The 144,179-nt window shown below is 32.6% G+C and overlaps 1 protein-coding gene across 2 annotated transcripts; it reads right to left on the reverse strand.

Annotated features, from left to right (window-relative positions):
• Positions 1-40,027: 40,027 nt before the first annotated feature.
• Positions 40,028-112,354, reverse strand: LOC114324749 (proton-coupled folate transporter). Of its 2 annotated transcripts, none has more exons than XM_028272580.2 (7): positions 112,188-112,354; positions 90,364-90,621; positions 86,303-86,477; positions 86,056-86,242; positions 79,230-79,608; positions 59,278-59,518; positions 40,028-48,537 (listed from the first exon to the last, which is right to left on the reverse strand). In XM_028272580.2, exons 1-7 carry the CDS (start codon positions 112,255-112,257, stop codon positions 48,351-48,353), a joined length of 1,497 nt encoding a protein of 498 aa, XP_028128381.1. In that variant the 5' UTR covers positions 112,258-112,354; the 3' UTR covers positions 40,028-48,350. The 2 variants fall into 2 exon arrangements, with proteins under 2 accessions (XP_028128381.1, XP_050511967.1); XM_050656010.1 differs by lacking the exon at positions 40,028-48,537 and adding an exon at positions 48,925-49,507.
• Between the last annotated feature and the right edge of the window lie 31,825 nt (positions 112,355-144,179).

Here is a 144,179-nt window from a genome sequence, read left to right on the forward strand (position 1 = left end):
TTTTATCGGTATTTCCTTGCCATAGCCGCCTAACCATCTTAACAATTAATAAGACTCTAATTTTCATTTTTCTTTCACAATGGTTTATATAAATTTCTACTTTTAGTAGAGCGGAATTATTTCCTTGTGAAGTAGAAATGTTTATATATACATGTATATATTCCTGCATTTGACCATTAGGAAATTATAGACCCAACTGTGAACTAGGTATACCTAACTCTGCATCAGGGGTTGTTTGATAAAATCGCTAAGTCAGAATGCAGGGATCATAAATACCGTCAGTGTGGCACTCGGTAAATTGAATACAAATAAAGTATTGTAACGTTACAAACGTCACATCTTTGATATTTTATTTTTAAATAATTATTTTGCCTTATTTTCTTTAATATTTCATTAATAATTATCTTCTTCTATTTGGTTTACCCATTTCCCCCTTTAAAAATTGGTTGGCGCTCTTTTATTATTCTCTTTTATTATCATTTTATTATCTTCTATTTACTATATCTCTTTTCATTTAAATCAACATACTGAACGTACCCTGTATACATTCTTACTCTGTAAGTATCTGTCTCAATTCGGAACATGCCCGCCACCTATGTCGCACTGTCATGAAAGTGTCACTTCATACTTCATCCGTACCAGAAGACACAAACTGGAAGGGAAAAATTAATCCTTAAAAAGGCATGTAATTCCAAAATTAAATCATTTTCGTTCCGTCAAATCATCTCTTGGGGTAAGAATAACATTATATTATAATTATATTTCTCCATCTAACAGTTTTTATATTGTTTTTTTATCTAACCTTCAAATGTTCAACAATGTGTTTGATTTCTATATTTCTTTTCATCTATTAATATGCACGTTTAGTTATCAAAATTTTAACTATTCTCCTTATCTTAATTATATGTAATTTACCCTTGCCAATTACTATTTCTGAATACTATTTGGCAAAGGTACATTTTGGTTTTTCTTCTTGATCGTTGATATGTGTTTACTCTTCTAGTTTTTGGAATAAAATCACCGTTCTCCCTCCGGGAGTTTCAACAACCCTCAAATCGCCGGCGATACAACAACGGGGACCATGTCATCAGGGCTGCAACCACATAACCAAGACTGCAACGACCAACATCCGTAGGCCTGGTGGAATACAACACCTACAACCCCAGAGCCCGTTGCAGAACCAGCAGCAGTACCATACGACATCAAGAAGATACCATCAGCTACCAAAAGCCATAAGTATATTCCAGAATTGTTAGTTTTTGGCAAGAATTTGAATACATTTGTTAATGCAATTTACTAAGTCATTTTATTTATTATATCTTTATGAACAATAAACATGATTAGTTAAAATTATTGTTTTGTTTGCTTCCATTCTAAATTTTCAGAGTTCATATCTGAGGTTAGGACAAGACGAACACACACTCGTTACAGTATAAAAGTGTTTAAAAGAAAAAGAATTCAAAAAACTAATACTTCTGTCTATTGAAAAAAATGTATGACTTGTACATACTTTTAAAATATGGTTCAAATTGGCAATAGGTGTATTTTCTCAAATAACTTTGATAGTGTCTAAAATTATTTATTAGAATCTTGCTAAGTATTTTCGGCATGGCACATGCCATCTTCAGAGCTTCCTATAAAGAACATTAATTTAAGAGAATTTTTATAAACACAATGGTTAAAAACTTACGTCTTCTAGGTTATAAATGCCTTATAAAAGAGTAATTGTCGCCATACAGCTTACTAAAAACTTAAATACAGGGCCAAGGCCTCTGTTATTAGGGCTAAAACCTTTTCAAATAATTAAAATTCAAATTTAATATGATTACGAAGCAATATGACTATAGTATTTTTACTACAAAAACGTTATTACGTAGGTCAAAATTTTTGACGTAAGAGAACTGTCAAAACGTTAGAATGTGACTTTTCATTATGGCTATGTTTATTATAAACACGGCAATAATGAAAAGTCACATTCTAATGTTTTGACAGTTCTCTTACGTCAAAAATTTTGACCTACGTAATAACGTTTTTGTAGTAAAAATACTATACCACATGGTACAGATAATAGCTGTTACAATGAAACTTGTGTGATAAAAAAGGAAGCACAGTTACGGAAGCAAGTGCAATGCGACCGCTTTGTTAATAAATTCAAAATTAAAATTAAAACGGCTAAGTTTTGATATGTAGGTTAAATTTTATTTTCTTAGTGACTTACTACTGTCTAGTGACTTACTTGGGGAGAACGATGAGACCATTGGAAATACGGATAAAATAACATCTGTCAAAGAATGAAAAATCCAGCTTCGGTAATCATTTACACGCAGCGAAACACAACTTTTGGTCCCAAAGAGATAGTAGGATCCTACTTAACCTACCTAACAATAACTATACAAAAATAAATTTACTAGAACACCTAGAAATCAGCAAAGAATTGAATGCGCTAATGCTCAGATTCATATATTGTAAATTTGATACATACTATCTTTAAGAACTTTCTCTAAGAATAAGAATTACTTTATTAGCTTTATAATTTCACATCCCCACTTTATTCATCCCATCCTTATTCTACAATTCATTTATGCTTTTGACTACTCATTACGGACTTTTACACTTTCTGTCTTTGATCATTTCCAAAAATTTCTCTTATAGTTCCTCCTATCATTTTATCATTCAATTTCAGTTCCCACATTTAAAATCAGACAATTTAATCCAATAAAATAATATCAATATTTCTTTCCTAATTTTCATTTTACAATTTCTTCACTAGACTTATTACACTATTAATTCAAATTTTATTTGTTTATCAGTTGGACTCGTTGCCACTTTAGGAATGTTTGAGTTTATTTATACACCACTACCAATTTTCACAACAGACTTTCCTTAATTTTATACATAGGTATCTATCTTTCTCATTCATTTTAATGATTTCAATCATGTATTTTTCCTCCTATATTACTATAATATATTGTATCATTACTCCAACTTACTTTATCTTAATATTTTTCTTCAATTTCCATCTAAAATTTCCTCCTGGGTACATATTATAATCAACAACATACTTCAACAATCAGGTTTGCTTTTATCATATTGGTTTTATACCAGTACTTATACTAATTTAAAATCTAACTTCAATTAAGGTACATGCAGCCAATATGGCCAAGCAGGCAATATTATGACCACTTCCTTATAACTCGGTAACTACCTTGAATTTGAAGTAGATGGCGCAATAGATATAAACAGTATGTTCGCCAAATAGGACAGCCGCTAGAGTAATCAGTCTTAAGCCGACATTGTGAGTGTGTGCTGCATTACAGAAGAAAATAGTGCCTCGTAAGTGCGTCATTATAAACGTGAAACTTATTATATCTCTTTTTACAGTAACAATCACGTAAGTATTTTTTAAGTAGATATTACGTTTAGATTGTGCAAAGGTACGATGATAAATGAGTGCAGTTATTTTTTGGATAAGTTTATGATAGTGCCTTGTATTTGAAAAAACAGTTGATTTGGTTCATGTGAGCAATATGGCCATTATCGATAGACAGCAATATGGCCATGGCCATATTGCTATGCATACATTTTCCTAAGAGCGTATGTATCATACCAGTTTTTTTGTAATGTTTTCTCTATTGTTTAAGGAATAACGATGGGTCGTATTCGCTCTAGAGGCATAAGAGGGCAATAGAGTGAAGAAGACTTAACCCAAGCGCTTCAAGCTGTGAACGCGGGTATGTCAGTAAATAGGGCCAGTACAACTTATAATCTACCAAGGAGCACCCTTAGGCGCTATGTCGAGCAAGGTAAGACAGGAAAAGCCGCCATGGGTCGTAAACCCATCTTAACTCAAGAACAAGAAGCTGAATTAAGTCGAAGAATCATTCGGTTATCCGAAGTAGGTTACCCGCTAACTGCAAGTGTACTTCGTCGATGTGTTTACCGGTATACCAAGTTGAATAATATTCAAAATCCTTTTAGAGAAGAAAAAGAAAAGGCTGGGCGATATTGGCTAAAGGGATTTATGGAAAGAAACCCTCAAATTCGAGTTAGAAAAGCACAAAATCTAAATCCGGCAAGAGCCCAAAAACTGAACAAATTCATTGTAAATGACCATTTCACCAAGCTAGAAGAAGTATTGCGATCTTTACATATAATGGAACATCCTGAAAGAATCTAAAATATCGACGAGAAAGGATGCAGGCTCTGTTTGCACCATCAACAAAAGGTGTTAGCTGCAAAAGGGTCACGGCGGGTACATCTCGTTACGAACGAACACGCACAAAATGTTTCATTTGTAGCCTGTGGTAATGCTATCGGAACAGCAATACCTCCCGTAATTTTATTTAAAGGAAAGCGCATGAAACAAGAATGGAGTGATTCAATGCCTGCAGGGACTTCAGTACTTATGACCGAAAAAGGTAGCATGACACAAGCAGCATTTTCCCGTTGGATAGAGCATTTTGCACAGTTTAAGGTTCAAGGTAATAAATGTCTGCTTATTTTTGATGGAGCCAAGTGTCACTTGGACTACAGTATTTTGGAAACCGCTGACAGATTTGATATAACGTTGTATTGTTTGCCCAGTAATACGACTCACGAACTCCAGCCAATGGATTAGGCTGTATTTAGGGCGTTTGAGTATTACTGGGACGATGAGGTAGTAAAATATTTTTCCACGCATCCAGACGAACGTTCAATTAGTAAGATGCGTTTTGGAGGCATATTTTCAGCTGTTTGGGATAAAACAATGACAATTTCAAATATTAAAGCAGGCTTCAGAACAACAGGGATATATCCTCTAAATCGTGAAGCAATTCAAGAGATTGCATTTGCTCCAAGCACTGCAAGTCAAAATCAGGACCAAGAACCTCAACAGCAACAGCAAATGTCTCAAGAAACAGTTCCATCTAATACATCTGGTTTATTAGAGAATAAGGAAAATAATGTCGATCGCTCAATTTCTTTAGAAGCTGGTCCATCCACATCTGGTGTAAGATCACAAAAGAAAAACGGTACTAGAGCCAGAACTTGTACCCATGATGACAGCAGCAGTGATTCAGACAGTCATTTCGTGTACACGATGAATCTAGTAACTCTTATTCTGACGAAGAAATTGTACAAGATCCTGCCTTGAACGAGAACAATTCGTTTACTGAGATGTTACCAACTCTAGATATGGTACTAACCAAAGCTAAGAAACCCAGAAAACCTGCTCTAAACAGTAGAGCCCAAGTTGTCACAAGAAACTTGTTCACTAAAGAAAACAAAATTCTTAAGGATATTTCAGTATCAAGTACGAATATCAAAAAAAAAATCAAAAATATCTAGAGCACCAAAACCACAATGTAAAATTTTAAATGAGTCTTGGTATTGCAAACTCTGCAGGGAAGATAGACAAGCAGATATGCGCTTATGTGTTAAATGCAAGGCTTACGTCCATGAGGAGTGCATGGAACTCACTAAAGACGATGTCATAGAAATTTTCATGTGTCCAGATTGTGTGGATAAAAATTTCATTTTTATGAATAAAAAATTTGTTTTTGCAGTTACCCTATATTGAACTGTCATAATAAATTGATTTTTGAGCTTATGTTATTATTTTGACCTTTTATTTCAATTATTCCCGAATAACATTTTCTTGTAATTCTGTACATAATGAATATTTTGTATGGCCTTATTGCCATACACCCGGTTGGCAATATGGCCAACTCATATTATATCTTATATTACTCATATTTTTGTAACGGTTCTTACGGTTGACTTTTAATTACTTAGAATATCTGTCTAATAATGTAGTTTATACTATAGCATATCAAAAGTTTTGAAAAACTGAAAACATTATTATGTAAAAAAATAAAACCTATTAGCATGGCCATATTGGCTGCATGTACCTTACTTTTCTTCTCCCTTTAACCAAAAATATGCACTTTGAACCGACGAAACTTACAAATCATATATAGTCCAGAAAGCCACTGCGCATCCGCTAGGAAAAATATTCTAATTCGGATTTTTTGCACAATCTTACTCAAAAAGGACTCCTTATAACAAATTTGCATGTTGCCAGGAACAAAAGGTGGTCAAAAATTTTTTAAACGTTTTTTTTGTTTTTTTCCTAAAATTTTTTTTTGCATGAAAAAAAGTTTTTTTTAGGTTTTTTGGATCATTCCAAACAGAAAAGGTTTTTAGTGACTTTTCTCTAAAATGATAGTTTTTGACATATAAGCGATTAAAAATTAAAAAATTGCAAAATCGGCCATTTTAACCCTCAAAAACTATGTGAAAAACTGAAAATTTGAATGTTGCCAAGGTAGGCAGATATTCTTTAAACATCGATTGATGAAATCCCGAAGAGTTTTTTGCAATACAATGTTCAAAACTCCTTTGTTTTTTAATTGCCAATCAAGCGTGCGCGACACTATTTTTCACCGACGACAGTATGGTGCAAATGAACGGAATAAGTTCGTTATTTCGTAAACCGGCGACTTTCAGGAAAAATCCCGAAACAGGTCGATTGTTATTTTTAAGTTATGATATTGTGACATATATGGTATACTAGTGACGTCATCCATCTGGACGTGATGACGTAATCGATGATTTTTTTAAATGAAAATAGGGATCGTGTGCTACCTCATTTGAAAGGTTCTTCAATTCTCTATTCAGTAATAAAAACATTTACATAATTATTTATACAGGGTGTCCAAAAAATTTTTATTAAATTAAATTATTTGACAAAAAAAGAAGTAGAACGACATCCTGTATAAATAATTATGTAAATGTTTACATTACTGAATAGAGAATTGATGAACTTCTCAAATGAGCTACCACACGACCCCTATTCTCATTTAAAAAAATCATCGATTACGTCATCACGCCCAGACGGATGGCGTCACTAGTATACCATATATGACACAATATCATAACTTAAAAATAAAAATCGACCTGTTTCGGGATTTTTCCTTAAAGTCGCCGGTTTACGAAATAACGAATTTATTCCTTTCATTTGCACCATACTGTCGGTGGAAAATAGTGTCGCGCACGCTTGATTAGCAATTAAAAAACAAAGGAGTTTTGAATATTGCATTGCAAAAAGCTCTTCGGGATTTCATTAATCGATGTTTAACCTACCTTGGCAACATTCAAATTTTCAGTTTTTCACATAGTTTTTGAGTGTTAAAAATAGCCGATTTCCCAATTTTTCATTTTTTAATCGCTTATATGTCAGAAACTATCATTTTTAGATAAAAGTCACTAAAGACGTTTTCTGTTTGGAATGATCCAAAAAACCTAAAAAAAACTCTTTTCCGTGCAAAAAAAAATAATTTTAGGAAAAAAACAAAAAAAAAAACGTTTAAAAAATTTTTGACCGCTTTTTGGTCCTGGCAACATGCAAATTTGTTAAAAGGAGTCCTTTTTGAGTAAGATTATGCAAAAAATCCGAATCAGAATATTTTTCCTAGCGGATGCGCAGTGGCTTTTTGGACTAATAAAAATTTATAACAACTAATAGTTATTTATGAAACAGTCCGTGAAGTATGCTTTTTGCGAACGCATGCGATGTTTAGAGCACGATCGACAGCGGTGCAAGTGCTATACATCGCGTAAGTTAGCAAAAAGTACTTCACTCACAGTTTCATACAATATTTTACCTACGATAAACAAATAAAAAAACTGTAACTCTTCGTCAGTGGAATTCATTTCTATTCTACAATTTTTAGAACTTTGACATTTAAAAATTTTAACTTCTTTCAAACCACAAAACTATCAAAACTTATGTTGTAATTTATTGCTCACAGGACATCACCATGACAACGCGAAAGTTGTGTGTTGAATATGTGTCATAAAGTTATATGAAAGTGTGTCAAAAAACAGTGCGAAAAAGTAAATCCCATTTAAAATACATTGTTACTTCACGCACACTTTAAATCCTTCACGCACTGCTATCTATAATGACAGTTTTCACAAACTAAAAACTTATACATAATATGAGATAGAGTAGATAAAATAACTTGTGAAGCGGTAACGATGAATTTCGTTTGGACTGCTAATTAGGGGGAGATTTTCACGATTTTTTTACCATAAAAAAGCTTTAAAAGACCAACTTTATTTTGAGAGTAACTTGCTTACTTTTGATGTTAAAAAAATTAAAGAAAAAAATAAACATAAATCTAAATAATAATGTTCTAAAATAAATCTAAAAAATAAAAATAAATATAAAATTGGTTTACATATTTCATACATATACCAATTTTTTTCATATTTTTATGAACTATATTTTTGCTATGATTATTTTTTTCGATAAAATATTACTTTTTAAGTTATTTATGAAAGACAGTATAAAAAACTGTGCCGTCTTCTTCTTCTTCTTCTTTGTGTGCCGTCTTCTAACGAAGGTTGGCCATCACTTCTTTAAACGCTCTTCTATCTTTTGCAATGTGAAATATCTGTTCAACACTGAGGTTAGTCCAATCTCTGATATTCCTCAGCCAAGATTTGTTTCTTTCTTTCCAAGCCTTTTTCCCCTCTACTCTTCCTTGCATGATGACGTGCAGCAGAGAGTATTTATCGTTTTGAAGTATGTGGCCCAAATTCCCAGATACGATGTTTACGATAAACATATTCACTCGCAAATAATTCGAAAAGTATTAACTTAGTGAAAAAACTCTTAGTTCGATATGAAAGTACATCGACACAATTAGACCAGCGCATTTAGCACTAAAAACACCCGAATAAATAAATTTTTGCCTAGAGACTTGCAGTTTTTTGCATTATGTTCAGGATGACGTCAGGAGTAAAGTCTACTATTCAAAAATGGATGGAAATGCATAATTGCACTGTAAAGTGCATAAAATGCATCCAAAATGGCATAAATATAAAAATAAAGTCAAAATCATTATACTAAGGAACAAAATTTATTATTTGGGGGTTTTTGGGGTCACTGAATACGATTACGCCATCAGAACTGATTCCCAGATCACGTGGTGCCGAAGGTCACGGCAAGAGACGTCATATTCTGGAATTTCGATGGTTTTCGGCATTAAATCGATTCAAACGGATTACTCATGGGTTTTAGGGGTGGCTAAATACGAATATGATATTAGAATTGACCTCCGGAGTACCTGATGCTCAGGGTCGCTACTAAGGCACGTCATCTTCTGGAGTTTCAAGGGATTCCGGCACTAAATTGATGTAACTGACTACTCGGGGGGTTTTTGAGGTGGTTAAACACGAAGATGCCATCAGGATAGACCTTAGGATCACCTGGTGCCCAAGGCTACTATAAGAGACGTCATCTTCTGGAGTTTCGAGGGCTTTCGGTATCAAATTGATGCAAGCGAATTACTTACGGGTTTTTGAGGTCGCTTAACATGAATATCCCATTAACACCGACTCCCTGTGCACCTGGAGCCCATGGTCATTGCAAGTGGCATCCTCTTCTGGAGTTTGAGAGATTTCGGCATTAAATTGATAAAAATGGATTACTCAAGGGTTTTTGAGTCGTTGAACACGAATATGCCATCAGAATAGACCTCTCGATCACCTGGTGCCCAAGGTCACTGCAAGGCACGTCATCTTCTGGAGTTTCGGGAGCTTTCGGTAATAACTTGATGCAAACGGATTACTTACGTGTTGTTGGGGTTGCTAAACACGAATATGATATCAGAATTGAACTCCGGAGTATCTAGTGACCAGGATCGCTACTAAGGCACGTCATCTTCTGGAGTTTCGAGGGTTTTCGGCATAAAATGAATGCAAACGATTTACTCGGGGAGTTTTTAAGGTCGGTAAACACAAATATGCCATTAGAACAGACCCACTGAGCACCTGATGCCCAGGGTCACTGCAAGGGACGTCATCTTCTGGAGTTTCGAGAAATTTCGGCATTAAATTGATGCAAATGCAATCATAACCGAATCCCGGAGAACCTGGTACCCAAGGTTATTGCTAGGGGCGTCATCTTCTGGAGCTTCGAGTGTCTTCGGTACTAAATTGATGCAAACGGATTACTTATAAGTTTTTGAGTTTGCTGAAGACGATTACGCCATCAGATCGCACCCTCGGAGCACCTGGTGCCTAATGCAGGTCATCTTCTGTAGTTACGAGGATTTCTGGCATTCAATTGGTGCAAACGGATTACTTACTAATTGTATTTAAGCGTTGTTGAACAGGATTGCGTCATCAGAATAGACACCAGAGCACCTGGTACCTAGGGTATCTCAAAAACTCCCCGAATAATCCAGTTGCATTAATTTAGTGCCGAAATCCCTCGAAACTCCATAAGATGACGTCCGTTACAGTAGCCTTGGGCATCAGGTGATCCTAAGGTCAATTCTGATGACATATTAGTACTTAGTGACCCTTAAAACCCGTGAGTAATCCGTTTGCATCGATTTAATGCCGAAAACCATCGAAACTCCAGAAGATGACGTATCTTGCACTGACCTTGGGCACCAGGTGAATCGGGGGATCAGTTCTGATTGCGTAATCGTATTCGTTGACCCCAAAAACCCCCCAAATAATAAATTTTGTTCCTTAGTATACTGATTTTGACTTTATTTTTATACTTATGCAATTTTGGATGTATTTTATGCACTTTACAGTGCAATTATGTATTTCCACCCATTTTTGAATAGTAGACTTTTTTCCTGACGTCATCCTGAACATAATGCAAAAAACTGCAAGTCTCTATGTGCTGTATTTAAAAATTTATTTATTTTGTGCTGAATGTCTTCGTCTAAATATCACTATTTTTTGACCCGTTACCTACGTGTATGCCAAATTCCACCTCAATCCAATCGGTTCTTTAAAACTGGCAAGAACCGTGAGCAAACGGAGTAAAGTTTGTAAATATAAATACAGTTCCGAAGTACCTACCTACCTGCTATCAAACTAATCAATTATTAGAAAAAATAAACTATTAGATTTAAATATAAACACTCAGACATGTGTCAATATTTATGTTTACAATTGCATTAAATTTGAAATAAACTTAGTTTATCTACTATCTTCTATGACGTTGCTCATATCCCACGTGTGAATCCCGTGAGTGATCGTATTTACGTGCGAAATATGGGCATAAGTGAAATCAAGTAGTCAGAAGAGGGGGAGGGGGTTAAAGGGTACCGGCAAACCATTAACACGTTCATACCTAGACCTAGTTATCAGTCATTCGTGTCTTTTGCTGAAAATATTTTCTGACATAATTCAGTTATAGAATTCTCTAATAGAAGCCGGCACTTATTTCTGATATAGCCGAGCAACACACCCATAATTTGAGGCTTTGAAATCGAAAAAGCGACCGTGTCAAACTTTAGCCATTCTTTATGTTTTCAAGGTCGCTGAATCCAAATATGAAGTTTACTTTTATCTAGAATTGGTGGAATATGTTCAAAAATCAAATTTTATGCAAAAATGCGAAAAATAAATTTTGATGATTTTTCAATTTTAACTCATGTATCTTTTGTTGCTGTAAATATTTTCTATTGAAAATTTTACTGTGTCATCTTTGAATTATTTAGATAACAATAAGATTTGTCCGAAATGTTTAAATGAATCAGAAGAGAAGTTGTTAATTTAAAAAAAAAATTTCGTCAGATTTCATTAGTTTCATGTTTACTTAAAAATGTTTGTAAGTCACAAACTTTTTAATCAACTATTTTGAATGGGGAATAAACTTAAACACATTATACAGTGCATTCATAAAGTGTAGAAACGGTCTATTATCTCATGATTTAATTATTTGCATTCTAATAGCTGTGATAGGTCGATATTTAATTTTAAATTATGTATTTTTGACTTATATCCTATAATAGTTACGTCATCGATTTGGGCGTGATGACGTCATCGATGATTTTTTTAATCGGAATAGGGGTTATGTGACAGCTCATTTGAAAGGTGATTCAATTCTCTATTCAGTAGTATAAACATCATCATCAAAGTTTGTACAGGGTGGTCAAAAATAATTTTTGAATCAAATTGTTAAACGTTAAATTGTTTGAATTAAATAATTGACGCAAAAAGAAGAATGAATATAATTTATTTAACTGAAAATACATTTTACTGGTGCCATAAGATATAAAAAAATGTTTATTTCATAAATAAACATTGCTTTTCGCTTAAATTAAATTTCAAACAGCCACCCATCTGCTTCTTAGTTTGAACATTTAATTTAAGCGAAAAGCAATGTTTATCTGTCAAATAAACATTTTTTCTCTTTTCTGACAGCCATAAAATGTATTTTGAGTTGAATAAATTACATATTCTTCTTTTTGCGTCAATTAATTTTATTTAAACATTATTTTTTGGCCACCCTGTATAAATAATTATACTAATGTTTATATTAATGAATATAGAATTGAATAGACTTTCAAATGAGCTGCCACAGGACACCTATACCCATTTAAGAAAATCATCGATGATGTCATTACGCCAAATCGATGACGTCACTATTATGGGATATGCGACAAAAAATCATAATTTCCAAATAAAAATCGACCTGTCAGAGGTTTAACTCTGAAAATAATTAAGTCATGAGATAATGGACCGTTTCCACACTTTATGAACGCACTGTATATTTACTTATTGTTTATTTTATAAATTGTTTAGTTTATATTTAACCAACACAGCACTGAAACATAAGTCATGAGAAAGTTTTCTGGAAAATTTGGAAGTCAAAATATGCAATAGAAAAAAAGTTATGAGACTTTAGAGATTGACATCGGCCGCGCGCTCGTTGGACGCATAGTGTGCAACGCACTAGGTAACGCGCCAAATCGAAACTCAACGCTTTAGTACTTTAATCTATATAAACGAATATTATGCTATTTTTAAAACTTGCAGCATATATTATTGAGTCACTATCACCGATTTTAAAATAATCCACAAATTTGGTATTTCACTGGAAAAATTTCACTTCGTACCGATTTGCGCAGATAATATATAGGTACCTATTTACGTAACGTATTATCAGAAACTTTAGGAAAAACTTTTAACTTCATCATTTTTATCAACTCACGCTCTCACTGGTTATTATACAGTTTCATCGTCATTTTATATAGGACAAAAGACTGTTTTTACGGCAATAAAAAAATACCAAATGATGATTTATGAAAAATTTAGCTGATCTTTGCAACGTACCAATTGAAAGAGCCATAGAAATAGTAACCCCTTTATGTGTCTCTTTTATGGTCAAGAAAAAAATTTCCAAGTTGCACAAACAGATATCATTTCTTTAATATATCAAATAGTTATTTTTTCTAAAAATGTATATGTAGATAAACTGCCTTCTTTAAACGCTGCTTTATAAAAATACCTTTAAAGAGCTCTTTGGCAAATTAATGAATGGAATAAGCTACTCTTTCCAAGATAGTTAGTAAAGATTAAAATGAATGTGGATGGTTTATCAATGATGAAATTGTCTCTTCTGACTACTCCGATGGATATTGCATATGGATGGAACTGCTGCAGAAATATTGTTATTCGTGCAAGCGAAAAATGTGTGTGAACATGATGTCTGTCAATGCGTAGAATTTTTGGTGACAACTTCAATAATAATAATTGACTTATGCTTCTTCTCAAATATGCCCGGAACATTAATAAAAAAATTAAAATATTTAAAAATTTCGAAAAACATCGATTTTTTCTACTTTCTTTCCTTATAACTTTAAAACAATTCGTTATGGAACAAAGTCGTACAGAAATAAAATAAAGATAATTGAATTTTGTATGATACACGACTACTTAAAAATGTCTTAAAGTATTACCTTTTCTGCAATATAGCAATAAATATAAAGTAAGGGGGCAAAATAAGCCTGTTGTTATTCAAAGTTTTTTAGCCACTTCATTGGCACTTAGAACTTATTAGTAAGTGGCTCCAGTAAGAATTCAGTTTCTTCATTATTAATTAGCTTAGAAAATTCTTATAGCATACTTAAGCCGTCTACCAAATTTCATTAAAATCAACCTATATAATAAATTTGCAATCTAAATATTTTTAAAAAAGTTTTTATCAATGCAAATAATCAAAACCGGTTTAATTTGACTTAAGCTTTCAAATGCTGTAAGCAGAATTTTTATTTTATTTTTTAGTCAAAAGTTATTCGGGTTCAAAAATTGCAATTTTTCGATTTGTTGAAAGTTCAACCGCGTTTATCTCGAAAACTATGCATCCTACGAAAAAACTTGTAAAAATATTTTTGCTTAGAATTACTCAAGAAATGCAAAAAAATGTTTTGTTTTACGAAAAATCGCTGTTATGTACATCCTCAAGTTCTTTGTTTATAACAACCTTATTGACATCCGGATCAACTTTTACCCAAAAATTCGTGTTCTACGGGTCAAAATACATAAAAGAGCTTGGGTAAGTCCATCTAACTAAAGCAGGTCGCTGCACCCCTCCCCCCTCCCCGGCGACAAAGCTAATTTGTTTATAAGCCAAAAAATTGTTTATAACTTTGAAACATTGGTGAGGCTGCCTAAATAATCCGATTTTATTTCTGTAAGGTGTATGAGATAGATAGAGCCCCTTTATATGTTAAAAAATTAGCAACCTTTTAAATGGTCTACTTTTGTTCAGAAAGTTTTAAAAAAATTTGAATTTTTGAAGTTATACTGCTTTACGATCGAGGGTGAAATTTTATAATTTCCTGGCATTCTTTTTTTAAAATAATTTTGATTACAAAATTATTATGCAAAATTTATTAGCTCGATTTTACTGAAATTTGGTGGACGGTTTAAGTATGTTATATGAATTTTTTAAGCGAATTACGAGGGTTCTAAATGCAAAAAAGTGGTTGAAAAACGTTGAAAAAAAAACAGGCTTATTTTGCCCTCTTATTTTATATTTATTGCTATTTTGCAGAAATGGTAATAATTTAAGACATTTTTAACCAGTCATATATCGTACAAAATTTAATTATCGACTTTGTTAAAAAATAAATCGTTTTAAAGTTATAAGTAGACTTAAGCAAATATGCAAATTGCATATTTTGCATATAATGCATAAAAAATGCAAAAATGTCAAAGTTTGCATATTTTTATAAAAGTGAGCAGAAAGTGCATATAATTTGAAAGTTTGGTGTTAACTATATATTTTTATATTCAAACTTACAGATAGCATAAAAATTCCAATATTTAATTTTGTTTTATAATCACTTGGTATTCAAATTCTTGGTATAGTAACTAATAAAAGACAGCGGCTTATAATAGTTGTGTCAGGTTTTGTCCTGGAATTAAGGGTTTGTGTTTGCCAGTTTATGTCTCTAGGTAAAAATTTTTATTTTGACGGTCAGTTTCAGTTGGTTTTACTTTTGTTTTAAAATTGGAGGCGTAAACAACGTGTATTTCTAATTGTGAATAATTATTGTGCTTTGAGAATGCCAAAAATAAGCAATGTTTCAACTTGGATAAAACCTTACAAAGAGCTATCTCTGGATATGGATAAAGTTTATTGCTCATGTTGTGGCAAAACCGTAAGTACATACGTATTATTTTTTTATTTTATTTTAAAAATTTACACGGTGGTACAAAGATTTTAAAATTGGAGATTATGTTTAAGAAAAGTACCGACACAAGGCTAGTTCGCAATAAATCGATGTATTTTTTCTTTTTTCAAGCATGTTTTAATCTCCTTGCGATAAAAAATAGGATACCTATTTAAAATTCAAATCATTCAATAGTCTACTGAATGGTCGCTGACATTTTTTTTCTAACAATAGCATAGTTTGCTTTAATTTTGCTAAAAACAAAAACATATCATATATTGGACTTAATTAATTAAGTGCTTTTAATTTATGCTCACAGTATTTTTTCTTTAAATGTAAACAGAAAAGACCAAGAGCCTCTTGTAAATAATTGGGGTTCTTTCTTCTTGCACAGTCATTTTTTGACATTTCCAAGATTACTACACCGATTTTTATTTGATTTAATTTAAATATTTTAATTGTTATGCAAAAACGGCTCATTTTTAGTTTATTTCTACAATCTTAGATTTTAAAAATGGGTACAACTATAGAATATTTATATATTCTTTTTTAGATTCCATCTGATAATAAATTTCAAATATATCAACCTGTCAGAACAGCGAAACATTTAGCTAAAAAAGTAAAAACCACATCCGGTGAAAAATATCAACCTTCATTGTAAAAGTGCTTTCAGTCAAGTTCCAAAAAACAAACCGAACAAGAAACTTTTAACGAAGACTTGTGTCGTGCATTAGTATCTTCTAATATACCTCTTTCAAAATTATCTAATGGAAACTTTAGTTCTTTTTTAAAAAAATATTGCAAACCAACATTCCCAGTGAACCAACTCTAAAGAGAAATAATGTCAATTTGTTGTACTCCTCAGTTATCCACAACATAAAAGCCGAAATAGGTAATAATTATTTTTACATATATGTGTGGACGAGACCACTGACTCGTCCGGAACATACATTGTACACTTATTGATTGGTGTACTTAGCAATGAAACCTTAATAAAATCGTATTTGATTTCCTGTAAGCAAGTGGAAAAAATCAACGCCCTAACAATATCAAGGTTTCTACAAGAAGCATTAGCAAACTTTTTTCTTCCTGCTGCTGTGCCTAATGATAAATTATTGCTTATTTTATCTGATGCCGCACCATATATGGTGAAAGCAGGACAAAATTTAAAAATGTTCTATCCAAACTTAATACATGTCACTTGTTTAGCGCATGGAATAAACAGAGTTGCGGAGGAAGTAAGAAAAAAATTTCCACTAAGTAAACAGTTTAATAGCGAGAGTCAAAAAGGTATTCCTGAAATCACCTGTAAGAATACAATGTTACAGAGATATGCTTCCTGCTGTTCCACTGCCACCGCAACCCATTTTAACACGTTGGGGAACATGGTTGGAAGCAGCTAATTTCTATGCTGATCATTTTGTTGATTTAAAAAAAATAATTAACCTTTGAACCCATGATAGTTGCCAATCTTTACTGAAAGCTAAGCAAGCCTTCCAAAATAACATCCTCCAACAGCAACTGCTATTCATAAAATCAAATTATAGTTTTGTCCAGAAAACTATAACTCAATTAGGATCCTCAAAATTATCATTGTTAGAGAGTACAGTTTTAATAAAAGAATTTGAGTCATTGTGTCAAATCGTTAAAGGTAGTATTGGAAAGAAATTTTTCAAAAATTTAAAGTAATCATGGAAAAAAATAGTGGTTACCAGGTTCTTTCTAAAGTGGTTCAAGTACTAGCTGGGACATCTTCCGAACCACTTAATTTAGAACCATCTAGTATAGTAAATTTGAAAAATGCCCCAGTTACATCAGTTGATGTCGAAAGAAGTTTTTCTGTTTAGAAATATATGTATTCAGATAGAAGCCATAAGTTTTTATTAGAAAATTTTGAACATCATTTTGATAATCTATTGTTACCATAATTCAAAATAATATTTATATGTTAAAATAATTGTATATTATGTTATGTATTTATAATATTGTAAGTATTTTGGTAAATAGAAAAATATTGTAAATATTTTTATTACATGCATATTTTCTAGATAAACATGCATATTTTGCATAAAATACTGCCTATTTTTGCATAAAATACTGCATATTTATGCGCATATTTCATACTTTTTTATTTGCATATTTGCCTAAGTCTAGTTATAAGCAAAGAAAGCAGAAAAAATTCGATGTTTTTCGAAATTTTTAAATATTTTAATTTTTTTATTAATGTTCCGGTCATATTTGAGAAGGAACATAAGTCAATTTTAATTTTTGAAGTTGTCACCAAAAATCTGTGCAAGTTATTTGCAAAAATTCGAACGCCACCTTTTACATCTCAAAACAGACCCGCCCTGGTCAAAGCACTGAGTTTCGATTTCCGCGTTTCCGAATGTGTTTCCCGCCATGCGCGCAACGAGCGTCCGGCCCATGCCGATTTCTAAAAGTCACATGACTTTTTTATTTTGACTTGAATTTTCCAGAAAACTTCATGAATTATGTTTTAATGTTGTGTTGGTTAAAATTATAAACTAAACAGTTTGTCACACAACTATTTTAAGTAAACATGACTTACTTATACTCTGGGCTAATTAGCAAAATTCATGGAAAAGTTATTTACCAGCAATTTTATTGCTGGAATCGAATTATAAGATCCTATATATTAATAATATAGGTATGCAAAGTCCGCAGATAGTGTGCTACTTTTTTTATAAACAAAATGGCGCCGACAAATCGTATTTTTTTCAATTATGGCTCTATAACTCCGAAGATTTTAACTCTACAACAAAAACACCCAAATAAAAATTCACCGCAATTAAATTCTGCATAGAGATATGTTTTTCACGATTTGCTCCGACGAAAATTTTCCTCGGAAAATGCGGGTTTTCCTAACAAAAACTATAATTTTCAAATAAAGTTTTAGGTAAGTAATTATTAATCAATAATTAAATAACTTAGTGACATCAAAGATTTCTCGGTATAGATTGTAATTCCAGAAGCCGGTGAAAATTAAACGAATATTTTAGCAACAATTCAATTGTTAATTAACAATTTACGATCGCAATAATAACCAAAATAATCATGATACATTGATCAAACTTATAAAGATTATAAAGATGAGATGCTTGTTTAATATTTTATCGACAAAATATAAATTTTTCTTTTTTTTGCATATCTTTAAATTTTGAATAAAAAAATAGTTATAATACGTAGTCTAATTAGTAAAGTACAAAGAAAGGTTATTTACCAGCAATTTTATTGCTTTAATCGAACTATAAGATCCTATATATTATTAATATAGGTATGCAAAGTCCACAGATAGTGTGCTACTTTTTTTATAAATAAAATGGCGCCGACAAATCGTATTTTTTTCAATTATTGCTCTATAACGCCGAAGATTTTAACTTTACACCAAAAATACTCAAATAAAAATTCACCCCAATTTAATTCTACATAGAGGCATGTTTTTCCCGATTTGCTCTGACGAAAATTTTCCTCGGAAAATGTGGGTTTTCCCAACAAAATCTCGAATTTTTAAATACATTTTTTGGGCCAGTAATTATTTATCTATAATTATATAGCTTGGTGAAATAAAAGCTTTCTTGGTATAGATTATAAATTCAGAAGCCGGTTAAAATGAAACGAATATTTTACCAACAATTCAATTGTTAATTAACAATTTACAGTCGCAATAACAACCAAAATAATCATGAGACATTGATCAAACTTAGAAAGATTATAAAGGTGTGATGCATATTTAATATTTTATCGACAAAATATAAATTTTTCATTTTTTTGCATAATCTTTAAATGTTTAAAAAAAATTGTTATAAACAAATTAACATTTCTTAGAAATTGTTTATTATATTCTAATTTTAAAAAATACTTGAAATGCGTATTTCATAGGTCTTGAAAATGAATGCTTTAAAAAAATTTTCCAACCATTTGCAAAAAATTTAGGAAACAGCAAAATAAATATACGATATCTCCATTGTTTATAATTTGTTTTAATTGTTTCAAAGCTTAAAAGTGAGTCTATGGTACAATCTAATTACTCACAAAGAATGTCAAAAATTAGTGCAATGGTTATATTTTAATCAAAGATTAAAAAAAAAATTTCTTGTAATTTTTAGCGCGAAAGTACGCTTGATACAGATCCGGAGATAAAATGTTCACTCGAAGCGACTGACACGCTTAAACTCGCGCGAGTTGTGTATGTGGGCGGGTAGCTACGGTACTGTATTATTCTACTCTCGCACGTGTAAATTACAAAAAAATATATTTATAATCTTTAATTAAAATATAACCATTAAGCTGATATTCGATATTGTTTATAAATAATTAGCTTGTACTTTAAACTCACTTGTACGCTTTGAAAGAATTTAAAAAAATATATTAACACCGTAGTAATCGTATGTTTATTTTGCTGTTTCATATCTTTTTTGCAAATGGTTGCAAAAAAGTTTTAAAACATTCATTTTCAACATATTTGAAATGCCCATTTTAGCTATTTTTTAAAATTATAATATAACAAAAACTTTCGGAGAAACGTTAATTTGTTTATAACTATTTTTTTTTAACATTTAAAGATTATGCAAAAAAATAAAAAAATTATATTTTGTCGACAAAATCTTAAATAGGCATCTCATCTTTATAAGATTTTAAAGTTTGATCAGTGTATCATAATTATTTTGGTTATTATTGCGACCGTAAATTATTAATTAACAATTGAATTGTTGCTAAAATATTCGTTTAATTTTCACCAGCTTCTGGAACTATAATCTAAACCAAGAAGGCTTTTAAGTCACCAAATTATTTAATTATTGGTAAATAATTACTTACCTAAAACTTTATTTGAAAATTAAAGATTTTGTTGGGAAAACTCGCATTTTTCGAGGAAAATTTTCGTCGGAACAGATCGGGAAAAACACGTCTCTATGCAGAATTTAATCACGGTGAATTTTTATTTGAGTGTTTTTGTTGTAAAGTTAAAATCTTCGGAGTTCTAGAGCAATAATTGAAAAAAACACGATTTTCGGGCGCCATTTTGTTTATAAAAAAAGTAGCACACTATCTGAGGACTTTGCATACCTATATTATTAATATATAGGATCTTATAATTCGATTCCAGCAATAAAATTGCTGGTAAATAACTTTTCCCAAAAATGGCGTATTCTCCGATAATCAGCCCAGACTATTACTACTTAATTATTAACAACTACTCTTTTAATTTGTTTAAACATTTTGGAAAAATCTCATTGTTATCTAAATACTTCAGAGATGATACAGTAAAAATTAAAAAAAAAAAGATTTACAGAAACCAAAGATACAGCGAGTTATAGCGAGCTATACAGCTAAATTGAGAGAGAGAATTATATTTTATTGATATAATGTACCACAAGGCCATCTACCGAAGTCTGTCAGTCAACCTATCTAAATTGATTTTTCGCATTTTTGCATAAAATTAGATTTTTGAACATGTTCCAGCAATTCTAGATAAAAATAAACTTCATATTCGGATTCAGCGACCTCGAAACATAAAGAATGACAAAAATTGGTCATTTACCTGAAAGTTGATTTTTGTGGTCGGTAGGTATAAAGTCATTTTAGGAGTTGCTGCCGGTCGCCTAATATAACTACACTTGGGATTCAGAAACGTGCTCTAAATGTATTTACACAGAGATGATTGGATGTAAATCAAGAGATACAAACAACGATTAATACATACACATTTCTACAGAATATAATTAAAGGAATGAAAGAAAGAGTGAAGAGGAAAATTTGGCTGTAGAAAAATGTAATAAATCCTAAATGAGACACATAGTTGAACTACAAACGAACTGTTCAGAACAATTTATACTAATGTTAGAATAACCTTAGTATTATCAAATCTGATGTAACTATAAAGAAAAAGGAAAGACGAAAAAAATGTTATTAGGTCCAAGAACAATATTTTAAAAAATATCTTTATTACGTAACAAGGGACTTCTTACTACATTGAATGAAGTATAAAAAGTAAAGCTATACAATAAAAGCAAAATTTATAAGGTCTTATTCATATAGTTGAATTAGCAGTTCTTGTTTCTTAACTTATATACAGGGTGTCCGGGAAAATAGTGTGTTCGTTAAAGGTATGAACTAAGTGTACCATTTAAAATAAAAAAGTCTTATAAAAATTTTTTGTAAAATCAACCGTTTTCAAAAAAATATATTAATTTTTGCCAGCCGGCAACGTTGCGCCTTATACTACCTTAAAATAATTACTGTAAATCAACTGTCATGAATCATCGATCGTTAGGCATAATATTATGTTTTGACAATTGATACTGATAAAAACTGATAGAGAAAAAGCATATTTTTGTTTATTAAGTAAATAAAAAAAGTTTTTATAATGAACGGGTGGTAAACTTACATGAAAAATTATTATATTAAAATAGAGGTACGTGTTCAAGATGTATCGGTAGAACATATTGCAAAAATTTAAGTACATTTCTCCATTCAATCTTCTGGGAAGTTCTAATGGCCCAATCAGATGATTACCAATAAACCCAGCTCATAAATTTATCCTTTTTTTTTTTGAAAATTGGTCATATGTACGGATAGCATAAGAGTTTTCGTCATTCCACTCGTGGCAATTGTGAAAGTTAAACACACAATTTCTTGTAAAACAAGCTTCATTTGCACACAAATATTTGTACGGAAATTCGAGTTCTTTGAAGATTTTGTTTTGAAACCATCTAATTAATCTTCTTATTATTAATCGTCGAGGTAAATCGCCTTGGTGTAAATCTTGGACTCGTTGTACATCGTACGTAATTAACATTATCGTGATACTCGCGAAACTAAAACATGACAATACGATCTATTCTCGGGTTACAGGCAATTACGACTGTTTGTGTTTACAATTGTATCTCCTCTCTGTCAAAATAAATAAAACTGCCTGGTTGCCAAATGTAGGTTTTATTAAAAGACACTATTTTCATTTTTTGATATGGATGATGGATGATGTGTTCCACCCATACCTTTAACCCTCGCAGGACCAACCTTTTAGTAGAAACACCGAGGACCAATTAGGGTCAATATATCTCCACACATAAATTAATAAAAAACGAGTTTCTTTATTTAAACTAATTTAAAAATAACACTTTTATATTATTCCTAGACATTAATGGAACAGTTAAAAGATACGAATTTATAATTTACCCGGAGTTTTCGGCTTCAGTGGAATTGGCATCATCGTAGGGTACAGAAACCTTTTTGACTTCTTGCTATGCTTACCGCATTATATACATTTCATTTTGAACAAACTTTGGTTGTTTTTGCCTACTTATTTTGGCCTTTTTTCTTTTAGATTTTGGTAATTTGACACATGAATGATATCGTCCCTTTCCATTTTGGGATGGTGCTGTAGGTATTCAAGGGGATTATTTATAGTCCACTGTCAAGTTTATATAAAAGTATGAGGAAATGAATTAAATTATAGAAATGCTAATTATGCTATCTAATAGGGCAGTAGTACGCTGACAACTACTAATTATTTGAGATTTTTAGGAACAAAGGCATAGGCGTAAGCAGGGGGGTTTTGGGGGTTATAACCCCCCCCCCCATTGGGATGTACTTTAAGCTTTATACGCTTAACACCATACACCTCAGAAACCTTCCTGTAGTTGTAACCCACCTTTCCAGTAGTTGTAACCCCCCTTAGGATCATCCTGGTTACGCCTATGAACAAAGGTATTTAGGAAATCGGATGTAATGCAATGTTGTGGATACTTTTTAACCCTCATTGGTCCTTCTAGGGTTAAGGAACGCACTATTTTCCGTGACACCCTGTATATACAGGGTATTATCCGTTATATATGTTATTAAAGGAGATATTATTTAGGAATTTATCAATGATTTTACATAAAATATGCGACACAAGGATGATACTACACTGAATTAATTTTGATTAGAATGATAAAATCTAGAAATAAATTTAAATTAATATCATCGTCATAATAGATATAAAATAGATACTTAGAAGTGCAATTCTTATAATCGCTTTAACCTTGTACGTTTATAAAGGGTGATTCATTTAGAGGTAGTTTTTCAAAAAGAAAAAACAATGAAAAAAATGAATTTTATTTGAAAATGTCTATTGTCATACAAAAGAACCATTCTTTACAATTACTTCTTAAAGATAATTTCTTTCAAATGTTGACCGTGGCTGCGCTTCAGATGGTCCATTCTGAAGTTCGAATGCTCGATGATGTGTTCGAGCATTTCGATTGGTATTTGACTAATGACTCGAGTAATGCTGACCCCCATTGACTCAATCGTAGCAGGTTTATTCATGTAGACTTTGGACTTTAGGTAGCCCAAACGAAAACGTCTGGAGGTGTGAAGTCACGGGATATAGGCGGCCAATTCACTGGTCCAAAGCGTGAAATGAATTGCTCACCGAATCATTTTTGCAGTAAAGCCATGCTTTCACGGGCTGTATGGCAATTGGCTCCATATTTTTGGAACCAAATGTGATTGATAATACGAGCTTGAATTTCTAGCACCCAATAGCCCTTTATCGTGGCGCAATAACGGTCTCTATTCACAGTAACATTCTGGCCGGCCTCTTTTTAAAGACATATTGACCGACGATTCCACGGCCCATAAACCACAGGAAACAGTTGTTTTTTTCTGAATGTAATGGCAACTCTTGAACCTCTTCAGGTTGCTCATCATCACAAATACAGTAATTTTGTTTATTCACGTTCCCATTAACCCAAAAATAGGCCTCATCGGAAAACAATTATTTTTTGAAAACAGTGAATCTTCTGCAAGCTTATCAAGAGCAATTCGACTAAAACGTTTACGACTTGGAAGGTCTATGGGCCTCAGATCTTGCACTGGTTGAATTTTGTAGGCTTTTAAGCCAAGATCCTTACGTAATATATGCCAAGTTGTTGCATACAACAAGCCAAGTTGTTGAGAACGGCGACGAATCTATTCTTCGTTATTTTCGCGTACACCATCCGCTACCGCCGCTGTTTTCTTCAGTACGTGCTGAATGTGGACTATTAAATATGTGTGATCCAAAATGTGTGGTCCACTATTGAAAATTGGGTTTCAAACTTACTGATGGTATAGAGCAGGGGTCACCAATTAGCGGACAGCGGTCCGCATCCGGACCGTGAGCTAGTTTTGTGCGGACCGTCAATAACCTTTATTAAAAATCTTTATAGATCTCACTTAACAGATGAATATCTCAACTCCGTAGTGAGACTCAGTTGCACTAAACGCACTCCAAACTTCAGACAGGTTGTACATAAAAAATGTCGTTTTTCTCTCTGATAATTTAATTTTGTAAAGAGTTTTCCCCCTTATTGTTATACTTACGAATCATTAATTTTGAAATTAAGTAAGCTGTAATATAAAATTGTCAGTAGTAACTGCACAAGAGCTCTAAAATTCTATATTAATTTTAGAGTTCGAGTGCAATTTGTTGCGATTATTTCATGAATAAAACTGTTCAAAACCAAAATTTTATTGTAATTTAAATATATGTAAGTACCAATTAGTGAAATTAAACACACAGTTGTTATAAATATGTATTTGACGTTTGAAAGTCATCACTTTTATAATTTTTAAAACATTTGTCATTAATGTCACCGAATGTATTTTTTCGTAGCAACGAAGGGCATCTGACGTAATATGCTTAACGACGGGAGATTATCAAAAATTATCACCTTAATTTGCATGTCTGTAGCTTTCTATTGGTCAGAATCTCCTATGAATGAAATAATCATGTGAATTTTTTATATTCATTTCCTCTCTACCATATGTTAAGTATAAGTACTTTTCAGATGTGCATTTAATTAAAATAATTTTTTCAGATTTAATAAGTTTGCAACAAACACCTTGCATTGAAACTAATGTAGAAAAGATAACATGTTAATTAGCATTTTGTACTATGGTTATTTATTTTAAATTATTCAGTTCCCTTTATACAAAATTGAAGATGTCTAAAAACTTCATTAGCATTCAAAATATAAATTCCTAATTTTTAAAATATTTTCAGTAACAATTTACAATACTGCTGTTTTCAAAAGATACTGATAACATCAGAACAATACACAATGAATTTATATTTTATTTATTGTACCAGGAAAACTTACAGAAAAGTATACAGTAACCAAAAAACAATCAGATATTATCACAATTTAGTTTTCCTTTCCATATTAGTCCATGTGTAAGGCCACTTTCGTATGAAAAATGTTTCTGATTCGATTTCTTTGTGGATTCCTGTTCAAAAATGACACCTTTAAACAAATCAGAAGGGTACCGGGTGAAACGATTTTTTAAACATATTTAAATTACTTTTTTGCCTCGGAAAATGTATTTTTAGGTTTCTTGGGTAATTATAAACAATAAAGGTCTCTTGTCATATTTCTGAAAGGTTGATAATTTTCGACTTTTAAGCGATTTAAAATCTGAAAAATGCGAAAATATGCATTTGCGATGCTTGAAAACTCTTAAGGTTTAATAAAATGACAGATCTTTTTTATTTAAGATGACCCAAAATTGCTAAAAACATATTTTTGCGGGAAAAAAAGGTGACGTTTTGAATTTCTTAAAAAAAATTAAACAATTTCTGCCCAAAAATTTCGCCCGGCACCCTTCTGATTTTTTTGTAGAGGATATTTTTTAACAAGAATCCACAAAAAAAACGAATCAGAACAGTCAGACACAGGCAGCATAAATCCGGACCCCGGAAGTGTCATAGGTTTTCGAAACGGACCCCAGGGAAACTAATTGGTGACCCATGGTATAGAGAATTGCGCGTTCGGTAGGCCAATTATGTGAACTATAAGTTGCTCTAAGCGCACGAAACACATTCGACAGTGAACGCCTATTTTCGGTCTCCCATCAAATCCCCACCAAAAAAAGTACCTCTAAATGAACCACCCTTTACTTTGATAACTAATAATAGTATGTGAAATAGTGCACCCTCCGAGTAACGGTATATCTGTAAAGCTTGAAATTATTATACTGATAAGGGATACCATGCTATGGACGTGTACGATAACTATCAGCTGGCATACGTCAACCCTGCATATCAACAACCCCTGTACATATTTTTGAAAGCGTAGTGGAAGAGTCAATGGCGCTTTTGCTTTCGGAAAAGATCAAACAAGATTGAACTTTTTGTAATATTATTAAAAAATGTTTAATAAACAACATATCAAAAAGTTCTACTTTAAACTTTATTTTTTATTAACCATATGAACTGCACTGCGAAATCACCCCTGCGATATGCCCCTCTCACAAACATTGGCGCACTGTATAGCAGTCTTCGGCGCAGCGCACGGTTGAGTTAATTTAATATAATTCTTGAACTAATTGATCAAAATCTATTGTACAAATTGGAAATGAAAAAAAATAAAGCTATCTTAGAGAAATAATAAAAAAAAAATATGAGCATAAATACGGTGTGGCGGACTTGCGTGAATTTTGTTTAAAAATTATTTAAAGATGTGTAACTACAATTTTACCTATAGAACTCTTAAATTTGCACAACTTACTTTCCAAGCATCTTACTAGGCGACGTTTTATTCACAAAAATCTTAAAAATTTAACTCACGCGACGTCTCAACAAATAAATGTAATTTTTAAAAAATTCGTAGTTTTACCGAGTTGCTACCATTTTAAGAGGGCATTACTCAAGTTTAAGTGGATATATTACAATTTTATAATAGTTATTTATGATATAAGTGTTAAAAGTACACGTTTAAGGCACGCATGTAAAAGTTTGCAGAATGAGCGAAGCGAGTTCTGCAATTCACATGATGCCTTAAAAACGTACTTTTAAAAAACGCATATCATACAATATTTTTTCTACAAACGTAATTACAGGACAATATCTACAAAAAATTTTACTTGATCTTGACTGACATTCCATTTTTATATTTTTTTGACATTACATCAAAATTGCCTATACGGTCAATACGAACTGCAGTGCCTTAAAAATTTTAAACTACTAGTGCCTTAAAGTAGCATTTTTAACGCTCGTATGGAGTGCTAAAAATTGCATTTTTAACACGGTTGTAGAAAAATGTTTTTAAAGCTTAAGATGTATTCTTTAAAATGCACTAAATCATTTTACTTTAAAAATGAAATAAATAACTTTCTTTTGAAAAAATTAATAAAAACAAAAAATTGTAATACAAAAACCGAAAAATATCAGATAAAAAATTTTTCTAGGAAGCCATCAAAACTTTTTTTCTGTACAACTTGAAAATTTGAATTTCGCTCAAGAGTAAACTACCTTTATATTTCACAATATAGAAAATTGTTCTAAAAAAAAGTTGTTTGGAATTATAAACTATGTTTTAATATGCAATTATATCCTTCTAGTTGAAATATTGTGTAGTATAAAGGTACTTTAGTCTTGAGAGAAATTCATATTTTTGAACAAACCTAGAATAAAATTGATAAAATGTGATATATTATAATTGCATCTTAGGTTTTAGACAATGCAGAGCTTTTTATATAGAAAAACGTTTTTTCGTAAAATTAATAATAAAATAAAATAGTTATCATAATTGATATAGGTATCCGTAATTTGAGAAAAATATGCAAAAATCAATTTTCTAATTAGAAGGATATAATTGAATATTAAAATATAGTTTTAATTTCAAACAACTTTTCATAATAACAATTGTAGATATTGTTAAATATAAATGTACAGGGTTATTCACCATATTTTGACCCCCCTGTAAACTGCTTTATTTAAAGAAGTAGAAAAAAATGTTAAATACAAAAGTTATTTGATTTTTAATTATGATTTTTTGACATATATATATCGTACTAGTGACGTCATCCATTTGGGCGTGATGACGTAATCGACTATTTTTTTAAATGGGAATAGGGGTCGAGTGCCAGCTCATTTGAAAGGTTATTCAATTCCCTATTCAGTAATATAAACATTAACATGATTAATGATACAGGGTGTCCAAAAAAATTTTTTTCAATTAAATTAATTGACACAAAAAGAAGAATATATGTAATTTATTTAATTCAAAATACATTTTACTGCTGTTAGAAAACAGAAATAAATGTTTATTGAACAAATAAACATTACTTTTCAATTAAATTCAATGTTCAAGCTGTCAATAAACTTTTATTTCTGTTTTCTAACAGCAGTAAAATGTATTGTAAATTAAATAAATTACATACATTCTTCTTTCTGTGTCAATTAATTTAATTAAAAAAAAAATTTTGGACACCCTGTATAATTATACATGTTAGTGATTATACTACTGAATAGGGAATTGAATAACCTTTCAAATGAGCTAGCACTCGACCCCTATTCCTATTTAAAAAAATAGTCGATTACATCATCACGGCCAAATGGATGACGTCACTAGTACGATATATATGTCAAAAAATCAGAATTTAAAAATGGAATAACTTTTGTACTCAACATTTTTTTCTAATTCTGTAAATAAAGCAGTTTACAGGGGGTCAAAATATAGTGAATAACCCTGTACTAGTACTTTACTCTTGAGTACTTTTACTTACTGTAAATAGTACTCTAGTCTTGAGCGAAATTTTTATTTTTTTAGATGCCTCGTATAAAATTGATATAATTTGATATCTGATGATTGCTTCTCAGATTTTAGACCATGCGTAGCATTTTACGAAGAATAACTTTTTTTCGTAAATTGGTAATAAAAACGTTTCCCATATTGATCCAAGTTACGCAGACACTATAATATATATAAGTGTGCAAATTATAATGTCATACTCGGGTTCAGCATAATTAGAAATAAAATACAAACATTTTTCATCAAAGTAAATATACCGATATTTTTAAAATTCTTTATACAAAACAATTGTTATTGTTTAAACAATTAATAAAGAATTAGCGGTGAAATCTGAACTTTTTACTCGAACATATTTATAAACTAACAAAAAAAGTTTTAGAACAATATAAGCTTGTTTGGTTTTTTCCGAAACAATACAAATTTTCGATCTACATTGACTCCCTATAGATAAAATTTGAAAAAAATCTTGTTGCTCTAAGCTTGAAATTTTTTTACTATTTTTGCATTGATTGTTCAGTTTAAAAAATATGACAGGCGTTTTCGATAAACACAAGTACCTACCTGACAGCTAAAGAAAATATGTGCCTCTTTGTACATAATGGGAAAACATTCAAAACCACATAGATTGTTTCCATAGCGTTGTGCAGAAGTGAATTAATATTAAGGGAAGAGTTCTTGCTTGTGTAATAAAAGAGAATGTTTCTCTTTCAGATTATCGTTAATTTATTACAAAAGATTGGTCTTTTACTCAATTTCGACTTTTCTGATATAATTAATTTCGGGAATGGAGTCAAACTCACCAGTTTTTTTTACTTTAGATTCTTCCTTTTTTCTGCACGTAAGATATTCATTGCTATTTTATTTATTTTTATTAGACTTTTATTCCGTATTTCGTATAATGTGATAAATGAAAGAATAAATATACTGTTAAAGTTCTTCTAAGAGGAAAACTTTTTCATCGCCAACAAAACCTGCATACAGCACTACTGAGACCGTATTAAAATTTCTTTTCATTCGATGCTTGTCTGTACGGCATGCAATAAAATAAATAACCAATTTAACAAAGTATACCTAAACAGAAGCCAAACCTCACAGGCTTTCCTTTTATGAAAATCTTGAAGGAATATCTTTTTTTTATTAAGTTAACCGCGTCAACCATGAAAGGTTATTGCCGGGAAAGAGTTGTACATAATATCAGATGTTTGCTTATAACAACTAATTACAATTGAGAACTTAAGCTTATTTTTATATTAGATTGTACAATTTAGTTAGTTTTACAAACTTAGTCACTTTATCACATTTACTATAGTTCAGAGCACTTTCAGATCACTTGGTAAATCACTTTGAAGTCGTTCCAGGTGATAGAGTGAGCAACTAACAATAATGTGTTCGATTGTCAGAGGAATATCACAAACATAGCACAGTTTTTGTTGTTCTTTCTTAATTAGGTACTGGTGGGTTAACCTGGTATGTCCTATTCTCAAGCGGTGTTGTATGACTTGATCTCGTCGTTTTTATGGCATTATCCCTTTTGGTGACAAATTTGGGTTGATGCGTTGTAGTTTGTTGTCGTCAAGTTTTTTTCATCTTTTCTTTTATTTATCGTTGGAAGGAGTATTTTCCTGTGATGCGTCAGTATCTTCAGAGGTGTCATCCTGAATACTATAATCTTGGTTTATTTTACTAAGTAGTTTTTTTTTATTCTTGTAATTCTAGATTTAATTGCTCTTTCGTTCAACATGGGATATATTTCAGTTAGCATATGTCCTAACCCGTGTATATTTTGTGTGTATTCTAGGGCCAGTTCTACTGGGGTGGAAGAACCGTGAACGTCTTCTAAGAATGCTAGTAATTGGGTGTAATTTAGTACATATGGTGGTGATGCATCCTGGATAAATTGTTTGACTGGTTGTAATAATGACTCAATATTAGTAGTTTCTGAAGTGGATTTGTCTAATTTGATAATTTTTTTCTTCTTTTTAATTAGCACTGGTTTTGGTTTCGTGAATTCTGTTGGTATAGTTTCTGTAGGAGTGGAGCAAGTAGGCCGGATGAAACTTCCGAGTGAGATCGTTTATTTTTATTATCGGTATCAGTGCTGACTTGAACATCCATTTCTTCTCGAGATTCGTCATTTACATGTGTAATTTGATTTTGTTCGGGGCTAGTAGATGGTATTTGTGGAAGAAAATTTTCCTCCGTTTGGGGCTTTTGAGTATTTTGGGGATAAGGGGCATTTGAGGTACAGTACGAGGAAACGTGACCAGTTTGGTGGCATTTGTAACAAGTTAGTTTATCGGAAAGAAAAATTCGGTACGAAATATTTTCAAAATCAATTAGGACGGAGTCGGGTACAGTAAAATTGCCTGTAGGTGCAAAGTAAACTTGTCTTCGAAAACTAAGTACATGGCTGTATTGCGGGTCTTGTATTCCAGCTCTAAGGAACGAAATCGGAGACATTAATTTTAAACCAAGATTGATTAAAGACTGTTCGATTATGTTATGCGGTATAGATGGACATACTTGGGATAGAACTAATCTATTAGCGGGTGTAATTAGTTTACGTGCTTTGATTATATGTTCTCTAATTTTAATTTCACCATGTTGACTTAGAAAATCATCTACAACTTATATGCTTTAAAGGTAGATGCATATTCTTCCGTTTGACATTTTGGATGAGAACAGTACATTTTTTGGATGGACTATAGTTCCTACTGCAATGGTGTACTCTTCTGTTCTTATTCAGTCTACTGCCGGTAAAATTATGGCTTGGTTTTTTGTTGGGAATTGTGTTAATGGTTGTTGCTTAGTGATGGTAGAATAAGTATTGTTTTGCTGATCGGGATTAATTGATGGACCCCTGCAGTCAGAAGTACAACCTGCCATTTTGTCAAATTTAATCTTCTATCTTTTTTTAAATTTAAATTGAACTGTCATTTCAGTAATTTTAATTTGGGTAGGTCCAACTCTGTTTATTTAAAAGTAAATAGTCGATCTAGCCATTAGCAAGATAATGACAATAGTTGAAACTAGTTTTTAAATAATTAATAAATACGAAATATAAATAGTGTTCTTCTTATGTATATAAAAAACAATGCTTCTAATCAAACTACTGCAAATTTGGAAACTGTACTTACAGCTATTAACAGATGACTGTACACTGCTTCTACATATTTCGGTTTATTATTTAAATTTACAATGTTTCTTCTGAAAACTATAAAAGTTGTGGAGCTAAAACTATAAAATTTTCGACTTTTCTACCTGAAATTTCAGGACCGGATCTTGAAGGAATATCTTTGAAAATAATAGATCATCTGTTCATTAATTGATACATTGTGTGCAAAAATTCTTTACTGAATATTTCGTTCGTTTATTATATTTTAAAATGGTCTAATCTTTTTGGCATGTTTATCATCGTTTTTTTACTATTTTTAAACCGGGTGAAGTCGAGTTCGCTCCGCTTCGTTCAGGTATATTTTAGAAGGGTACGAATTGGCTCCCGCATGAATAAGGGTAAGCTCTCATATAATCGCGGAAACATTAGACATTGTTGCCAAATCGTGTAATATTTATACTGCTTAGGAAATTTACATAGTGATATAGACTTTTTATAGGAAAATTATACTTTTAGACAAATACTTTTAGAGTTTGTTTTAGTTCAACATTGGCATATGTGGCAATTTTAACACAAATTATCGGTGTCGGCCGGTATGCGCTCGACCGTTTTGCGCTCTTACCTGAAATCGGCCGGTTTGCGCTCTACACTCTAATACCCGAAAGTTAAGTTAGGACCGAAGGGTTAGGTCTTCCTCCTTTGCCATAGATATTTCTAGAAAGGTACCTGTTTCTAACAAAAAGAGGAAATTTGAAAGAAGTGACAACGCTGGGTGATATTTTCGACATGTTTAGGTAAAATAAATTTTGTCTATGGGAGCCAATTCGGACTCTACCTTTTTTAGTTCAGGTAAAATTCTTACCATTGGGAGCGAACTCGACCCCGTCCTTTAAAGGACGCCAATATATTCTTGGCTACTCCGGTAAAGTTTTGTTATGGTAAGCTATGGTATTCGGAAAATAAAATAATTCCAAGAAAGTTCAAAATTTATTGTTTGGTAATTGGAAAATAGTGATGATTATTGTCATGAGCGCATTTTGTCGTAAAATTGATCACTTCAATGTCCTGCTTTCAAGTCCATATTGCAGTATCGCTAACACGTAGCATCTTAGAACTATTATTCTTAGTTCTAATCTAAGGTCTTTGTTGCAGAGAATGGTTTTTATTTTTACAAACGTATTTCTTGCTATTTCTATACTCTCCCTTCTTAGTCCAGGAACCAAAGCTCTTCACCTTGCAATTTTTACAGAATGGATCGATTTGCTGGAAAATTTGAGAATAAGTAGTGGATAGTCAAAGTATCAAAATCTATATGATGCCGAAAGGCGCTTTTATCATGGGGGTGGTTGCCACCCCATCTCGGAGGTGGAAATTTTTTATTATATTTTAACTACAAATATTGATAAAAACATTCATTCTAAGAAAAAAATATCCTATACATTTTTTTTGATAAAATTAATAGTTTTCGATTTATTCGCTATCGAAAGTGTTAGCTTTAGATCGAAAAAATCAATATTTTTCGATAATACTCATTTACGATTCACTAAATTTTTGCCGTAGAAAAAATTTTTTCAAACCATGTTCTTGGGAATTAAATAACCTACAGTTTTATATTTAAACATTTTTTCGTATCTCTGATTCTAATCTTTCTATTTTGAAGGAAATTGCATTCTTTACCAAAGTACAAAAATTCGTTATTCGCTTTTAACTCCAGTTTTTTTAACTAATTATTTTAAGCCAGTCAAATTTCTAGAATATATTAATAATACATAAATAGAGAAGAATGAATAAGGTCAATGACTAAAAACACCGCTAACCTACATTATTATGCTTCCAATTGGATTTCTCCTATTTATTTTTAATATATTGATTTTTTAGCCGTAACTTTTTTATTTTTTATCTTACAAAGTTAGCTAAAGAAATTTGTAGGCTTTTACAAGATCTTTAAGCCCATTAATATCAAATCTTTTTAAAATCCTTAGTCGCAAAAAGAGGTGACTTTTGAAAGGGTTTGTAAAGGTGGTTTTTGCATGTTATTACAATCAACTATTTTCAATGGGAAATAAGCCACAATTTTACCAAAAAAAAAAAATGATTTTAATAACGTTTCGACGCCCAAGTCGGCTGTCGTTGTCAAAATACAAAATAGTACTAGATTAAACAAAAATGTTGTTGCTTAGCAAAAAATTCTTCTAATAATTTATTTAATCTGACTCATTTATATCGGCAATTCAGACATGTATTATACCAATATTGATGAGTTGCGTTCCTGGGACGACTTGACTAAAAGATAGCTCATTCGATTACATGAAAACAATCTCAACTCAAGAATATCCGCCACAAAAAATCATAGCATGTGATATGTGTCTTTAAAAAGACAGATTATTTATATTTTAGTATTATTTATATAATATCTATGTAATATTAATATTATTTATAATTTAAAATAGCATAATAGTATATTAAAGTCAGAAATTGGTATTAGTTTTGAGAGTAAACTAAATGTAAGTCCAAATACTTACGATGTCGGGATAGTATCACGAGGTTTTTTCCTGGTTTTCCCTCGTGATTTACTATGGAATCTCTAGCGCCAGAATTTTTACTGCCACCGTTGTATTTGGTTGTTTTTTAAAGCCAGATCACATGCTATGATTTTTTGTGGCGGATATTCTTGGGTTGAGGTTGATTTCATGTAATCTAATGAACTCTCTTTTAGTAAAGTCGTCCCAGAAACGCAACTCATCAATATTGGCAATATCATTTTAAAGTCTTCTACTTTAAAGTGTATAATAAATGTCTGAATTGCCGATATAAATGAGCCAGATTAAATAAATTAGTAGAAGAATTTTTTGCTAAGCAACAACATTTTTGTTTAATCTAGTACTATTTTGTATTTTGACGACACACGACTTGGGCGTCGAAACGTTAATAAAATCATTTTTTTGGTAAAATTGTGGCTTATTTCCCATTGAAAATAGTTGATTATAAAAATGCCACAAGAAAATAGTTCAGAACAACAATGTTATTACAAGGTTTAATTGTCAATAGCTCACTCAATTTTTGCCGTAGAAAAAATTCTTCTAAACCACTTTCTTGGGAATTAAATGAGCTACAATTTCATATTGAAACATTTTTTTGTATCTCTGATGCTAATCTTTCTATTCTGAAAATAAAGCCATTTTTTTTAAACTACAAAAATTCGTCATTCGCTTTTAACTCCATTTTTTTAAACTAATTATTCTAAGCCGGTCAAACTTCTAGAACCAATTAATAATTCATAAATAAAGAAGAACAAATAAGGGTAATGACTAATTTTGATTAGAGTGGTGATTAGGAGGTTGCTTCTGATCACTTTTTAGCTGACAAAAATAGGGACTGACATTATTTTCATTATAAGTCACTTAATTTTTGAGGTAGAGACTTTTTTATTTCTGGAGATAGATATTTTTAAATACTTTAAAGTAGTTTCAACAAATTATCCTCTAAAAATGAATAGTTCTCCCGTCTTTTGACTTTGAAACTACAATACTTAGTATTTGACGAAGAAGAGCTAAATAATAAAATAAAGGTCGATTACTATTGGTCTTAAAGAAATTAAAAAAAAAGGTTTTGTTTAATTTCTTAAAAGATACATTTTTGTTAAGTAAAGTTGTTTTGATAAAACGAAAACTTTTTGAGTTATTAGCAGAAAACTTATTCAAAACATTGATTTTTTCGATATAAAATTAACACTAAGCGATAGCGAGTAAATCGAAACCTATTAATTTTATCAAAAAAATGTATAGAACGTTTCTTGCTTAGAATTAATGTTTTTACCACAAAGTGTCTTTAATATGGGTGCCGGGTCATGAAGGGGTGCATGGGAACGAACGAGCAGATATGTTAGCGAAACAAGGCTCGAGAAAAACTTTTGAAGGCCCAGAACCTTTCTGTGGCATCACTAAAGATGCTATGAAAAACGAGGTTCAGAAATGGCTGATAAAGAATCATCAAAATAAATGGAGAACCACTCAAGGGCAAATCCAGACTAAAAAAATAATCAAGAATATTGATAAAAAACTCTCGAACAGTTTGATGAACCTCAATAAAAGAGAGATCAAAACGGTCACTGAAATGGTGACTGGACATTGTCGTTTAAGAAATCACCTATACAAACTAGGTAAGGTGAATGAACCATGGTGCAGAAAGTGCGAAATGGAAGAAGAAACTGCCATACACATACTATGCTATTGCAGTGTGCTAGGTGATGTAAGGCAGAACTTCACTGGTCAAATGAGGTTTGAACCAGAAGAGATCTTAAAACTACCAATAAGAAAACTGTTGGCCTTCGTTGAGGCCACAGGCCTTATTAAAGTTTAAGGAGAAGAACAGGGTTTGGTACAAAGGTCTTATGACCAAGTGCCAGAGACTAACGAGTCTCGCCTGAGTTAAGAAGAAGAAGAAGAAGAGAATGTTTTTACCAACTTTTGCGGTCAAAATATAATAAAAAATTTCCACCCCCCAGATGGGGTGGAAACCACCCCCATAGTAAAAGCGCATTTCGGCATCATATAGATTTTGATCCTTGGATTATCCACTACTTATTCTCAAATTTTCAAGCAAATCGATCCATTGTGTAAAAATTGCGAGGTTTTGTCCTATTTTAAGCTTCATTACTTCGACTATATTTCTGTTGTTTGATAATTATTGTCCGAAATCCAGATTCCTTGGTATTTGTATTTATCAACCGTTTCTATAGGTACATTTCCCAAAGGTATTTTAGTTTATATAGTTTCTTTTTTTTTGTTATGATCATGTATTTGTTCTTTTTTATATTCATTTTTAGTCCGTATTTTTCACAGAATCTATTTGATTTGTTTAGCAGTAATTGTAGTTGTCCAACAGAGCTTGCCATAATCACGGTATCATCTGCATATTTTTTGTTGTTAATAGATATTCCGTTAATTATTATTCTTTCATTTTGAGATAGTAATGCTTCTTAAAAAGTGGCTTTACTATAAACATTAAACAGTAATGGATTTATAACACATCCCTGCCTAACTTCTCTAATGATTTGAATTTCTGGAATGGGTTCGTTATTTAATACAATTTATGCTCTTTGATTCCAGTAAAAGTTTTGTCATAATTGTAAGTCCCTTTTGTCTATGTTTTTTGTCTTTAGAATTTGGATTAATTTTGCATGTCTTACTTTGTCAAATGCTTTTTCAAAATCAACGTAACAAACATGTACATCCTCAATCATATCCATGCATATTTGAGCTAACCCGTTAAAAACAAATAACACCTCTCTGGTTCCTAGTCTGTTTCTGAACCCAAACTGGCTATTATCTATTTCTTCTTCCAGTTTTTTTTTGTTTATACGACCACATAATATTTTCAAGAATAAATTTGAAAATGTGACTTAATAACAATATTGTTCTGTATTCACTGCAATATTTAGCGTTTGTATTTCTAGGGTTAGCAGAAAAGTTGGAGAGTAACCATTGTTTCGGTATGTGTCCTGTTTTGTACACTATGTTAAATAAGTCTACTATAATGTCTAAGGTTTCATCATTTAGGCATTTTAAGATTTCTACTGGGATTTGATCTGGACCTACTGCTTTACCATTTTTACTAAATCCACAAGGAGATTGAATTCCTGTAGTTGGCTGTATACCATGAATCACAAAGAATATACCTTTTACGAACAAATTTTACATGTTTACTGTCTTTAATGCAATTTTAATTTCCTCTCTTAATATATTTAAATCCATAGCCTCTTCTACTTCTATGTCCATCTGTTCTGTTCTATTATCTATGAACAATGCATTGATAACTGTATCACTTAGGGGTGGTCAAAAAGTCACAAACTAGACCGGTTCTAAATCGGCTCCAATCCCATCTTGAAACATAGAAAAAAATCTGATCGGTGTAACTTTTTCACACACCTATTATAGTCGAGGCATTGAAGGATTGAAGTGTCGATTTTTTGCAGTAAGACGGATTTTATTGCGGATTGGTGCGTTTGATTCGTGAGAATGTCAGGAAATTTTGTGAACTAATGTAATGAATAAGAAATTTTAAATTGAATTTGTGCATAAGAAAATGCATTTAAAAAATGCATTTCGGTAAATAATGGGAAAAATTGAGTCAATTTTCTTACTCGGGGGGTTTTTGGGGTCGCTGAAAACGAATATGAGGTCGGCGAGAGTGTGAAAACTACTTGGTGCCTGCAGCGGGTCTAATAAACGTCTTCCTCTGGAGTATTATGGTAATTTGTTAAATAGTTGGCCCAAACTTGTAACTCGGGGGTTTTTGGGGTCGCCGAAAATGAATATGAGGTCGGCGAGAGTGTGCAAAGTATCTGGTGCGTAAAGCGTGTGTAATAAACGTCTTCCTCTGGAGTATTACGGTAATTTATCATATAATTAGTTTAAACTCGTTACTCGGGGGGTTTTTGGGGTAATCTATTTCCTTCGATGTAACTATAGAGATCGAAAAGGTTGGTATTTTTATTATAAATAAACATAAAATTTTATTATTATAATATATTTATGGATAAAAAAGTTCATTATATAAAATTTATCGTAATTTAGCTTTAAAATTCATTTTCTTCATCATTATCATCTTCTTCTTCATTATTGAATTCCTCTCTCGAGTCCAATGCAATATTGGTGCAATCAGACCCTGCACAATTTTTGCAGGTTAAATTAAAAACTAACCCATGCTTCCTGCACCCGCATGAGTTGCCGCAGTCTGACTTACCACTACAGAATATTAAATTTAAAATGTTTGGAGAACCAGGTGGCTGAGTCATTCTAAATGGAATTAATACATTATTTTGTAATTCCCATCCCCAATCGGTTGGGTTCATGTTACTGTCCTCTTCATGCAGCCAAATTTGTGTTTGTAAATATACCCTTTTTAAATGCTGGGTAAATGCATCAACAGATGCAAGAATTTTTCCAATGACAATCTTTTTATTTTTGGCAATAGCCATTAAGTACATTCTATGTCTAATAATTTTCTCTCAAGGCAAAACCACATCATCCACTTGCGCCTTAATTTAAATTGCTTTAAATGATATGAAATTAGAATTTAGTCGTTGCGATATTTATTTTCAGTTACCCCAAAGACACCCGAGTAACAAGTTTTGGTCAATTATTTGACAAATTATCATAATAGTCCAGAGAAAGACGTTTATTACACCTGCTGCAGGCACCAGGTAGTTTGCACACTCTCGCCGACCTCATATTCGTTTTCAGCGACCCCAAAAACTCCCCGAGTAAGAAAATTGAGTCAATTTTTCCCACTATTTACCGAAATGCATTTTTGAAATGCATTTTTCTTATGCACAAATGCAATTTGAGATTTCTTATTCATTACATTAGTTCACAAAATTTCCTGACATTCTAACGAATCCAACGCACCAAACTGATCACAAAACCAACGCAAAAATCGATAGTAAGGCCTTTTTTTATGCTTCAATGCCTCGACTACTACAGATACAGCCACAAACATTTTCCCCTGAAAATATACTTTTTCCGCGTGTATCCTTGGCAATTATGTAATAGGATATAGACTGTTTTTTTAGATTGACACATCTACAGTTGGCTTAGAATGTCCTTGATCTACAGGAACGTTTTTATTATTTTTTCAGAATCTCTTGTAGATTAATTTCTTCAGGTGTATAGGCACTACTTAGTAAAAATGTCGATATGAATCTATATTTAAAAAGACATTTGAGCACTTTCACTAGAAGGTCATATACAAGACTAGTTATTTAACAAAAGTTGTACATTTCGACAGAAATTGAGTGAAAATGCTTAGCTTTGTCAATATTCTTTTATTAGAACATAGAAGAAAGAATGGAATGTTAATAGACACATTTATTAAATAATTTATTATAAACCTTACAGGCGATGAATATACAATTATTGTTTATACAATTCCTAAGAGATTCAATAGTTTTTTATAAATAAAAAAAATGTATACACGATACAGAATAAACACTAAAATTTACTGTTTCAAGTTGTTTTTGTTGTTAACCATAATAAAATTACTAATTGACCAAATTTGTCGGTCCATTACTTTCTTCGTAATCTCTACAGATTAATAAAGCTAAATTGACTTGGTTACAGTAAATAGGGACTTCGAATTATAGTCGAAGAATATAATACATTTTATAGGAAATTTTAAGGTGCGGTCCAATTTGCATTTTGTATATAGCCTTAATAGAAAAGCGAGATTTGTAGATAGGTACATATAAATCAGTAAACAAATACTAGAATTTTATAGCCAAAACGTACTGTGATATAGAATTCCAGATACAAATTCCAAACATACAACAATAGGATACAGAGAATACAATGATATGTAGATCATTCATCAGCTTCTTAGATTACCAAGAAAATATATCTAGTATTTAATCAACCATTACATCTTCAGTGTTTCGATTTAATCTACAAATCTATAAATCTGCAATGCATTTTATAAGAAGCCCTGAAAAAATCTGCATCCTAAACTGCTACTTATACAGTGGCTCATACTTAAATGATGCAGTCGTTACTCAATAATACTAGCTTGTGCCACTGGCTCAGTATTTATTAAAAAAAATTGCATACCGAAATTAAGTTACTATAAGTGTTCTAAAATAGCATAAGCTATTTTTTGGTTACTAAAGAACTAAAAGTCTTCCTTTGTAGGTAGATGGTATGTATATAATTTATTTTAAAAATTTTTTTGTCTAAAAAAGATCCAAGTTGGACTTAAAGTGGGTACATCACTGGTACGATACAAACAAACGTTTTCGGACTAATCAGTCCAACATCAGGTTAAAGTTCCAGATCCAAAGTAGTTGAAACTAGCTACTGTAGTAGGTAAGATGAAGACCCCATTTTGGGTTAATTACACTTAAATCTTGTATCATCGACTTATTGTCACTCTCGATGTAGCCGAAATGGCTTATTTTTTATACTGGTGAGGTAATTCGACCTACCACAGTAGCTAGTTTCAACTCTGGAATCTGGAATCTGGATCTGGAATGTTAACCTGATGATGGATTGATTAGTCCGAAAACGTTTGTTTGTATCGTACCAGTGATGTACCCACTTTAAGTCCAACTTGGATCTTTTTTAGAAAAAATTTTAAATAAATTATATACCATCTAGAAAGGAAAATTTTTACTTCTTTAATAATTTTTTTTATGGTATACAGCCAATGAGAGGGAATCTTTCCTTTTATATTATTTTTTGGTATTTCAAATACACCTTTCTTCTTCTTCTTCTTCTTATTCTTTTATATAGGTAGTACGACCTATTTTTCTTCAACGGTGCCTTTCATTCTGCCCCTAAGTTGTCATTCCATCTTTTCCTTGCGCGTCCTATATTTCTCCTGCCTAACGGTGACTTGTCACTGGCTATTCTTACTATCCTTGATTCAGACGTCCTGCTTGTCTGCTCATTCTACTTTTATTTGTTCTTTACCCAGGTATTTATATTTTCTACCCCACATATGCGTCTGATTTCCTCACTTCTTACCCTATCCTGAAGTCATTTTCCAGCAATCCTTTTAAGGTCTTCATTTCGTTGGTTTCCAGATTTCTTCGTGTTTTGCTTGTATCTGGTCTTGTTTCGGCCGTGTAAGTCATAACTGGCCTAATAACGGACTTACATATACATGTATTTGGGCCTTCGTTTCCAATCTTAGGTGTTTGTTTTTGTCCAAATTGTGTCGTTTAGGCATCCGGCCGTTCTACTTGCTTTAATTGTTTGGTCTTTTACCTCTTCTTTGATACTGTTGTCGGCTGATAGATTCATTCCCAGATATTTGAAAGTCATTACTTGTTGTATAATTTGAATGTCTATTTGCATCTTATTGGTTCTTTGGCAATTACTAAGCTTTTGGTTTTTTGGGCTGATATTTTCATATTCATTTCTTTAGCGTTAATGTTGAGCTCTTGCAATAATCTTTGTTGGTCGTCTTCGAACTCTGCTACTAACACGGTGTCATCAGCGTAACAGAGTATTTTTATCTCTCTATTGCCCATTTTGTACCCTCTTTATTTCACTTGTTTTATTATTCCTCCACCATACTTCAATAATTTTAAAATATTCATTTATTTTATGTATGATTTTTATATCACAGCTAAAATGATGATGATAAGATGAATCATTACACAACTTATCAATTTGAAATTTGCTAAGTAGGCATTGCAGTAAATTCATATTGCAGTTATTTTTATGTTTAATTTGAGATTACAAAGTATTTAATCGGAAAGTAACAGAATTATTCAAGAATGGGTGGCCAAACTACGACTTGTGAAATAAATTTAATTATTACTTGCCATCGAAATTAATGCCTATAGCCACAGATACATACCCAAAATTGTAAATAAATGTCAACAGATCAGCACATTTTTTAACATTACCGAAATGACAATAGATTGGAAAATAAATGAAGGTTAGTTGCAAACATGATTTTTAGCGAACGTGAGGACACATGGATTGTTAGAGAAATGGCAAATTATGCCAGAAAATTGCACCAAAATTGCGAGATGCGATTGAAAAGACATTTTTGAAAAATATGTAACCCTGAAACAATTAGACAAATATTATAAAAGAATAATCGATATTGTAGAACTGCTACAAATAAACCTATTATTAGCCAAAGAAATAGGCGTATTAGACTTGTGTTCACCAGTTAGCATATTGACAAAGTTTCGAACTTTTGGAATTTAGTAATATTTGCTGATAAAACGAAACTTGTGAACAAAACTGGTGAAAATAATTTGTTTGGAACAACCGATGGAAAAATATTGGCGTGAAGAAAGCCGAATGAAGAACTAAAATTAAAAAGTATGGAAGGTATAAGTAAAAAAGTACGTAAGAGGTGGGTTGATGATGTGGGGAAGTATGTCGTCTGCAGGAGTAGGTAACACTTATTTTATTGAAGGGAATGTAAACCAATATATATATTTGGATATACTAAGGCAGCATCTTGCTGCTAGTGCTCAAAAATTAGGTATCAATAACAATTTTACCGGTTTTATTAGTATAACGATTCAAAATACACGTGTTATGGGTCATATCGGGTTCGTAATTGGTTGCTTTATGATTACCAAAGTGTCATTAAAACAGCAGCCCAATCACCAGATTTGGAAGTTATTAAAAATTTGTGGTTGGCATTAATTATAAAGTAAATAGTGCCCCAATATCAAATAGAAATAAATTGAAACTAAAAATTACTGAAGCTTGGGACACAATTTCCCCAGAGTATACTAGAAAGTTGGCCGAATCAATGCCTAGACGGCTACAGGCTGTAATTGATAATTAGAGAGGACCTATAAAATATTAGCAATCATTTTTCAATGTGTCGAGTTTGTTTTCTTTATTAGTTTTCTTGTTTTACAGTTTGCATTATTTTAGCCGTGACATCAAAAGCATACGTAAGATAATTAAATATTTGTTGTTATTTAAGTATGGTATATTTATGTTGTAATCCAAAAATAGCTTATGGTACTTTAAAAGACCTATAGGGGAATGGGGGCATGACGGGGTCTCGAGGTAAGACGGGGTACCGCACACAAACAAGAAACTACACGTTGGTGAATAGCATGCAGTAACTCAATAGGAAGAGTCATTCGACTAACGGTCCCTGCAAGAGAAACCGTGAATGAGAGTGCACGCGTTTTTTGTTTACAAACGGAAAACTGTTTTAGCGATCCGTTGATCTAATTTTGTGCAAGGACAACCATCGTTATTTTAAGGTAATTATGATCACCTCATTAATGTCTTTTTTTATCGTTGTTTACTAGTATTCTTATTTTGATAATGGCATATTGTTTGTGTGAATACGTTAAACATTTAATTAGTGAATTTTTTTTTTGTTCAAAGTTACCTTTTGAGGCAAGATGGGGTATTGGGTGCGGGGTATGATGGGACATTGGTGGTAAGTCTGGGTTAATTTAAATTTCTTAATAAATAACATTGGATTATTATTTTAGATAACCCTGGGTAGGCTGCCAGATCTGTGGATGTTGAGCTCACAATGCTTGTGCTAGGGTGGACAATGAAGATCTGGAGCAAATACACATTTTTGTTTGTTTTGTGAGAATTAATTAGCATCACCATCATGCCCCAATTCCATTACCCCATCATACCCCATAGTATGGGGCAAGATGGTTTTTCATAATGTTCTTATTAATGGCTAATTGTTGAAAAATGTGATAGGTTGATTTTCCAAAGATTGTACCAAATCATAGTTAGATTAATGACGTAACGTGCCATCAATTAGTAATAGTAATAAACGTAGTAATTATGTTGTATTTTTGTTATTTTCCTTAGCTACCCCATCATACCCCCCTTCCCCTAGTCATTTAATTTCAGTATGTAATTTTTTTCTAATAAATATTGAGCCACTGACACAAGCTAGTTTTATTGAGTAGCGACTGCACCATTTAAGCTGTGAGCCACTGTATATAAACAGTAGGTTTGTTCCAACCCTTCACGAAAACCGTTCTTGCACGGTTACGAGTATGCGCAGTAACGAAAAATGTGTTATTGAGCATAATTATTCGTTATTACCCATGCGCGTAACGATTCAAGAACGGTTTTGTATCGAGTTGGAACAAACCTAGTAATGTACGGTAGCGAGACCTGTACACTTAAAGTAAGTTCGGTTAACCGTATTGAAACGGTTGAAAGGTGGTGTCTCAGAAGGTTGCTTAAAACTTCATGGGCTGCTTAAAACTACCAATGAAGAGGTGTTACAAAGGGCTAAAACCAAAAAAGATCTTCCAGACATCGTTAAATGGCGAAAAGACATTTATCTAGACTATATTTTAAGAGACGACAAATATAAACTTTTATAAACCATTCTAATGGGCAAAATTGTAGGTCGGAGGTGACCAGGTCGCAAGCGACTCATGATTCAGAGACATAAGAAACTGGTGCGACATATATACATGCTATCAGTTCAAGAATAAACAGATCAGAAGAAGGATCCTTATACATTATACATAATTCAACCAGCACGGACGCTTTATAACGTACCGTACCAAAAGAAGAAGAACAAGAAGTAGAAAATGGACACAGATTGAATGAGAAATTAACAGATGCTAAAATTATAAATTATTAATAAAGAATGGTACAACACTATGGTATTTCATTATTACACAGGAGGAAGTAGACACAACAAGAAGCTGCGCATATCCAATATTGGACACAATAGGCTACACAATACAAAATATAAAACAGAATAATCTGCCAATTGAAACACACCTTAATATATCTTATTAAATCTAGTTTTATATGGTGAATTTCTTAATAATTTCATTTCTAGTTTTATGGTTCTGTATAATGGGTGTACGTACAAATAGTCCCTGGACAAAATAGTCCCAGACAAAAAATCCCCACAAATATTATCTACAAATAATTCTCAAATAAATAATCCCCGGACAAAAAATCTCCACAAAAAAAATACGGCCAAATAATGCCCACACACTTTTTTGGACAAAATATCCCCACAAAAAATTCCGAACAATATATGTTTTTTTAAAAATAGTGGAAAATATGGGGAACGAGCTAAGGCTATGAGAATCACATTATAATAATTATTCACTTAAATCTCTTTCTCGCTCTGCTTGAAATAACTCTGTTCAAAACATTGCCTATTCGTGATGATAACTGCTGGTCCTGAAAACGATAATTTTGATAAAACGAAAATGATTACAAGTGCAAAAAAACCTGTTCCTTTTTTGTAAATTTTACGTAAACAATATTTAGTTATCAGTTTTAATTCAATGCCAGCAACATTTTTCGTAATAGCGCAAAAAAATTTCATGAATGCACACAGATCCTCAATTACGATTTTTTTAAAACCAGATATCGAATAGTAGCGTCCATAAATTTGTTCCCAAAAGCGCCAAAAAGCTCCATATTATCGAAAGAATGTGTATAACTTACCTCTCAATGCATGGTTCTGGCATTAGAATTGAAATTAATGTACCTAGTTACTAATTACGTTCACGGTAGGGCAGTCAATGAGGGTATTTGGCTCCGAATGCCAACCTACTACATCGATTTACTTGATATTTTCACAGTAAGTAGGGAATAGCTCATGAAAGAAAGTCTACCCTATGCCGATGTGGGCTTTTATCTTGGGGGTGGTTCCCACCCCCTCTCTGGAGTAAAACATGTTTTGGTTAAAATAGCCGCGGAAGAGGTTAGAGAACCTAATTTTAAGCAAAAACTGTTCTATAATTATTTTTTGACAACTCGATACTTTTTGAGTTATTCGTGGTTGAAAATTGGCCATTTTTATTGAAAAATTACATCTTTTCAAACGGATTTTTGTGAATACCTTAAAAACTATGCATCTAACAAAAAAAACTATGTAAAATATTTGTGTAGGTTATAAAAAAACAAAGAGATTCGTTTCTTCATAAATCTTCTAGTTAAAATAGAAAGAGGGACATGGTAGGTAAGAAGAGTTTGTTTTCTTGCTGCATGCTCAAATCGGTGTATTCAACTTGAAATAAGAGAGAAACGGTCTATTTTAGGTGTATAATGATACTTACAAATTTTATAGTACTTGAAAAAACCTTTAAAATGAACAATACTAAATGTCGATTAAATTCAAACTAAGCGAAATATTCTGCAAAAAAGTTGATGACTAATGTATTTTAAGAAGGAATGAGAACTATAATTAACCCCTCATCCCTCTGAATTTAAATACATCGTTTCCCTTCTACAATACTTTTTATCATAGTGTTATTTCTATGTTCAAAAAGTTGGACTGGTTTAAAATGAATGGTTTTTGAAAAGAATAATATCAAATTATAGAGCGCATTTTTAAATTTTCTTAAAAATATTCCTTTTCCATGTAATCCGAAACTGTGAAGATATACGAAAAAAGATACCACACAAAAATGTAGGGTTTTTTAGATAAAAATTTCCTTTTTATTTTTCGTTACTGTATCTCTTATCATTTTCAAGTTACATGGAGAAAAAGGAAGATTTAAAAAAAAAATTTAAAATGCTCTCTATAATTTGACCTTTTTTTTTTAAAACCATTCATTTTAAACGCGACCAACTTTCTGAACATAGAAATAACACTATAGTAAAAGGTATTGTAGAAGGAAAACGATGCATTTAAATTTTAATGGATGGGGGTTAAAATTACTTCCCATTTTTTCTTAACACACATTAGTTATCAATTTTGTTTGCAGCATATCTCGCTAAGTTTTAACGTAATGGACCTTTAATATAGCTCATTTTAAAGGTCTTTTCAAGCACTACAAAAGATATTGGTAGCATTGTACAACTAATATCGACCGTTTCTCTGTTAGTTCAAGTTGAATACACCAATTTGAGAATGTACCAAAAAACAAACTATTTTCACCTACCATATTTTATATCTTTTTTATTATATCTGGAAGAGTTATAAAAGTAACTGTCTCTGTGTTTTTTTAAAACTTACAAAAATGTTGAATATAGTTTTTTTGGTTAGATGCATAGTTTTTAAGGTATTCGCAAAAAACCTTTCGAAAAGGTATTATGTTTCAATGAAAATGACCAATTTTCAACCACGAATAACTCAAAAAGTATTGATTGTCAAAAAAAATTATAGTAGTGGTTTTGCTTAGAATTAGGTTCTCTAGCGAATTCCGTGATAATTTTACCCAAAAAATTTTCCACCCCTGAGAAGGGGTGAGAACCACCCCCAAGATAAAAGCACACATCGGCGTAGGGTAGACTTTGATTTAGGAGATAAATAGAGGCTAGACCCAAAATTTCATTAAAATCCATGCAGTAGGATAGAATTCGGAGATAATATCCTATTCTTGCTCCCGTTGACTGACGTACGGGAATACTTTTGAGAACTGTTCGGAAGCGCAAATATTTCTTGGGGATGTGTTGTCCGGAATCTTTTGTGGGGATATTTTGTCCAAAAAAAGTGTGGGGATTATTTGACGGGAATTTTTTGTGGGGATTTTTTTTCCGGGAATATTTGTCTTGGAATAATAATTCGTGGGGATTATTTGTGGGGATTTTTTGTGGGATTATTTGACCTAGATTCGTATACTGATAGTTTTTTTGTATTTTAATAAATACAAATGTCTAACGTTCGTACAAAATGACTAACATAGGCATACGGGATTTAACTTAAATCACTGGAAACAAATAAATATTTACACTACATAAGCTGATCCGTAATAATCCTGGTGTCTATTGGTAAGCTAATCCTCTTACTGCCTCGTTTCTGGTCAATACTTAGAACTTCGAAAGTGTTTATACTTATACTAAGTTGCCTTTGATTCTCTTCTTCTGCTGATGACGGTGGTGGCATTTCCACTCTAGGAATTTTCAGTGTCGATAAAATTCTTAAAAAATAAAAAAGATAGAGTTAAATTATTTAATAGATATAAACAGGCTATAAAAAATTAATTCAAATATATCTGAAGACAGATGATTGCATTTAGTTTCAATTCGAATGCCACCATTGCTCTACACGTATTTAAAGTTAATCAACTCTCATCAGGAACCACCAGTGGTTCCAAGGACAATCAAACCGTACATCGAGATAAGATACGTCCTGAAGAGGTGTTAAATCACCTAAAACAGGACAAACCCAATCCAGAGAATAATATACAAAAGAAAAGCATCAAATCAACCCACAGCAGATCATCATCAGGTACACTGGTGGTAGTTCAAACTAAATAAAATAAAAATAAAAATAAAAATAAAAAATAAAAATAAAAAATAAAAAATAAAAAATAAAAACGTTTATTGCCTTAATAAAATTTATAATTCATTATCTTAAGATATTTCATTTTCTTCTTTTAAGTGTTCCGCTGGTGCACCACTTCCTTTGTCCTCCATCCTTTCGGTGTTGATTCTTCACTTGTTGTTTCCTGGACTTCTTCTTCTGTAGGTACTTTTTCTGGCATCGTACCTACTTTCCTGACCGGTTTGCAACCACCTGGCTATTGTCTGATCATATAATCGATCAGACGATGTTTTTCACGAAACATCCTCTGGGCCCTGTTATTCTCGAGGATGTTCCTGGTCTTTAGGAGTCTTCTTGTGGCCTGGTGGAAGAAGTACTGTGTCCTTTTCTCAGCCACCTCCCTCAGTGGTGTGTACTGGAGCCTTTCTTGGATGGTTGCATTCGTCACCCGGTCCTGCCATGCTGTGCCGTCGATTATTCTGTAGCATGACGTTTCTGTCGCTTCGAGTTTCTTCCAGTTGCTGTTGGCGGTTGAACTCCATATTGGGACTGCATAAAGCATAGTCGACCTGACGTATGCTTGATATAGTTGAATCTTCTTCTTCTTCGTTAGTGGAGATGACCTGAAAATGTAAGGCAGAATTAGTTTTTTACTAATTGTGGCTCTCTTCTTAATTTGCTTTGTATGCAGATGGAAGTTCATTTTTCTGTCTAGATGGACTCCTAGGTACTTCACTGAGGGCGTGGCTGGTATAACGTTTCCTCTCATCGTCAGTTCTGCCGCTGGTGGGTTGGGTTGCTGCGTAAAGATGGTGAACTGTGTCTTCTCCGCGTTTATCTTGATTTTCCATTTATCCGTGAATTCTGCAATCCTCTCTAGGTGGCCTTCTAATGTTTGGATGATTCTTCTGTCCTGTTTGCCTGAAGTGTAGATTGCTGTGTCATCTGCATACAAAGCTGTACTGGTTCTTGCGTCTGTTGGTAAATCTGAAACAAAAATGTTATACAAAACGGGAGATAAAATACTGCCTTGTGGCATCCCTTCTTGAATTTGTTGTATCCTGGACATCTTTTTGTCAGCTGAAACATGAAAAGTTCTATTAGTTAAATATGTGTCACAAATATTAACTATATAATGAGGTAATCTAGCCTTGTCCATTTTAAAGATGAGTGCTTTCTTCCAGACTGTGTCATATGCCTTTTCTATGTCCAGTATTGCCATCCCTGTTTTCTGTTTTCTGTTGAACCTGATTTTGGTGTCGCTGACAACTCTTGCGAGTTGTAGTTCGCAGTTTCTTCCTTTTCTGAATCCGAATTGGTCATCTTGGATGATGTTTCTTCTTTCAGCGTGTTTGATGAGCCTCTTGAATATGATTTTTTCCAGGATTTTTCCTAAGGGTTCCAGCAGTGATATTGGTCTGTAGCTTTCTGGTCTTCTTCCATCTTTTCTTGGCTTCAGGAGAGGTATCGTCTTTGAGTGTTTCCAGTTGTTTGGGAAATGAGCTTTCTCAAGGCAATACTTGAAAATGTAGTACAGTTGTACTATCATTTTCTTCGGTAGTTCCTTGAGGACGATGTTGTGGATGTCTTCCTGTCCTGGAGCTCTGGATCCTTTGAGTTTCTTGATGATCCTGTGGACTTCTGATGGGTGTAGATGGTCTTCTTCTTCTATCACGAATTGATTTCTTTCTGAAATCCTGTTGTAGGCCCTGTTTACTTCGTTTATGGTCTGCTGGTCCGACATGTGTTGATTTTGCCTGTGTGTGGCTTCCAGTTTTCTTGCAATTGCATCTGCTTTTCTTTGGGCCTCGTAGTGTGTTCCTTCCTCGTCCGTGATAGGTGGCATTTTCTGTTTTCCTCTTTTTCTGGCCTTCATCATTTTCCAGACGTTTCCTTGATTTTCTTCGGCTTTTCTGATGATGTTGTGCCATTTGTTCTCGTTGATGCTGGTCAGTCTTGTCCTTATTTCTGCTGACAGTTCGTCGCTGTAGTCCTTGTAGTCTTGTCTTCTTGTCCTTTGGTAAGCCCTTCTTGCGTTGTTTCTGTCTCTGATTAGGTCCTTGACTTCATTTGGAATGATGAGTCCTTTGTTGTTTGTCTTCTCTCTTGGGATGTTGTCCTTCATAGCTTGTTGTATTTTCCTGGTGATTTCTTCTATTTTTCTTTCTATTTCTTCTGTTGTTTCAAATTCTCTTCTCATCTGGAATTGATTGATTTGTCTTCTGAAGTTTGGCCAGTTTGCTTCTTTCCATTTCCATCGTTCTTCTGGTTCAACAGTAGGGAGGTCTGTTCTTGACGTCGTGGTGCCTGTTACTGGTTTGTGGTCAGAACTGCATTCAAAATGAGTTCTGACGTCTTCTACGATGATGTTCTTCGTGATGAATAAGTCCAGTGTGTTGTTGCGTTGTCCTCTTATTGGATTTATCCTAGTGGGTTCGTCAGGTGCGAACAACATTTTTTCTCTGTCTTCGCAGTATCTGAAAAGTTGTTCACCTTCTCTGTCCGTGTCATGGCATCCCCAGTTGATGTGGTGGCAGTTGAAATCTCCAGCTATGACTACTGTCTCTTCTGTGTTGAACATTTCTTCTATTTCACCTAAGTCTAGGTCTACTCTGAAGGGCCTGTAAACTGAAAAAATATTAATGTTTCCTATTTTGATTCCAATATTTTCGAAATTTTCAGTTTCGACGTCTACTTGGTTCCATACGATGTGATTTTTCACGTAGATGGCCACGCCTCTGTGGGTGTTTCTTCCGATTCCCTCGTAGTTAGTTATCCTCGGTAGTTGTGTTGTAGTTTGAAATCTCGTTTCGGACAGGCATATGACATCAGGTTGAAGACGGATCACCATTTCCCTTAATTCGTTTGTTCTTAGCCTTAGGGAGGCTATGTTGAATTGTAGAATTTTTAACTTCTTATTTGTCATTGTAGAGAGCTTCGTATCTTGCTAAGATCTCTCCTCTTGTCCTAAGATCTGTGTGTCTTCTTAATTCATCTCTAAGTTCCTTTAGAAGTTGAATTGTCCTGTCGTAATTGCATAGTTCGTTGATCTCCTGCCATAATTCCTTTATTTCTTCTTGCTTTTGTTGATTAGATGCCTGTCGTGGTTGATAGGAGTTTTTAGCGGTTTGTGCGTATGACATACCGCTAGAAACGTTCCTGTAAGTCGATGGGTGTACTGGTCTGCTTGGAGGAGCTGCCTGACGATGTTGTTGGTTTCTGAGATTCTTCTGAGCCTGAAAATCAAGATATTGGATATGTTTAATACACATTTGATAGTTAGATGTGTGGTTTTCACCACAGTTACAACATTTAACATTGTTGACTTTTCCTTTTGGTAAAGGGCAGTCTCTTGTGCTGTGGTTTGATGCACATTTCATGCATCTAGCTGGTTTAAAGCAGTTTCGGGCACTATGTCCAAAATCCTGACAGTTGTAACACTGTGTTGCTCTTTGTGGACGGCTGTATGTATCCCACCTAACTCTGATGTTCTGAACTCCAGTGATCTTCTTTATGTCCTTCAGGTCTTGAGACTTAGGTACCTGCACGAGGTAAGTACTTCCGTCTAAGCCACTTTTAGGTTTTAGTGCTGTTATCTTCGCTTCGATTCCAGCGTCTCTCATTTCTTGTGTAACTTCGTTCAGGTCCATCCTAGGTGCTGCTCGCATAATGATCTTTTTCGTGATAACTTCTTTTTGCGAGAAGGTATGGAATCCTAAATTTTCCTTAACTAGGTTCTCTTTAACCTTGTTAAAATCGTCCATACTTGTAGTAAAGACTCTTGTACCGCTCTTACCCGCAGGGGCAATAGAAAAGTTCTTATGCCCTAGCAAAGCAGTTAAGTTCTTTACTAAGTTGGTATAGTGTCCTATACCATTCTGAAGGACGATAGGAGGAATTCTTGTCTTCTTTTCTTGCTGTGTTGGATTTTCGTTGCCTGAGTTTTGAAGATCAGGACGCTTGAATATTTCGAACACGTTGCTTGTCGGTATACCGGATGAAGTTCCTGCTCTACCGCGTGCGTCGATAATATTTTCGCTTCCTGATTTCTTCGAAACTTTTGCCATCTGGAATCCGTCTTGGTCCATGACTTCAATGTTTGAGGTTGCCATTTCTTCTTTAGGGTCCTTCTTTTCTTCTGTAACTTGTTTTTTGGTTGTTTCCTGTGTTTTCGTTCTTGAAAGTGTACCTCTATTCGAGGTTGTCCTGTAGTTTTTGAATTTGTTAACTAAATCCTTAGTTAAGCTTGTTCTTTTCGTATTAGCAATGCTAGTACATTTGATTATTCTGCACGACCGTTTAAATGGTTTAGCAGAAGGAATTTGGTTAGTCTTGACAAAGACTAATTCATTGATTTGGGGCACGGATTTCTCCGATTCCTGAATTTTTTCTAATTTTGCCGTATTTTCCAAACCGCTCGGTCTACCGTCCGATCGGCCAGATATACACCAAAACTTAGAAGAAAATAGCTCAGTCTAGTTCGCAAGCGAATAGAGTGACAAGGTTAGAATGTTCAGAATAGTACGTGTTTCCAGTACGAGTCGTCACAGTCTAGTTTCAAACTAAAATAAAATACAATCTCTTTTAGTTGTTTTACTGATAAATCTGACCTGAGTACGCTAGTAGCGACCTCTGCTCGAAGCAATAAGGAATTTGAAGATTTCTCTTCGATAGTGAAATAAGTGAAGCTTAAATTTAAAATTTACTGGGAATTATTGATACTCCATTAAAATGTTACATTTTTTAAGCCGCACTGTGCATTTGTTAGAGGAGTCAAATTTATTTCTATAATGTGTAGGGGGGATCAGTAGAAGCTTAAGTTCAAGTTTTTGGGGTCACCACCCTTGTCCCCCGGTCGCCATCTTGGAAATGTGCAAAGGGATTTCGCGCTATATCTCGTAAACTACAAACCCTACGGAAAATCTAATTAAACCTGGAATGTAGCAAATTAAATTTTCTACAATTTTGTTTCTATTACTTTTTATCATCAAGTGACCAACAAAAAAGATATAAACAAAAATATGTAAAAATTTTTTAACAAGATTTATATTGGAGGTTATAACTTTTTTTCAGTTCATTTTAAAATAAAATAACATTATAGCAATTTTGTAGAGGGTTTTTCAGCGAACAATTTTCACTCTACATTTGTTTAATTCTATTTATTTATATAGGTGTTACAGCGATCCAAACTTGACCAGATTCTCGAATGCTCATTGGGATATAACGAAAACAAAAGTTAGGCTTATTTTTCTATCTATATATATTTTTTATTCATGCAATTTATTATGATTCTAACATTTCTATGCTATTATTAATGTGTTTTGACCCTTCTCCCCACTATAAAACTTATAACCCGAAGCATAGAAACGGCCCAAGAAGTTGTTTGTGGACAAATTCTCCGGTTCAGAAGAAGAATGACGCAACTGCATATTGCAAAAATTCTTAAGAAGAGCAAAAAACGAATTTTTGTTATCAAAATCAAAAAATATGATCAAAATTAGCCATTCACCACACCGTGGTCAGGATCTCGAAATATAAGCGTTTTTTGGGGTGTGCCGCTTGTTTATGAAGTAACATAACTTTTTTTCTATTGTATATTTTGACTTAAAATTTTCCAAAAAACTTCTTCATGAATTATATTTGATTGTTGTGTTGGTTAAAATTATAAACGAAAAAGTTTGTCACTCAACTTTTTTAAGTAAACATGAAACTAACGAAATATGATGACAAAATGTTTAAAAACTAACAACTCCTTTTTTAATGTGTTTAAATATTTAGAAAAAATTCCATTGTTATTTACATACTTCACAGATTAAACAGCAAAATTTTCAACAGGAAATATTTACAGCGGCCAAAGATACAGCGAGGTAAATTTGAAAAATCATCAAAATTGATTTTCAGCATTTTTGTATAAAATTTGATTTTTAAACATGTTCCACCAAATTTAGATAAAAATAAACTTCATATTCGGATTCAGCGACCTCGAAAACATAAAAATAGACCAAAATTGATCATTTACCTTAAATGTGATTTTCGTGGTCGGCATAAATAAAGATTGCTGCCGCTGCGCTCGACTAATATAATATAGATAGAAATAGTACATTGTTTACCGGGTAGGAAAAGCATAACATTCCTGGACGACTGTGAAGATTGCTAAGTCGAGGCGCAAGCCGAGACTTAGCAACACAGAGTCCAGGAATGTGGCTTTTCCTACGAGGTAAACATACTATTTTTCCGCAAATCGTTTAAAATTCGACATATATTGATCGATTTAAAAAAAACGCGATAATTTTATTCCCAAATAAATGGTGCTTTGAAATTCCTAATAAAATTACTTGGGTTACTATGGAAACGTATTGAGGTTGAATTGTCAAACTTGACGCTTATAAATTTAATTGCTGGTGTTCTCGAAAGTAAAATGATAAGTGATGATGAAATTTCCATTCCTGGGACTCCTCCAGAGCTGGTTGAGGCAGTGAATACTGCTTCATTAGAATTATTGCCAAAGAAATCAAGAGAAAAGTACGAAAATGCATACAGACGTTTTATGGATTATCGCATGAGTAAAAATACGAGTTCTTTCTCAGAAAATGTTGTAATGGCATACTTCCTAGACCTTTGTTTAAAGATGAAATCTTCAACATTATGGGCCAATTATTCAATGCTGAAGTCAACCCTTGCACTTAAACACAATGTAGATATATCTACATACTCAAAACTTCGTTCTTTATTGAAACGGCAAGCTCAAGGTTATAGGGCAAAGAAATCTAAGATTTTAACGAAGGAAGAAATTGAAAAATTTATCCAGGAAGCTCCAGATAAAGAAAATTTAATGATTAAGGTAATTTACAAGATTTTAATAGCAATGTGTTTTCTATCATTTATGTAGAACACTAACAACTGTACGGAAATATCATTTCCTTACAGTAAGGAAATGACATTTCCTTACAGTAAGGAAGTCCTGACTTTTTCTTCAAGAAATTTTGACAGGAATGTCAAAATTTCCTGGCGATTTGCGGAAAAGTATTTTTTTTTATTGTATTCCTATGAGAATTCGAGAATCTGGTCAAGATTGGAGCGCTGTAAAACCTAGATAATAAATAAAATTTAAACAACTTTATAGTGTTCATTGAAAATCCTCTACAAAATCGCTATGATGTTATTTTATTGTGAAATGAACGGGAAAAAAGTTATAACCTCCAAAAGGAAACTTCTTACAAAATTTTCTCATATTTTTATTTATAACTTTTTAGTTGGTCACTTGACGATAAAAAGTAATAGATATAAAATTGTAGAAAATTTAAATTTCTACATTTTATGTGTAACTAAATTTTCTGTAGGATTGCTAGTTTAGAAGATACAGCGCGAAAACCCTTTGCACCACTTTTCCAATATGGCGGCCGGGGGACAAGGGTGGCGACCCCAAAAACTTGAACTTAAGCTTCTACTGATCCCTCCTACACATTAAAAAAAAATAAAATTGACTCCTCTAAGAAATGCAACCTAAATGTAACATTTTAATGGACTATGAACGATGCTAGGAATACTATTTTACTTATATACTTAGGAAGGCTTGTTAGCGCTTTCGAGTTTATTAATGTTTGTCAAATACATACTGAAAATAATAACTGCATTATAAACTGAGGTTGACATTATAAATAAAACATTACAAATTTAATTTATTTAATGGCCGACTGCTATATTATTTAACAAATAATGACATTATTTCGAAGCCAGTTAAGTATGATATAATGCCCTAGGGCATTATTTTGAAAAATGACGCCCTAAAGCAATAAATTTTAATAACTAGTTAAATATTGTCAAGTTGACAAATAACAACCTAAGTAAAACTATGGTTACCGCAATTACGTTACGATTATTGCTGGTAAATGTACTTATTCTAAAACTAATTAATTCAAAATTTATTCAAATTTTTTGCATATAATGAATTATTTAGTCGGACATTAAAAAGGCACCACGGGTATGATAGATTATAACACTTTCGGTTGACACCATTGACCTAAAGCGTTATTATCCTTATAATAACCTTAGTACCTTAATAACTATAATTTTTCTAAAAATAATAATAATTAATGATGGTTCTGCTTGTTTTCGATTCAGAGGGTTGCACACCTGCTGGACAGGCTGTTTCTACCATTTCAGGCCTCAGCAGCGTTCGTTAGCGTGCACTCTTCTGAATCGAAAAACAGCCGGACCATCATTTTAAAGGGAATCTGAAAGATAATTCAAATTCCCCATTAGGACGCGATACATCGACATCTCCTAACAAATTGAAGAGTCTCAGATGCAGAACCACCAATTTAATAAAAATTAAAATGGTAAATAGTAATTTAAATCTGAGACTTTTGAAAGTTCTTTCTGGTACATCCTTAATCTGCGACTTTTTCAATTAATAAGACCTCAGACGACGAATATAGAAAACGAAAAGGAAACGATCACATTCCGTTTTCATTCGTCTAGGAAAAAAGGACAGAAGAAGAACTTTTAGTATTCAAATCCGAGTAAAGAAAATTAAAAATAATAAATGATGGTTCTGCTTGTTTTCGATTCAAAAACCCTCTGAATTGGTGGATCCTGCATCTGAGACTCTTCAATTTTTTATAATTTTTTTGTTCCTCATAACTTCGTAAACTTATATCTGTGTTGCCCATATACCCTTCTTTGACCTCTCTGTCTCTGCTTCTATGCTTATGCAATCTTCGTAGCAAACTTTGTCATAGAAGCTAGAGTAATTATATTTGATTTATCTTAGTATATATTAAACAAGCAACATTAATTAAATCAAATTAATTAATTATATCAAACAACCATTAAAAGTTAGAATGAGTGAACATCAGTCTTATATTAAAAATAGAGAATTTGATAGATATCAAATATGTCAACACGCATGGGATAATGAACATAGAGTCCAGTGGAGAGATTTAAGTATAGTTCTGAAAGAAACAGATAGTAAAAAGAGAAAAATCAAAGAACCGGCTCTAATTATCATGCTAAATGAAACCAATTGTGTCGCAAATTCCTCGGTAGAATGCAGTAGGATGTGGTTACCCATACTGAAAGAGGAAGTCAATAGAAAGAAAATACCACGATTAGTAAGTCAATAATATATCGAGTTAGTACATATTTTATATTTTAGTACAACTTATAATCTATGTATTATTAATATTATTTATAATTTAAACAACATGTATATTATATATTAAAGTCAGAATTTAGTAGTAGTTTTGAGAGTAAACTAAATGTAATCTAACGCGAGAATTTTACTGTCACCGTTGCATTTGGTTGTCTTTTTAAAAACAGATCACATGCTATGATTTTTTTCTGACGGGTATTCTTGAGTTTTGGTTGATTTCATGTAATCGAATGAACTATCTTTCAGTAAACTTGTCCCAGGAACGCAACTTATAAATATTGGCAATATCATTTCAAAGTCTTCTACTTTAAAATGTATAATAATATGTGTGAATAGCCGATATAAATAAGTCAGATTAAATAAATTATTAAAAGAAATTTTTACTAAGCATCAACATTTTTGATTAATTTTGTAGTATTTGGTATTTTGACAACAACACTGGATTTGGGAGTCGAAACGTTAATAAAATTATTTTTTTAATTTAGTTCTGGCATATTTCCAATCTAAGTAGTTAAATAAGCAAGAGAAGTTTTCTAACTACAAAGAAACCAAAAACCAAACACAAAAAAAACAACAAATATTAATTTCATTTTCAATGACCTAATAATCTACAAGCATTAAGAAATTCTTAGAAATAGATTTGTTCGAATGTATGTATCTCTATGAAAGCTTAAAGATATTGTTTTTGAGAAAAACAGAATTATCTTTATAACCATAATTGTTTCACACTAAGAACTAAAAATATTCCATGATCATAGACTATCAAAAATCGCAAATGATATTTGATTTTTTTAATATACTGTTACGTTATACATCTGTTAATAACCCCTGGCTGGATCGAACCATCTAGTTAAAAACTGTCAAGTACCTATTTACATCTAGCTGGGATTTCGAAATTTGTACTGGTAATCGATATGTTATCGACTGTATGTTGATTGTCTGTGATTCCAGATGAATGCAGAAACAGGTAACGCAAAGCTAGTTGGAGTTACATCCCGTCTGCGATTAGAGTAGAAGCTTCTCGAATAGATAACTTGTTTTGGGGACTTAGTCGTTATCTTAATGTCGCGTGTTATAAGTGGCGAATATAATTGGTAAATAAATAATTGTATATATAAATTATGTGTTTTAGTCTGTGTAAACAAGTGCGTGTAAAAATAAAGACTAATAGTTTAAGGATTTATAGTTGAAACAAGTGTTAAAAATAAAATAAAGTAAAGAACTCATCACAGTACTTACAATATTGAAATAAAAACGACGCCATTTACGGCACAGGTCATAAAATTATATATTCCACTGTTCGTGTCTAAAGTTGCATTATAAACTGCTGGATATGCAAGACTTGACAATACGTTGATCAGGCTAGAAAGGATATTCATAAGAGCAAATATTTTTCCCATTTCATCAGGTTTAAGCATATAAGACATGACAGTCCTCCACATCAACATAGTCACTCCATTAAAAATATTAACAGCGTTTGCTAAAATAATTTAAATATTACTTGATAAACATAATACGTATTACACAGTAGTTATTCCTATAGACTTAAGTTAAGTAAAACCAAGCTTCTAATAACTGGAAACTTGCAAATTCAGATATATCAAAGAACTCTTTCAAGGAAGGTAAAAGTCGGGATCTTGATATTGAATTAAAAATTTCAAACAATTGGGTTTTTCCAAGTTCGTAACGTTAAAATAAGTAACTATGATATATACTCGGTATCACACAAACATTATTAGTTGAGCTGATACACAGATTTAATAACTAATAAATTACTGGTAACATTTTTTAAAAGTATAATAATTTATTTATACTCTGAGCTAATTAGCAAAATTCATGGAAAAGTTATTTGCCAGCAATTTTATTGCTGGAGTCGAATTATAAGATCTTATATATTAATAATATAGGTATGCAAAGTCCGCAGATAGTGTGCTACTTTTTTTATAAACAAAATGGCGATGACAAATCGTATTTTGTTCAATTATTGCTCTATAACTCCGAAGATTTTAACTTTACAACAAAAACACTCAAATAAAAATTCACGGCAATTAAATTCTGCATAGAGATATATTTTTCCCGATTTGCTCCGACGAATATTTTCCTCGGAAAAGCGGGTTTTCCCAACAAAAACTTTAATTTTCAAATAAAGTTTTAGGTAAGTAATTATTAATCAATAATTAAATAACCTAGGGAGATCAAAGCTTTCTTGGTATAAATTGTAATTCCAGAAGCCGGTGAAAATTAAACGAATATTTTAAAAATAATCATGATACATTGATCAAACTTATAAAGATTATAAAGATGAGATGCTTATTTAATATTTATGGACAAAATATAAATTTTTCGTTTTTTTGCATAATATTTAAATTTTGAAAAAAATAAAATAGTTATAATACGCTGTTCTAATTAGTAAAGTACAAATAAAGGTTATTTACCAGCAATTTTATTGCTGGAATCGAATATTATGTTCCTATATATTAAGAGGATCGGTACGTATTTTCGGCTGCAATGCTATTCAAATGGGGATTTATTTTTTTCGAATCCTGAGAAAATTAATAAGTATTTTGAAAAATGTAAACGCAGAGTGAAAGATCACGTTATTAGCGAGGGCTGAAAGCCCCTGAGAACTTCTATAATGTTTATTTTAATAAGTTACAGGGGTGAAAAACTAAGAGAAAATTTAGTGTGATTTTTAATTTCAAATATATCATTCAAAATAAACTTTTTATTTATTCTAAGGGACTTTCGGCCCTCGGTAATAATTTAGTCTTTCATTCTGCGTTTAAATTTTTCAAAAATATTTATTGGTTTTTTCAGGATTCGAAAAAAATAAACACAATGCCGTGGTAATATTTTCCAAATCTATCTTTGTCTTACAACGCACTCAGCCGAATATAATATTGTCAGCATATACTGTCAGTCAGACACTGACAATCAGTGACAATTTTAAATATTTGACATTGCATCGGGAATATGTTGAGTTATTGATTAAATATTATTGATATATAATATATTTGATAAATAATTGATTTAAGACGTGAACTTAATAAAAAGTTATTTATTGTGTATTATTTGTGAAAGATCCAAGCAGAGAATACATCACGATAATATATTCTGTGATCCAAGTATTTTGTTGTTAAAGATGTTCAAAATTGTAAGCGTTCCATAACAATATATTATTAAAAAATCACTTTAACACTTTTTCTCTTTTTTCGATTGAGTATTAGTCTTTGTTGTACAAATAAATTATTACAATCACTGAATACATAGTTAGTGAAAAAATTATCACATTTATTAACTGAATTAATAATTTGCAATTATAAAAATAACAGTTATCCAAGAACATTCAAAACCCATCTCTTTAAATTAATGATGATATTTTCAAGTAGAATGACATTCTAGTAATGTTTACATACCCATACCAGTGTGAATTTTACTACACGTAATTTGCCGTGTAAAGACAGAAAAAGTAGGGATACACGTAAAATATTTGCGAATTATGTACCCATAGCCTTAATAATATAGGTATTCAAAGTCCGCAGATAGTGTGCTACTTTTTTTATTAACAAAATGGCGCCCCCAAATCGCGTTTTTTTCAATTATTGGTCTATAATTCTGAAGATTTTAACTTTACAACAAAAACACTCAACTAAAATTCACCCCAATTTAATTCTACATAGAGTTTTTTCCGATTGGCTCGGACGAAAATTTTCATGGGAAAATGTGGGTTTCCCCAACAAAATCTCGAATTAAAAAAAAAATTTGGGCAAGTAATTATTGATCAATAATTAAATAACTTGGTGAAGTAAAATCTTTCTTGGTATAGATTATAACTGCAGAATCCAGTGAAAATTAAACAAATATTTTAGCAACAATTCAATTGTTAATTAACAATTTATAGTCGCAGTAACAACCAAAATAATCATGAGACATTGATCAAACTTAGAAAGATTATAAAGATGTGATGCCTATTTAATATTTGTCGACACAATATAAACTTTTCATTTTTTTGCATAATCTTTAAATATTTAAAAAAATTGTTATAAACAAATTAACATTTCTCAGAAATTGGTTATGATATTCTAATTTTAAAAAATGCTTAAAATGCGTATTCCAAAGGTCTTGAAAATGAATGCTTTAAAAAAAATTTCCAACCATTTGCAAAAAAGTTATGAAACAGCAAAGTAAATATACGAATACTCCGTTGTTTATAATTTGTTTTAATTGTTTCAAAGCTTAAAAGTGAGTCTGTGTTACAATCTAATTACTCACAAAAAATATGAAATATTAGTTCAATGGTTATATTTTAATCAAAGATAAAAATACTTTTTTTTGTAAATTTTACCACGAAGGTAGGCTTGATACAGAGCCGGAGCTAAAATGTTCACTCGAAGCGACTGACACGCAGCATACATAATACTATAATTTTATTTATTAAGTGTACGCCGCGCTGCGGTCGTCGTTTCGAGTGAAAATTTTAGCTACAGTACTGTATTAGTCAACTTTCAAGCGTGTAAATTACAAAAAAATATAGTTATAATCTTTAATTAAAATATAACCATTAAACTAATAACCGACATTTTTTGTAAATAATTAGCTTGTACTTTAAACTCACTCTTACGCTTTGAAAGAATTAAAAAAATTATAAACAACGTTGTATTCGTATGTTTATTTGCTGTTTCATAACTTTTTTTCAAATGGTTGCAAAAAAGTTTTAAAGCATTCATTTTCAAAATATTTGAAATACGCATTTTAACTATTTTTTAAATTAGAATATAATAAAAACTTTCTGAGAAACGTTAATTTGTTTATAACTATTTTTTTAACATTTAAAGATTATTCAAAAAAATAAAAAATTTATATTTTGTCGACGAAAAGTTAAATAGGCATCTCATTTAAGATTTCAAAGTTTCATAAGCGTGTCATAATTATTTTGGTTATTATTGCCGCCGTAAATTATTAATTAATACTTGAATTGTTGCTAAAATATTCGTCAAATTTTCACCAGCTTCTGGAACTATAATCTAAACCATGAAGGCTTTTAAGTCACCTAATTATTTAATTATTGGTATATAATTACTTATCTAAACCTTTATTTGAAAATTAAAGATTTTGTTGGGAAAACCCGCATTTTCCGATGAAAATTTTCGTCGGAGCAGATCGGCAAAAATATATCTCTATGCAGAATTTAATTGCGGTGAATTTTTATTTGAGTGTTTTTGTTGTAAACTTAAAATCTTCGGAGTTATAGACTAATAATTGAAAAAAACACAATTTTCAGGCGCCATTTTGTTTACAAAAAAAGTAGCATACTATCTGCGGACTTTGCGTACCTATATTATTATTAATATATATATATATATATATATATTGATGCACGTTAAGTTGTGACTTCCGGTATACAGAACAGGCTGTCCGACTTCCACCTTTTCTACTAGGAATTATTTTTTAAAAATTGTGTATTTGGTAAAAGGGGGGCTTATAAAATGGGTCTACCTATTGAGGGGAAAGGATTTACCAAAATAAATTTTGTATATATATACGTATATACCGAAACGTACAGCATACGTTATGGCTTCCATATATAGGGTAGTTCAAGGCGCGTTGTCACTTCCAGCGGTGTTGTCATATTTTGGAAGTCACAACGACTCGTCTGCTAGATTTACCTCCTATTTTCAGCGTAATGTGTGATCTTTTGAAACTTTTACTGTGAATACAGTTGTCTGTGTTTTAAAGTTGTCTATTTAAATTAAAAGATTGATATTCTTCTGATTATACAGGTTTACAAAAAAATACATTTCGGACTATTTGACAAAACCATATGACTAGGGGGGTTTTTGGGGTCGCTGGTTACGAATCCGGGGTCCGCTAACCTCTATCACGTCAGGTAAAGGTCATTTCAAGGACAAATCAAGATAAATCGACAGTCGCTCTGAAAGAGTATATTAGGAGGTTTTTGGGGTCGCTTATAACGAATCCAGGATCCGTTGACCTCTATCACGTCTAGCTGAAGGTCATTTCGAGGTCAAATCAAGATAAATCAACACAATCGCTGTGAAAAAGTATATTAGGGTGTTTTTTGGGGTCCCTTATCACAAAACTGGGGCCCGTTAAGCTCAACCACGTCAGGTAAAGGCCATTTCAAGGTCAAATCAATTTTGTTAACACCTCCTGATTTGAACTTGAAATGACCTTTACATGACGTGGTAGAGCTCAACGGACCGCAGTTTTCATGATCAGCGACCCCAAAACTCCCTATACTTTCAGAGCGATTGTGTCGATTTATGTTGATTTGACCTTAAAATGACGTTGAACTAGACGTGATAGAGGTCAGCGGACTCCGGATTCGTCTTCAGCGACCCCAAGAACCCCCTAATATACTTTTTCAGAGCGACTGTCGATTTATCTTGATTTGACCTTGAAATGACCTTTACCTGACGCGATAGAGGTGAGCAGACCCCGGATTTGTGATCAGCCACTCCAAAAACCCCCTTGTCATATGGTTTCAAACCTGTGTTATTTATGATAATATGATTGATATTTATTTTACAAAACTATATATTATTATTGCTGTAAAATGGATTTATTGGAATTAATTAAAAAAGTGTTAATAGTAAGTCATTTATTTATGAAAATTATATCAAAAATGTTAATAAATAAATTTGAACTTATAGAAAATTTTAATATTTTAGATTTTATTACAGGCACCGTCCTTTTAATTTTTGATGTACCAATAATAATATGTAATAAAGAAATTAAATGGCTAAACACTCCAGGTGGGGATTAGCCACTAAAAAGCTATCTAGATCCATCTTTTTCGAGCAGATTTTTCCCAGTCTGCTACTCGATACTATTGACTATGCTTCTCCATTTCTTTCTATCCTCTTTCTTTTTCTGCTAGACTCTAATTCCTGCCCTATATAAATCTTCCTTTAATTCCTGTAACCATTTATTCTAGTTCCTCCGCGTCTCCTTCTAACTCCGGGTTTCCATTGTAAAATTGAGTTTATAGTTGTTGCGCTACCTGCTCTCCATATATGCCCCAACAATCCAACTCTGTGCCCAAATCTGAAAATCTGGAATAATATCTACCCGGGTCGAAACATTTTTTTTTAATATATGAAAATAGTTATTTATGAAACGGAGCGAGTGCTATACATCGCGTAAGTTCGCAAAAAGTACTTCACGCACAATTTCATACAATATTTTATCTACGATAAACAAATAAAAATACTGTAACTCTTCGTCACTGGAATTTATTTCTATTCTACAATTTTTAGAACTTTGACATATAAAAATTCTAATTTCTTTCAAACCACAAAACTGTCAAATTTTTTTTTGTAATTTATTGCTCATTATGTCATCACCATGACAACGCGAAAGTTAAGAAAGAATATTTTTCTATGGATGCTATAAAATGTGCAACTTATCTCACTACTTACATATATTCAAAACGAACAATCTCAGGCAGTGAGAAAAGTCGGCCATTGCAGTGAGAAATATTTTTTCTCACGGGTTCACCGCCGGTTTACATACATATGATCGCCATTTCCATGGTAACATGCACAATACAAATACAATTATTATTTTTGTCAAAAAAATGTCAAACAACTTGTCAAAACTTATCAAAAATTACCTTTTAAGACTGTTCAACTGTGAATTATAATTTTAAATAAATAGAGTATATAAATATTAAGAATAGTAAATACCTATGTGTATATATGTATTTTATTTCAATTTAGGCATATAATATACCTAAAAGCACCTAAATTATTTAATTTTGAAGTTTGAACTCTTGACAAAAACGCATCCATAGAAAAAGTACAGTGTACAACACGAGAGAAAATGACATATTTCTCTCTCGCTTGATTTGCGGCACTCGCCTCGTGCCTCGGCTCGTGCCAACAAACTTCTGCGCTCGTGAGAAATATGTCTTTTTTCTCTCTTGTTGTATAATATACTATTGATTATATGAAAGTGTGTCAAAAACAGTGAGTAAAAGTAAATCCCATTTAAAATACATTGTTACTTCATGCTTACTTTAAAGCACTGCTATCTATAATGACATTTCACAAACTAAAAATTTATACATAATATGACATAGAGTAGATAAAAGTAATTTATTAATTATTAATTGATTATAGTCAGAAGAAAATTAGATCATGCTATTTTTGTTTTATATTTATTTTATTATATTATATCTATTTTATCATTGTTTTTTATAATTGTTAACATACTAAATTACATATCCAATAATTATTGTTATCTATTAAATAGATCGATGCAGATCGGCCTTATATCGGATCCTCTTCTATTAGTCAGTTCGCTGACGGTAAAATATTGCAAAACCCATAAATTTTAAAAAACCACTTAAGATTGACATGAAATTTGGCATACACATAGGTAACATATCAAAGAAGAAAATTGATATTGTGCCGATGTTTTCTTTTGCCATGGGGGTGACTTTCACCTCGTCTAGGGTTGAAAAAATATACGTTCAAAATAAGTCCGGAAATGGATTAACTGACTAATTCTAAGGAACTATTGTTCTTTTTTGTTCATTTTTCAACAAAAAAAAAAACACATTTTAACGGTTTTTTTTTGCAATTAACTCAAAAAGTAAGTATTTTATCGAAAAAAACATTCTTAAGAAAAATATAGCCCATAAAAAAGTGAAAAAATGGTGTACTTATGTATGAGATCCCTAGACCCAGTAAAAGAAGAGTTGTAACTAATGACAAATAGGTTCATACACGTCAAATTTCAAATTGAATATTCCAACGTGAAGTGTCAAAAACTAAAGCACTTTTTGGGGAACACTCATTACAACATTTTTGTAGTGTTTAAAAAAAGGTTAAAAAGTTTTTAGCATTAAACTAAGGAAGTTAGCAAATAAAATTTATCGTCACCACTTCACAAGTTGATTTACTCGTGTATGTATTGTTTATAAATATGATCTGTAAGCTTCATTGGTTCAAAGTGCTTATTTTTGAAGGGGATGCAATTGAAAGGGATTGAACTAGTCACTAACCAACTGTGTATGCCAATTTTGAACAGCCATATCTTAACCAATATTTGTCTCAAAGAAAAAAACATAATCCTAAATATTCAGAAAAGCAAAACCTACATTTTTTACTCTTCGTAATTTTTGGTAGCACTAATAAATTTTATGTCATTTGGAAAAAAAAACATCTCTTTCAAAATTTAAACAATTTTACTTTAAAACCCAATTTTTTCAAAAATTAGCCCTTTACTTAACCCGAATTAAGGGGTGATTTTCGGAGTTTTTTAAGAAAAATAGGACCTACTTTATTTTGAAAGTATCTTTCTTAATTTTAACGCTAGAAACTTTTTTAGAAAACATAAAAAAGATTTTTTTAAAACTTTAAATAAGTTGTAATAAGTTTTCTCACAACAGTGCATCATTTTTTAGTTGCTATCATTTTTTGGTTATTTCAGGTGAAATTATTCATTTTTAAATTTGACGAATATGAACCTGTTTCCTGTTTTACATTAGCTACAACTTTGCTTCTACTGATTCTAAAAAGTTATACGTACATCAATTTTGTTACTTTATAAGCTATATTTTTAATGTTTTTCCCGATAACATACCTACTTACTTTTTGAGTTATTGGCAAAAAACCGTATAAAAGTGTTTTTTGTTGAAAAATTGACATATTGACTAGCAAATAACTCAAAAAGTATTAACTTAGTGAAACATTCTATATAACAGAAGTTGCTTAGAATTAGTGTGTTTATCCATTTCCGAACTTATTTTGAACGTATATTTTTCCCCTCTGAGAAGAGGAGAAACTCAACCCCCAGGGCAAAGTTTTCTTTTCACTTTTTTTCTTTTACATGTTACCTATGTGTAAGCTAAATTTCACGTCAATCCGTTCTTTAAAATTTGGAGCAAAAACCGTTAATGAACAATACTATCTCCGTAAGATCGTAAAAAGCGAATCAGAATATTTTTCCTATCGACTAAGATACAACCTGGAATACCTACTTTCAATACACCAATAATAATTATTATTGCGTTTTTTATAAATGCATAAAAGCATAATATTTTAGTGCATATTTCAATTCAACTGTTTTTTGCATAATTTAAGGTTTTTTTAAGTGCATATTTACCGATCTCTATTAATTCATACAGTCAAAGTCTCCCTTCAATCCCAAACATTTTTAAAAGAAAATACAATTTTTATTGGATATGTTCAATCAAGCAGACATTCCGTTAACATTTTTAGTCACAAGATATCAATGTTAAAGTATTATTAGAGCAACGCGGTATGGTGTCACATTTCTTTTAATGACCGACACAAAATATTTTAATGACGGATCCCACACAAGAACCAGATTTTTATTACCTACTGCTGATAAGGTAAAGAGTTATCAAATAACATTCGTTGTCATCTCTGTTTTAATTTGAAATAATAAAATATAAATATTGTAATTTTGTATTCTAAAATATTTGGAAAAAATACCTATGTATTTTTTTCATTTAGATACACATCATTTTAAGGGATTGTCCGGAAGAGTACAGGCTCAATATATCGGCAAATGAATTTTGTTTTAAATACCGTCCGTATAGAGGAGGTGTTCGTTGGGGATAGGCGCAAAATCTTGGTCCAGTGCTAATTAAATGCATTAATTTTTTTCGAATTCTGAGAAAACTAATAAGTATTTTTGAAAAATTTAAACGCAGAATGGAAGCTTACATTATTACCGAGGGCAGAAAGTCCCTGAAAACTTATATAATGTTTATTTTAATAACTTATATACCTAATATATGTTTATTTTAATAAAGATAATGGGATGAAAAAACAAGAGAAAAGTTAGTGTGATTTTTAATTTCGAATATTTCATTCAAAAGAAACTTTTTGTTTATTCTAAGGGACTTTCGGTCCTCCGTAATAATGTTATCTTTCATTCTGAGTGTATGTTTTAAAAAATATTTATTAGTTTTCTCAGGATTCGAAAAAAATAAATGTATTTAAATAGCATTGGACAGAGATTTTGCGCCCACCCCCTTAAGAGAGAGTTTACTGTATTTTATATTATTACTAGAATTTATTACTTTAAACTTTTTATCGCTCTTGATTCATTTTATCGTGTATTTAATTACATTCAATTGTAATTGTACATTCAATTTTTTTGTATATTTTTACACGTTTTATTACTTTCGAAATAACAATAACTATAAAATCTATTTTTCAGCCTACTTGGGTCCAAAAAAATACACAATTTTCGGAAATTTCGTTAAATGAGAACATTTACCTACATTTCTTCTATTTATGATTAAACAGTAGCGATTAACAGGTAGCGAAAACGCGTTCCAAGATTGCGGCAGTAATCTTGAATATTTTTCGAGATATTTGGCACACGTATTCGTAATATAATAAAGAATGGCGGTACAGACCCCAATTTGAAAAATATATTAATATGTGGAAATTACTCTGTTATTAAGTACAATATTAAAAAAACGAGCCTATACCGCAATTAAGAAGAACAAGAAAATAAACTTTTATCCGATGCCTAGATTTTGTGTCATTTTGGAACTACTAAAATTTTTTATTCCATTAGCAGTTCCAAAATGACACAAGATGTAGGCATCGGATAAAAAAGTTTATTTAAAGAAAGTGTATTTTTTTTTCTTGTTAATGGCGGTACGGGCTCGTTTTTTTAATATTGTATTTAATTATAGAGTAATTTCCAGATACTAAAATATTTCCCAAACTGGGCTCTGTACCGCCATTCTTTATTATATTACGAATACGTGTGCCAAATACGTCGAATAAATATTCAAAATTACAGCCGCAATCTTGGAAGGCGTTTTGGTTACCTGTTGATCGCTACTGTATCACCTTAAGCTTTTAATAAGATTTTTAAAATTAATTTAGAATATTTAATAGATATACTCACCGGCACGAAAAACGGGCACCCCAAAAAAATGGGTCATTTTGATGGCTCGTTTCTTCTAAACCTATTGTCCGATTTAAGTATTTTTTTAATATATTATAGCCTTATTCTTTAACAATATCGCTGTAATAATATTATTTCTAGACATGTAAGTTATCATTATATACCGAATACCAGGCGTACCAATCAAACGGGGTTTTTTTCTCAATTTCCACAACAGCCTGTGGAATATTCTAGCCTTTATACAATATTGAAATTAAAACCCAGCTATAGCCCCAAGTTTCTTAACATTCTGTTTTTTTATTCATTCGCTTATGTTGGATAATAAAAAAGTTAGTTACTTTAACAACTAGCCATGTTCTTTATCGATACATGGTGTTTCTAAATAAATGCGACAAACTTTAAGGGGTAATTCTGCATGAAAAAATAATGATAGCAAAAATAAAATTCTTTTGCCAAACAATCATTGTTTTTTCATGCAGAATTACCCCTTAAAGTCAGTCGCACTTATTTAGAAACACCTTGTATTGATAAAGAACATGGCCAGTTGTTAAAGTCTAAAGTCCATAACTTTTTTATTATCCAACGTAAGCTAATAAATAAAAAAAAAACAGAATGTTAAGAAAACCTGGGGCTATAGTTGGGTTTTAATTTCAACATTTTAAAAAGGCTAGAATATTCCACAGGGTGTTGTGAAAATTGAGAAAAAAACCCAGTTTGATGGGTACACTTGGTATACAATAAAATTTACATGCCTATCAACAATATTATTATAGCGATATTGTTAAAGAATAAGGCTATAACATATTAAAAAATTACTTAAATCGGACAACAAATTTAGGAGATACGAGACATCAAAAATTACCAATTTTTTGGTTGCCCGTTTTTCGTGCCGGTTAGTGTAGATTGAATTAGAAGTTCATTGTAAAAAAGAAAGTAAACAAAAACACGAGAAAGATGAATTTCTATAAATAAAGAGGTAAGTAAATATTATAGACTAAAATAAGTACAGATAATATATATTTATAGAGATATAATTGGCTTCATTTAAGGCTAACTTTAAAAGTAAAGCAGATTTAAAAGAAAGCTATTATTAATGTTAACACAAAAGTATGAAATTATTCATGTTTCATACACAAAATACTAAATACGATTAGGACCGCGAATCTACAACAAATGCATGTCTGGAAACCGTTACACAGGGTTGCCAAAAAACGGAAGTCACACCGAGCGGTGTGGTATACGGAAGACGCTACGCGTTGTGTACATAACCTGTATAGTAGCACGGGAGCGACACTAGCGCTGGTGATATACCGTCGAACTAAAATCTGATCTTATGAGTATGTTAGATACGATATGACTTCCAGCGAAATTTTTAATATAAGCCTTCTGATACCATCTAGTAGCCAAATTCGTAAAAATATAGGCAAAACGTTGTGACTTCCGAAATCGGAAGTCATAACGGTATATATGAAGTAACAACGTATTACGAGAATCTACTTTGGAAGTCACATGGATACATGTATCAATATATATATATATATATATATATATATATATATATATATATATATATATATATATATATATATATATATATATATAGTCTTTTAAGTCCCTTTTACTTTTCAGTGTCGGGACTAATGTCTATTCACGTGTGCACAAACTTTGACCATTGTTTTCTATCCTGCGCCAGTCTGCTTGCTTCTGCTACGGTTTTCCCTTTTTTTTGGATAATCTTCGCAATGGTTGTATCCCAGTTTTCTGATGGTCTTCCTCTGTTTCTTTTTTTCTGAATTCTTGCTTCCCATACTTTCCTTACTGGTATGTTTCTTCTCATTCTTTTCATGTGGCCCCACCAACTCAGCTGTTTTTCTTCGATGTATTCTAGGAGTGGTTTAGTTTTGAGCTCCGCTCGTATATCCATATTTCTTAGTCTGTCTCTTTTTGATACTCCTTTTACTCGTCTTAGGTATTTCATTTCCAGTGCCTGGATCTTACTCTTCATACTTCTTGTTAATACCCAAGACTCGCACCCGTATGTAAGTACTGGTCTGTATATCGTGTTGAAGACAGTTATTTTGGTTTTTCTGGATATTTCTTTTTTGTTTAAAAATTTGTTGTTAATTGCGTGGAATATTTTAGACGTTTTGTTAATCCTTTCTTCTATATCTTTGTGTTGTTTTCCGTTGTTTTCCACTGTTACTCCCAGGTATTGAAAGTAGTTTACCTGTTCTATTGTTTCTCCATTGATTTGTATGTTTAATACGGGTTGTTCTTGTGCTACTACCATAATCTTTGTTTTGCGTGTGTTTATTTTCATCCCATGCCTATTTAACACCTCATTCCATGTTTGTAGATTATTTCTTAGATCTTCCTCTTTATCTGCCATGACAATTACATCATCAGCAAATGCACATTCTGATATTCCTATTCTTTCTAGGTTTCGGTAACCTACATGTAGCTTTTTTAATTGTGGTATACATTCTATGATTATTTCGTCCATGAAGATGTTAAAGAGTGTAGGGCTCATGACTCCTCCTTGTCTTAAGCCTTCAGATGTTTTAAATTGTTGCGATTTCATATTTTTATGCATTATGTAATTCGTGTTTCTTTTATATAGACTTTTGATGACTTCTATTAGTTTTCTATCAACTCCTCTTCTAATTAGACTGTTCCATATTGTTTCTCTTTTCGCTCTGTCGAATGCTTTTTCTAGGTCGATGAAGGCCATGTACGCTTTGGTTTTAGTCAGTAGTGTTTTTTCTGTTATTTGCTTCACTGTGAATATGTGATCTTGCACCCCTCGGCCTTTCCGGAAACCACTCTGGGCTTCTTCTAGTGTCGTTTCTATTATATTCTTCAGCTTTTGTTCTAATACTGTTTCATATACTTTCAGTGCCGTACATAATAGTGTAATTCCTCTATAATTGTTACATTCTTTGATATCTCCTTTCTTATGTATGGGCAGTATTACTCCCATCTCCCAGTCCGACGGTATTTCTTCTTTCTTCCATGCCTCATTGCATATTTCTCTGAGCAATTTCCTACCTTCCAGTCCCATATACTTCAGCATTTCTGGTGTTATTCTATCATGTCCAGGAGATTTCCCATTTTTAAGTTTCTTTATTGCTGTTTCTATTTGTTCGTTTGTTATTTCATCTGTGTTTTCTTCCTGTTCTGTTCTTTCTTCATTTTCTTCGTTGTTCTCTTCTCTGTTTACTTCATTACTAGTTAGTAGTTCTTGAAAGTGTTGCTTCCATCGTTCCATTATTTCTTGATCGTCTGTTATTATTGTTCCATCTGTGTTTTTTATTCTTGTATCTCTTGTTGGTTTGTCTATTCTTATATTTTTCATTGTTCGATAGAAAAGTTTCTGATTTTCTTTACTGTTGTATTCCATCTGTTGTCCGAATTGTATCCAGGTCTTTTCTTTTTCTATTTTTATCATGTCTCTTACTTTCTTTCTTTCTTCTTTGTATCTATCGTAATTTTCCTCGGTTTTGTTCCCTAAGTACTTTTCCCACATTTTCTTCTTCATTTTTACATGGTTTTTGATTTCATCATTCCACCAGCTCGTTTGTTTAGTTTTGTTGTTTTTCCTGTACACCCCACACGCTTCTTTTGCCGTTTCAATTAATATATCTTTGAGTAGTTGCCATTTTTGTTCCAAATTGCTTACCTGTATTGATCTCATCAAGTTTGTTATTTTTAAGTTTGTCAGTTCTTCGTATTTTTGAGCTATTTGTTTGTCTCTAAGCTTATAGTTTTTAATTGTTTCGAACTCAATCTTTTTTCTATTTTCTGCTGCTCTAGTTTGGGGTTCTATCCTATGTTTTATTTTAGCTTCTAATAAGTAGTGGTCACTGCTTATTTCCGGTCCTCTTCTAACTCTTATGTCTTGGAGTGCCCTTCTATTATTGCGTTCTATCAGTATGTAGTCGATTATTGATTTTTCCGTTTCTCTTGGTCCTTGTCTTGTAAATTTATGAATATTTTTGTGCTCATAATGTGTGTTTGTTACTATTAGGCTATTTAATTCACAAAATTCTATTAATCTTCTTCCATTGTTATTTCTCACCTCCTCACCATATTTTCCAATTACATCAGATGTCGACATATCTTTGGTTCCTACTCTACCATTAAAATCTCCAATAATAAATATATTTCCTTTACTGTTTTCTACGGCTATGTTGAGGTCTTCCCAGAATTTGTCCTTTATTTCCTTTTTCTCATTTTCATCTGGGCCATACACCGTGATTATGGTTAGGTTTTCTTCCCCTTCATCCTTCATCTCTACTGTAAGTATTCTTTCTGTCCAACTTTCCCATGTTTGTATGTGCTTTATTCTGTCTTTATGTATTACACATCCCACTCCCGCTGCTGCTCTTTTTTCGTTTGGCACACCGCTGTATATGAGAATATGTCCACCTTCCAAATACATTTCTCCATTGCCTTTCTTTTTGGTTTCTGTTATTCCTAGTATTTCTATTCTGTTTCTATCAAACTCATAGCTTAATTCTGCCTCTTTTCCATTTAGTCCTCTCACATTCCACGTTGCTAGTCTCCAAATTGTTTGTTTATTACCATTACCATTTTCATTTCCTGTTCTTTGCCTCGTCGTTTCCGTTGATGCCTTGCCATCTCTTTTCCATGTGGTTATTGTAGCCAGTTTTTTGTTTGCGTGTTATTGCTTCTTTGTTCTTGTATCAATTCATTATTTTTTGTACTCCATATCCATTTTTCTCCAATGATTATTAATTTTTGATATCCTATTTTTACTTTCTTGTTTTCTTCTCTCTTTTTTTCTGCAATTATTTTGAGTTTATTTTGGATTGCTCTTTCTTTTACAGTCAGATCATTATTTATATAAACCTGTTTGTGTTGTTGAATTGTTTTAAAACAAGCCCTCATCCAAAACGGTTACCGCGAAAATCACATCGATAGGAGCATCCATAAACTTCAATCTCCCGCACAATCACAACCCAAAGAGTCAGATCCTGATCATACGAAAGCTTTTCTTCCCTATATCAAAGGTGTTACTGACAAAATCGACAGAATTCTTAAGCCACGAGGAATAAATACAGTATTTACCCCCCAACAAAAACTTTCATCTCTTGTCCGATCCGTCAAAGACAACATTCCAAATGAACAACACGGAGTTTATGAAATTCCTTGTGCAGACTGCCCCCGATCTTACATAGGACAAACCAATCGTAGAATCCAAAATAGGATTTATGAACATTCCATATCTGTTCGCAATTCCGATTCAGTTTCAGCCCTAGGCCAACACCATCTTCATACAGGTCACAAAATTGACTTTGAAAACTCCAGAACCATAGCCCCCATCCGCTTCTATAAACAAAGGATTATCCGAGAAGCCATAGAAATCGAAAAACGGCCAAGTTGTCTCAATAAAAGAGATGACAGCATCCGTTTACCTTCGACTTGGAGACCCCTCCTAAAGAAAACATCGTCCGCTCCATCTACAAATACAATTCCCGCCGTCAAAAATCTTCGCGCCACTCCAAATAGTCTTCGCGCTAATTCCCACTCCGCCACGTCATCGACAGCCACGTCAGTCACATCAGTTCACGGTATAAATGACCGCCCCAGCGTCAGCAACAACAGTATTGCAGTGAGTAGTGAAGTAGTGAGTAGTGAGTGTAGTGTCTGGAGCCTCAGGAGACTGAGACCCCGGAAGCCCTGAAGATGACGTCAGAGAGGACGTCGAAAGCTCGGCCTAGAAACCAACGACGCGGTTCAACCCGGAAGCCTGGTGAGTTTAATTTTAATATTAATTCTTTTGTTGATATTGATTTTAGCTTTAAGTGTCATTGTATTAACCGCGGAAACCTTTCCGAACATATATATATATATATATATATATATATATATATATATATATATATATATAAAACAAGGCTGAAATATTGGGGTAGCAACAATCTCAAAGAAAACTCTTTATAATAGTTCCAAGCTTTCGAAAATGTTTATTTTCATCATCAGGGAAACTACAATCATAAATAGACAGTATTCAACAAATAGGCTAACTGAAATCAATAATAATTGCTATCTTTGTGCTACCAAAAATCCAGAAAACCATAGTTTCCTCTCACTAAACCAGGTGTCGAGGATCCCCAAAAACACAAAAACAACAAAAAATTGTTCTGAGAAACGCAGAGTCAATACTTTCACTAAAAACACTGCACATCACAAAACAATCTTACTAAAGAGTTACTTATATGTTTGTACTTACATTATTTGAGGATGTTGAGCCTAGTTGTTAAACACTGACATATAAAACGAAATTTTGTCCTGGTACAAATCGTATATAAAAATTAAAATTAAAAACTATATATAAAAAATTGTTCTAAAAATCGAGTATAAATTGAAAAATGGTAAAATATTTTAAAAAATGATGTATGTCAAATGGCATTTTTGAAAATGTCTAACAAATGTTATATCGATTTTTATTAAATTTTGTTTGAATTCATACGGAAACGTCACTGCCACTGAACCAATTATAATTATTTAATAAATGTTTTTTAAATTTTGAAATAGGAAAATTCCGAAATGAGAATAAAACAGTTTTAATCAATGCAAAGTTTTTTTAATAGTAGATGTCTTTTTTATTATGTGATTTATATTGAAAAAATCTATAAATTATATATTAAATGAAAGAAGAATTTGAATTATTAAATTTAAATTTCAAAATTTAAAAAACATTTATTAAATAATTATAATTGGTTCAGTGGCAGTGACGTTTCCGTATGAATTCAAACAAAATTTAATAAAAATCGATATAACATTTGTTAGACACTTTCAAAAATGCCATTTGACATACATCATTTTTTAAAATATTTTACCATTTTTCAATTTATACTCGATTTTTAGAACAATTTTTTATATATAGTTTTTAATTTTAATTTTTATATACGATTTGTACCAGGACAAAATTTCGTTTTATATGTCAGTGTTTAACATCTAGGCTCAACATCCTCAAATAATGTAAGTACAAACATATAAGTAACTCTTTAGTAAGATTGTTTTGTGATGTGCAGTGTTTTTAGTGAAAGTATTGACTCTGCATTTCTCAGAACAATTTTTTGTTGTTTTTGTGTTTTTGGGGATCCTCGACACCTGGTTTAGTGAGAGGAAACTATGGTTTTCTGGATTTTTGGTAGCACAAAGATAGCAATTATTATTGATTTCAGTTAGCCTATTTGTTGAATACTGTCTATTTATGATTGTAGTTTCCCTGATGATGAAAATAAACATTTTCGAAAGCTTGGAACTATTATAAAGAGTTTTCTTTGAGATTGCTGCTACCCCAATATTTCAGCCTTGTTTCCTAACTGTTCAGCAAATATTATATACCTGTTATATATATATATATATATATATATATATATATATATATATATATAATCTTAAGCTTCGATTTCAGCAATAAAATTGCTGGTAAATAACTTTTCCCAAAAATGGCATTCTCCATAATCAGCCCAGATATATTAATATTATTAATATTATTTATTAATAAATTTGATGTTATTAAATAAATTATTATACTTTTAAAAAATGTTACCATTAATTTATTAGTTATTAAATCTGTGTACCAGCGCAACTAATATTTTTTGTGTGATACCAAGTATATACCATAGTTATTTATTTTAACGTTACGAACTTGGAAAAATCCAATTGTTTGTAATTTTTAATTCAATATCAAGATCCCGTATTTTACCTTCCCTGAAAGAGTTCTTTGATATATTTGAATTTGCCAGTTTCCAGTTATTAGAAGCTTGTTTCATAATATTATGAAAACAGAAGCATAATTATTTAGTAGACTTATTAATATCCTGGTGTGCCCCCTAGAAAACACTTCAAAGATTACCTATTATAAAAGAGGTCAAAAATATCGTTATTTGAAAAAACTATTTGAAAAACAATCTGTTAAAGAAAAATTGGAAGTCAATTTAAATGTTCTTAACAATCCTCCAGTCACCCTTGTTTCGGGCAACTCTTCCACATGCTCTAACTCCAATAAATTTTAAATCGTCGTCCTCTAGGTTGTCTTGATACCTAAGTCTCCGTTGTCGTCTGATTCGTCATTCCATTTAAGTGAAAAACTTTTTAAATTACTGCATTTTCTTCTCACCTAAATATACGCCCTATCCATCTAGGCGTGTTACTTTAACGAATTTACATCAGGTTTCCCAAAACTTATATACAACTTAATGTTGCAATGCCTGTGCTCTGTTTTCCTCCATATATTCATCTTAGGATTGCTATCCAGATTTAGCCATACTGCTCTCACTCCCTCTAAAGGGAAAATTCACGCATCCCAGATATCTACGATATCTACAGGATGTTTCTCTGGTGGGGTTCTTTCCGTGTTATCGAGCCCTAGGTGACTTGGTACGCTGGAGCTGGAGTATCTCCCAAAAGTTTTAGTACGCATCTTGACGTCCAGAGTAGCACAGATTTCTACAAGGTGTTGAGAAATGTTCATTGAGACCCAGCTTTTTTATGTTTTCTAGGAGATTCTTTGGAATGGTTCTAGTAGTAGAAACAAAAATACTTATCATCTAGGTATTTTTATTTATCTATTGTCTCCTTATTTGTATTTCTAGAACTCTATATTTGGCGATCTTTTCGTTGTTACCTATTTACCACACAGATTATTACTGTTAGGTGTCGCCACATCTATTAGTGCTGTTTATCTAGTAAGTTTATTAACTAGTATGAGATCCGGTATGCTTATTGTGTGCCACTGTTTGCTCTGTGAGCACAGTGCGGTCCCAGTATAGCTTGTATAGTTGTCGTTTTCAAACATTATTTTAGGGACGTGTTGATATTAAGAGAGATGGTCGGTTTGTAGTAGTCCCAACTTACTGGCTAATTTCTGGTGGATAACCTGTCCTACTGAGTCACCGTGTGCTTTATAATCATTACCGACAAATGACTGGCAGCCCCGGTAAGGGGTTCCGTATCGGCATTTGTCGTTTTGCATTTGAGGTTCTTTGACAATTCTTGTTCTCTAAAGAATTTTACCGTTACCGATGGTACTAATGACGAATTGTCGCCGTTACGAACTGTCGCCGTTACGAGGTGTTACAGTTACGAATTGTCCGTTACCAATTGTGGGGTTATTACGATATGTCTTGTCATGATATCATAAATGGCACGTTTCCTGTCTTTAATTATATCCTAAATAAGCATCTATTGAGCAAAACTTAAGGTGTACTAATCTTAAGAGGAAAACTTACCAGCATATATGTAAATATCGTTTGTAGCTATCCCACGCAGCACATTACTAACCATCGCCAGAGCAACAGCAAACAAAGCTAATGGTAACTCTTTGATTTTAAAAGTTTTGTATAAGAGAAAAGTTCCCAACATTGTCCCAATCATCATTCCAACACTAGTAATACTGCCTACTAAATTGATTTGGCTCAGAGTCCAACTTAATTTTGCTCTTAAATATAAAGAGCTCACTTGCATTTCACCCATGGCAAAACCTGATATAAAGGTTACTGCTATAAATGAATACAGAAAGACATTGATATTTTTTTCTCGTTTTCTAAACGACTCCTGTATGATTTGTTTGAAGTTAATATTGTCCCAGATATCTTTAAAATTCGGTATCTAAAACATTGTTACATTTTTTTATTTATTTTGATTTGTTATACAGTCTAACCTGCTTATTGGAATAGCCTTCGTGCCAAGCAAAAGTATTCCTATAACCGGGATATTCTAATATGTGATCATTAGTGGCTAGTAGAAACGTTTCGGGACCTCAAATTTATATTCCTTAATGCGAGATATTTCTTTAACCGGTATTCTAATAAGCGAGATATTAGTTATTATTTGTTACATGGGCAATCATGTAACTATAATTAATCTTACAGCCTAGGTCAACATACAACTGTATTCCAGGCTGCAGTTTTTGCTTTGGTAGCCTGCATTGATGAAATAATAATTGATCAAGTCGATTCTATAAAACAATAATCAGGCCCATAGTAAGTTATGGCTGTGAAACATGGGTGGTGACACAGAAATTTGCCAATGCATTAGATGTGTTTGAAAGAAAAATATTACGTAGGGTACTGGGCCCAATAAGTGAAAATAACAACTGGCGAATTAGGTATAATAGAGAAATATACGAGCAATATAGCGAACAAACTCTAGCACAATACACTTAATTGCAGAGATTACGGTGGGCAGCGCACGTGGTCCGCATGCATGAGAATAGAACCCCCAGAAAATTTCTAAATGCAAGAATTCAGGGAAAAATACCTGTTGGAAGACCTAAAAAGAGATGGGAAGACGAAGTCGATGAGGATGCCAGGAACCTCCTGGGAACGCGTTCATGGAAAAGAACAGCGGTAAATCGAAATGATTGGAGAAGCTTGTTGAAGGAGGCCAAGGCTCGATTTGGGCTGTAGTGCCATTGAATGGATGGAAGACGATTCATGACGGCGATTCTGGAGTAAAGAACCCACTCCCGAAATCAAAAGTGGTAAGAAACTGCAAAGATCTCGTCAACAACCTGGCAAAAAGCAATTCAGTGTATTTAATATGGGTGCCGAGTTATTAAGGGGTGCGTGGGAATGAACGAGCAGATCTGTTGACAAAGCAAGGCTCGAGAGAAACTTTTAAAGGCCCAGTAACTTTCTGTGACATAACTAAATAAGTTTCAAAAACGAGGTTCAGAAATGGCTGATTAATCAATCATCAAAACAAATGAAGAGTCACTCAAGGGCAAATCCAGATTAAAAAAATAATTTAGAATATTGATAATAAACTCTCGAACAGTTTGATGAACCTCAATAAACGAGAGATGAAAACGATCATTGCAATGGTGGCTGGATATTGCCGTTTAAAAAACCACCTATACAAACTAGGCAAGGTGAATGAACCATGCAAAATTAGTTTGCCGATGACGGCCATTTGTGTTAAGCGTATCAATCATTTTCACGGAAAACATGGCTTCGCTCTTTAGCCAATATTTTCACTGAAGTTTGTCCTAGAACAATAAATCAAAAACCAAACTTTTTAGAAAAGTATGCACTAAAAAATGATTTGTACACTTATTTAAGTTCAAACTACCCTTAAGGCCCTAAATGAACCTCAAAATTTGAAAAGGTAAACTGATCAAATTCCACTTTCAGCCTTTTTTTAACAGCATAAGGCAAGCCGATAATGGTTTGTAATTTTTTTCTGGAAAATACAGACGTACATACTTTAAATAAAAAAGTTTGAGATTTGAGACTTGAATATTTTTTTTAAATCTCAAAAATGTAATTTTTTGAAAAATCTCAAAGTTTGACCTCTTATATCTCTGATGGGCACGGATGAAAAAATTTGAAATTTGGCTGAATGTTAGCCCCTAGCAAGTAGAATAAAAAAAATTTGGAGTTGCAGACTTACGTCAAATAGGAGTTACAGGTCTGAAAAAATGGACAAAAAATCCAAATTGTCAAAATTTCAGCGTTTGCGGACAGGGTAATTAAAATGCAAATAAACTGTCTAATGAAATAAAATAATGTATTTTCACCAGATTTCACAATGAATACAAATGTATACAGGGTGGGCCAAAGAAAAGAGTCCACCTCGATATTTGGCAATAGTTACCTATTAGATTTTAAGGAAATGCCAAAATAATTCCATTTTTATTTTTATGTTGCAACTTTTTGGGATATATTTCATACTACAGCTACGTGACGTTATCTATCAGAGCGTCATGACGTAATCGATGATTTTTTTAAATGGGAAGAGGAGTCTTGTGGTATTTCATTTGAAAGCGTGTTCAATTCTATATTCAGTAATATAAACATTATGATCATTATTTATACAGGGTGACCAAAAAAATATTTTATGAATTAAATTAATTGGCGCAAAAATAAGGATGTATGTAATTTATTTAACTCAAAATACATTCTCCTGCTGTTAGAAAATAGGAAAAATGTTTATTTCACAAATAAACATTTCTTTTCGCTTAAGTTTGAACTTTTAATATAAGCGAAAAGCAATGTTTGTTTGACAAATATTTTTTTTTTTTTTCTATTTTATGACAGCAATAAAATATATTTTGAGTTAGATATATTAAATACATTCTTCTTTTTGTGTCAATTCATTTAATTAAAAAAATTTTTTTTTGGCCACCCTGTATAATGGTGCTATTGTTTATACTCAGGTCCGGCTCTAGGGATTTTGCCGCCCTGGGCAAGATCGGCGATCGCCGCCCCCCTTGGTAGAAATTTTAAAAACTCAAAAATTGCACCATGGCTCTTAATTTGCTGAAATCTCTCATTTAATGCATTAACGGTTGTACCTATAATTTTTAAATAGAAGTCAAGTTTATATCGTGCCTCTGGATCTAGGTCCATACTTTCATCTTCAGTCTCATGGCCAAATTATCTTTTACTTTCCTCTTTCTGGCTATTACTGTGCATCCGACTTTTGGGTTCTCAATTTCTAATGTTGATGCTTTGCGTCTGTCAAATAGCCCTGAAATATTAAATCACTTCTGAGAGACTTAAAATGGATTTCCGATTTTTCTGATAAACTGACAGCTTGATACACGCCCATATCAATACTCTGCACATATAATACGTGACTACGTTGATGTAAAGTAAAATGTTACGCCATATTACCACAGTGTGGTTTTTATCGTTGTTTTTATTCACAGTGATTTCTACAACAGCATCGTAAATTTCTTCAATTTGGTCATATCTGATGGGACAATTATTTGAATTATTCTTTTCCATCTAGTTTCGGACGAAGGTTTCAATGTTAGGCACGAAATATGATTTTTCAGAATAGCCCAACGATGAATAGATGCTGAGAAAATGTTGTAAATTTTTGTCACTAACAAAAAGAACCTAAAAACTGTGGGGCTTTAGCAGCATCGTTCACGACTAAGTTAAGTCAATGGCTAGAACATGGGACTAAAAATGTTCTAGAATTCATTTTCAAAATTCTGTTTTGAACTCCAAAGTTCTTTCCTTCCCAAGCCAGTGATTTCCAGTACAGGCACAAATCCAAGAAAATGTTCTGCAATTTTAACACTTTGTGAACAAGAACCTAAATCGACAAAATGTACAACAATAGTCATCTGTTCCACCCCAGAAATATCAGATGTACAATCTAAAATTATGCTATAATAGTATGCTGATTTCAAAAAGTTTAAAATTTTACTTTTACTTTGGTCATGGAGGAGCTGAATAATTTCGTTTTGAATACGTTTTCCCAAGTAGTGATTCTGCTCGTTACTACCACTAATTATTGTTCTCCTAATGTGCTCTTATAACACAGAATAAAATTTTCTAAAGAGCTCAATAAGCTTTACCAAGTTACCATTGTTGTAATCAAGTTATCAAAATCGCTCCTCAATGGAAGACACTGTTGTGCTAAGAACTGTGTTTTTGATATAAGTCCTTCTATTACATTTTTCCATGACGAGTTTTTGAATTTAGAACGTTTTGTGTTTCTTCATTTTCAGAACAGTTATCATTCGGTGCTACTGCACCTGAACCATAAAAGCAATCCTAGCAAGTTCTGATCCCACTATTCTTATGCGATAAAGAAGAAGGCGGTGACGCCAATTTCGCGTCAAATGAACCTTGCAATTATTATTGTTTCACTTATTTAATTCTCGTTTTTACAGTTGCATTTTTACCGCTCTTGTTCATAATATTGATTTTTTATAGTATTAAAACCGTGGCTTATTATTTTTTCAATTTTAAAAATTGGCTGTCCTCTAAAATTTGCCGCCCTTAAATTTGCCGCCCTGGGCAGCCGCCCAGTTCGCCCACCCCTGGGGCCGAGCCTGTTTATACTACTGAACAGATAATTGAACACTCTTTCAAATGAGATAACATACGACCCCTATTCTCATCAAAAAAAACATCGATTACGTCATCACGCCCAGATGGATGACGTCACTAGTATGAAATATATATATATATATATATATATATATATATATATATATTTAAAAACATGAGATGTAGATCCTTGAAACACACTCAGTGATCAAAAGATCCAAGGTTAATGGTTTGACGACCACTCGTACGAAATCAAACAGATGAAATAGAGAATGTGGAAAAATCCCCTTACGAACAATTCACACATCCACCATTTCGGGTTGGGAAAAATTTTTTGAATAGAATCAAAGATCCAAACACCAGTTCTTAGAAATGTGTTTCGCCCTCTTCAACCTCTCTGGGCTTATCAATAAAGATGAGAGGTTGAATATCTTTAGACACATTCCAATCAAAAAACAACATTCGAGACCTAGACATAGAAGGTGCGTAAATCTACGGCAAGTCCGACAATGACAGTCTCAAGTTTTAATTCCCTAATTACTTAAAGTAAGTAAAATATATGTTTAAAAACATGAGATGTAGATCCTTGAAACACACTCAGTGATCAAAAGATCCAAGGTTAATGGTTTGACGACCACTCGTACGAAATCAAACAGATGAAATAGAGAATGTGGAAAAATCCCCTTACGAACAATTCACACATCCACCATTTCGGGTTGGGAAAAATTTTTTGAATAGAATCAAAGATCCAAACACCAGTTCTTAGAAATGTGTTTCGCCCTCTTCAACCTCTCTGGGCTTATCAATAAAGATGAGAGGTTGAATATCTTTAGACACATTCCAATCAAAAAACAACATTCGAGACCTAGACATAGAAGGTGCGTAAATCTACGGCAAGTCCGACAATGACAGTCTCAAGTTTTAATTCCCTAATTACTTAAAGTAAGTAAAATATATGTTTAAAAACATGAGATGTAGATCCTTGAAACACACTCAGTGATCAAAAGATCCAAGGTTAATGGTTTGACGACCACTCGTACGAAATCAAACAGATGAAATAGAGAATGTGGAAAAATCCCCTTACGAACAATTCACACATCCACCATTTCGGGTTGGGAAAAATTTTTTGAATAGAATCAAAGATCCAAACACCAGTTCTTAGATATATTCTTAGATATTCTTATATATATATATATATATATATATATATATATATATATATATAAAAATTGTAATTTAAAAAAAAAATCAACCTGTTTGGGCATTTCCTTAAAATTTAATAACTGCCAAATATCAAGGTGAAATCTTTTCTTTGGCCCACCCTGTATACATTTGTATTCACTGTGAAATCTGGTGAAAATAGATTAATTTTTATTTCATTAGACAGTTTATTTGAATTTTAATTACCCTGTCCGCAAACGCTCAAATTTTGACCATTTTGATTTTTGACCATTTTTTCAGGCCTGTACTAAAATACTACTGATATATAGTATTTTGTATTTTGACAACGAAACCCGATTTGGACTTAAAACGTTAATAAAATTATTTTTTCAATTTAATTGTGGCCTATTTCCCATCTAAATAGTTAATCAACTTAATTTATATTGGACCACTTGGCATGGATTTACCCAGAGAGGGCGCGGAGCTGCTATTGTAACAAAAAATTTTAGGTAAACTGGTAGTAAATAATTAACAACATGAATATACAGTGTGGAAGGCATTTAGTTCGTTGAAATCAGGCTGTAAAGTAGCTTTTAAAAAGATAAGAATATACAGGACGTTCCATTACAAATAAACCTTTGGCACTCTGCTAGTCTTGCCTCAATCACCCTGTACATTTAAATTATTTATGTTTAAAAAGTCCATATTTATATATAAAATCGACGGGTCTCAGCGTTTTTTATAGTTTTTTCAAACAAGGACAGAAATAATTTTATTCCATAAGTGCCTTCCACCCTATACAAACAAAATGAAACATATATAAACACTTTTACTGGGGCGGAATTTTCCGAAATCCAAAGAGGAAAGACATGTCGGTGAAGCTTCTAGGAATAAGTATCTGTATGAATATCTTAAATTCACATTAGTTTGCTGTGTAAATTCAAAAGTGAATTTACTGTGTAATTTTAGTACGTAACCAGTGACTTCGTTAATTTGTTTATATCGCGATGTCCAAACTAAATGCTTGAATTCAGCCATATCATGAATTAAAGCTGGATGGTCAAAAATAATTATTGTTATATACAAAATCCGTATATTTTACCTGTTTAAGCTTCTTTTCTGCCTTGACAGATTCTGGTATGACAAATATTGTATAGATTAGACTAAAAATTTGTAATCCTACTGCAATCATAAAAATAGCTTCATAACTGGTAGCGTATAATATACGAGCTGATACCATATTCCCAACAAAAGAAGAAGCTCCCATGATCAATTCAAATGCAGACAGTCTAAAAAATGATAGTTAAATTGTTTATTAATCATAAATCTTTATGGATATATAATCTTACCTTATAGCTCTATCTTTTTCTGTTGAAACATCTATTAAATATGCAGAAATCACAATAAACTGTGAAGCGAAACCACCAGATATTAACGATGGGAGTCCAGATACAATAAACCACCAAGTTGAAGCGTTTTTAAAATATACTATAATAGTATTGCTTATATTACTCAAAATAATACCTAAAAGAAGAGAAATGTTTGTTAGAAAATAGTACTCTCTTTAAATAAAGGACCCCGCAAAAACCTTATAGGAAATGTATCTCTGTCAAATGCTCTGAAACTTTGGGTTCTGGTAGTCCTTGACGTGTATAACAAAAGACTCAATGGGCGTGTAGCTCCAAAAAATCATGGTTCAAGATATATGCCTCTGAAGCTACAGGTACAGTGAGGACGTTTGAGTTGGAATAAATTCATTTTCTCAAGAATTGGCGATTCTGGAGGTAAACTACGAATCAGCTCGATTTTTATTTTTAAATTATAATTTTTGACATATATATCATACTAGTGACGTCATCGATCTACATAAATAAAATTTAAATTAACAAGCATTATAACTTTGCTGAAATTATATATTTAATGTCTGACTGGTATATTATTTGACAAATAATGACATGATTTCGAAGTCAGTTAAGTATGATATAATGCTCTAGGGCGATATTTTGAAAAATAACGCCCAGGGGCATTAAATACTGTCAATGTGTGGAGAAATGCAATTGGGGAAGCCGACCCCGCATAGGGATAAGGCAAAGAGAATGATGAGTTAAATAATGTCAAGTTGACAAATAAAAACCTAAGTAAAATTATGGTTACCACAATAACGTTACGACTATTGCTGGTAAATGAAATTTGAAAACTAATTAATTCAAAATGCATTCAAATTTTTTGTATATTAAGAATAATTTAGTCGGATATTAAACGTTGAAGGCACCACGGGTAATATAGATAATAATTACTCCAGGCTGTGGGTGAAAAATAGGTCGATTTCAGGATATAATCCAGGAATTTTTAAAACCTATCAGGTGTTGTAAAGGACGATGCCAGGAATAACTTCTACTAAAATGTGACCAAAAATATTGTGAGCTTTTTTTGTTATTGCGATTTTCATTTGTAAAATTTGTAATTTTTAAAGATTTTTAATTTTGCAGCTTAGGATATTGATTCTAGGGAAAAACTTTTTAATAGAAAGTTGTAGTAAATTAAAAAACCTACAATTTGAGCTATGGTAAGTTTAATTTCGTTTATTCGTTATTGCAACACAGCCTGCGAAAAGTCCAAAATGGCCGTTTTTACAATTGCGTTATTTATTGTAGAAATAATTTTTTTTTACTTTTTAAAGCTTTAAAATGAAGATCTTTTAATTCCAAACATAAAAAAAATTGTAAGGGCGGATTAACGAATTTGTTGCTTAGATATTATAAATTGTTTATCCCAAGAGGTCAAATGTCGAAGGCTATAACTTTAAAAAAAATCGTAGAGAGTTGGTGAAACATCCATTCTCCTTCTAAAGAGTTATATTTTCATATTCTGATGTAAATAAATGCGTAAAACATTTTTAAACTTCTAATTTTTGGGTTTGAAAATAAGGGGGCAAATTCCGTTATAAACATTTAGAGCTAAAGCGGCCTTGTACATCCTATGAGTTTTTAACTTACAAATTATTGTTGCTAAAAACGAAACGAAGATTTATAAAAAAATAAAAAATTTCTACGACCAACTGAAGCCGAGCTAAATGTTGGACTTGAAAATAAGGGGGCAATTTTCGTTATAAACATTTAGAGCTGAAGCGGCCCTGTACATCCTATAAGTTTCTAACTTCCAGATTATTGTTGCTGAAGACGAAACGAAGATTTATAAAGAAATAAAAATGTTCTACAACCAACTGAAGCCGAGATAATTGCTTCTTTTTTCTTAAATCGTAGTGCCTTTATTTACAACAATTAAGAAATTATTTTACAGTCATTGACTAAAGAAAGACTTATATTATCGTAAATTAAAAATAATTATAAAATATAGTTACATTTAATTATTAAAAATTATTTTTAAAATCGGTGCTTTTGCGAGCGTCCGAATTTTGCAAATCGCCCGGCTCGCTTCAAATCCGCGCGCTCGGAAAATTTTTACGTAACTTGTATTTTTTAACCGAAAACAATTTAATAAAATTACCATTATAATATACAGTCTATTTACCACTGTATTTGTTTTTCTTGATAAACTTTTATATGTGAAATCTCATTTCTGAAGAAATAAAATTACAAAAATGATACATATATATGAAATATATTTTTTTCATTGTTATATAAATATAATAATTAAAATGTTACTTCTTATTATACAATATAAAACTTTTTCTTCTTGTAGTGACTATCCGTTTTGGATGTTAACGACCATCATGGCAATCTGTACTTGCACACTAAATCGGTATTGTTGCTCTAAAAAGATTTGTAGTTGTTGTGTTGCAATCCTTCGCCTTCCTGGTTCTCAGTTTCCAAATGGGGTTTGCCAAATTGCCATGATGGTCGCCAACATCCAAAACGGATAGTCACTACAAGAAGAAAAAGTTTTATATTGTATAATAAGAAGTAACATTATTATTATTATTATATTTATATAAAAATGCAAAAATTAAAAATATAGTTATATGTATCATTTTGGTAATATTATTTCTTCAGAAATGAGATTTCACATATAAAAGTTTATCAAGAAAAACAAATACAGTGGTAAATACACTGTATATTATAATGGTAATGTTATTAAATTGTTTTCGGTCAAAATTTAATACAAGTTACGTAAAAATTTTCCGAGCGCGCGGATTTGAAGCGAGCCGGACGATTTGCAAAATTCGGCCGCTCGCAAAAGCACCGATTTTAAAAATAATTTTTAATAATTAAATGTAGTTATAGTTTATAATAATTTTTATTTTAAGATAATATAAGTCTTTCTTTAGTCAATGACTATAAAATAATTTCTTAATTGTTATAAATAAAGGCACTACGATTTAAGAAAAAATAAACAATTATCTCGGTTTCAGTTGGTTGTAAATTTTTTTTTTTTTTTATAAATCTTCGTTTCGTCTTTAGCAACAATAATCTATAAGTTAGAAACTCATAAGATGTACAGGACCGCTTCAGCTCTAAATGCTTTTAACGAAATTTGCCCCCTTATTTTCAATCCCAACATTTAGCTCGGCTTCAGCTGGTCGTAGAATTTTTTTATTTTTTATAAATCTTCGTTTCCTCTTCAGCAACAATAATCTGTATGTTAAAAACTCATACGATGTACTGGGCCGCTTCAACTCTAAATGTATGACGAAATTTGCCCCCTTATTTTCAAACCCAAGAATTAGAGGTTTAAAAATGTTTTACGCATTTATTTATATCAGAATATGAAAATATAACTCTTTAGAAGGAGATTGGATGTTACAACAACTCTCTACGATTTTCCTTCAAAAAGTTGTAGCCTTCGACATTTGACCTCTTGAGATAAACAATTTATAATATCTAAGCAACAAATTCGTTAATCCGGTCTTGCAATTTTTTTATGTTTGGAATTGAAAGATCTTCATTCTAAAACTTTAAAAAATAAAAAAAATTATTTGCACAATAAATAACGCAATTGTAAGAAACGGCCATTTTGGACTTTTCGCATGCTGTTTTGCAATAACCAATAAACAAAATTAAACTTACCGTAGCTCAGATTGTAGGTTTTTTAATTTACTACAACTTCCTATCAAAAAGTTTTTCTCTAAAATCAATATCCTAAGCTGCAAAATTAAAAACCTTTAAAAATTGCAAATTTAACAAATGAAAATCGCAATGACAAAAAAAGCTCACAATATTTTTGGTCACATTTTAGTAGAAGTTATTCCTGGCATCGTCCTTTACAACACCTGATAGGTTTCAAAAATTCCTGAATTATATCACGTTTTTTCACCCACAGCCTGGGGTAAATGCTTTTGGTCAAAGTATATACCTCGGGCCAGAGGCCCTCGGTCTATACACCATTGACCTCAAGCGTTATTATCCTTATCACACCCTTGGTACCTTAATAACTATTATATATTATTTACCTGAAATAGTTAATAACAAGAATGGCTTCCTTCCAAACTTGTCTGACCATGTGCCCACATACATGCAAACGAATACAGGAAATATATTGTTAATTGTATTTTGCACCATATTGATATAATTAACAGTTGGTTGTACTTTTGGTTCTAATACTTTAGTAATATTGTTTACATTATTTCCTAATTGGGCGCAATCTGCTTCTGGATATCCCAGTAGAGTGTAGCATGTTCTGTACATGTAAAGGTTGGTACTAATAGATCCTAAAAAATGAATATTTTAGTAATTATAATACAATAAACAAAAAATAAAATGCCAACAAAAAATGATGCGTTAAGTATAGGGACAACGAAAATTATTAACAGAAATCTTTAAAACAGTCAGAGAAAGACTAAACACAAATCAGAGAGGTAAATTAAATGATATGATTAAATAATTTTATTGGGAAATAAGCCACAATTAAATTGAAAATAGTTATTTATGAAACAGTTCGTGAAGTATGGTTTTTGCGAACGCACGCGATATTTAGAGCACGTGCGACAGCGGGGCGAGTGCTATACATCGCGTAAGTTCGCAAAAAGTAATTCACGCACAGTTTCATCCAATATTTTATCTACGATAAACAAATAAAAAAAAAACTGTAACTCCTCGTCACTGGAATTCATTTCTATTCTACAATTTTTAGAACTTTGACATTTAAAAATTCTAACTTCTTTCAAACCACAAAACTGTCAAAAGTTTTGTTGTAATTTATTGCTAATATATGTCATCACCATGACAACGCGAAAATTAAGGATATTTGATTATATGAAAGTGTGTCATAAACAGTGCGAAAAAGTATATCTTATTTAAAATACATTGTCACTTCACGCACACTTTAAACTCTTCACGCACTGCTATTCTATAATGACAGTTTTCACAAACTAGAAACTTATATATAATATGACATAGAGTAGATAAAATAATTTTATCTACTCTATCTCATAAATTATGTATAAGTTTTTAGTTTGTGAAAACTGTCATTATAGATAGCAGTGCGTGAAGGATTTAAAGTGTGCGTTAAGTAACAATGTATTTTAAATGGGATTTACTTTTTCATACTGTTTTTTGGCACACTTTCCTATAATCAAATATCCTTAACATTCGCGTTGTCATGGTGATGGCAAGTGAGCAATAAATTACAACAAAAGTTTTCACAGTTTTGTGGTTTCAAAGGAGTTAGAATTTTTATAGGTCAAAGTTCTAAAAATTGTATAATAGAAATGAATTTCAGTGACGAAAAGTTACAGTTTTTTTATTTGTTTATCGTAGATAAAATATTGTATGAAACTGTGCGTGAAGTACTTTTTGCGAACTTACGCGATGTATAGCACTCGCTCCGCTGTCGCTCGTGCTCTAAACATCGCGTGCGTTCGCAAAAAGCATACTTCACGAACTGTTTCATAAATAACTATTATTAACGTTTCGACGCCCAAATCGGCTATCGTTGTTAAAATACAAAACATTACTAAATTAAACAAAAATGTTGTTGCTTAGTAAAAAATTCTTCTATTAATTTATTTAATCTGACTCATTTATATCGGGAATTCAGACATATATTATACATTTTAAAGTAGAAGACTTTAAAATGATATTTAAAATATTTATGAGTTGCGTTCCTGGGACGACTTTACCGAATTTTTTTGATTACATGAAATCAACCCCAACTCAAGAATATGCGCCACAAAAAAATTATAGCATGTGATCTGTCTTTAAAAGGACAACCAAATGCAACGGTGACAGTAAAATTCTCGTGTTAGAGATTCCATAGTAAATCACGAGGAAAAACCAGGAAAAACCTCGTGATACTATCCCGACATCGTAAGTATTTGGTCTGACATTTAGTTTAAGTACTCTCAAAACTAATAGCAAACTCTTCAAAAATAGCTTTAGAACAACATAAATGATATGAAATCATCAAGTACACATAGTTTCAAAAGATATATGTCACCAAAAATTATCCTCGTTTTCATAGTTGATTTTTTCGTACAGAATAACACAGATTAATGGATTCCGCTATTTTTTTTTTTATTTTAAATTTGTCTTCGGTATTTACACAGTAGGGCAAAGGTTTACCCAAACTTCTATTTTGTATCTACTTATACTGGATGGAAGAAAAGAATATCTTTTTTCTTATGTTAAGTTTGAGACACCCTGTAGGGAAGAAGAGGTACAAAGGTGGGTGGGTATACATCGAAATTATGTTGTAATTTTTTTTTAATTTCTCTGATATATTTAAGATAGGCAGTTTTACTCTAACGTGTGTTATAACAGAAACAATGCTAAACTATCAATAATAAATAATTAACAGTTAAAAAAACTTGGAAAACAGAGGTAAACATTCTAATAACAGCTTCACATCGTCTAATCATGCTGTCTATTGAGCAGAATTTGATTATGGTATATGTAGTTTTAGATAACAGTAACCGCATAGTTTCTATATCATGCAGTGAAACAGAAGGGGCCGACGAAGTCTTAATTGTATACCGACAATATCTTATAAGTGATCAATAGGAGTCATGTCTAGATTGTGTGGGGGCCAATTATTCTTCTTCTTTCGCATAATCCATAGTGCTCTTCAGGGCGTCTGAGAGGAGGGAGTCAATTCAATCTGAATATTTGCTTCACTTAAAAATATAGTAACGACATGCTATACCTGAGAAGGCCAAGTCTTATCATACACTAAAATGAAATTATTTTCTATATTAAGTGTGAATTGAACAAAGTTTTGAAAGAAAGAAGATCTGTGTAATGCGCCTTTCACTATTTAAAGAGCCTAACACGTAGATACACCAAACCCGTACTTACTCTAAAGGAAATTCCACCCCATACCATCACAGAGCCTCCATTAAACAATCTCGTTTCTCTTATGTTGCGCTGTGCATACTGCTCACCAGGTCGACAAATAAACCTTATAGGTGTCGACTAGATTTGTTAACTTTGTACGTCTTTCTCTTTTTAAAGCTTTGTTAACTGTTATTTTTTATTGTTAACTAGCTAACCTAATTCGTACCGCCTTAGAAATAAATCAATAATGTGTCAAATTTCAATAAATAAAAATTAACAGGAAATAAAAAAATACTTAGATAAGTACTTGATAAGATTACTTGATAAGTAATATTTTTTTGCGCGTAAATATTAATCAATAGCGGTTTTTTCAATGCACAAATAATTTTCCTTGCCAGAAACATGGACACTCAAAGTTTTCCGCAAACTCCCAAAAAACTTGCGATTAAAAAACGTCACTGCTACGCTTGATACATACATCAACAAATATATTGCTGTTTACTGAGTAAGAAGTGACACCGGTAGACGCCTTGCGGGGATAACTGGTCTAGTAATCTGGTCAGTTATCGAACACGGTTCCTCTTTTGACATCATAACCATGAAAAAACTTTGCCTGTCTGACTATGCCCTTCCGTTTAGGCCTCCTTTATGTCCTTCTTATCCACTGTTTTACATTGATAGTGTTCAGGTCGTCTTCTAAGTCAAACAACCATCTCGTTCTGGTCCTTCCTTTTTTTTCAGTGTATCAGCTTCTATTGTAAAATTTTCGTTATTGTTTTTGTATCTTCTTATCTCTAGACATATCACAGTTATGATGGCAGTGTTTGACTTTTTACAAATCTTACAATATCGCACAATTTATTTAATTTTAATTCGTAATTTTAATTTAATTTCGTCCTGATCCCGACTCCCGCCTAGCGATAACGACAAATTTGCTCATAAAGGTCATGTTATGATGAAATGCATAATTTGCGAGTCTATAAGGTACATACGTACATACATACATACATACATACTTACATACATACATACATACATACATACATACATAGTACATACAAACATTCATTTTTATTTATATAGAAGAGGTAATATTAAGATGGCTATTAAAAAATAACGGTTGGTGATATAAAAGTGAAAACTTATTGTTGAATGTACCTATATTTTGGTTCTACATCACATGAAATTAAAAAAGAACGGTTTTCCAAAAAAATAAAAAATAATTATGTGGGGGCAAGCCCACTTTTTATTTAGGTTGGTGGTACCAACTCAGAAACCATCCCGGGTTCATGTACAACAACTTTGATCAAGGTCATCTTATGATGAAATACATTAGTTTGCCAGTCTATAAGGTACATACATACATACAGTTGAGTCCGCGAATCTTTACCCGTGCGTCATCGTTTAAAGCATACGAAATAATCGATGATAAGTAGGAAATTGAAATTTACTAAGCGCAACAGCAAGTGACAGTAAGTGACTATTCGTATGCTTTAAATGATGACGCACGGGTAAAGATTCGCGGACTCAACTGTACATACAATCATTCATTTTTATTTATATAGAAGAGGTAATATTTAGATGGTTATTAAAAAATAACGGTTGATGATAGAAATGTGAAAATTTAGGGTTGAATGTATATTTTGGTTCTACATCATAATATTAAATTAAAAAAGAACAATTTGTCCAAAAAAATAAAAAATAATTAAGGGGGCAAGTCGTTACATACATACATAAAAACATTCATTATTATATATATAGATTTAGTTTTGTTTCAGTTAAAACACATGTGAAAGAATAAAACCGTCTATTTATATATTATGTACAGTGATGAGCGTGCTAGTAACCGGCAAAATAGCGCAAAAGATGGAAAACATATTAAATTGTGAGTTGACATTATATTAATTGTTTCCCAACTTTAGACGTATCAGACGAGTATGTCAACTAAAACTGTCACTATGATAGTGGCATTTTTCAAACTCGTCCGATACGTCTATAGGTGGGAAAAAATCAATATTATATAAGTTTAAAATTACTATCGCTAAATTTAACACTTCTTCTAGGCTTAACATTTTTTGCGTTATTTTGCCGGTTATTAGTGCGCTCATCACTGTATTATACACTGATTAACGCGCTAATAACCGGCAAAATAACTCAAAATATGTAAAACATAAGACATTGCGAAATAAAAAGAGATGAAACTAGTGGAGGTGGAAATTATCGTTATAAAAGTATAAACTAACATTATATTACATAGTTTCCCATCTTTAGACGTCTGTGACAGGAGTATTTTACAAGATTCTACTGACGCAGTGACAGTTATCATACTCTCCTGATACGTCTAAAGGTGGAAAACTATGTAATGTAATGTTAATTCATACGATATACAGTGATGAGCGTGCTAATAACCGGCAAAATATAGCATGTGATCTGTCTTTAAAAGGACAACCAAATGCAACGGTGACAGTAAAATTCATACGATATACAGTGATGAGCGTGCTAATAACCGGCAAAATAGTGCAAAAGATGGAAAACGTATTAAGTTTTGAGATACAAAGAAATTAAACTAGTCGAGCTGGGGAATTTAGCGATATTAACATATAAATTCACATTATATTGATTGTTTCCCACCTTTGCACGTATCAGAGGAGTATGTCAACCAAAACTGTCACTGTGACATTGGTATTTGCCAAACTCGTCCGATACGTCTAAAGGTGGAAAACAATCAATATAATGTAAATTTTTAGGTTAATATCGCTAAATTTCCCAGCTCGAGTAGTTTTATTTCTTTTTATCTCACAACTTAATACGTCTTCCATCTTATTAGCGCGCTCATCACTGTATTCCGATATATTTATAACGGTAATTTCTACCTCCACTAGTTTCATCTCTTTTTGTTTCGAAATCTATTATGTTTTCTATCTTTTGCGTTATTTTGCCCTTTATTAGTGCGCTCATCACAGTATATAAAAAAATTCACAAATAATAATACTAAAATATGATGATTTCGATGTATTCGCGGTGTGTAAGTACTTGGAGGGGATACGAGAAACGATCGTGCGAGAATAGCGGAGAAATATTGCAACTTTCTTAAATAATTCGTTGTCAATTGAAATTGTCAAATTAACGTATATTTCATATCTACTGTCAATGAAGAAGAAAAATTATAATATTGCTCCACAATATTGATATACTATGCAATTATTATATAAAGGTAAATTTAATTAATTGTATTTTGCTTGCAGTACTGCATTTTAATAACTAATTTTATTTACTACATACAATAGTTTACGGTTTAATAACATAACCTGAATCTTATCTTTTGTTCTTATTATCTTTTTGGACTATGGCCTTGACAATTATCCAGTAACCAGGACTAATATAATTGGCCAATATAATTAAAAGTGCGAATAATGTTGCTGAGCGTAGAAACCAGGTGTCGATTTGCCGAACTCGCACGGTCCCAATACCCATACTTGTACATTGTTTTTTCCAGAGGGTGTCTCAAACTTAAGATAAGAAAGACATTAGTTTTCTTCCACCCGGTATAAGTTCAAAAAATAAGTTTTAGTAAACCTTTCCCCAACTGTGTAAATACCAAAGAAAATTTTAAAATAATTAAATAAAATTAGCGGAATCCGTTAATCTGTTCACGAAAAACTGTGGAAATAAGCATAATTTTAGGTTATGCATAACTTTTGAAACTAAGTATGTTTTTTTAATATTATTTAATATTTCTTAAAATTGTAAGTATGTGTTATATAAGAGATTCTTTAGTAAGAACAAAATAGGAAGAGACAATCCGGTGTCCAGTAAAATTCTTTTTTTTTATGTCATAAGCTTAGACAATCCGTCAATCAGCCGTCATTATGCATCTGAAACAAGGACTAACATAGCGCGTATTTCAGTAACGACGCAACTACCCTATAGTGGCTCAGCACATTTTTACAGTTCGATCGTTTTTGTATCATCCGTACATAGTATTTTAGAAGTTAATTACGCAATAAACAGGAACTGACAAAATTTGCAGTTATGTCATTCTTCTTCCGTACCGCACTGAATCTCTGCCTGCTATTACTTTTATTATTATAATTTATCCTAGGTAGCACAGCAGTCGGTTCCCCTCTACTTAACTTATTCTTACAGTTGTGCTACCTATTTGGCCACGTGCAGTCGTATTAAAAATTGGGAAAATATTTTGAGCATTATAGATAATACTATTGAGAGGCTTGTGGGTAAAATTTATATTTGTGTGACTAGACAAGCATTTTGTGTTTTTTAAGAGCGCATCATGAGTGGTGGTTATTTTATTTGTAAGAAACCTCTGGGACAAATTATTTGTCGGTGGGAAAGTCGAGCCATCTTTGATCACCGTTGTAGTCGAACGTTTTTCGTCTCTTTATATGGCGGAAATAAAGACCATTCTCTGGAAACTCCGAGATATAAACGATTCGCTAAATCAGTGATAAAAAATGCATTTAATCCCTTCTCATTTCCTCCAACACAAGATGCAATCCGTTTCCACAGACTCCGAGTGTATCACCAGATTCAGTCATGGCTCGGTAAACATTAAAGTCCAGAAGATTGGGGCTGCAAAAAGCATGGAAAATTTTGGGTACCAATCAAAACTTTCAATCCTCCAGTACCCCCGAGCTTATTAAATTCATTTTTTGCAATTGCAATTGAAACTGGAAGTGCATGTGGTTGCCGAAAAGCAGACCGCAAATGTTCAGCAGTGTACCTCCATTGTTCCATTGTGGTGGTGAAAGTTGCAGCAACATCGTGGACATATCAACATTAATTATTGAAGATAATGAACTGGAAGATGAATTACCGACAAAGACGCCAACTCTAACTCTCATTATACCACAAAAATTCACCTCGGATACTGATCTTGACTCGCAGCCTAGACCGTCGAAAAAAATGAAAAAATAATAACTATGATAGACCTTTTTCAACATATAATAAATAATATTATTTTGTCTAGAAATTCTCCGTGGATTAGGCCTATTGGGGATACCACACAAAAAACGCGCCTCCACACCTAGAGAAAAAAATTCTTGACATAAAGGAACTTTATTAATATTTAAGAAAGATCGACTTGGCATATTGCCTAAGAAATATATCTTTGTATGTAAGATATAATTTTCTAAAATATTTCAAATAAATTCTACTACAGCCAAAGAAATATATCTTAAACATGACTGAACTATCACTTTCTGGCAAACTTCAAACCCATTTATCAGAAATAAATTACACTTGATGTTAATTAATTTTATTAGTCATAAAAATATATTTTCTACACATTATAAAACTATTCTTTCTGAGCAATAATATTTCTTAGTAAGGAATATTATTATTCTACTATTAATAATTAATATATTTAATGTTAAGAAATATATTTCGCAGAGATAAACGTATATTTAGAGTTAAGTTAATATTTCTTGAAAATAAAGTGATATTACATACGGCGAAATAAATCATTGTGTTAAGGTAAAATCATTATTTATTAATAAAACAAGATATAAAACGTTTATTATTACATACAAATATTTTCTCCACTCTTAAACCACTGGCTTCTACACAACAATAAAAGGATGGAGAGGCAAATCGAACTTCCTCAAATTTTCCTTGTTTTGTTAATAGCACTTTGTATATCAGCAATTCACTAAAACAAAATCGTTATGTAGAAAAAGTAAACTTACTTTAATAAATTTTTTTTTATAAAGATATAGATATTTATTTTGACAAATTTAGGAAATACAAAAAAAAAACAAATACACGGCCCCACATAATAACTATTAATACTAATAATAATCAATCATATTTAGTTCAAACATGGCATTATTTAACCTATACACATCTTTGTTTATTTTTTTCTTTTTGTTATTGAAATATTAATTATTTATCTGTATAATATTAAGTCACACAATAAACATTGTTTAGCCAAAACAAGAGGGAACATACAACCAATGTAAAACATTGAAGCAGACATAATAATATGTAATTTTCTTAATTTTTATAATCTAAAAGAGACAGCATACCTAATCATTAAGAAATTTTATTACGGGAAAGTATTATTAGTGTACATCTAAGTCATTTAATACATATTAACTAATTCACGGTTTTCGGCAATAACATTTCTTAACCATAAACATATATTTCTTTTAGACTAACTGATTTCTTTATCTCAAATAAATTAACAGAAAACATCATCAGCGTTGCACCCGCCATGTTTGATATAGCGTTGTATTGTATATTTTTATAGAAGACGATACATTCAAGAAACCTATTGTAGTTGATACATAAGTATACACATTTTTAAAAAGGTACTTACATGTATGAAGTTCTACCATTTCTGGAAGGCCCCGCAGTTGGTTAATAACTCCTTTCTTAATATTGTTCTGGAGCTATATATTATATCATTCTGTCCCAGCTTTAAATTGTGGCATATTTCCCAGTTAGATTAATAAGCTCCTTTATTTCAGAGTCGTCCATTATTATACCTAAAAAGCATATAAAGATACTATTATGTTTCTTTTTTAACCATTCGGATACGCAACAATATTATTATTACATCTTAAATTACTCAATTTACTTTTATTTAATACCTATATATGTACGTACCTTCAAAATATCCGTTAATTTTTAAAGAACACCAATAATTCCAAAATCCATCTATATGAACATGAACATATATCACGCCATCTTGACAAATACTGACGACTAATATAAATAGTTAATTTGCGCAATTCTTTTGTGGAAGAAAATCTCTTTGCAAGTAACATTTCGACATTAATGACAAAGTTTTTATTTTATAACCACAGTTACTACAGAGGGTATTTCTGAAGAATTATTTCTTGTGGTTTAAAATATTTATTTGATTGCAAGAAAATTTCTTGTTCACAAATATAAATATGGATTAACTTAACATTATATTTCTTATACTGCAAAATATTTGTAGTTTTCAATTTAAGAAATAAAAACTTTAGGATAAGAAAATTAAATGTAACCATTAATGCATTTCTTAGTATTGAAGAAATTATCTGTAAGAAATTATTGAGTTGTGTTTAAAAAACTCGTTTCTTTATAATGTGAACCGGTATGTTTAAGTTAATAGGATATGTTAACTTTTAAGAAATATTGCTCAAAGAAATCGGTGTTTTAGGAGAAAAGAAATTGTTCTCTCGGTGCAGACTCTACCTCATAGGTGGCGGGGAAAAGGATCAAAAATAGCTTAATAATAGCAGAGGAATATTTAAATCATAATAAATAAATATATAGATAGAAAAGTAAGACTAAGGTTTTGTTTTTATTGTATTCCTATGAGAATTCGAGATCTGGTCAAATTTGGAGCGCTGTAAAACCTAGATAAATAAATAAAATTAAATAATTTTATGGTGGAAATTATTCGTTGAAAAATCCCCTATAAAATCGCTATGATGTGAAATGAACGGAATTTTATTGTGAAATGAACGGAAAAGTTATAACCTCCAAAAGGAAACTTCTTACAAAATTTTCTCTTATTTTTGTTTATAACTTTTTTGTTGGTCACTTGACGATAAAAAGTAATAGACATAAAATTGTAGAAAATTTAATTTTCTACATTTTATTTTGAATTAAATTTTCTGTAGGATGGCTAGTTTAGGAGATACAGCGCGAAATCCCTTTCCACCACTTTTTTCAAGATGGCGGCCGGGTACAAGGGTGGCGACCCCAAAAACTTAAACTTAAGCTTCTACTGAACCCCCTACACATTAAAAAATAAAATCGACACCTCTAAAAAATCTTCTTCTTCACGTGCCATCTCCTCGACGGAAGTTGGCAATCATCATGGCTATTCTGATCTTAGATGCTGCTGCTCTGAATAGTTCGGTTAATGTGCATCCGTACCATTCCGTCAAGTCAGGGCTGCTTTATCCATTAGGCAATATAGGCAGTTGCCTAGGGCGGCAAGTTATGAGAGGGCGGCAAAAATACTGTACAAAAAATATTTGTATATAAAAACTGAAATCGAATAATATTTAAGTACATCCATCAATGGAATAGAAGTGGGCATTCATTTCTAGAAAACAAATTGCATTCTCTTAACACTATTCATTCAAAAAGGATGGAAGTCGTAAAATTTAGGGATTATTGGGCCGCATGCAGTACCGCAAAGGAGGCGTGCCATTGAACACTTCAATGTAAATGTATTTTGCACATTAGGCAGAAACTAAAGACTTGATTTAGTTTGATTTATACTGAAACTTGGAAGTACCATTGTAGATATAGATATAACTTTATTTTTGATGCCAAAGAGTCAGTATTATTCAATTAAGTTTGCATTCTTGTTTGCAATTTGATTTTTTCCATAGAAAGTGACGTAACAAAGGCGATAAACTATGACGACATTATAGATGATTTTACCAATGGTAGGGGAGCAAATTATGCTAAATGTGCAGTCACTCGAGCGCTTTGGGGAACTATTGGGTTGTGAAGAGTAGGTCCTAAAACCAAAAAAAGTTAAGTAAAGTTTTCCATTTTAGTGGGGACTTTCCATTTTTAATTTATTAATTCGAAAAAATGTCTCGAATAAAAGTTACTTATTTTTACGCAAAGAATCCAAATGTGCAATAAAAAATGGAGACATTTAAGATTTTAAAGTAGCCCTCCACCCCACCTCCGCGGGGGTCGTGTTTGATGCCATTCGATAGATTTTTCAAAAATATTGAATAAGTGTATTTTTCAGTTTTTCGATCTGATGTTCCTTTCGCGAAATATCGCAGGATTCGTATTTAAAATAATAAATTTACCACCCACCCCTCTCCGTGCGAAGTCGTATTTAGACATATACTCCGTGTATTTAGACTCCGTGCGAAGTCGTATCGATAGATTTTTGAAAAATATTGAGTAGGTACGTATTTTTTAGTTTTTTGATCTGTCATTCATTTCGCGAAATATTCTCTTTTTTCTTGTGAAATTTTGGAACTCACCCATTTCCTTACGCTCAAATCGTCAGATTTGTGAAATATACACTGTTTTGCATGTACTTAACTTACCTTACCTTAATCTGGCGATTTCGAGTTTTTTAAGGATATATTTTTTTCGGCCCCCCCTTAACGAACTCCCCTGCATTAAGAGTCAATATATGGTAGAGGTACATTTTCAGGGTACAAGGTTTCTCCCCGTGTAATAATCTGACGTGCTCGAGTAACTAAGAATCCCCGCTTGGGCTCCCCTACCACAAAAAAAATCAAGAAAGAAATATGATGTGACCGAACTGGAATGATAATTTTTCCTGTTATATGTATACAGGGTAGCGAGTAAGTATGGAAACACGGTAATTTCTTAGAAACCGCTAGAACGATTTTTATAGATTTTGGTGTGTAAGGGTCTTCTAATGCGGCCGATATTATAGTGGTAATTACATTGTTGCCACAACTTCCGTTTTTTGGAAATCTAATGAACTTTCTTATTTTGAATGGAACACCCTGTATATTTTTTGCGTTTTGAAGTTCTTACAAGATACTGATTATTTTTCATGTTATATTCCCTATACTTAAATGCCATTATGTCGGAGTTACTGTTACATTTATTAAATAAAAAAAAATTAACCAAATTATAAAAAACAATTTTTTCGGCCCGGATAGACATTATTTTAGGTTCTTTGGATAATTGGAAACAAAAAAGGTCTTTTGTAATTTTCCTCATAGTTAACCGTTTCCGGGTTATAAACAATTTAAACCTGAAAAAAATTGAAAAGTGACGATATTCAAGGTTCAAAAACACAAGTAAAAAACACTATTTTTGAAACCACAAAGTATCTAAATTCAAGTTCAAAGCTTATTTTATTAGGTACCGATAAGTAATTTGACCTCATGTAATTTTAAAACATTGGTTTTTAGTTGTTAATGCCCGTCCTCTCATATTGTTGATCACCCGTCCTCTCATATGCGCTTTATTAACATTAAAAAAAACAATGTTTTAGAATAAAATATGCCAAAAATTCTTATAGGGAGCTGATAGAAGATGGTTTGAGCTTGAATTTAAGTACTTTGTAATTTCAAAAATAATTTTTTTTTCTTGTGTGTTTTAACCTTGATAATTGTCATTTTTAGATTTTTTTCAGTTTTAAATTGTTTATTTATAACTCGAAAATGATTAACTTTTGAGAAAAATTACAAAAAAACTTTTTTGTTCCCGATGATCTAAAGAATCTAAATAATTTCTACACGGGCCGAAAAAATGTGATTTTTAAAATGTGTTTAATTTTTTTTATTAATAAGTGTAGCAATCATTCTGAAATTATGGCATTTAGGTATAGGGAATATAACATGAAACATAATCAGTATATCTTAAGGACTTTAAAACACAAAAAATATACAGGGTGTTCCATTTGAAATAAGAAAATTCATTAGATTTCCAGAAAAACGGAAGATGTGACAACAATATAATTACCACTATAATATCGGTCGCATTTGGAGACCCTTACCCACTAAAATCTATAAAAATCGGTCTAGCGGTTTCCGAGAAATTACCGTGTTTCCATACTTTCTCGCTACCCTGTATAAACATCGTGGTTTAAATATATTTTTAGTGTATTCTTATTTAAATAAAAAATTATGATTGCAATTTTTTTTCGCAAAAATGGTACATGTTTGAAGGGCGGCTACTAGAGAATTGCCTAGGGCGTCAATTGACCTAAACGCGGCCCTGCGTCAAGTTACGCAACCACGAGATTCGTCTCCTTCCTACACTTCCCTTGCCCTGGATTTTCCCCTGTATAATCAACTGAAGTGTGCTGTATTTCTCATTACGCATAACATGCCCCAGGTACTGCAGCTTTCGTGTCTTGATGGTTTCCAATATTTCCAGTATTTTGTTAACTCTTCTCATGACTTCGTTGTTCGTTATATGCTCGGTCCATGATATCTTCAGAATTCTTCTATACACCCACAGTTCAAATGCTTCCAACTTTTTAGTAGTCGATGCGTTAAGTGTCCATGCTTCTATCCCGTAAAGCAGAGGAAAGAAAATATAACACCTTGCCAACCTAACTCTAAAGTCTAATTTCAGTTCTCTTGCACAAAGTACCTTTCTCATTTTATCATCTCTAAAAAATGCAACCCCAAAAATGTAATATTTCAACGGACTATTTAGTGGTTGTAGAATAATGTGCTTCGACTAATGCATCTAGAATCTAGATTAATATTAGATTATAGGAAACAATAGTTGATGATAGTTTCGTGCAGTGATGCGTAGATTGATACATTGTATTTAAATTTTATCTATTTATCTTTACTTTTTTTATTCAAATAATCTATTAATATTAGTAAAAATATAAATGCATATCAAATAAGTTTTAAGTATCAGTGACAAATAAGAAAACAAGTTTTGAAGAAAGCAAAATAAACAATTAGTGTAAAATAAGGATAAATTATATGTATAAAATCATGCGGTCGGTACGGTTGTAACTGAAACCGTAGACCTGTATTATTGCAAAATATAATATATTAAGTACAAAACTCCTACTTCTGTATGTGCAATGAACTTGCCGCACATTGACGATTATCTATCAAATTTCTTCAAACCATTGATAGTGTACCGTTTTCGGCTCTTCTGAATATTTTGGTTAGGTCTGTGATGTTACCTCAATCCCTTCTGTTTCTTAGCACAAATAATGCTGATTTCTTCATATGCCTCGGCACCCCTTTTAACTTTCCTAGTAAAACTAGTTGGTTTACACCTTTATCTTGGTAGTCTAAGAATAAAGTTTTAATATTTTTGTAATAACTGATCCGATCCGTCTTTATTTGTTCATAAATCTCCTTCTTCTGATTCTCGTCTATCTGTTTCTTATTTTTATATACGCGGTGGGGATAAAGTATGGAACTAAAAAAGACACCACGCATGAAACTTTGCAGTGTCACCCTGTATATTTTTACATATATTAACCTTCGGATGACCAAGCGGGGGAAATTGTGACCCCAGCGTATGTTGTTCTTTAATGAATTCAAAAGTATTTTTAATTTTTAACTCATTATTTTTTTATTTGACTTTAATATCATTCTAGATATCCTCATATTTTGAAATAAAAAAAAAATCCCTATATTTTACGAATAAAAAATATATTCTGAAGTTGATGTTTAGTAAAATAGCGTCTATTATGTGTAATTACAAGTAGTTTTACGCTAATGACGTCGACTTTGCAAAGTAACAAGACACTTACTCAACATACACACTACACATAACACTAATACTCATGTTGTGACTGGCTGAATGACATAAAGTCCATGCCAAAAAAAATTAAAAATTAAAAAAAAAACTTTATTTTTTTGTTAATTGTCATTTTTGACATTTTTGACCTGGGGTCATTTTCCCCCCCTTGGTCATCCGTGTAACAAAAAAAGGTTGGTCATCGGAAGGTTAAAAGGACATGTGACTCCTAACTTATATAAATATCTAGTTTACCAAGAAAAAATTGTGGAATTGACAATTAGATCACTTTACATATAAAAAATGGGTAATTTTTTATTTCCTAAACCGATGTGAATAATAAGTTTAAAACATCACTTCTAAGTGTTCAAAATGCTTGCCGTTAACCTCGTGATAATGTACAGGGCTGATAACAACCTGGTAAAGAGTTTCAGAATCCTGGAAGGGGTATTACGAAAGAATAGATGGACAATAAACGAACTGGCTGAAGTACAACCAATTTACAACATAATGTACAGGTCTACAAGCTGATACATGATCCCATAAACTAGGAACTGAAACCGTATACCTGTATTATTGCAAAATATTAAGTACAAAACTCCTACTTCTGTATGTGCTATGAACTTGCCGCACATTGACGATTATCTATCATACATAGGCGCCCATACACACGGGGGCCGTGGCCCCCCCTTGCTTTTCGGGAAAGAACAAAAATTAAATGTAAATATATTACATAAACGTATTTTTGTCAAAAAATGATTGGATAATTTTGAGAGATAAATTGGGTAATTAATAGTTTAACAGAAAATCTGTGTGTCTGCGACAGCGGTCTATATGGAATGTGCATAATACATATTTCGCACAGTCACGGTATGCTGTTAACGAAAACAGTGAAAGAGATTAGTAACGTGGGAACATAATATACTGTAATCGACACCCAAAATTACTAATTAAATGAATCATTTTATAATACTGCAAAGAAAATCATATCAGCAAGAAATCCGATCTCTGACGGATAAATCACTAATGAGCCATTTGTCTTTAATAACTGGCACTATAAAGATAAAGTGTAAAATCTGTGAAGTGATTATATTTATTGTTTTCTATATTAAGTTTTGTGTATTTTTTAAAATTGATTGAACATAGTTATACAAGTCAAATTTTAGTTTGCAAAAGTATTTTTTTAGTAAGTAGATTATTTTAAAGTGTATATTATGATGAACAGAATAGTTTTATTTAAATGAAAAACAGGTGATCTTTCATGACGAATGAGTGTTATATACAGGGTGTCCCAAAAGTAGCGGAAAGGTCGAATAATTCTGAAATAAAAACTGAAAAATATGTATTAAATATTTCTCAAAAATCTATGCGATGACACTAAACAAGTCCACCACTTCAACCCCTGGGTGTGGAGCGGGGGGTAACTTTAAAATCTTAAATGGAACCCCTAATTCTTGTTGCAGATTTGGATTTTCCTTGTAAAAATAAGCAAATTTTATTCGAGCCATTTTGCGAATTGTGGATAGAGAGCGCTATAATCGGAAAAAACGATATATCGTGATACCATAGCAAAATTATAGAAACGGTCTAATATCTCGAGAAATATACTTCCAAATGAAAAACTAAAAAACACGTGTTTAACATTTTTCAAAATTCTATAGAATGACACCAAACAGGATTTTTCGTTCCACACTCTGGAGGTGGGGGTGAGAGTTAACTTTAAAATCTTAAATAGGAACCCCCGTTTTTATCGCAGATTGAGTTTCCTCCTCAAAAAATAAGTAACATTTATTCGAAACTTTTTTTTTTAATTATTGACGGATGGCGCTATAATCGAAAAATGCGATTTATTTGCACCATCTATCAACGATTCTAAAAATGTTTGGAATATATGTGACTTATTTTTCATAAGAATTCTAAATCTGCAAAAATAAAGGGGGCTCCTTTTTAAGATTTTAAAGTAAAAACTTGGTTCGACACATACTCGTGCTAAGACTACTCGCCAAAGTTGAAGGCAGGGCTTTGCAAGCATTGTATTCTTTTTAAACGGGTTTTAAAGAGAGGCGCAACTTTTGTGGTACCCATGACATTTCCATTTAAAAACTTGGTCTAGTATTTAAATGTATGAATAATTTCTCACAACAGAGTTCACACTAGGTTTTTTAGGTGGTTTAAACTACAGTAGACTCCCTCTATAACGAGAACTGAAATGGTGGGCTAATTATCTCGTTATAAGCGGATCTCGTTATATCAAACAACAATAATATGATGCCTTGTTTTGATGCCTCTTACGTAGTTTATTAGGTGTCGATGGTCAACCTGAACAGTAAACAATGAGACTTCGCCGTCATAAATTGTAAATTTCCTATAATATTCAATATCGGTTGATAAACAGGCAGAAGTTTATTACAGGTGGCAGAGTTTATTACAGCACTAGCCTCGATAATAAGACAGATGTTAGGCATTTCTATGTACAGGCAGTTGGGGCATTTAATTATTTATGACTATTACAACGCTGAAAACAGGTAAAGTCACGTATTCTTCGATTTCAATTTTCTTCGTTGTAACCAAATATGCCTCGTTATAGAGCGTTATAGTTCAATAGGAATTTCATGGGACACCTAATGTACCTCGTTGTAAGCTAAACCTCGTTATATCCGTGTTCGTTATAGAGAGAGTCTACTGTGTATATTGTCATCCGAAATATACAAAATGTAATGTGCAACATCTTCACGTTTGGCCCCCCCCTAAAAAATTTTATATGGGCGCCCTTGCTATCATAATCTTCAGACCATTGATGGTGTACCGTTTTTGGCTCTTCTGAATATTTTGGTTACGTCTGTGATATTCTTCTGTTTCTTAGCACAAATAATGTTATTTTCTTCATATGCCTGGGCACCCCTTCAACTTTCCTAGTAAACTAGTGGGTTTACACCTTTATCTTTGTAGTCAAAGATTAAAATTTTGATTTTTTTATAATAGCTGATCCCGTCATTATTTGTTCATAAATTTTCTTTTTCTTATTCTCGTCTCTCTGTTTCTTATTTTGATGTACACGGTTGGGATAAAGTATGGAACTAACTAAAGACCTATGAACCAAAAAAGACACCACGCATGAAACTTTGCAGTGTCACACTGTATACTTTTACAGATATTAAAAAAACATGTGACTCATAACTTATATAAATATCTAGTTTAGTAAGAAAAAATGGTGGAATTGACAAATAGATTACTTTGCATATAAAAAATAGGTAATTTTTTATTTCCTAAACCGATGTGGATAATAAGTTTAAAACATCACTTCCAAGTGTTCAAAGTGCTTGCCGTTAACCTCGTGATAATGTACAGGGCTGATAGCAAGCTGGTAAAGAGTTCCAGAATAATGGAAGGGGTATTACGAAAGAATAGATGGACAATAAACCAACTGGCTGAAGTACAACCAATTTACAACATAATTTACAGGTCTACAAGCTGATACATGATCCCATAAACTAGGAAGGGGTATCATGGAGAAATAGAAGGTGTACAGTAAGCAAACTGGAGTCCAGGATATGTGAGTTGGACACGAGTATGACGCCGCAAATGGAGGGATCATGTCGACAGAATGAGTCCAGTAAGGATTGCGAAATGAGCAAAAACACATAAAACCAATACGAAAAGACCACCAGGAAGACCCCCGAGGTAGTGTTCTTGCTGGACATCAACATCACAAGAGCTTGGATGACGGAATAAACAAGACCATGTCCTAAAATAAGAAGAAGGAAAATAAGACAGAAATAAGACAGTCTACAAGCTGATACATGATCCCATAAACTAGGAAGGGATATCATGGAGAAATAGAAGGTGTACAGTAAGCAAACTGGAGTCCAGGATATGTGAGTTGGACACGAGTATGACGCCGCAAATGGAGGGATCATGTCGACAGAATGAGTCCAGTAAGGATTGCGAAATGAGCAAAAACACATAAAACCAATACGAAAAGACCACCAGGAAGACCCCCGAGGTAGTGTTCTTGCTGGACATCAACATCACAAGAGCTGGGATGACGGAATAAACAAGACCATGTCCTAAAATAAGAAGAAGGAAAATAAGACAGAAATAAGACAGTCTACAAGCTGATACATGATCCCATAAACTAGGAAGGGGTATCATGGAGAAATAGAAGGTGTACAGTAAGCAAACTGGAGTCCAGGATATATGAGTTGGACACGAGTATGACGCCGCAAATGCAGGGATCATGTCGACAGAATGAGCCCAGTAAGGATTGCGAAATGAGCAAAAACACATAAAACCAATACGAAAAGACCACCAGGAAGACCCCCGAGGTAGTGTTCTTGCTGGACATCAACATCACAAGAGCTGGGATGAGGGAATAAACAAGACCATGTCCTAAAATAAGAAGAAGGAAAAGAAGACAGAAATACCTTAACTTATACAGTCGAACCCGCTTATTAGAGTACCGCTTATAGGAATATCCCGGTTTAAGGAATAGAATTTTGAGATCCTGGAACATTTCCATTTACTCCTTAATAAATTTAAGCGTTTATAGTGATACGTTTTAGTAAAAGAATCCCGCTTTATCTAATAATCCTAAGGTACCAAAAACTTTTTAGGTACAATTTCCCACAAATTTTTATGTTTTCTGGTTTTATAGGACCTGTCGATAATATTTTATTTCTTACTTTATTATTGGTACCAATTCTACCTTCCGCCAAACATTTACCGATCGTAAAGTAGGTACCTTAATTTTTCAATTGTGTAAACATTCTTATTGCTCACTCACCGCCACGTCGTTGTCTGTTTAGATTTTTAACAGTTGGAAGTCATAAATAACCCCTTGTAATATAATAATCGCTGAAATTTTCTGGAGGTAAAACCAATGTCAATTTTTTATTTATTATAATTTTAGAGCAACAAGTGACTAATATTGTTGACTGAGGTATTGGACCCATATTAATATTTCAATCAACGCTAATATCTTATGTAACAAAACAAATAGTCTCAGATTACCGATTATTTTTCCAGAAAAAAAGTAAGTCTGTTGGATATATGTTAATAAGAAAATATATATGTATACGTATATCTACATATTACATACATTTCATACTTATTTGTGTAGGTATGCATGCACAGATAATGTAGTTTGGTGTTTTATTAATAAAATAAGTAATAGTTACACTAGGTACTGTATTATTGACATAAAAAGAAATAGAACCATATACATAATAAATATGTACATAACGTATGTATGTACGTGTAAATACATACTATGTACATGTACATACAGTATGTACCTCTACAAAGTGTGTTGTACTATTACGACGTATATTCGGTACATATATTTCTGCTAGCCACCACTGATCGGTTATTAGAATATCCCGGTTATAGGAATATTTTTGTTTGGCACGAAGGCTATTCTAATAAGCGGGTTCGACTGTATATCTTTTTTTTATAGTTTAAAAGACGATCAGGTATCTTAAATATCTAGGTCAATTGTACTCACAAGAAACCAAATAATGACAGGTATATCACAAAAAATATTTCTAAATGTTTCTAAAACAATCAAATGAGTTATATGTATAAAAACAAAAAAACTAGTTAAAAACTCATGTGATGCCAAATAATTTAGCAATAATCAGAAATTGTAAATCGTAGAGAAAGACAATTACAGTCGAACCCGCTTATTGGAATAGCCTTTGTGCAAGGCAAAAATATTCTTATAACCGGTATATTCTAATAACCGATCATTGGTGGCTAGTCGAAATAAGTGTTACCGAATATACGTAATAATATTATTTACATACTATGCCAATGTGTAGTTTTACATACTATGCCAATATGTAGTTTTATTACATACTATGCCAATATGTAGTTTTATTACATACTATGCCAATATGTATATCATATATGTACCTATATAATCAGTGTATGTAAATGGTTTTAGGTCTTTTTACGTCAATAATACAGTAGTGTAACTAGTACTTATCTATGTATGTGTTAAATACCAAATTACATTACATGTATGTGAATGAATACATTATATAATTAATATGAAATGTATGCAATATGTAGATATGTAAATATTTTCTTATTAAAATGCATATAATATAACAAAATTACTTTTTTTTCTTGAGAAATTATTGGTAATTATAGCTTTTTCGTTGTTAATCCGTGTGGTCATCCTTAATCCACTGGTTGAATAGAAGTTTTATTGGCGTCAAGAAATGGATTGTTACATTCTTGTTCTTTTCTCTCCTTTTCGAATTTAACAAAGCCATAATTCCATCTTGCAAACAAGTAGGTACTCTCTGAGTGAATTCTAAATAAACTGTTTCTAACAATTTTATAACAGGCAACAGTTCCTTTGTGTAGACAAATAGAAATTATTTTATGACCCATGCATTTGTCGGCCATGCTAAAGATCGAATTGGTATTCGTAACAAAGTAATAAATATTTATTACCCTAATAATATCTAATCCAGCACTACTTACAGGCCGTTGACGACAAGCCATAATACCAAACATAATTTAAATTTTTGTAAAAAAAATATTCTTTGACCTGCAAAATATGCTAATAAGCGGTATTATCTAGCTAACTCCTATTCCAATAAACAGAAAAATTTATTAAGGAGTAAATGGAAATGTTTCGGGAACTTGAATTTATATTCCATAAACCGGGATATTCCTATAACAGGGATTCTAATAAGCGGGTTCGACTGTATAAAAAAATAAGTCAATGACAATATTTTCTAAAAGAAAAGATATTGAAACAGTTGTAATAGTGAAAAGTAAGAAGTTTATTTACCTTGCAATATCATGGAGAAACTTAAAAAAAGTAAAGGTACTTCCACAGAGAAATATTTATACCACGCCATTGATCCTGTTAAGTCTCAGATCTCTTTACACAAACTTAAACTTCTTAACTATTCAAATGTAATGAATTTCCATCTACTTATAGGTTCGCTGATTAATCAAATACCTTTGATTTTAAAAGCTGTCAATGTAGATTTGGTAATCTACCTTAAATATTTATGAAAAAATGTGATTCTTAATATTTTGATTATTATTTAATTGATAACTATCTTTACATTTTTACGATAGGTATAATATCAATTTTAGATAATATTAGAATCCAATGAATAGATACAAGGATAGAAAGATTTTTTTGGATGATCCCCATACATGAAGAGGGGCAATAACTATGGACAAAATTCCACATATCCTCTAAATCTCAATGATATACCTTCTAGAGCAGCGGTTCTCAATCTGTGGTACATGTACCACTGGTGGTACATATCATTATTTGCGGTGGTACACAAAACGCAAAACTGTCAAAATCACCACTATTACAGTTAATTAGATTACCTATCTAGATAGGTAGTTATTTCAATTAGGTGGTACCAAAAATATTAAAAAGTATTTTGTGGTACATGACTCAAAAAGATTAAGAACCACTGTTCTAGAGAAACAGAAAATTCTCTATAAGTCGGAGTGCAGAATCCTCGGTAACTATCGATTGCCTAAAGTTTTTACAAATTTATAAAGACACATACCGATAAATAGCGGACATGGATGAATCTCCAATATACATCCATCACCTGCCCGCTTATCTAGATAAAATTCCAACAGAGTTCTGCACAGTGGCGTAGCTAGGGTGGGGCGGAGGGGGCGGTCCGCCCCGGGTGTCACCCGGTCGGGGGTGACACCCGAGAGACCTGCTCACAAAAGAATGAATCGTGAATTTGTAACTTTACCGACTTTATAATCAAAATACAATTCGATATTATTCTGTAAACACATGAAACCGAGAAAAGTCGAGGTAAAAGAGGCATTTCTTTGATTTTTCTGTTAAAAGGAAAAAAGTAGTTGTTTATCTAAATAACTAAATTCTTAAGAAGCTTGAAATTGATGATTGAAGCTTGATTGAAGCTTGATCTGAAGTGCCGTTCACAGGAATACAATAATGCAGCTGTGAAGAGCGGCGTACATGGAGGAATAAAAGCTATTATTAAGGGCGTAGGCGCAAAATTTCTCGCAAACTTGTTTTAAATGCATTCATTTTGTTTCGAGTCCCGAGAACACTATATTTGGAAAAATTACACGCAGAATGAACGATTGCATTATTACCCGGGGCTGAAAGCCTCTGAAAACTTCTATAATGTTTATTTTAATAAGTTACAGGGGTAAAAAAAAGAAAATTTAGTGTGATTTTTAATTTTAAATAACTCATTCAAAAGAAACTTTTTGGTTATTTCGGGGGACTTGTGGCCCTAGGTACCTAATAATGTAATCTTCGATTATGCGTTTAAATTTTTCAAAAATACTAATTAGTTTTTTCAGGATTCGAAAAATCTGAATTCATTTAAAACACATTGGCGCGAAATTTTGCGCCTACGTTAAAAAGCAAATTCGCGCCTTAAAGCAAAAAACAAAAAGCCCATTTTCGTTGGATGTATTGATCATTATACCAATGATTTTTGTGGCCATCACTCTTTTCCGAACAACACATCCTGAGTAACTTTTTTCGGAACTGTAGAGGAAATTTTAATTTTTTTTTCTGATTCCACTAGCTGCTGAGATGGGAAGTGCTTATTGAACACAGCAAATCATCTGTTAAACGACTTTCCACAACGCGTTTGAGTGCTCACTATGCTGCAGTTAAACAGCCCCTCTGTTGGCAGAACATTTTGATAGTTTTATGGCTGCAATTGAGGAACTATGTCATAAAAAAGAAAATTTAGACACCAGAAGTGCATATAGACATACCCTATTGATGCCCGACGTGTGCAATTTCACATTTCTTTGTCATCTTTTCTTTTGGAATGATGTTCCAAGAGAAACCAATTTTTGTCAGATTGAATTGCAAAGTAAAGGCATAACCGTTGATCAATCAGCGACCAAAATAGGTGCACTTTACATTGAAGAAAAACGTGGTCATATTATAGATGAAGCAATAGATTTTGCCACGAAACAATATGAGCACGACGACATTCCCACCGAAAAACGAATTCGACGTCAAAAACGAATGGATGGTGACCTAGCTACCGATACAGGACTGACACTTCGAGTCAAACTTCAACAGGATATGTTGGACTGTTTTGACCTATTCAATTTTGAACTCGAAACCAGATCAAAGTTTATTTATAATGTGACTTCATTGTTCGATGTTGTGCAGACACACACTTTGCTTTTCACGAACAGTGAACAATTGAAGTTAGCTGTTTCAACATTTTTTGACTTTACCATGAAGAGGTATCAGAAGCAGACCTTGTGCTAGAAATACCAAGGCTGAGAAGAGATTTACAAGCGGCCATTATCACAGCATCTAAATGGTTAGTTGTAGACTTTTTAAGATTCATTGTGGAGTGGGATTTCATGGAATCTCTCCCAAATTTAATGGTTGCATTAAAATTATATATAACCATTTGTGTATCGGCTACTTCATGTGAGAGATGTTTTAGTAAGCTAAAATTAATCCAGAAATACTTGCGAGCAAAACTGGCGCAAACAAGGCTAAATAACCTCGGTTTATTAACTATAATTCTCAATTATTTCATTATTCAAAACATACGTTTATCGAATTTTCGTTGATTTTAAAAATATTTATTTTTAAGATTTGGGGTGACACCATGGATTACCGCCCCGGGTGTCACCCATGCTAGCTACGCCACTGGTTCTGCATCCTTACTAGTCAAATATGAGTAAAGTGAAATAAAGAAAACATGTATATTATGCCTTCTACAAAAAGAAACCTAACAGAAAGTAGACATGGGTTGCACCTAACGGAACAACCAAAAATGAAATAGACTATTTTCTCTCAAACAACAAAAGAATATTCGAAGGTGTAACAACAATAAACAACGTAACAACGGGTAGTGACCATCGTGTAGTTAGAGCAAAAATAAATATTAACATGAAAGAAGAGAGGAAAAGATTATTTAAAAAAACAACGCGAATAGATGCCTTTAAAGTAAAAACAAATGAAGAGCAATTCCGAGAGGTCTTAGCGGATAAGTTCAAATATGATCCTTCACATAATCAAGATGAAATTGACGAAATTAACAAAAACATCAATAAGAACCTTCTCGAAGCCGGACTACAGGTCGCAAAGAAAACAAGTACTAAAGAAGACAAAATAAGCAACGAAACTAAACAACTAATGACGGAAAGACGACAACTACTAACGCAAAACAAACGCCATACTCAAGAATACATAGAACTTAATAAAACAATTAGAAAATAACTAAAACGCGACTTACAAAAATGGAACGAGAACATAATAGAGCGAGTCATTGAAAACAACAGAGGCTTAAAATGTCTAAGACCCACATTGGGTGTTCAAAAAATCATTAAAATTAAAGACGCCAATAGTAAGGAAGGGAAGGACAAATATAAAATAACAAAAATAGTCGAAGACTTCTACAAAAGCTTGTGCAGTTCGCAAAGCCAGCCTAATGAATCAACAAAGGAGAACGTCAAAAGAAAAATAAAAAACGTGGGATCAGAAGTACTACCAAATATAAAGGGATTCGAAATAGAAAGAGCTTTAAAAGAACTAAAAAATAATAAATCTCCAGGACAGGACGGTATAATTGCCGAGCTCTTGAAAACAAGCAAGACAGTAACAATCCCTATACTAACAGAGCTATTTAATAAATGTCTCCATAATAGCAAGATCCCTAAAGACTGGAACGAAAGTCTAGTAATACTTTTACACAAAAAAGGGGACAAATGTGACCTACAGAATTATAGACCGATATCGTTGCTCAGTCAAGTATACAAACTATTCATGAGAATTATTAACAACCGGTTGACCTACAAAATGGACAATTACCAACCAGTGGAACAGGCTGGCTTCCGCAAAGGATATAGTACATCAGACCATCTGCTGACAATGAGAACATTGATAGAGAAGGCAAATGAATACCAACTACCCGTATTTCTTGCCTTCGTAGACTATGAAAAGGCGTTTGATAGTATCGAGATATGGGCCATAGAACAAGCTATTAATAATTGTAGAATAGATTCGAGATATAGACAACTAATACATAATATATATGAAAATGCAACTATGATAGTACAACTAGACGAAAATACAAATCCCATCCCTATTAAGAGAGGCGTGAGACAAGGAGACGTAATATCGCCGAAGCTTTTCAACCTAGCACTAGAAGACGTCTTCAAAACGACAAATTGGTCAACCTATGGCATTAACGTTAATGGCAAGAAGCTAAATCACCTCAGATTCGCTGACGACATTGTGATTATAGCGAGCTCATTCGAGGAACTGCAAATTATGATAGAGGAACTCGCAGGCAGCTCCCAATACGTCGGTCTAAAATGAACATAAAGAAAACAAAAATAATGACAAACACAGATGACCCCAGACGCATAACTATAAATGGCAGTGAGATAGAAAAAGTCCAGGAATATATCTACCTAGGCCAAATCCTGAAACTTGACAAAGAAAACCAAAGTGCGGAAATTAATAGGAGAGCAAGACTAGCATGGGCAGGATTTGGAAAACTTGGTTGGATACTTAAGAACCGCAAAATACCTCAATATTTAAGGACCAAAGTGTTCAACCAGTGCATCCTTCCTATCATGACATATGGGTGTCAAACCTGGACCCTAACCAAGGCAAATATGAATAAACTAGCTACAACAGAAAGAGCTATGGAAAGAGCAATGTTAGGTATACGACTGTCAGATAAAAAGAGGAGCGACTGAGTAAGATCAAAAACAAAAGTCGAGGACATAACAACAAAAGTTGCCAAACTTAAATGGAGCTTCGCAGGCCACACTGTTAGACAAAAAGACCAACGTTGGAATGCCACGATACAACATTGGAGACCTTACCAAAGTAAACGACCGAGAGGAAGACCACAGATGAGATGGGTTGATGATATTAAAAGAGTAGCCGGAACGAATTGGAAATATGTTGCTCAGGATAGAGACCGATGGAAGGAGTTGGGAGAGGCCTATGTCCAAACGTGGACGATAGAAGGCTAAGAAGAAGAAGAAATAAGGAAAGGGAGCTTTAGATTAATTTCGATTCGAGGCTACCACCATCGGCTGACCAAAGTTTCTGCTTTTCAACGTCTTTAGAGCCGCCTGTGGTGTATCCCAAAGCCAACTGAATACTGCTGTCGAACTATGCATATTAATAAAATATTAATTGCGTATAGACGCGTTAGCGACATTTATCTAGAGACATAGAAAATTGTCTATAGGTCAGAGTGTAGAATCCTTGGTAGCTATCTGTTGCCTGAGCTTTTTACAAATTTTTAAAGATACAGACTAGTCAACAGCGGACATGGGAGAATCTAAAATATACATTTATCGCCTGCCCGCTTATCTAAATAAAATTCCAACAAAATTCTGCATCTACAGATATCTGGTGACTGAAATAAAGTCTCTTCTTCTTCTTCTTCTTCAGCCTGTTTGCATCCACTTCTGGACAAAGGTCTCCCCATACCCAAGTAGCAATTTGTCGACGCGACAACGTTGTCTACCGCGTGGCAACGTTTTGTTACAACGTTGTTATTACCTAGAAGACGATCCTATTCTGCACTAATTTGGTGGAAGATTTTTGAGTTGTCTTGACGTTGCCTAGGCAACCTCCTACCTCATATGTTTAAGCAACATCGTTTCGTAAGCGTTGCATAAGACAACTGAAGCGACTATAAAAAGCGTCTGCGCGTGCAATGGTTGCTCAAGGAGTCAGACTGGTTATGTTTTTTTACCTATATTTTTAACAGCTGTATGGTGAATGCGAAAACCAAAAAGTAAACTATTTTGACATCGTATTAGGTATTTAAATTTATATAAATACATAAAGGACTTGTTACCTGATGTGAAATTTATAATAACGCATCTCAGATTACCGTCAAATATGGATATTTCATCTTTAAAAAACACACGCGCTCATTTTTTATGACATTTTTGACAAAAAATATGCAAATTTAAAAAAATCAAATTTTAATATAAAAGTCAAAATTTATGTTGAAGATATTCTGTATAAATTTAATGTATTGTTGGTGCTGTTAAAGGTATCAGAAAATGCCTGCATTTTTTATATTCTGTGTTTTCATTTTGTTTACATCCCAAAAATCTCAAGTAAAACCAAAATGGCGCATTAAACAATATTACCAATATTACTAAAAAAATTCCTTATTACCAACCATAGACGGATAAGACAACTTAGAAGTCCAATCGCCAACCAAACCCGGCCGCGCTGACTATCCCAATCATTTTAGAACGCACCGCACCCTCTTATTGGGTGACAGAGGTCATGTGACCAGTGTCAAAAGTGTAGCATTCTCCTTAACAGCGTTGCCACATTTAGTAGATTTCTACTTTTTTGGTAGATTTTTGATATTTTTTAAAAAATTCTAGTAGGCAATATTTTTTAGCAGATTTTTGGTATATTTCAACATTTTGTTATGACTAAAATAAAATTTGCTTTTTAATAGTATTTACCCCATTTCTAAATTAATTTTCAGACATTTTGTTACAATTTCCCAATGTCATTACCGAAAATAAGATTCTGGACGTAGATGAGGAATATTACAGAGAAATGAAACTGGATTCTGGTGTAACAAACTTGCAGATTTCAAGTAACAGTGCAAGCAGTATTTCAGGTGTTGTTATTAAAGAGTTCTGGCATTCGGTGAGCCTATTAGAAGCTAACGATGGAAAACTAAAATATGTAAGCATATATGTAACTTTGCAAAACAAAAATTGTTGTGTTTACGTGTTTCTAATGTAAAATGCGAAAAATTGTTTGAAGAATTTGATCCAGACATGCAGATGTTAAAATCAGTGGATGAAAAAATATTCTAGTTGTTAAATGTACCTATTCATTTTTTTCGAATCACTGTAATAAGTATTTTTGAAAAAATTAAACGCAGAATGAAATCCTGCATTATTTAGAAAAACCAAAACGTTTCTTGTGAATGAGATATTTGGAATTAAAAGTCACACTAAATTTTTTCTTTTTTTCACCCCTGTAACTTATTATAATAAATATTATAGTTTTTAGAAGTTTTTAGGGACTTTCGATCCTCGGTGAGAAAAATGAAAACATTTAGAATACATTGAACATTTTAACAGGCGACATTTTGCGCCTATTCCCTTAAGTTAGCTGTTATTTTTATTATAAAAAATCCCAAATATATCCCAAAAATCCTTAAGTATATTTTAGTTTTTGATTTAGTAGATTTTAGCTAAAAAATGGTAATTACCAGTTGGTGGTTTGGAATAATTAGGTTTCCAATTTTTGGAATTCCTCTTGGGACATTTAGGACGGATATGCATATCACTGTATTTACATGGCCTAAAAATAATCTACTGATTTTGTGAAAGCAAAACTACTCAAAGAGTAAAAACTGACCTGGCAACCCTGTCTACCAAAGCAGATACAAAGATTAAAGTTATTAAATCTACTGATAAAACAATGGACAATGGAATGGGAACCAGCTATTAAAAAAACAAATAAACAGGTTGTTAAATAAATCGAAAATTTCCAGCAAAATAAAATAATATATAATAATAAAAAAAAATAAGGTTATAAAGTAAATTCTGTTTCTCCTTCTGAAGTTGCCACACACCTAGGGTCGTGACAGACAACTACAGAGTCGGCCAGAAAACCCAAATCGGCCAGGGCGTAAATTAGTTTAGCATTATAACGTTTTTAAATCGTTGCGATTGTTGAAAAAACTGAACTGTGATATGTAGTTGTCGCAATGGTAATAAATTAGTTGCCCGTGTAACTAAAGATATTACTTGACGTTGTAAACATCCTAATGTCAGTCGGGGTAGGGGACGTTGGCCGAAACAACTGAAAATGCTCTCGGGCAACGTTATATATAGTGCATTTGTTTGTACTGGCAACCAATGCGTCGAAAAATTGCTACTTGGGTACCCATATAGCACACAACGTCCGATGTACGTCCATATAACGTACATTTAAAGTCCAAACGTCCATGGACCAAAACTGGACGTACTATGTACATACATTACGGGACGTCCATTGGACGTTTGATTTCAACGTACATTGGACATCCATTTGTGGTCCATGGATATTTTACACAAAACGCGACTATTATATTATGGTCTAAGAGCTAGCAACCTTTTCGAGCAACTATTTTAACACGGCTGATTCTTTAATATAATATTCCCTATGCATCCTAGAACACCTTACCGGCCATCTGGCTACTGAGACAGGTTGTGTTCATTACTGCGCAGCGCACCTGTGCAGGTAAATATATCGAATTTAAAATTATTTTAAGACGAAAAACAATTTTGCCATTACTTTTTAAACATTATTAGAAATATGAATTATAATTGCCAGACATTTCTGTGGTTGCTAAATACGTGCCAGACGCTATAGTCTAAATGGCTCTCAACGTTTTCGAGAAAGTATTTTAAGACAGCTGATTCTTTAATATATTATTCCCTATGAATCCTCGAACACCTTCCAGGCCATCTGGCTACTGAGACAGGTTGCGTTCATTACTGCGCAGCGCACCTGTACAGGTAAATATATCGAATTTAAAATTATTTTAAGACGAACAATTTTTTTGCCATTACTTTTTAAACATTATTAGAAATATAAATTATAACTGCCAGGCATTTCTGTGGTTGCTAAATATGCGCCAGACGCTATTTTTTATAAATAATAATTGAAAAATTTAAATCATTTTAGTATGTCTGAAATTTTAATATTATGTTATTTACACATAAATAAATGCAAAATTAGTTTGCCAGACATTAACTCGGTTGCAGGAATCAGCCAGATGGATTTAAAATCATTTAAAATGATATATATTTTCATCAAAACGTACGCTGGCTGTGTTAAGAAATAAGACAAACAAAAGATTCAGGTAAATATATTTGAAATTAGTTTAAGACAAAAAATTTTTTTGTCATTACTTCTCAAACATTATTAGAAACATGAATTATAATTGCCAGACATTTCTGTGGTTGCTAAATGCGCGCCAGACGCTATTTATTATAAATAATAATAGAAAAATGTAAATCATTTTAGTATGTCTGTAATTTTAATATTATATTATTAACACATAAATAAATGCAAAATTAATTTGCCAGACATTAACTCGGTTGCAGTAATCAGCCAGATGGATTTAAAATCATTTAAAATGATATATATTTTCATCAAAACGTACGCAACTTTATCGATAAGATCATTTTCTTCAAGTTTCACAATATCTTCATCTTCCAATAAATGACTATTTTTATGCATAATAATTTTTTTCTTCTTTTTTGTTACAATCTTAATTTGCTTAAAATGTTTTAATATTTTTTCTTCAAGCTGATTATTTGTAATTACATGGAGATCTGCATCAGGTTGAAGTGTTAACTCTTCTTGTAATTCGTCGTTGTACGTGTCACAAAGAGAAGCTAATAACAGATATTTATTTTTTGCTACTACTGTTTCTTCAATTATGGACACAATTTTTTTAAAAATATTCATGTGAATATCTCTCACATTGTGCCAGGAGGTACGTGTAGTATCAGAAAAATTTTTTTGTATTTATTTAAATATTCCAATTCACATGAATGATGATAAAAAATTAAATTATTTAAAGCTCTACTATCATTAATTTTTTTTAATAACTCCTGATTTTGTAATTTTGTTACCCACTCTGTTATTTTATCATATATCTTAACATCATTACAGGAATGTAGAATTTGTTTCTTACACTTCAATTGTTTTCTATCTTTTCCACAATAAAAACATATTCTTTTATTACCTGTGTCTCTTGACTGATGATCATCAATCGGCGGGATTTCAGGACAAAAGTTTGTTTCTTGGAAATTTGAACTGGTACATGAACTTGAAGAAGCCTCGTCATATGCCACTGTTTCACTTATACTAATTGAAGTTTTTGGTAATAATGTCTTAGAACTAGATGTATCAGAAAAACCGGTCGACGATAAATTGGAAAATTCATCACTATCTAAAACAGTGTCACTCACACTTGACAGCGAAGAACTTGATGTATGACGAAGATTTGACAAAACTGAATTAATGTCAGATATGTTACGAGACTTAGCCATTAAGGCTGCAAAAGAATTGTAACATTTTTTATGGTATCCATCAGTGGTATTCGCTTGGTCCGGTAACTGTACATTATTATATTTTAAATTGTATTTCATACGCGCACTCAAAACTTCTTTACACTTTAACAGTTTTTCATCCACAAAAGTTATTATATTCTCGTTTTTTTTTCCTTGCAAAACACACATTGTATTTTATTTGCCATTATATTGTATCACAATTACTTTTTACTAAATAGAAACTCGACAAGAATCGTTAACAAACTAAGAATTTATTGCGACTGTGACTGGCCATCTTAATAACATGTGCGGACAACATTCACCCCCGAAATTGTCGTATCTTTTGTTTGTCTAGTTTCTTAACCCAAGCAGCGATCGTTTTGCTGAAAATACACATTATTTTTATGATTTTAAATCCATCTGGCTGATGAATGCAACCGAATTAATGCCTGGCAAATTAATTTTGCATTTATTTATGTGTAAATAATATAATATTAAAATTTCAGACATACTAAAATGACTTAAATTTTTCAATTATTATTTATAAAAAATAGCGTCTGGCGCATATTTAGCAACCACAGAAATGCCTGGCAATTATAATTCATATTTCTAATAATGTTTAAAAAGTAATGGCAAAAAAATTTTTCGTCTTAAAATAATTTTAAATTCGATATATTTACCTATACAGGTGCGCTGCGCAGTAATGAACGCAACCTGTCTCAGTAGCCAGATGGGCGGTAAGGTGTTCAAGGAAGCATAGGGAATAATATATTAAAAAACCAAGTGTCTTAAAATCACTGTTTTCCCGACGTTGCTAGCTCTTGGTCCATTAAGTCCCAATACAAACTAAATGAGAATCTTCTTGACAACGTTGTCGCTCTTCGCGCTATCGGTCGTGAAAGGTGTAGTATTAGGCAGGTACTTTTAGGGGATTATCGCTGTTAATTGTTGTGGAATACTGAAGGATGGTTTATTTATGATAATTCACAGAATGGCAAACGCGCTTGTAATATACAACAACGGTACTGACTCTAAAAATAGTTTGGAACAGAAACAGAACAGAGATTAAACCTCTTTTAATGTGCATGCTTCCTAGGGCGTCATTATCTGAATCTCGTCTTTATGAAAATACATCCTGTGATATATTTGTGTTTTCTGTTTATCGTGCAAGTGCAGTCGTGCATTAATGAAGTTCCTAGTTCCTATAATAAAGTATATATTATAATGAAGTTATAGTAAAGAGAAATAAAAAAGGTCTTTTGTGTAATATTTTTAAGTATCTATAAGTTTAGTATTATAAGGAACTATTTCCTATAAAAGCTTTTTGCTATGTATTCACAAAATTATGGATACTAGATTGCTTTCTGAAAAGTACCCTACAAATGTCCATAAGACTGTTATGTAGATGAAATGTAGAATAAAAGAATGTGTTGATATTTTATATATTTGTATTTAAACAACTAACAACTCAATAAACGTGATTACATAATTCTACATCGAAGAGGAAAATAATGAATTGACATTTTTCATTCTTACAAAAACCGTTGACAATTGACATAACATCAGCAGTGCTGCCAATCATAGAGCACCAAACGGAACCAAGACAGGTTTGTTCGTTATTCTAGAGTAATTATTTAACAAAGACGTACATTGAATGTACATAAGGTGTACACTGAAAGCTCCAATACAACGTACAATGTACGTTTGTAGCGGAAGTTCTATGGACGTCCAATTTTGTGAACTCTGGACATTCGTTGGACGTCCATCGGATGTCCATTGTACCTTAGCGGGACGTCCATTGGACGTTCCAATGTACACAGATGTACGTCCATTGGATGTCCATAAAACGTACTTGTGCTATCTGGGTAAGCTATCTACTCTTATGTATTGTGCTATTTGTTGCCAGTTTCTCCTTACTTTTGCTTTGATATCGTCTAGCCATCGTTTTTTGGGCTTCCTCTACTACGACTGTGTTCGCGAGGTCTCCAATGTACAATGTTTCTCGTCCACCTGTCGTTTTTCCGTGCCACGTGTCCAACCCAGTACCATTTCATTTGCGCAATTCTTCCAATTATATCTTCCACCTTCGCACCTCTTCATTTCGTATATATGTTTCCTCAGAGATACTCCTAACATAGCTCGTTCGATCTCCATCTGTGTTTGTTCTCAATCTATTGGCTGATACATCTGTAAGTATCGTGGTCTCCATTCCATAAGTCATAACTGGTAGGATACAACTGTTGAATACCCACTTCTTTAGATTAATTGGTATCTTTTTGTTTTTAACACATCACTGAGTCTTACTACTTGCCCAAGTCATTCGGATTCTTCTAGTTATCTCTGTCGTTTGATTCTCTTTGCCTAGTTTGATCGTGAGACCTATGCATATATACTCTTCGACACTTTTGATTTCACTTCCATCTAAGTCGATTGTGATATTTTGATTGGTCATCACTTTTGTTTTATTTAAATTCATCTTTAAACCGGTCTTCTAAGATTCTCGTTTAAGTTCTTTCAGCATTCATATCAGTTCCTCTGTATTGTTGTTTTGAGTACTATGTCATCGGCAAATCTCAGGTGACTTAAAAATCTGCCATGGGTTTTAATTCCACGTAGTCCCCAATTTAACTTCTTGAACACATCTTCTAATGCAAGAGTAAATAACTTTAGAGATATGGTGTCCCCCTCTCTAACACCTCTTTCCGTTATTATTTTGCTTGTTGTTAGGCCTTCTGCTACATATATTTACATAGTTGCATTGTCGTATATGTATTTTAGGAGTATTCTATATCTGGAATCAATCCTTACGTTATTCATTCCGTCTAATAAGGCCCATAGCTCTATGGAATCAAATGCCTTATTGCAATCCACAAATGCCAAATTAAGAAGTTCATTGTATTCGTTACACTTTTTGATAAGTGTCCTTATTGTCTGTAGGTGTTCTATGGTACTATAACCCTTGTGGATTTTAACAGGTTGGTAACTATAGAATTTATTTGATAGTCTGTTGGTAACTATCTTCGTGAGCAATTTGTATGAATTTGTTAACAGGCTTCTTGGTCTGTAATTTTCGCGTTTGTGTTCGTCTCCTTTCTTGTGTAGTAAAAGTACCTGCGCATTTTACCAAGAGGTTGGAATAGCACCCCCAAAAAGGCACTTGTTCATCAGTCTCTTAGCTGCCTCCAAAGCAATTTGACCTCCAGCTGTAATCAACTCTTTTGTTATTCCGTCGTCTCCACGAAATTTTCCATTTTTCATTTGTTTAAAGGCACTTACAACTTCCTCCTTGGTAATTTCTGGTAGTGTTTCAGAAAGTACCTAGGGGTAATATTAGTCTCGAGGCCTACTTGTGGTAGTGAAAGATGTATCAAAACAGTACCATTTACAAACCAAACAAGGAGCAAAAATTTTTGTGCTCGGAATCACATATGTTCTGAGACTGAGGCTATCGAATTTTTACTGGATCCCATTCTCTGCACATCGCTATAAGGACGAGACGAGATTTTGTTAATATAGACTGCGATAAAGCCTGAGAAATGTAATGGTTAGATAAGGATATAGTAACATTACAGTCACTGAAGGTACGTAAGAGAGCCATTAATATTCATCTGAGCTAATGTAAGATCGTTGTGAAATTATATGAACAAGGGGATCATTTTATAAAACAGGTAGATCCCTTGTTAATGGGATTTCTAAACTCGGGACAATAGCACCCCGCTCTCTTAGATACTATAAGACTCTCTTAGATAGTTTGTCAGAATCTACAATAAAAATCAGTAGACCGAATGGATTATGACTTGACTTCTAACCATATGGTACTCAAATACAGGCTTTAAGTACTTTTCCAAATGGACATCTGCTCAGATAAAGAGTTGAGTAAAGATGAAGGCTACTCAGAAGGGTTGAGTGTAGGAATATTGAAACTGATGAACATGTACAATTTTATACTCCATGGGTATATGTATAATTCTATATTTCAGGCAGAGGTTTATGCAATCTTGTATTGTGTAAAATAAATTAACATAAACGTTTTCATAAAGCCTTTCATCATCATCAGTGGTGCTACAACCCTATGAAAGAGCCTCGACCTTTCCAAATCTATTACGCCAGTCAGTCCTATCCATTGCAAACCGTTGCCAGTGTGCTGCGCCTATTTTTCTCCCATCCTCATCAACACCATCCTTCCATCTAAGTTTTGGCCTACCCCTATTTCTACTTCCCACAGGTTGTGACATAAGGATTCTTCTAGGAGTGTTGTTATGCTGTGATCTTGCTAGATGTCCTGCCTATCTTAGTCTTCCTATTCTTATAAGACATACTACGTCTTTACCACCAAATATATGTTTATATCTATGGTATACCTCGTAGTTGTACCTCCTCCTCCAAATACCATTTTCACATATGCCACCGAATATTCCTCTCAGGATTCTTCGTTCAAATACAAGCAGAAGGTTTTCTTCTGCCTTGGAGATGGTCCATGTCTCCGATCCATATGTCAACACTGGTTGTATAAGGGTTCTGTACATGGTTATTTTTGTTTTTTTGGCTTAAATGTCTGCTTCTCATATGTCTACTCAGTCCAAAATAGCATTTGTTCGCTAGGATTATACTTCGCTTGATTTCTTCCATCATGACGTTCTCCTTGGTGATCAGGGAGCCTAGGTATGTGAATTTGTCCACCACTTCAAAGGTAGAGTTATCAACAGTGAATTGGTGACCGGTGTTTCTGGCTCTAGTGTTTATGTGTTGTTGATGCCATTATCTTAGTTTTCTCCTCGTTTACTTTCAGGCCCATATTATTTGAGGCATTTGAGAAGGTGGTACACATTTCTTCTAGTTTGCGTGTTGTGAGGGCAACTAGGTCTACATCATCTGCATATGCCAAAATTTGAGATGATTTATTAAAAATATTTCCTCTGTAATCTATTCGGGCATCTCTGACCGCCTTTTCCAGAGCTATGTTGAAGAAAAGACACGCCAGCGCATCTCCCTGTCGCAGCCCAACATTCGTTTCAAACGCCTGTGATTGTTCACCATGTATTTCGACTTTGCAAATGATTTTACGCATTGTAGCCTTAAGAAATCTTATCAGTTTATCAGGGATGTGGAATTCATCCATGTCTTCATACAATTTATTTCTTAGGATACTACTATGAGGATTTAAAATCTACGAAAAGATGGTATGTGTCGATATTGAATTCATAGGTTTTTTCCAGTATTTGCCTTATCACAAAGATCTGGTCTGTTGTTTATCGACCAGGCCTAAAACCACTTTGATATTCTCCCAGAAGCTCCTCTGAATGTGCACTTAGGCGACCATATAAGATACTTGAAAATATTTTGTAAGCTGTATGAAGGAGTTTCTACATTCTATAGTTTCTACGTTCCAATTGATCACCATTTTTGTGTAGCGAGCAAACGATTCCAACACACCACTCTTCCGGGATTTGTTCCTCATTTCAGGCTCTCAGTATTATTTTATATATTTGATTATTCAGAGTAGCACCTTCATATTTAATAAGTTCCGCGGACATACCATCACTTCCTGGAAATTTATTATTCTTTAGGTGTTTTATTGTATCCCGTACTTCTTGAATTGATGAAGGCTCTAATGGTGTATTGTTGGTTGCTCCTGGGGTGGTTGATGTAGATCTCCTAATTCGATGGTAAGTAGTTCTTTATAGTGTTCCACCCACCTTTTCAATATTTCTTCTTTTGTATTGAGTATGTCTTCCTTATCGTTACATAGTCTTAGCCTTGGTTTGAATTCCTTTCTTGCATTATTCAGAGTTTTATAGAATTTTTTTGTTTGATTTTCCTGTTTTAATGCCTCAAGTTCTTCGAGTATTCTATTTCCATAAATTCTCTTTTTGCGTCTATGAATGCACTTCTCTTCTCTTCTAAGGTATTTATATTTTTGTTGTTTTTCTCGGGTTCTTCTTTGCTGCATCTGTTTATATGCATCGTTCTTTCTTCTTGTAATATCCTCACACTCAGCATCGCGAACCAGTCATTGCGTGATGGGGGTTTTTCTGGACCTAGAATATTATTTGCTGCGTCTTTAATATTGCTTTTACACATTTCCCATTGTTCGCTGATTGTTAGATTCTCATTATTTATGCAGTTAGTTTCGGTATAGTTTTGAAACCTTTCTACCGTTTGCGGATTTTTAGGAGTTCAATATTAAGGCGCGTTGTTTTAATATATCTCTCCTTTTTTGCATTTGAGATTATTGCTCTAATTATTGTACCAACTAGAAAGTGATCTGAATCAATATTGGCGCCTCGATAGGTCCGGACATTCATTAAGTTTGAGAAGTGTCTAGCATCTATGACCACATTATCAATTTGGTTGTTCGTTATTACATCAGGCGAGGTCCAAGTTCCCATATGTATTTTTTTGTGTAGGAAACATGTGCTTCCTACGATCATGTTCTTTGCGGCTGCGAAGGTGACTGCTCGGTGTTCATTTTCCTTCGTCGATTTTTTATTTTCGTCTTCCTTGTCCTCTGTTGGGGCATGTACATTAATAAGACTAATATTAAAAAACTTATCCCTGGTCCTTAAGCAGCTCATTCGTGAATTGAACCAATAACCAAATTATATTAAATTAAATTTATTATATCAAATCTATAACCAAATGCTTGACTTTATTATTGACTATAAAGGCTGTTAGTCCAGAAAGCCACTGCGCATCCGCTAGGAAAAATATTCTAATTCGGATTTTTTCTACAATCTTACTCAAAAAGGACCCCTTTTAACAAATTTGCATGTTGCCAGGACCAAAAGGTGGTCAAAAATTTTTTAAACGTTTTTTTTTTGTTTTTTTCCTAAAATTATTTTTTTTGCATGGAAAAAAGTTTTTTTAGGTTTTTTGGATCATTCCAAACAGAAAAGCTCTTTAGTGACTTTTCTCTAAAAATGACAGTTTTTGACATATAAGCGATTAAAAATTGAAAAATTGCAAAATCGGCCATTTTTAACCCTCAAAAAATAGGTGAAAAACTGAAAATTTGAAAGTTGCCAAGGTAGGTAGATATTCTTTAAACATCGACTGCTGAAACCCCGAAGAGTTTTTTGCAATACAATATTCAAAACTCCTTTGTTTTTTAATTGCTAATCAAGCGTGCGCGACACTATTTTCCAGCGACAGTATGTTGCAAATGAAAGGAATAAATTCGTTATTTCGTAAACCGGCGACTTTAAGGAAAAATCCCGAAACCGGTCGATTTTTATTTTTAAGTTATGATATTGTGGCATATATGGTATACTAGTGACGTCATCCATCTGGACGTGATGACGTAATCGATGATTATTTTAAATAAAAATAGGGGTCGTGTGCTAGCTCATTTGAAAGGTTATTCAATTCTCTATTCAGTAATATAAACACTTACATAATTATTTATACAGGGTGTCCAAAAAAATTTTATTAAATTAAATTATTTGACAAAAAACGAAGTAGAAGGACACACTGTATAAATAATTATGTAAATGTTTACATTATTGAATAGAGAATTGAAGAACCTTTCAAATGAGCTACCACACGATCCATATTCTCATTTAAAAAAATCATCGATTACGTCATCACGCCCAGACGGATGACGTCACTAGTATACCATATATGCCACAATATCATAACTTAAAAATAAAAATCGACCTGTTTCGGGATTTTTCATTACAGTCGCCGGTTTACGAAATAACGAATTTATTCCTTTCATTTGCACCATACTGTCGGTGGAAAATAGTGTCGCGCACGCTTGATTAGCAATTAAAAAACAAGGGAGTTTTAAATATTGTATTGCAAAAAACTCTTCGGGATTTCATCAATCGATGTTTAAAGAATATCTACCTACCTTGGCAACACTCAAATTTTCAGTTTTTCACCTAGTTTTTGAGGCTTAAAAATGGCCGATTTCGCAATTTTTCAATTTTTAATCATTTATATGTCAAAAACTGTCATTTTTAGAGAAAAGGCACTAAAGACCTTTTCTGTTTGGAATGATCCAAAAAACCTAAAAAAACTTTTTTCCATGCAAAAAATAATAATTTTAGGAAAAAAAAAACGTTTAAAAAAATTTTGACCACTTTTTGTCCTGGCAACATGCAAATTTGTTAAATGGAGTCCTTTTTGAGTAAGATTGTGCAAAAAATCCGAATTAGAATATTTTTCCTAGTGGATGCGCAGTGGCTTTCTGGACTATGTGCCAAATTCATGTCTACTTCTATGGCAACTATAGTATATATTGTAGTTTGTTTTTTGGGTTATGCCATGACCTGTCCATCTTACTTCTTGTATCGCAGTAATATCGGCGTTTTATTGCGCTAATATGTCGCATAGTTTGCGGATGTTTCCAGGTTCGTTGAGTGTGCGAACGCTCCAGGTAAATACTTTAAGATCATTGTCCTTATTTCGTTGCATATGTCGTTGTTGAGATTTCCGTCCGGCATCTTTAACTTTAGATTTCGTAACTATGGATTTTTACGGGGTTGGGTAGTTAACCAAACGCCAAACCCCATTTTCGGAGGGCCATTTTACCCGCTCTCGTCAGTTCCCGACCCAACTTTCCACCCGGGGTTGGATACCGGATCTCCAGATTGGGTTGATCGGTTAACAGGGGATACCAACGTGAAGGTGAGAGTCGGATTTGAGTAGAAGAGGCTAAGTGAAGTAAACTATAATCAACTCCATGTTTTCGCATTCTACCCCTTTATCCCCATAAAGCCTTTAAGATAAATAAATAATTAACATAAAGGATCAAACTAGGCAAACAGAATCAAACGGTAGAGATAGCTAGAAAAATCCGAATGACTTAGGCAGCAGTAGAAAGATTCATCATTTCACAAATCTAAAGAAAAGGGTATTCAACAGTTGTATTCTACCAGTTATGACTTATGAAATGGAGACCATGCCATTTACAGAGGTATCAGCCAATAGGTTGAGAACGACACAAAGGGCGATCGAACAAACTATGTTAGGAGTATCTCTGACGGAATATCGGTTCAGAGATACGGAGTATCTCTGAACATATACGAAAGGGGAACGTGAGAAGCAGGACGAAGGGAGAAGATGCAATTGGAAGAATTGAGCAAATTAAAAGGAACTTTGTAGACACGTTGAATGACAAACCATCGAAAGGTGGACGAGAAACACTGTACATTGGAAACCAAGCAAATACAGTCGTAGTAGAGGAAGAGCACAAAAATGATGGCACATCAAAGCAAAAATGGGGAGAAAGTGGCAACAAATAGCAGAAAACAGGGAAGGATGGAGAACTTATAGGAAGGCCTTTGTCCAGGAGTAGATGCAAACAGGCTAAAGAAGAAGAAAGAAAAAGAAAGAGTTTTGAAATTCAGTGTATCGATAGATACACAGATATTCGAACAAAACTATGGGTGCTCTCAGAAAGCTTAAGATATACTTAACGCTAGTTTTCAGTGAGCTAGTAAAGCTTGACAAGAATTTTCCCTTTTTGTTGGACACAAGCTTACGTTAAAATTAAGTTTATTTGACGTCTTGATTTCCACTTCGGAAATTATTCTTATAGATACAAAACATTAATAAATTAAATACATAAATAAATAAATAAATAAATAAATCCTTTTAAAAATACAAAGCATTATTCAATTAATTAACACACTGGGTGAACACAACAGTGTCACCATAATGCGAATTACAGGTTATAGAGGAATACACTGTAATATTAGAGCTAATGAAGTTTCCAGAATAGAGCCATCTATAAAATACCTCGTTAGCCGACCGTAGAAGTGCTAATTATAGCGTGCTAAGCGTAGGAAGGATCGAGTAAACTCGTCTGAGTAATATGAGCATAAGACGTAACCATATATAGAATAAAAAGCGATGAAATATGCGTTTACGCTAAATCGTGAAACACTTCAGTTACAAGGAAGCCAGGACAAATAATCCCCGAACAAATAATCCCGGACAAAAAATTCCCACAAATTATCCCTGGACAAAAAATCCCCAGACAAAAAATCCCCACAAATAATCCCCGGACAAAAAATCCCCACAAAAAATCCCGGAGAAATTATCCCCACAAATATTTTTGACAAAATATCCCCACAAAAAATCCTGGACAAAAGATCCGTAAGAAATATATGCCGCCGAATAGTTCTCTATACTAAATTTACATTCAAATGCAGTAGAAACAAGCAAACCAAAACACGTTAAATGCTACTAGGAGCACTCCCGTTCGAAATTTTTTTTTTTATATTTCAGATCGCTTTAGTGCGCAAAAGTTGCCATTGGTATAGACTGGAAAAAAGCACTAATTATTATTTTTTTATTAATTTGTCTTCCGGTCGCGCAATGCCATCGAAGTTAGCAAAAATTGCGAAAAACCTGAATTTTTCATATATTTTTTAACAGGCTAGATGGTTTTAATTGCGTTCCTATACCATGACTTAACTACTAAAAGTATGTAAAATCAATATAAATGCACTTATTAAACATTTGTTTCATATCTTCCGGTCGCGCAACATAATACAAAATGAGTAAAATTAGTAGTTTTTGCAAAATTTCAAAGTTTGACTGTTTGGTACAGTTTAATCATACGACTTTTAGAGATGATATAGTTTAATTTAATTACGATAATATATTTAAAATCCAAGCATTCAAGATAAATTTTGATATTCAAGTAGAATTCGGTCGCGCAGCTTTGTCAAAAACAGCAGACTACCGAGAGACGAGGCGAAAGTGACGAATGCCAGCGAAGCGCGCGCTGCCACAAATAAAGATACATGTGGGAATACCTCTACAATGAAGTAATTGTCTTCTCCATTACAACTAACTGCCATTCCACCACCTTTTCCAACACTTAGATGAAAATACAACAGGCCCAATAGGATATTCCCGACCAGTTGGAAAGGCCCTACCTGATTGCGAAAGACTACCACTTATTGATTTTAATCCTATTGATTGTGAGATTCCAAAAGTTGACAAGCGTATTCCTAAGCTTTTCAACTCTTAAGCACCAATAATTGTACTTGCTTGAGATATCAGAATTCATCAAGTCAGGACATTGTTCAGAAGACTTTGTAGTGGGTATGTGATCCTATCCCAACGTCACATTCAAGATGGCTTACTACTGCAAACCGAGTTTTGTGTTTCTACATCAATGTGTCCAACCCTTCTGAAAATCTGAGAGAGATTGTCACATTCATTCTCAAATGTTATAATATGCCTATGTAGTTTGCCACAAAAATAAACCACAAATTCACAGATGGGCCTAGACATGATTACAAAATCATTGAATATTCAAGGTACTTACCAGTAGAGCTTCTTCAAGTTGTTGATCCCGTTTTACAACGGAATGCTTACTTTGCCCCTCCCGAAAATTTACTTTTGGCTTTGGTAACTAATGACAGAATCAGGAAAAGCAAGCAATATCTGAAAGTGACTCTATCAGAATATTTAAACCACCAAACTTAAACTTTAAAGCTAAATAGTATTACGAAATTATCAAATGGAACACCAGTACACTGAATCCCCTCTACTGCTAAGAACATTGACTAATGAAGAGATAAAACAGTATGTGAGCAATGACTTCAAGCCTGTTATGAGTATAGATACTTTGCCATGCCATACACAGGCAGTTGAAAAAAGCGTTAAGCTAGTGACCGTAGCTTCAAGTAAAGTGTGTGGACACAGTTCCAGAGACGGCTATATTAGAACCACATTATTGCAGCGCTCAGCGATGCCCACGATTAAAATCAACAACTACTGGTAGTCTTTCACAATCAGGTTGGGCCTTTCCAATCGGTCCGGATATCCTATAGTGCCTGTTGTATTTCCATCTAAGTGTTGGAAAAGGTGGCGAAATGGCAGTTCGTTGTAATGAAGAAGACAAATACTCCACTGTAGAGGTCTTTCCACATGTATCTCTATTTGTGGCTACGCGAGCTTCGCTGGCATTCGTCACTTTCGCCTCGCCTCTCGGTAGTCTGCTGTTTTTGACGAAGCTGCGCGACCTAATTCCACTTGAATATCAAAATGTATCTTAGATGCTTGGATTTTAAATATATTATTGTAATTGAATTAAACTATAGCATATCTAAAAGTCGTATGATTAAATTGTACTAATCAGTCAAACTTTGAAATTTTGCAAAACTACTAATTTTACTCATTTTGTATTACGTTGCGCGACTGGAAGATATGAAACAAATGTTTAATAAGTGCATTTATATTGATTTTACATACTTTTAGTAGTTAATTCATGGTATAGGAACGCAATTAAAACCATCTGGCTTGTTTAAAAAAAATATATGAAAAATTCAGGTTTTTCGCAATTTTTGCTAACTTCGATGGCATTGCGCGACCGGATGGCAAATTAATAAAAAAATAATAATTAGTGCTTTTTTCAAGTCTGTACCAATGGCAACTTTTGCGCACTATAGCGATCTGAAATAAGAAAAAAAAAATTTTTCGAAGCACCCTACTCCCGAATCATAATTTTTTACAATGTATAAACTTTGGAAATCATTATTTGGGATTAACAATGCTAAAGATTATCATAATATGTAATATAAATACACTTAAGCAGAATTAAGATAAAATTCCATGTAGATATTTAAGGTATTGCAAATGTTTATTGAAATTTATTTGATTTTAAAGTCAAGAGGTTCAAGTCTAGTAGTAAGTAATATATATATTTGTGGGGAAGATCTGCCGATTTTGTCCAAATTGTGGTATTTTATTGTACTACAAAAAAAGGAATCCTAATATTTTCAGACAATTTGTAGTCCAGGGGTACCTTCTATGAGCCTTCACAAGCTCAAAAATAGACCTTTTTGTCCCCTCTTTTTGAATAGTTCTCTATACTAAATTTACATTCAAATGCAGTAGAAATAAACAAACCAAGACACGTTAAATGCTACTAGGAGCACTCCCGAATAATAATTTTTTTAAATGTATAAACTTTGGAAATCATTATTTGGGATTTACAACAGTGAAGATTATCATAATATTTAAATGCACTTATAGTCCGTTCTTTAACGGTAAAATATTGCAAAACCTCTAAATTTTAAAGAACCGCTTGTATTGACATGAAATTTGGCATACACATAGCTAATAAGTCAAAGAAAAAAAGTGATATTGTGCCGATATGTGCTTTTGCCCTGGGGGTGCTTTTCACCCCCTCTTGGGGGTGAAGAAATATTCGTCCAAAGTAAGTCAGGAAATAAATAAACTGGCTAATTTTAAGTAACTTTTGTTCTATAGAGTTTTTTCACTAAGTCAATACTTTTCGAGTTATTTGGCAGTGAATATGTTCATTTTTCAACAAAATAACCACGCTTTTAGACGATTTTTCGGAAATAACTCAAAGAGTAAGTATTGTTTCGAAAAAACATTCTTAGCAAAAATATATAAGTGCTTATATATATATTAGCTTATAAAAAAGTGAAAAGAATGGTGTATGTATGAGGTCTCCAAACCTAGTAGAAGCAGAGTTATAGCTAATGAAAGATAGGTTCATATTCGTCAAATTACAAATGGAATACTTTAACGTGAAGTAACCAAAAATGAAGCACATTTCGGGGAAAACTCATTATAACTTATTTAAAGCTTCATTTTTGTTTTATAAAAAAAATTTCTAGCATCCAAAGTAAACAAGTTACGCTCAAAATAAAGTTAGTCCCTTTTTGCTTTGGTAAAAAAATCGAAAAATCACCCCCTAATTAATATCTTAAATAAACTTAATCGTTACGACTTCACAAGTTTCTTGACTCCTGTATGAATTGTTTATATGATCTGTAAGTTTCATCATTTCAAAGAACTTATTACTGAAAGGGCTGTAGTTAAAAAGGGTTGAACGGTTCACTGATCACGAATGTATGCAAATTTAGAAACACCAAATCTTAATCAATTTTTGTCTAACAGAAAAACAAAAAAAAAATACATGATATTCAGAAAAGCAATGCTGACTTTTTTTGTTTCTCGAGATTTTTGGTATCTGTAACAATTTTTAATTATTTTGAAAAAAAAAGGATATTTTTCAAAATTAAAATTTTTAAAAATTTTACTTTGAAACCAAATTTTTTCAAAAATAAGCACTTTGAATCAATGAAACTTACAGATCATATAAACACAACATAAGTTAAATAATTTGTGGAGCGGTAACGATTAATTTCATTTAAGTTGCTAAATAGAGGGTGGTATTCCCGATTTTTTTGTGCCAAATCAAAAGGGACCAACTTGATGTTGAGCGTAACTTGCTTAAATTTAATGGTAGAAACTTTTTGTAAAAATAGAAATAAAGTTTTTTTAAACACTTTAAAAAGTTATAATGGGTTTTCCCCAAAAAGTGCTTAATTTTTTGGATATTTCACGTCGAAGTATACTATTTGAAATTTGGTGAATATGAATCTATTTTTCATTGGCTATAACTCTGGTTCTACGACATCCAGAGACCTAAGGCTTACACCACTTTTTTTACTTTTTTATAGGATATATTTTTGCTACGAACGTTTTTTTCGACAAAATACCTACTTTTTGAGTTATTTGCGAAAAGCCGTCTAAACAAATGTGGTTATTTTGTTGAGAAATGAACATGTTCACTCGCAAATAACTCGAAAAGTGTTGACTTGGCGAAAAAGCTTTATAGAACAAAAGTTACTTAAAATTAGTGAGTTTATCCATTTCCGGACTTATTTTGGACATATATTTTTTCACCCCCAATAGGGGGTGAAAGTCACCCCCAGGGAAAAAGCACACATCGGCACAATATCATTTATTTTCTTAGATATGTAAGCTTTACGTATGCCAAATGTCATGTCAATCAAAGCGGTTCTTTAAAATTTAGAGCAAAAACCGTGAAAGAATGCACTATTAAGCAGAATTAAGATAAAATTTCATGTAGATATTTTAGGTATTGCAAATATTTATTAAAATTTATTTGATTTTAAAGTCAAAAGGTTCAGGTCTAGTAGTAAGTAATATATACTTTTGTGGGGAGGATCAGCCGATTTTCTCCAAATTGTGGTATTTTATTGTACTACAAAAAACGACTCCTAATATTTTCAAATAATTTGTAGTCCAGGGGTCCCTTCTATGAGCATTCATAGGCTCAAAAATAGCCCTTTTTAGCAAAAAACTTGACAATCATTTACTCTTTTTGTTGGGGTTAGACACAAGTTTACGTTAAAATTAAGTTTATTTGACTTTTTCATTTCCACTTCCGAAATTACTCTTAAAATACAAAACATTAATAAATTAAATACATAAATAAATAAATAAATTGTTTTCAAAATACAAAGCATTATTCAATTAATTGACACCCTGGGAACACAACAGTGTCACCCTAGTGCGAATTACAGGTTATAGAGGAATACACGGTAATAACAGAGCTAATGAAGTTTCCAGAATAGAGTCGTCTATAAAATACTTCGTTTTACAGCCGACCGTAGAATAAGTGCTAATTATAGCGTGCTAAGCGTAGGAGGGCATCGAGTAAGCTCGTCTGAGTAATATGTTTTTGCTCTAAATTTTAAAGAACTGCTTGGATTGACATGAAATTTGGCATGCGTGTAGCTTACATGTCAAAGAAAAAAAGTGATATTGTGCCGATGTGTGCTTTTGCCCTGGGGGTGACTTTCACCCCCTCTTGGTGGTGAAAAAATATATGTCCAAAATAAGTCCGGAAATTGGTAAACTGACTAATTTTAAGTAACTTTTGTTCTATAGAGCTTTTTCGCCAAGTCAACACTTTTCGAGTTATTTGCGAGTGAATATGTTCATTTTTCAACAAAATAACCACATTTTTAGACGATTTTTCGCAAATAACTCAAAAAGTAAGTATTTTGTCGAAAAAAAACGTTCTTAACAAAAATATAGCTTATAAAAAATTTAAAAAAATGGTGTAAGCGTTAGGTCTGTGGATCTCGTAGAACCAGAGTTATAGCCAATGAAAAATAGATTCATATCCACCAAATTCCAAATAGAATATTTCGACGTGAAATATCCAAAAAATTAAGCACTTTTTGGGGAAAACCCATTTTAACTTTTTAAAGTGTTTAAGAAAAGATCTATTTCTGTTTTTACAAAAAGTTTCTAGCATTAAATTTAAGCAAGTTACGCTCAAAATAAAGTTGGTCCCTTTTGTTTTTGCAAAAAAAAAGATCGGGAAGACCAACTCCTAATTAGCAACTTAAATGAAATTAATCGTTACCGCTCCACAAATTATTTTACTTATGTTGTGTTTATATGATCTGTAAGTTTCATCGATTCAAACTGCTTGTTTTTGAAAAAATTTGGTTTCAAATTAAATTTTTAAAAATTTAAATTTTGAAAAATATGCTTTTTTTCAAAATAACTTAAAAATTGTTAGAGCTACCAAAAATTTCGAAGAACAAAAAAATTCAGATTTTTTTTTCTGAATATCATGTATTTTTTTGTTTTTCTGTTAGACAAAAATTGATTAAGATTTGGTGTTTCTAAATTTGCATACATTCGTGATCAGTGACTCGTTCAACCCCTTTTAACTACAGCCCTTTCAATAATAAGGACTTTGAACCGATGAAACTTACAGATAATATAAACAATATATATAGGAGTCAAGAAACTTGTGAAGTCGTAACGATTAAGTTCATTTAACATACTAATTAGGGGGTGATTTTCTCGATTTTTTTACCAAAACCAAAAGGGACTAACTTTAATTTGAGCGTAACTTGTTTAATTTTGATGCTAGAAATTTTTTTTATAAAACAAAAATGAAGCTTTTTTTAAACACTTTAAATAAGTTGCAATGAGTTTTCCCCGAAAGGTGCTTCATTTTTGGTTATTTCACGTTAAAATATTCCATTTGGAATTTGACGAATATGAACCTATTTTTCATTAGCTATATCTCTGGTTTTACTAGGTGTCAAGACGTGATGTATACACCATTTCTTTAAATTTTTTACAGGCTATATTTTTGCTAAAAATGTTTTTTCGACAAAATACTTACTATTTGAGTTATTTGCGAAAAACCGTCTAAAAGCGTGGTTATTTTGTTGAAAAAATGAACATATTCACTGCCAAATAACTCGAAAATTATTGACTTAGTGAAAAAACTCTATAGAACAAAAGTTACTTAAAATTAGCCAGTTTATCCATTTCCTGACATTCTTTGGACGAATATTTTTTCACCCCCAAGAGGGGGTGAAAACCACCCCCAGGGCAAAAGCACATATCGGCACAATATCACTTTTTTTCCTTTGACTTGTTAGCTATGTGTAACCCAAATTTCATGTCAATCCAAGCGGTTCTTTAAAATTTAGAGGTTTTGCAATATTTTACCGTTAAAGAACGGACTAATAAAATAAGACGTAACCATATATATAAAATAAAGAGCGATGAAATATGCGTTTACGCTAAATCGTGAAACACTTCAGTTACAAGGAAGCTAGGACAAATAATCCCCGGACAAATAATCTTGGACAAAAAATTCCCACAAATTATCCCTGGACAAAAAATCCCCAGGCAAAAAATTTCTACAAAAAATCCCGAAGAAATAATCCCCACAAAGCACTTAAGCAGAATTAAGATAAAATTTCATATAGATATTTTAGGTATTGGAAATATTTATTAAAATTTATTTGATTTTAAATTCAAGAGGTTCAAGTCTAGTAGTAAGTAATATAATATACTTTTGTGAGGAGGATCTGCCGATTTTGTCCAAATTGTGGTATTTTATTGTACTGAGAGGTAGTTTTTTACATTATAATGCCAAAAGAATTTCAGATGAACCTCTAAAAATCGAGAAGTTTGATACCTTCGTGAGCTAATATATCTTACACTGTTTACCTTTCTCGCTAAACTAGGGGCTATGCAGCTCTTTCATATATCATAATTTATGAAAGTAGAAAAATACATTTAATTTAAGCTCTGAAAGAAGTCTTTAGCGTTTACGAAACTAAAGTTATGATATTTTTTAACATTCAATTGAATGGTAGATTGTACAACAATAATAACGACATACTAAAATTTAAAATAGATTTAACAAAAAATTCCTTTATTTAAATTTTTAAAAATTCTAAAATGGCTACATTTATCACAGATCCTTTTCGCTCTAAAAAGAGCATAATCAGTACTGTTACCTAAAATAAGTATAACCATATTAGTGAAAAAAAATGTTAAAAATTGAAATGTTTAAAATCGTGAAAAGTAATGTTTGGTTATACTTACAGGTATAGCAAGCTAAGCTACCAAAAATACATGGGTTAAAACCCTTTAATTATTGACTAAATATCTTACATTGACATATTGAATTAAAAATCTAAAGGATGGATACAATCCGTAAGGATATGACTCGCACAAGGCACGTGGGAGTCACTATTTTCTACTTCTATCACTTCTTCTATCAATACTTCTCACCGAATGATTTCCGGTATAAGCAATCCCCACCTACTCACCAACGGCTTCGGGCGGATTAGTTGGTGAGTGGTAGGACACTCTGTTGTCCTGAGGCCGAGAAATCGGTCTCAAAGGCGGAGGAACCAGGAAATAGTCAACGGCATCAGGATGTAGAAGGCCAGGAGAAACCACTATATTAAAGATCCTTGTGGATATCTCTAGTACAGCTTCCCATGACAGATAAGGAAACTATACATACATTTAATGATCATGGACTTCGGAATCCAAGATCCGGCAGGGGAGGAAGATCACAACCAGACCACGGGGCCTCTCAGGTCGTCAACACACGAAAACCCCGTGTCGTGGAAATCCACAAGATAGCTACGTGGAACGTAACAACTATGTTTGATGGTGCGAAATTACAAAATATTCAGCTAGAAATGGCCAGACTAGACATTCCTATCCTAGGTATATGCAGGACGAAATGGCTAGGGTCAAACATATTTGAGAGTAATGGATACATTTTATACCAGTCGGGAAAGGCAGAAGTACCCAGACGTAACGGAGTCGCAATCATTGTCAAAGAAGAAATTCGTAGCTGTATCCGAAATTTCGTCCCCTTCAATGATCGTATAATGATGATTCAACTGCAAGATAAACTACTGAATATTAATATAATAAAGTCTATTCACCAACAACTGACAAACCAGATGAAGAAATGGGGCAATTCTACAGCCAAATTAAACAAATTCTCCGGAGCACAAAAAACATGAAGCTACAATTATTATGGTTGGTGCCGAAATTACACAAGATATAACCTGAAAGTATGGACTTGGAGAAAGGAACGAAAGAGGGCAAAGACTAATACAGTTCTGCCAAGAAGAGAAATGCATTATAGCAAATACTTTGTTTCAGCAACATAAAAGACGACTATATACCTGGAAATCTCCAGCTGATCAAGAGGGAAAGATAGTCAGAAATCAAATTGACTACATTATCATTAATAGAAGGTTTAGAAACAGTATTATATTTGCAAAAACATACCCAAGTGCAGACGGAGCAACTAACCATAATCTGCTCTCTGCTGGATTCAAACTAAAACTAAAAAGAGTAAAAGCCCCCACAACGCAGAAGAAACCTAATACTCGACTCCTGAGAAATGCTGTAATAGCAGATGAGTTCGGAAATAAGATAAATCGTGAGACTAAAAACAGTTAGAAAGATCTGAACAAAAAAATATCGGTCAAAATCCAGATATCATGAATTCCGCTATGGTCACCATAGCAAACGAAGTTTTGAAACCAGAAGAAGACCAAATAAAGAAAAGGATTGGATGACCGATAAAATACTAGACCTTATTCAATAAAGAAGAAATTGGAAAAAAAAGACGAGATTCGATATAAAGAGATATATCGACAAATAAGATAGAGGTTAAGCGAGCAAAAGAGGACTGCATGGAACAAAGATGTCGTGAAATGGAAGAACTACAAAGAAAACATGACGAGTTTAATATACATAAAAAGCTTAAAGAGATTACTTACACTCAGAGAAAAAGAACTCTTCACTTTATGAGAAACTCCAACGGTAACATAATTCTCGACTAGGATGAAAAAAAGGAAGAATGGACTAACTATATGCTCTTCCTAGATACGAGGCCACCACTTAACACCACAAAGTATACGAATACTGGTCCTAGTATTTTAAAAGCGGAACTAGAGAAAGCCATCAAACAGAGCAAAAATGGGAAATCTCTAGGCCCTGACCAAATATCATCAGACTGGCTCAAACTTCTAGATGACGACAATGTCTCACAACTAACAAACATGTATAACCATATATACGAGACTGGAATGATGCCACAGATATGGTTAGAGTCTACATTTATTCGACTCCCAAAAAAACCTAATACATCATCATGTAAAGACTTTAGACTAATTAGTCTCATGAGCCACTCTCTCAAGCTACTTCTTAAGTTAATTCTTAATAGAATCAAGCAGAAATGTGAAGAGACAAACAATTCGATTTCAGAGAAGGATTGGGAGCAAGGAAAGCTTTTTTCTCAATGTTAACATTACTTCAACGATCATGGGAAGTACAGAAACCAATTTACGTCTGCTTTATAGACTTTGAGAAGGCGTTTGATAGAGTTCAACATGATAGGTTGTTTGAATATCTAGAAATGATTGGAATAGATGATAAAGATCTGAGACTTTTACAACAGCTATATTGGAATCAGGAAGCTTCTCTTCTGGTAGACGGCAAAGAAACAGACAAAATTTGCATTCAAAGAGGTGTCAGACAGGATTGTATGTTATCCCCAACTTTGTTTAACGTATACTCAGAAATAATTTTTAATGAAGCCTTTGAAGGACAATGTGAAGTTCGAATCGGGGGAGAAACTATTAACAACATTAGATATGCAGACGACACCGCGATCATGGCTGAAAATATCGAAGATCTTCAATTCCTTATAGATCGAGTCACTAGAGTTGACAATAACTTAAATAATAATATTTGAGTTATTTTCCCACTTAAAAAGGTCCGGAACATTGTTTAAATAATCAAAATGTCAAAAAATAAGGAAAAATTCGATTTTTTTCTTGGTTTATCGATTATAACTTTAAAAGTATTCATTTCAGAGAAAAGTTGTGCTGACATAAAAGTTGCGTAAATAAATTTCCTACAGCATATGATTGGTTAAAAATTTTATAAATTGTCACTCCTGCTGCAAAATAGCAATAAATGGCGAAAAAAACACAAAAAACAAGTATTCGCATTTTACGTTTTCAACCATTCATGCTACACTTAGGACCTTCATCTTTTATCTAAAAAAAAACGGTATATTATAACAAAACAATACTGTAAATTTCATTAAGATCGGTTCAATAGGTTTTGCAAAATAAATTTTACAATCCAGCTTTGACTCATCTCGAGGAGATAACAAGTTTTTTTTGCATATAGAAGAGTACTGTACCTTTCATTTGCAATTTGCAAAATTAAAATCGATTAATGACCACGGCGTCAGGAATTTCTTTAAATAAACATTAATTTTTGGTGCTAGCAGGACAGCGGTGTTCGATTCACACAAGTTGATTTCCACCAAAATATCTTCCAATCTTTTTCTATTATATTATTTTCTTCCTCTATATTTTGTTCCCCTATAGTTTGTTGTATTTTAATATTTTAATCCCACAAAAATCAAACTAATTTGATTATTGTTTGTGAAATATTGTTTTAAAAATTTCATATGTTTAAAAATAATAAACTTTTTTTCTCGAAGATAAAATATATGAACAAAGAAAAAAAGCTAAGAAATTGCTAAAAAAAGTGTTATTTCAAAAGACAGAATATGTGTTTTTATTTT

Source organism: Diabrotica virgifera, chromosome 1 (genome assembly GCF_917563875.1).
Source record: "Diabrotica virgifera virgifera chromosome 1, PGI_DIABVI_V3a".
Taxonomy (NCBI): Eukaryota; Metazoa; Arthropoda; class Insecta; order Coleoptera; family Chrysomelidae; genus Diabrotica; species Diabrotica virgifera.

What these genes read in the sequence shown, in the direction of transcription:
- LOC114324749 (XM_050656010.1), bottom strand. Translation starts at nt 112,257, where the DNA reads ATGGCGTGGTATAAATATTTCTCTGTGGAAGTACCTTTACTTTTTTTA. An exon ending in CGATATTTACATATATGCTG is followed by an intron (nt 59,519 to 79,229) that starts GTAAGTTTTCCT and finishes AAATTATTTTAG; the next exon opens with CAAACGCTGTTAATATTTTT. An exon ending in GTCGTTTTTATTTCAATATT is followed by an intron (nt 49,508 to 59,277) that starts GTAAGTACTGTG and finishes TTACATTTTCAG; the next exon opens with GTCATCTCCACTAACGAAGA.